This window comes from Rhamphochromis longiceps, linkage group LG13, assembly GCF_057381845.1.
Source record: "Rhamphochromis longiceps isolate RC_006_pf linkage group LG13, R_longiceps_female_GT1.1, whole genome shotgun sequence".
Lineage (NCBI taxonomy): Eukaryota > Metazoa > Chordata > Actinopteri > Cichliformes > Cichlidae > Rhamphochromis > Rhamphochromis longiceps.
In genome coordinates, this window is record NC_140569.1 from 18,904,589 (window position 1) to 19,018,038 (window position 113,450).

A 113,450-nucleotide genomic window follows, 5' to 3' on the forward strand; every position below is an offset into this window, starting at 1 on the left:
TTTGTAATGGTATGATCAGAATTTGGCGTTAAAAAGCTGAAAGCACGAGCTCATTCCTGCCTTGTATCAAAGATTCAGGCTCCTGGTGGTAATGGTGTGACGGGTGTTTTCTCTGCACACTTTGGGCCCCTTAGTACCAACTGAGCATCATTTAAACACCAGTCTGAGTATTGTTGCTGACCATGTCCATCCTTTTATGACCACAGTATGTCCATTTTTGATGTCTGCTTCCAACAGGATAACACTCAATGTCACAAAGCTCAAATCATCTCAAACTGGTATCTTGAACATGACACTGAGTTCACTGCACTTAAATGGCCTCCACAGTCACCAGATTTCAACAACAGAGCACCTCTGGGATGTGACGGAACATGAGATTCCCATCATGGATGTGCAGCAACTGTGTGGTGCTGTAATGTCAATATGGACAAAAGTCTCTGAGGAAGGTTTCCCCCTGGGTGAATCTATGTCACGAAGACAGCTCTGAAGGGACTAAGTTTAAGCAGATATTATTAGCATTAGCAGATAGTATTGTTCACCTGTAATATTCTATATTTCACTGTATTTTACATTAAGTTCAATAGTTTTTAAGTTTATTAGCCACCGCTGTGAATCAGCTCAGGTAAATGAGAAGTTCATCACGTGTTTTACTCAGGCAGCGGCAGCGCCTGATTTCTGTAAAAGGAGGCACGGGCGCGCACTGATGACGTATCAGGCACGCGTGTAGGCTGCGACGTGCTTGTTATTTATCGTGGAGAGCTCATTAGACAGGAAAGCGCCAGCAGAATACTTAACTTTTACCGCTTCTGCAAAATGTCTTTCCACGACGATGAATCCTCGGACGTCGGACCGAGCGGTCAATCCAGGCTGGAGAGCTTCCTGTTCAGTAAGGGCCTGTTAAACAGTCTGTCAGAGATGTTCTGTAGGCGCACACGTGGGTTTCTGCTGTGATGTTCCTACAGAAATTTCTTCCTCCTTGTTTTACTGGGGATTTTGTTTTGGGTTGTTTTGTTTTTTGTTTTTTTGTTTTTTGGGGGGGGGGGTTAATAAAATCCGTTGTCATTTAATTGCCGGTCTTACTGTTATTCCAGGTTGCGAGCTGTCCTCCAAAGTACCTTTCTACACTTTCCAAGGAGATGAGGAGGAGGACCTGGAGCACTTCCTTGAACTCAGAACAGTATGTACAGTTTTGTTACCATCATTGGGATTTACCAGCGGCACGAACACACCAGTCAGTCACACTTTAGTCTGTCCGCAACAGTGATGTTCGGTGTTGTGATTGCTGCAGGTTTGCTTGGGTAACGGTGCCAAGGAGGAGAGCAATGTGGTGGAGGTGACAGCCATGAACCACCAAGGAAAGACTATCTCGGTGCCCGTTGCCAACCTTCACATCAAGTGTCTCCCCATGGTGTGTAAACTGAGGCTGATGTGCCACACAGCTGAAGTTTGATCTGTCTTAACTTTGATGCTTTCTGTCACAGGTGAGTCTGGGAGAGTTTGAGCTGAAAGCCCCAGTCACCATCCGACTCAAGGCCGGCACAGGGCCAGTTTCTGTCAGTGGGCTACACCTTATTGGTAATACTCTACTTTCTTTGTGCTTTAACACTTTAACACTGCCAGTACTGACATTCTAAGAAGCTCACTGACAATATCTCATCTGTTTTCAGCCCCTTCATTGTATTTATATCAAAATGATAGTAATCAGTGAATAATAGGAACTGATCCAGTGCAGGTACTCTGCTTTTCAAACTGAGTTGGCTGACCCAAATAAACATGCAGCAGGAATTTTGTATTTTTATTTGTAGCTGATTATAAAAAAATTGCTCTGCTTGACATTTAAGGAAGTTAATTAGAGTAATGCTTGGCTGTAGTTGATTGGTTGACTTATTGGTCTATATTAGGGATGGGCAACAGTTTTTCGCAGTGTGACGTAATAAATAAAACAAAGAGCCAGACATTCAAACCTCTGAGTTCCAATATGTCACCCCTAACCCTGAATTACTCTAAACTGCATGAATTTTGGTAGGTATAACATGTAAGAATAATGTCCTTGTTTCAAAAATCAAGAGCTTTCTTCTAGAAAGTTTGGATAAAACAATCTGCTGAAATCCTGTGTCAGCTTTTAATTTTCTATATTTTAAGTGAAGGCGTTGTAATTAATAACTGGGGGGAAATGATTTGCACACAAGTGAAAGCAGTGCCGAACAACATCTATAAATATGGATCCTCATTCTTATTTATTTGCTGGGAGGCAGGGCTTGTTTAGTTTGCCTAAAACTCTTCCCCCCACGAAGATGTTTAACAATTCCTCCGTAACTTTAACAAAGAGTTTTGACCTCTCAGCATGTATCGCTATCGTCATTTGAAGACTGTAACAGTAGTTTCCCTTTTTTTTTTGTGTGTGTAGCTACATAATCAGAGACGACCCTCACTAACTTCTGATGCAAACCCATTCATTTTGTTTTATAAGCAGCTCCAGCTTATTCATCGTACTTTTAAAAGAACGTTTACTCAAATTAAGTCCCCCTACCCCGAGACGTTCCCCCTCTCATACAAGAGCCTTCTTCAGTTCTACAAGCTGATTGGGAATCCCAGGTATTTAACCTCCACTGGGGTTATCACCTTGGAGGCGGTCCTGACACTTCTACGTGAACCTGAAAATCAAGCTTAGTTGCCTTCGGCTTAAGTGCTTAACACCTATGATATTTTGAAAAAGATCTTTTGTACCTCACAGCCTTTGAAAAACGACAGTCTAAAGCGGCGGCTTTGGGATCCAAACGCATTTAATTTTCAATACAGATGAATGCTATGAACGTCCTGTATAGTGAAACACCTGGAGTAACCTTGGTGCTCCCTCACCCTGCTAGACAAAAGGTTAAATATGTCTCTGGGCAATAAAACTTTGTAAAAGAAATCTGCAACTTACACCTTACAATTTTATTTCTTCTGCTGTTTCAAGTTAGTGTGTGCGTGAGGGTCAACTGTGAGGGCACATTCAGTAAAGCGACCTTTCTGGCCCTTAAAGAGTTCACCATTTTCTATGTTTTTTTTATTTTTATTCTTTTGTTCTTTTAATATGAAACAAAATAACAGAACATTTAAGGGCCAAGTCTCGCACACGCAGTCGAGATGGTGGTACCAGGATTCGGTGTAACACGGTGAGCTGACATTTTCTCCTGATCTTCTCAGCCACACAGGTCGAAGACTCCGATTTGTCTGAGGAAGAAGAGGAGGAGGAGGAAGAAGAAGAGGAAGAGCTGCCTGCTATCAAACCAGCAAAGAAGAAGCAGAAGCAATAGGTGGAGGGTTCACCGATGGTTTTGTTTTGTTTTTCTGAAATGGCTCACTCTCTGATGCATTTTAAGAAATAACACTTTTTTTGTACCAGACGGACACATTTTACAAAGTTCCCACTTCTTCCACACCAGCCGCGAGAACGCTGTGTGTGGTGGCAGCTAATGGTGCAGTCGGAGGAATCACGACTGGCTCTGATGTTCTCGCCTCTCCTCTGTTTCTCACTGCGAGCATTGCAGCAGTGTAACTCGCTTGTAGAAGAACTGTTTTGTTTTGTTGTTTTTTTTGTTTTTTTTGCTACCCACAGTTTTATACTGTATATAATTCAGTCACCACTGAAGGTAGTGGAAGAGGTGTCTTTTTACCACCAGCGGATCCCGGTATTGTTTAAAAAGGCCGATCTGGTAAAAAAATAAATAAATAAAAACATTGTCGTCCACTTATCAGACGGGAAAGAAAATGCGTTCCAGCTGAAACCGAGTGGTGCAGACGGATGATGATGTGCGCACGTCTTGATTCGTAGGAGTGTCATCCTGCCAGTTGTAATATCAGAATACTGTTTTTCTACGTGATGTTTCAATCCTAAATGTGAAGATTTGTACTTAAAGTCAGAACAAGAAAGCAATTTTGTCCAAATAAATGAGAAATCCCAGCACAATAAATAAAATCCACAGTTTGTCTGTTTGTGGTTTGCTTTCTGTTAGCTCGCAAAATTTGTACAATTTAGGCCAGCGCTGCTTTTTTTTTTGTTGTTCTCCAAAAGTTGATTCTGTTCATCTGGACGTAGCGTTTTCAGTGGGAGAAACCGAAAAGAAGCAGTCGGCTGAGACTGAAGAAGTCACTTGGATGAGTGACAAAACATTTCTCCCACTGAAAACGCTACGTCCAGATTAACAGAATCAACTTTTGGAGCTTTACTTACCTGGATGATTGAGTATGCATCAAGATGTTTGTTTGTTTTTTCTCAAGTGTCTTTGTTAAAGCTCCTGAAACTACAGCCATCTGAAATATTCTTATTTAGCTCAGAGCTGAACCTCTGCTCAAAGTCTTGTCTAGCACATCCTAAAGATTCTCAGTGTGGTCAGCATCTGTGGTCCAGTCTGTGTCTCATGGTTACCGATCCTACTACTACTGCTGCCCGTCACCGCTGCCAAAGGTAGGTCTCCAGAGATTTCTGTCCTGGGCCATTCTTTCCAGCTGTAGCCCATCTTTTTTGCCGGCCCTCGAGGCCTGGAGTTCAACACCTGTGGCGTAAAGCATACCCTACCCAGCACCATCTTCTCTTCCTGATTTCCTACTGAGAGTTGACAGGTTCCTTTCCATAGTTTGGTGTTACTGATTGGGTCTGGCCAGTGAACGTGGAGAAACCTGAGACGGCTGTTGAGGAATGTCTGGATTTCTCTTTTTGAGGTTTTATTTGTCTTCCAGGTTTCAGCCCCGTAGAGCAGTACTGACTTTATAGCTGGAGTTGAACAGTTGGATCTTGGTAGTCAGGTTCAGCTCTCTCCAGGGGACTTCCACTAAGGATGATTGTGATGTAAAAGGCTGGATCAGCTTCCTGATCCAGCCTTTTACAATTTAAGCCTGATAAATCTCAACATTGTCATCTTGGAATATGCCCAATGCTGTCAGGAAAGAAAGAAAAAAGGTCAATCCCAAATATTCAGGCAGCGGAAGCTAGACCTCAAGTCTAATGGGAGGCTCTTATCTGCACTCTCCAGTAAAAAGAAACATGTTGGCATTTATTTTGCCGGACAGTGCATATTCAGTTCCAAAGTATATCTCTTTAACTGTAATAAAAGATTTTCAAAATGATCAGATCCAAAACTCAATTTGGCAGAAAGGAAGTAAAAGCAACAAACAAGCAGCAGAGAGATACAAAATAGAACCACAAGCAAAAAGACGGGTCCATAAAAATTCGTCCAACTGCAGTTAACTAGCCTGCGCAACAGTACTCGCCAGGTTGTCCATAAACCACCAACAATAGAGAGATCGGGGTGTTTGAAGGGTGAGAATGAAAATAGTGAGGACAGTAAAAGTTTTATGAAGGCAGATACAGTCAGCTTGCATCCTGAATTAGCTTCATATTATCTGCAAGAGTACTTTTGTGTAAAGGCACGATCTTTGCAGGGTAGCTGGAGCGAACTGTTGAACCTGCAGGTCAGAGCCACCTCACTCAACCTCACTGATGTCCATTGTGCTTAGAATGTATCTGAATATACAGCCTTTGAGAGCTTCCTCATCACACATAATGCACTTTTGAATGTGTTTCTTAAAATGCTTCACTGTATAAGAGTTTATCTGAATGATAACGGCCGTTTGCCAGTAAACCATTCAAAGTCCATTCAAAAGTTGTCAGTCAGCGTGCATAAAGATAAGACAAGAGGAAAAGGACATCATTGGTGAACCCGACTCAACTGTCAGCTGGACGTGCTTTGTTCACTTTATCAAGCCGAGCAGCACCTCTGAGGATGAAATATGAGTGCAAAAACCTGCACTCCCAATTTGGCCACTTGTATGTCTGTAGTTTTTTTTTTAATGTATTAAATACTCACAGACTTACTGGTTAAAATATCCAACTGAAACCACTTACAGCCTGGTATTTGCCACTGGATGTTACTTTGTTCCTATGATTTGTAATACCATGTGCCACATCATCAACACACCTATCTAGTTTTTCTAACTAGATGGGTGTGGTTCTTAAGAGCTTTAAACAGAAAAGGTACCTGGACTTAAGTATGTTTCACCTCTCATAAAAGAGGCGTCTTCAGTTCTAAGAACAAAAGGTGGAGAGTCCCAGGTAGCAGGTTTACCAGAGAAGCTCATGAGAATTTTCTCCAAGAATGACCCACCAATGCCCTTCAAATCCAGCCATATCTTTAGAAATAAACACTATATCCCGAGAAAAAAACTCCCAAATACAAGCTAAATAAGACTGTATGCTGTGCAGTGCAGTGAGGAGTACTTGGATTGCTACACAGGAGAGACCAGACAGCCACCCCACAAACACATGGCTCATCATAGAAGCTCAGCTGTACACCTGCACTTAAAGCATAAAGGTCATCCATGTCCTCCTTTACTGTGAACGACCATCATTGAACAGTGGTGGTGTTTCAAGACACCAACTGTCAGCCGCCTACAACGCAGTCTTTGAGAACCCTTCCCACGCACTTCAAACCCGATTCAGACTTAGCCTCAGGTGACCTCAAAGGTCACATTATATAGTAGGGCAAGGTTCACAGTGGTTTCACACTTAACCCCAGTGATGGTAATCACCAACGCCTTTTTCCACACCTTGATTCATGTGATGACACACATGATCAACAGCAGGTCAACAACCACCTCCAAAGGGGACAACCCCCACTAAGGGTTAAATACCTGAGACTCTCCACCTTTTGTTTTTAGAATTGAAGAAGCCTCTTGGATGAGAGGTGAAATGTCTTCACACACTTAAAGAAGTCCGTTTGCCTTCTTTTTTCAAGCCTTTAAGACTACCATGAACTGGAGAACCTACACAGCCATGCATACCGAGTGGTTACTTGCAAAATACATAAACTGCTGTCCAAAGTTTTGCCAACTTATTTTTTTTTATAGTGAGTTGGAAATTGTAAAATCCTTTTAAACACAGACATCTATACTGATCATCTCTTCACAGTGATGGGCAGCAGTCCCACAGAAGAAAAGCTGAGGGAGCGATTGCTTACAAGCAGCACTGCCAGATGTCCGAAAAAGCCTAACACCACCACAAGCTATGCTGCCACTACGGTGACTTGAGAAATGGGCACCTGACCCCTTGACGGCAGCTTTCTGCTACCTGCAGACCAGTAAAGCCATCTTTTTCTCTAGTCCGTGAGGGGAAAAAACAACACATGCACTAACCCCACATGACGTTACATTACCTGCTCTGGATTTTGGATGAGTGTATGTGTCACACCTTTTGGGAAGATTCACCAGATTCCACACCACTACAGTTTAAAAACCTCGGTGATGCGTCACACAGCAAATCAGCGTGTAACAGTCTTCCAACTAGTTAATGTCACCTTCACTCGGAGCAGGTGGTGCTGCTTCTTATTTTCTGACTCATAAACCACATCCAACTGGTCGGTGCTGAGTGGGAGTTTTGTGAACCTTTGCAGCACTTTTATTGCTTATCAGGGTTTTATGGTCCAGCATCTGCGTGGGGCATTAAACGCTCACTTTCAAGTAGAGGTTACAGCTGTGTCCAGAGCAGCGCTTGGGTCTGTGACAATATACTGACTAACACAGGGAGGCCAAATCTACTGCTGAAACCCTCCTTACCGTCACAGACATTTGAGGGACAGTGGAAGTATATCATCATTTTTTTTCACTGAAACACTTTCACAAGGGATCACCACACCCGTGTTGCCACACCAAGTAGCTCTGCATGTTTAGTTTGACAGATTTCTTTTTTATGCCAGATGCTCTTCCTGATGTAAATCCAGAGGATTTTCTGTCTCCTCCCAGGTAAATGTGTAAGCCACATGGTTGATTTGTGATTTTATTCATTGTTAGTCACCAGTGAGAGGAAAGTACCATGAAGTACAATGGAGAAAGCATCCAGCTTGATCTTTGCCAAAGCTTAGCTCACCATAGAAATGACTGATACTGAGTCACTAATTTCTTTCATTAGCTCATTGAAAGCTAACGAAACAGAAAGCTGCTGGTGGATGATGCTGGGCCTCACGGGTGGGGAAAAGAGGCACTGATACGTGTTGGGACTGAGCAGGTTAAATATGTAATTTGACTAAGTTTAATGAAAAGGATTTTTATAGGGCAAATTTAAAAAGAAAAAAGGACAAAAATGTTATTGTGATGACATTTACTTCGCTAAAATTTAACATTAATTCTTTTGGCATTATTAGCTTTTTTCTGCATATGAAGATGGGCATGCAAAACGCATCTGAGAACCAATGGCATATGAAGAGATCACACAACATAGCATCAGTCTTCACTGCCAGAACAGGACTCTTTAAAATATGACTATATCCTGCAAACGTGCAGTTTGGATCGTAGCTCTAGACCCTGCTGAACTTGGAGGTCCTGGACAAACCATGTCTGACATGCATCGACCGGCGAGGTCAAAGTTCAGCTGTGCTGGTAATGAAGGAAGTGTCATTTGTCAGCCCACAGCTGTTCACCATTTCTCTGACCCGATCCTGCATGAACTGGACGATTATTAACCCTACGAAGGCTCATTCATCTAGGATGATAACCCAGGCCAAATCTGAACCATATGCTATCAGAAAATGTTAATTATTTTTTGGGGTTGTGAATCAGGACACAAAGCAACAGGCCAAGGAGGGCTAAACAGTTTGGCTTGTTTTCCAAAACCACTGTAGTGAGAACTATGTAAACATGGCATTAATGACTAACATCTGTAGCCTAATCCTATCTAAAATATATTCTCCTGTAAAGCAAACACTAATAATGAATAAATATTTAAATCAGAAACTGTATCAAGTTCCTTATATTTATGAGTTTTCCTGTTTTTTCTGTATTATATATAATATATTTATCATATGTTGTGTTATATATGCATAGATCATAGCTTAAAACATAAAACATAGCTAAAGTATATTTCACTGTCAAATAAAAATGGATATATAGTAAGATTCTCTGGGGGGAAGTGCCTTGTTGATGTCAGAGGTGAGAGGAGAATGGCCAGACTGGTTTGAGTTGATAGGAAGGCAACTGTAATTCAAATAACCACTTGTTACAATCATGCTGTGCAGATGAACATCAGTGAAGCAGCAGCAGAAGACCACACTGGGTGCTTCTCCTGTTAGCCAGGAACAAGATTCAAGGTTTCAGCTGCAATATTCACAGGATAGGTTCAGAATCTGGTATAAACAACAGGAAAGCACAGATCCATCCTGCCTTCAGTGGTTAAGGCTCATGGTGTAATGGTGTGATGGATGTCTTCTGGGCACACAACTGAGCTTAATTTAAACACCACAGCCGACCTGAGCATTACTGCTGCCAGTGCATCCACCCTTTTATGACCACACTGTATCGATCTTCTGATGGCTGCTTCCAGTTAGGTAATACACCATGTGACAAAGCTTAAATCATCTCAAGTGGCTTCTTGAACATGACAGTGAGTTCACTAAAATTGCCTCCACTGTAACCAGATCTCCATCCAATAAGCACCTTTCATATGTGTTGTCTATTAAAAGGGGAGCAAGACGTCACTAGCGAGGTATAGCTAACGAAGTAGTAGGTAACTGCATGTCTTCCTGAGAAACCAGCATGTACGGTAAAGTGCAACTGATGCTTGTTTGGTAAATACTTGGCTGAAACTCAAATTGAAAGTGAAATCCACAAAGCTCACATTTAATGCTGCCATTTGCAACAATGATGTTCAAGTTTGACTTTAAAAAGGTTTTCATTCAAGTAAAATTTCAGTACAGTTCTTATTTTGATCATTTCCAAACCAACCTTTAACCCCCCCGCAATGGTTCACTCCAAGAGTACAAGAGTAAAGACACTTTAATAGTTTGCACCTCTGACACTTGAGTGTGTCACTAGTGTAGCACAAAGTTCCTATGGCAACGACTGACATCACTTTGTACTGTCTCTAATTAATCCAGCTTGTCTCCGTGAAAGATCTCTGACACGTTCAAAAGCACTGATCTCACATGTCTTCATATATACACAGCCAAAAACACAAATATACACACATATATGCACATCCACTGATTCTGCTTACCTGCATTTATACATCTTCCTTTGCTTATTTTCACTGCTTCACTCTAACATGCATTGCATGAATGTTGCCTGTTTCCCTGCAGCTCAAATTTGACAGAGGGCTGGTTTATGTTAGAATGATTTCCCCGAGCAAAAATAGACCTGCAGATCAATAAACATTGGCTACAGATTTTTGTCTTTGATGTTTGTGCACTTGTGTGTGTGTGTGTGTGTATGCACTGCTATCCTGGATTAGAGATTTCAAAGGTCTTATCAGATGAAGGTTAGAATTCTGCTTGGTTGATGAATGGCTGCTCCGTATGCATTCAGCTGGGCATGTTCATGTTCCTGTCAGTGTTAATGGAAGGACTGTTAAAGCTTTGTGTGACAAATGCATTTCTGCCATACTGTAAGTTAGTACATAATGCATCCATGTCAGCCACCTCTAATATCCACCGCTGAACTGGAACAGGCAGGGCGGTTACACAAGCTGGAAGCTGCGCAAATGCATTTCTGACTATGTCAATAATACTAATCAAAGGTCTGAGTAACAGAGGAAGTCAAACCGTACCCAGCTGAAAAAATTCACTAGATCTGTTCAGCTGTTGCACACTCCATTGTGTTCACTGTGAACATAACGTAAAATCATTTTAGAACATTTTCTCCTTTACGAACGTCATTGCACCCTTTGTGTGGGAATCCAAATTGTGGTCAGGTGCATCCTGTTTACTTTAACTGTCCTTGAGCTCTGCTGGAGTCCACCTGTGGCAAACTGGCAAACTGATTAGCCATAGTTTAGAAAGGCACACACCTGTGTATATAAAGCTTCTACAATTCACACTGCACAGCAAGACAATAGCAGCCATTATGACTGGAAACTGCATTGAGGTGCTGGTTCTAAATCCATTTATAAAGGTTTGAGTGGTTATTAGGAGAAACACCCAAGTAACGGAATGACCAGGGCTCTTCTTAGAGTCAGCCAGACTAAGTAGGATGTCTGAGTAAATATTTAATTGGTCTGGTATGTGACCAAGAATTCAGCATTTATTGCAAGAAGACTTCAGATGTTTTCTGTAGAGATCGGAGAACCTGCAGGAAGTTTGACCGCCACCAGACGCGAGCAGTTCTGAGTAAAAGACACATAACAGTCTGCTTCATGTGTTTCAAATCACATGTAAAGGATGTCTGAAAATAAAAACTCAGCAAACATGTAGAATCGTGTTTGTGGGACACAGGCACTGCTGTTGGATGGTCTTCTTTGCAGCTGGGGTCAGAAAGCCCGACAGGAAGGATGAGGAAAAGGATTCTGGCTAAATGCATGTAGGTCTTGCAAGATACCATCGCCAGAGTGCATCGGCTTTGGGAGAGTGGGAGTCGCCTTTCATGACAACAGTCACCCAGTGTTCAAAAGGTCATCCATCCCCCCATCTATTCTCTGTACTGCTCCCAATCGATGATGAGGAATAGCCCCAAACATATAATAAAATGCTGGGAATACAAGGAAGTCTTAAGCCAAGGGGAGGAAGGTCAGCCATTCTGGGGATGACTGAACTGCTGTGCTATTTCCTTTTCTCGGGACAGTTATACTGGTGTTTCTGGATTACAGTGGGAGTATCTGTGAAGCTCAGCAAAGACTCTCTCTGGTCCTGGGTGGGTCAGAAACCACACACACACACAAACACTAAGTTATGTATGCACATTCATGGAAGAGTACCTCCTTCTAATAAATGAATGATCAACAGATATATGTTTACTGACATGGATTTATTGTCATCACAATCCTCTTGCTCTTACCAGACAAACTGGGGAGGTTGTAGATTTCTTTGACTCGTCATCACAGAGGTCACTTCGGCATCCCTTAAGCTGACATCTGTATTACACCCAAAAGAAAAGTGGTTTCGAAACAAGTCTCAGACTGTAACTAGTGGAGCAGAATTAAACCGTTTAAAACATCTTTGGCAAGATCTGAACTTGTCAGTTTGTACACGTTTGTTATCCACTTTGACAGAGCTGTCACAGAGAATAAAATAAACTATCTTAAGCCAGGTGTGCAAAGATTGTAGCCTAGAAGCTCCAATTATTGCCAAAGGACAAGTAAAAAGTATAAAGAACTGAACACTACTTATATGAATGATTTTTAGTCAGTAATACATTCACTAACCACTCTGAAACGTGTGGTTTAGTGTGGCTTGACACAGAAAAGGGTGCCTGAATACTTTCCAAATCACTGTCTCACTTTCAGCTCGGGCTGTGATGCAAATATTGCAGTTATTACTGGCATTAGAGGTTGCAAACATTTGTCAGAGTATCAAGATCATATCATAGGTAAACAGACCCTGAAGATCAGAATTAGTAATAAATGTCAGGGGAGAAAAAGAGAGAAACAGTTCCTACCTTGACTCCAATATCTCTAGTCACTGGCAAAAGCATACAAACAACAGCTGCACAGTTTCCTGCACACTGAGCACACGTACTGCAGGCTCATGTCCTGCTGCAGGCACGGGCGTGTTGTTCTCATACATATACAGCCCCGACACACCTGCCACAACAGAGCACAGCTGTCAGCGCATCAGCCTTTACCCTATACGTGACCTCGCGGAGCTCTCACACAAGCCTAATTATGCACATATACGATGCAACGCACTAACCGCCTGATTGTGTGGCGACACCTGAGCACACATTCACTTATAAAACAGGATTCAACTCGTCTGCACAGAGCCCGCACACAAGGCAACGCAAACCAAGAACAAGCATACCATAGAGGCTTTTCGTCCAGCCCCGTGTTTGTGCCTGTAGTTAGGACAGGGCAACACAATGCACGAGAGAACGATTCAACAAAATTTCCAATTCTTTTATGAGACCTAACAAAAAAAGAAAAACAGCACATGCAAACCCCGCTCTATAGAATGGATCGTTGATTTAATAGGGCTCTATAAATAAAAATGATCATATGGATAAAATGCTCCTTTGGAACATCTGCTGTATGTTTTATTAATAACACACACACACACAGAGCGAGAAGGGACAGTGAACAAGGGGAATGCTAATTGGCTTACACACAAACACACACATACGCACATTGTCAGATTGCCACACTGTAACTAAACCTCAGCTCCTCTCACTCCTCTCCCTCGTGCATTTGCTGCTAAAGGGAGGCCGAGTTATCATGGAAGTGAAACAGATTTCAAAGAAGACAAAAAAACAACAACTAAAAAAACTAAAAGCAGACTGGACCATATAGGAGGGAGCAAGGTTTTATAACCTATAAATAAGTGATGTGCCTTACCATTGCTACTCCCCCCTCGACCCTGACTTTGCTGCCCCCACCATCCCAAGCTCGCTCCTGCTATCTCGCTAAATGGGGGAGGGGAACAATGAAAGGAGTATGAGTGACAGATAAGTAGATCCTCATTAAAACTCTGCGCTTATATCATCCTCCGCTCTAACCCTCCTCTCCTCCTCTGCATCGAGCTCTGGAAAATGATAGAGGAAGGGAGAGAGGAGAGGGAAGGTGCTGCTCATTGGTTATTCCTGTTCTCTGACCTAACTTGACAACCAGCTCCAATAACAAGACAAAGAGGGATGACACAGAGATTTTTGCCAGAGACCAGGATGCTGACAAGGAAGTGAACTGTCCTAAATTGGCAGATAATGGGCCTGCTGTGGGCCGCTCTGTAACCTCCTCCGCCTTTCAGTGTCTTTTTTTCCCTCTCTCTGTTTTACAAGCTTTGCTGGTCAGCAGCAGGGTCGGATGTACCACTGTAACACCTTCTCTTTATTTTTTGTTTTCATGTGTAACTCAGTGAGTCACCCTGGAAAAGCTCTTTACCCAAACAAATCGCACAATTTGCTTCTTAGGACAAATAGACCTCAAACTATAATCAGACACGGCGTTTAAAATAACCAGCGCGTCACCTGATTTAAAGTACACACTAGCATACCCAGCGGATTACTTTTGAAAACCAGTGCTCAAAATACAATGAAAGGTCATGTAATATGCTTTTTTATTTATTCAAAAGATTTTGGTTTATTCATAATCTTCTATAAAAAAAAAAACTAATGGAAAAACCTGAATCTGGAAAAAAACAAAACATTTGCAGTCCAGTGTTTTTTTTTTGTTGTTTTTTTCTAAAGCCACATGGACTTTGGAGTGCATGGAGAGGCTCCCTGCATGCTTTCAGCTGCAAACAGGAATTAATCAAGAGTTAGGAAATTGCAAGTACAATACAAGTGTGTTAACAGTCTCTTTAGGCACTGGAGTCTCTGGAGTCCCATGCCAGGACCCCTGAAGAATATGTCATTTCTTAAGTTTGAATGGATTTAAGACTACATTATTCACATTAGCACTTCCAGTCGAACTGAAACAGACAATAAATAATGCTTTCAAATTAGATCATTAGTACTGTCACTGTGATTCGGGGAGTAAACAGAGCTACACAAGTTAACAGGGCATGTTCTCCCCAAATGGTTTCAAATAAATGTCAAGAGTGATTGTCATAAAGGTGTGTGGAGATATAATCTGGGGTTGCGTCTCTGAATCAAAATGGAAAGGAGAAAAAAAAAAGCAAACATGGAACTTCTTGATGCCAAACGTGATCTAATAAAACAGAACGGATGCTGATTTGGGTTTATTATTTGGTCCCGTAATGCTTGGTTGAAGACTGGCCGTACAGCCCATAGAATTCAGCATGTCTGGCTGTCTGCGATGTTTCCATCAGTCCCCTCATGGGAAAATGCTGCAGTGGCTGACTTGCAGGTAGAGGGGCATGTGGGGCAAACTCCTGAGAGGTCACAGAGGGGAAGGTGTCCGACGCTGGGTACGGAGGCCGGGCGCAAGCAGCAGGGGCCCTGGAGCAGCAAGTACACATCAGTACTTTCCTCCCTTCGTACACGGCTTGTTGTGAGGCACCAACACTTGAGAAGTGGGAGGATGGGAATATGGTTCCTGAGTGGTGGCTAGAGCTGGACCCTAGACCCACCATGTGATGGGCTGAAGTATCTAGGAGCCGACTATGACCAGGGCCAGTGTGAGGATTCTGTGAGAGGACTTCAGAGGCATATACAGATGATGCCCGGTGACCTTGGTTGGCCAGGAAGGGTTTTTTGCTGCTGTAGAGCAAAGGTGGAGGATTCTGGGAGTTTTCTGGGTTAGCCTCCAGGAACGCCATGCTGTATTTCCTCTTCTGTATTCCTGAACTAGTCCCCAACTGGGAGCTAGCAGAGCTGCTGTGAGACTGCACAATCTCCAGAAGAGGCGACTCATTGAACGGTTCTGAGAATGACAAGTAGAGGTAGGACAGAGAGATGAGTGCTAATTCTAATGATAATACATCTCTGAAAAACTCATCTATAGTTATTTTTCTGTAATTTAATCCTACCCTCCAGCATTTTTCGCAAGTTCTTCTCTTTTGTTGACAGGTCGGACAGCAAATGATGAGAGTGGAGCTGGCCCACTCTGACTGGAGGGATAATGCTATTCAGATGTGAGTTTGACCTGTAAAAAGAAACACAACAGTAAAATCATTAGTATCGAATTGTTAGAGACACTCTGCACTTTGAGATTTAAAAAATATAAATATTCTTTTTTAAAGTTGGCTGTGATTAAATTTGGACAAGATGATAGTGCTGCGAAGTTATCAACACTACCTTAGCTAGCTTGGTTATTTCCATTGGTAGCTCACTGCATGATTAAATAGGATGCAAAGTTTGACTGTAATCATTGCACCAGTTTAATCATTATTAAAACTGATACAGCTACAAAATTGGCTAAACAGACAAACCTGTTTTTACAACAGACTGTAAAAGTTCTGGTGCCAAAGGTTGGGCATTTTAAAACCCAGTTTGAAGTGGCCATTGTAAGAACTTTTTGGAAATATCCCCTTGTTGAGTCTGAAAACCAGTGACTTTCAAGTCTAAATGCTCCATCAGTTCCCAAAAGCAAACAAGCACCGACTCACCCCTAACGATAACATGTTGAAATGCTTAAGTTAAAAATAGTCCAACTTCTTTCAACAATAAAATGACTAGTGTGACTTTTCTCCCAGTAATAAGGTCTAGCAGAGTTAGAAGCTAATCTGCCTCAACACAAGATTTGCGAATCGACATGTTGAGCACAGACCTTAGAAAGTTTGTCAACTTCACCTGACTAACCACTGGTGATGTGAAGTCAAGATAAAACAATTTTCTACTTTGAGGGGAGGTCACTACCAATTACTGCACAGAATGGTGGTTATTGACATGTGAGAGCTCAGTAAATACATCGGTCGGTTAGCTATGCAACCGGAACCTGGCATGTCTGCTAGCAATCAACCATCAGCTTTAAGTGCTAATCACTTCCTGTGTAGATGCAGCTTTAGATGTGAACTAGCTGACACCTACAAATGAGATAACATGTTTTTACTGAAGTACGAAAAAAAAAGTACAGCCATGCTATACCTCTTGACATAATACAAACTGCAAACTTAATAACGGATGTTTGAATGTTTAGTCGTAACCACTTGTAGCAGATGGCTGCCCCTCCCTTAGCCTGGTTCTGCCTAAAGTTTCTTCCTGTTAAAAGGAAGTTTTTCCTTCTTACTGTTGCAAAGTGCTTACTAATAGGGGGTTCCTTCATTGTTGAATACTTTCTTGAGACAACTGTTGTTGTGATTTACATAAATAAACCTATACATGAATAAACCATCAATTGACCTGCTACTAGGGTTGCCAACTCCCTGAAAAATAAATAAGGGACACCTCGTGGCCAGGGCCGGGCGACCCAGTTGTCTTCACCCTTCCCAGTGTGGTGAATTTTCTAGCTCTTTTTTTGTGTGTGAAATTATTTTTTTAACCATTTGACTTGAAGTTGATTTAAGTAGATGCATATTCTATTCTTTGTGATATGAACACATGTGAAACAAATGATCATTTAGCCATTTATTTTTAGCTCAAAATGACAACATTAACACGATAAAACAGGTCTCTTTCTTAAACAGAAGCCTGTCATGCTTAACTTTTGAGAATAAAAGTAAATCTTTCTTTAAAAGCACTCTGTCCTGCTTAACTTAAAATAATAGAAAACAATAGAAAGAAAAATATTCTTGTAACAGTGCACATTTAGTGCATTTAGTACAATTGGCTTCAGTTGAGGTATTATTTCAGCTTTTCTAATGCTAATCAGCTGCTCCTGTTTGTAAACCCGCTTGTTCCCATGATTACGCATCATAACTCATCATCATTATTCATCTATGTATTACTTTTATGTATTAGTCATCAATTTGTTGTAATCATCTATCCTTGCAGTTGTTTATTACACAAAATAAATTATATTATCACACTTCTGGCCACATAGCGCTGATATTCACTGCACATGCCCATATTAACGTTTTCCAGCCAGGTGTTTTCCTTTTCCCATTCTTCCCTTTCTCTGAGGGGAACAAACATTGCTGCTCTAATGCTGGGCTCACACTGTGCGATTTTTGGCCCATTTTGAGCCGATTTTTGAGTGATCGGACCGATTTTGGCCTTCATCGTGCGTCGTGTAGTATACGTGGGGTAACGAGAAGTGATTAACACCTCACGACCAGCTCCCGATCATCAATCGCTCGTGAGGTTCTCACCACAGCCGCTCACACTGCTCACGCGCAAACGTAAACGTTGGTGAAAAAGACGGCGCAGCACGGCTGTGCAGCGTGTGATCTGGACACAAGCGATGGAGGCACAACTTGTAGAACTTTGGAAAGCTCATCCGAGCCTTTTCGATGTGGCATCACAAAATTATCACAACCACAACAACCGTGAAAATAGTTGGATTTACACTGCTGCTCAATCACAGCTGCCTGATCAATGTTTTTCATTAGCAATTTAGCAAAGTTGATGGTGGTGGTGTGTCTGTGTGAGTGAAAGACAGAGAGAGCGAGCGACAGATTTTCTGTTATAACCTTCATTTTATGGAGGCACAGTGTGAGCACTCAGGTCGCATCAGAGCATCGGGCCGTATAGTGTGAGAGTACATCGTGACATACGAACTTCTAACCCCTGCGAGTCAATCGTGCAGTTTGAGCAGGAGCTGAATAACGTGACTGAAAAAAATCGCACAGTGTTTGCCCAGCTTTAGGTGTACTGTCATCCGAGACTTGCACCGCAGAGTCGGCGTTTGTTCCCCTGTTGGCCATGCTTCTTGTTGTGGTCATCTGTTGTCTTCCGGTATTTTCTCCGCAAGCGACCTTTCCTCGACCAATGAGATGAGCGGTAATCTGAATTGTCATACTCGAATTGTCATAAGTGTGCTGTCAGCTCATTGGTCACAAAGCAGGAGAGGGGCTGGGAATTATGTTTTCAAACAAAGTGTTAATTCCATAAACATTTATAGACTACTTTTGATTCTCACTGTATTACGGGACAAAGTGCGTCCCTTATTAGCTCAATACGGGACGTGTACTTTTGTTTCGAAATACGGGACGATTCCGTATTTTAAGGGACGGTTGGCAACCCTACCTGCTACCTGTAGCTAGCCATGAGGTAGCTAGCTACAGCGCTATGGTTAGGCTAATATTAGCATATTAGGAAGATGTAAGATGAGGCCTAAATTGTTGTGAATAAGACTATATACTGAAAGTCCCCGACAGCCAAAGATAAATGTCACCATATGGCAGAAAGAAGACTATCGGGAAAAACTTTGCAGCCAAGTGAACGTCTGAGGTGAACCCATCCACCTCAGACTGGACATCCACACCAAAATCATGCTGTCCAGGGGACTGTAGATCCATTGGCTGTAGTGTGCAGGGTCAAAGTTTAACTTGCTAAAAACACTATGCATAGTGCTAAAAAAAAGTTGTTGAGGCCAGGAGTGACAAATGAATAGTTAAAATCACTGCAGCATGTTAGAAAACTGTGAGGCTCACCCAGTCCCACCATTAAACAAGCAAATAACATGTGGCAAGGAGACAACCCCTCCTGCTTATGATCAGGTTTTTGAAATAATTCATCACAGAGTATTTTCCATTTATACATCATAGGGGAAACACATGGGTTTATCTGTTCTACTGCTGTTTTCTCTGACCTTTGCTTATATTTCGCTTGCTTGACCTCTGTTGGAGTTGTTGTTGTTTTTTGCCTGCTTTTATTACCAGTACACCCGCTAAAGCTACATTTAGCTAATTCCACTGAAAACAACGCAACAGTTGAATGTTGTACAAGGACATATTTGATAGTTTGGCTGTTTTTCTCACAATGAATAAAGATGATGATCAGTGCACTAAAAAGCTTGCATGAAAACATCACTGAGTTAGTCCAAAGAAATGAATATCTTAGAATAACTTCTTACCTGTCCATGAGGAGCTGATAAGGTTTTGTATTCTGAAATGAAAAAACAAAAGTTTCACGGGTCATTCCCACACACCTTCAAATGTCTCACTAACAGTTATTATAAGATGCATCAGGGTTTACTGCGCATGCTTTCATATCACAACATCATTTTATATCCCTCAAAAGTATCACTGTCTGATGCAGATGCAAGAACTGTGAAAAGGGGTCATAGAGATAAAGGTTCATGTTCGATAAATAGAAAAAACAATTTGCAGATTTGTTGTACCTTCATGAAATTCAAACTGCCTGCTTTTTGGAAGAATGTTTGCACTGAGCTCAGGAGTTTTTCTGCTTCGTGGCGCCTCTCGTTGAGCTGCAGCACCTGCTGGGAGTTCTTCCTCACGTACGAGTTGTAGGTGCTCTCCAGCATCTGCATGGTTTCAGCCTGGTTTGCTTCTAGCAGCGCATGCATCCGCTGATACTGGGCTCTTGCACGCTCTTTCAGTTCAGACACTGCATCCTGTGGTCACAGGATACACAAGTATGCACGTTTACACGCAGAAATGCATTTTTAAATGACTAAAAGTACTGATGTTAACAAACAGATACTACAATTTTTATTAACAGACACACAATTTTATGGAATCTATGCTGTTCTTGTTCAATATGAAAGTGGGAAAGTCGTTTGTTAAATCCATTTTCACTTTGCTGCACCTGCCAGTCATAGTTAAAGTTACATTTACCTTTGATTTCCCAAGAGTGAGAAACGGTAGAGTAATTTCATTACAGCAGACAAAATTATAGCACAAACCCCCATGCTGATAACATTCACATAACATTCGGAATTGAAAATGCACCTTCATCAGTGTCTTGTCTGACTCCAGCTTGTTGAGGTGCTCATCGATGTTCTGAACACGACCTTCCAGTCTGTCTTGCTGCCTCATTAGCATGGCCTGTGGAGGAATGACAGATAGGATGGATTAGATAGGCGAACCACAACAAGATGCCCTGAAAATTAAAAACAAAGATACCCATACATTTAGAAACTCTGAAAAACTTGGGCCTCGGCTGTGACCGCAGCATACCTAGCTGCTTTTCACGAGGCATCGAGACAACTTTCTCCACAGTCAGCTGCCAGCGACATGAACATGCATTTAGGCATTCGGAGAGCAAAGGCAAACATCATTCTCTGACTGCTCCAAAGTTTGACGCTGACCCTGCTGTGTCAAATGAGCTCCATTGTTGGGACAAGCTTACTTCCTCTGTGGGTACACAAGAGCCAAGAGCCAATTAAAAAAAATCCACTGAACATAATCCTTCCCCATTTACTGCAGAGGCTGGGAATCAATCTGCTGTCACAGACTGACAACTAACTAGAAACAGGGGAGGGCAGGTAGACTTTTTAATGAACTGTTTCTGCATTGGAAAGGCCGCGTACCCAAATAAGAGAAAACCTGCTGTCATGGCAACAAAGTCTTGTGTATGTAGTCATATGTGAAATCTCATGTGTATGTAGGGAGCGGGGGTGCCTCACTACCCCCCCCCCTGCACTTTCTCATTTTGCCACATGCATTGCTCCCATTGTTTGCATTGGCCTGTGTGTCAGTGACAGATTGTCATGTCTGTGTGCACAGCGCCGAGGTCTCCTCCCTCCCTCCCAATGAGCATGCACCCGAGAAAGGGGACGGGAGGAAAGGCGATGCTTGCACATGCCAAGAACGGATAGAAAGAGAGTGAGAAAGACATACAAAAAGAGAGCGAAACCAAAAGAAAAAGGAGAAAAAAAAGTTTCGCCCAAAAGAGAGAGAGATAGGGAGAATGAGGACATTCCTGTGGTCTCGAGTGAGTGAGTCTCAGGGTAGTCACATTGTGGTATCACAGCAACAGGCCTCTTCAGCTGCTTGCAACACTCACGTTGTGCTGTCTAATGGACATCCACAGGCTGGCCACTATAGTTTACCACAGTGAACACTTTCAACAGTGTATATAGTTTCAACAAAATAACAAAGAAAGACTCTAAATGGCATAAAATAGTAGCCAAATGTACCATAATAACTCACTTATGCTTGTTATCAGAACAGTTCTTTTGAGTGAAGAAGACTACTGATTTGTCCACCTAGGAAACAGTAGGAATACGTTTATCTCCCCTAACACTCAAAGGAAGCAGAGTGGATTATATGACATGTATTTTGGGCAGCTGAGAGTAAATGCACTGACATGGGAAAGACCCAAAAGTGGTATTTCTACTGCTTCAGCATATTTTAAGGCTGGCCACAAAAACTGACAAAATTTCTATCCAGGCACTCATTTTGGGACAGCGTAGTAGTCTGGTGGTTAGCACTATTGCCTCAAACCAAGAGGGTTCTGGATTTGAACCTGGGGCAGGGCCCTTGTGTGTGGAGTTTACATGCTCTTCCTGTGCTTGTGCAGCTTTTCTCTGGGAGCTTTAGCTCTGCACCCGAAGTTAACGCCGCCTATACTGGCCCAGGACACTCTTCCAAAACATGCTAACTCTCGAGACTTCATTCTTGGTTAAATAAAGGTTTAAAAATATTACTAGCCACCAATTTTGCTCTGTTTTTAGTGTACTCCAACCCCTATTTGTCTTCTAACTGCTTGTTACTGTTAGCTGGTCTCTACATTTGTAAACTTTAATGTGACTGAGATACTCTGCTATTTGATGCTGAGCAGGCAGTGGACAGCTGGTTTCTCAAAGCTGTCTACAGCTGTCTCCTACAGCTGGAAAAGTAGTGGATGGGAGTGACCCAAATAAGTAAAACCGGATCAATTAACTGAAAGATGCTCAAAAGCTCAGCTGAACTGAGGGAACTGCCACTGACACTTGAGCTTCGGAGTCATTTCTATCAGCGACATCTCTAACATTACACAGTTTCTGATCCACGGTAGCTATAAAACTATCGATGAGGGAAGCTTTAAGTGCTGAGAAGGAAAAACACTGCATTTCGTTCGTGAATTAACTGCTGCATCACCCTGCAGTGCTGACTATGTTTTTAAAAAATTGGTCCCACAAGTGAAATCAAGAATACATTTTTATGAGTACAGCTTAATGGGCTGTTATACTGACACCTATAGAGTGTGTGTGCAGAAATAAAGTGAACTGTTGAAGTAAGCCCTATATCATACAGCCATGCGGGTGAATGTAATTAACAGCTGCACTTGCAGAGGTTTTCATATCATTCATGGAAAGAACAACAATAAGTTCAGCAAGGGCTGCAGCAAGCCCTGTACCACACACCTCGAAGACTATTCTTCTTAATTCTCCCAATTAAAGTTGAGGCACATTTCTATTAAGGACTTTACAGTTTAAGCATTATTAATGCCTCGTGTTGGTTCATGTTCCAAATGACTTGTCAGAGTCGTTATCTAAAGCTTTTGGTGGTTTCACCATAACATATCAAGTTCTGCTTTGTGCACCAACAATGAGATCACATATAGAAACCACGAGCACACTGTGATGTGTTCAGTTAGTGGATTTTACATGTTCACTAATGAAATGTTGTTTTGAGTGTTTTTCTCAGATGCAGCTAGCACTGAGCGCGAACACTTCTCGTGTAATTGGCAGGGCTTTACGTTGAAAATCAGCAGCGTAGTCTTTAATCCTGTTTCGCACAGTTGTAACACATCCTACACCTGTACTCCATCTCAACACCACATCTTGCTTACACAAGAGGCAGTTTAGTTAAACACTCCTCTTCAAACAACCTGATAGTAACCGTAACAGCTGACACTACCCTGCAAACTGGTGGACTTGTGTCAGTTGGCTGCCTGTGTTTCTTCTTTCCTTCACTTTTTCATGTCCTGCCTCCTCAGTGCCTTTGAACTTAAGACGGTGCACTGGTATTATTCATCACTTTGGTAACACGGCGCACACGAGCTCAGTGTGAATGCTGCATTGACAAAACAGGAAAGAGCACTTTGTTGGGTTATTAGTATCGTAAATGGTGCGTGAGCTGCTTTATGTGAGCTGGCTTCACATTATAGCAGCAGCTTTTCTGTGTCTTGATGCTTCTGCTCAGCAACTCTGTCTTCCTCTTTTTGTCGTGTTTCCTCCAATTCCTTTTTTTTGTCTTGTGTGTTTGAAATAGCACAGAGGGGCTGGGGCAGTGTAGCAGCATGAAAGCCTACCTTTATCAAGCTTAAGCCCGCCAATGATCACTTTCCCCACTGTCCTATTTAGGCATCCAGACACCCACAGGTTGCCAGGAAGCTCATGTTTAAATGAGGAGCCTCAGGCTCAATGAACAGAGAGCCTCTTTCACAATCAACTGACAACTATTCCCTACTTCTGATGTCAGTGGCCTGCCCTCAGTATTCTGGGTATCTGACTCACTCCAGCCCAGATACACGAAGCTTCAAACAGCAGAGCTTCCATGAGCGACGGTTTCCTGCTGAGGTGCCTGAGAAAGCCAAGGTGAGGTTGTGTGGGAGGGCTCCTCCTCCGCTTGTCCCAGGGAGAACATTACTATTATATTACGCTTCTTTTCTCATCTCGAAATTACCAGCATGTCTGCAAAAGGTTAATGTAAAAGTCTCCTTTGAGAGCCAAAGATAACTAAAAGATACAAACATTGCTACGTCGGTTTTGTGTCTTTGTTTATCCCAAAAGCAACAAGAGTGCTGCCCGGGGAATTTAAGACCAAAATAGACCACAGCTCTGCGAAGGAGAACGACCTCTCAGCAAATAATGACGAGAAGACACTGTGGTCTCGTATTACTTTAACAAATGACCCAGCACACAAGGAGCACAACAGTTTTTGCTATTAACACTTTTTTTTCTCAATAAATCACTGTGTATTATATGCCTGAAGGTCCAGGGATGGACAGTGTGACTCCACAGTGCAATATGCTCTGTGAAAATACAGTTGTGAAAGAACAGAAAGATGGCTGGGTGTGTGCATATGAGTGTGCACAGAGAGCAGCTGTGGAAAGGGCTGAACAGACATCTTTTGTCCCAATAATAGCTCTGAACCAGGGTCAACTGATTTAGAACTTACCCTGGAAAGAAATATGTGTAACTTTCCCCAAGTGGAATAATGCCTTCACTAAATAGTATCAAAAAGATGACGAGAGGGCAAACTGTAAAACAAATCTGCTTCTGATTGCTTCCATAGATAGGGAGGAGAAGGGAAGGAATGTGTTTAAGGTGTGGGTGGCTGTTTTTACACCTTGCTACTTGCGTTAGTCTTGAGAAAAGCAAAGAAACAGAAATAAAGTGAGGAAAACCCCACATGGCGGTGGCAGCCATGGCATGCTGGCCCTCGTTTCTTTACGCATCCTGAGGTCAAGGCTGCCAAGACACGCTCATTATTTAATTGTTGCCAATTCGTAACCAGATTAGGATCTATTTTGCTCTTACTCTCAATTCATTTCCACCTCTTCCTCCCTGCTAAATGTCCCTAAAATAGCATTCCAACCCTGGAACCCTGAAACTGATCAGCTAACATAAACAAACTACACGCGTTTCCGCCCCTCACCGCACATAGGTCATCGTTTCCGGTGGATGCAGATTGCATCACAGCACTTATCCGAAGGGCACAGCGCTGCTAATGGGAAGGCGTGGCGGTAAAGAGTGGGTGGTATGATCAAGGTTAAAAGCAGCGTGTGTGTGTGTGTGTGAAGTATGCCTATATATGTGTGTTTGTGTGCTATCCATGTACCCAGAGGGGTGGCTTTCACCTGTCCAGTCCTTTTACATCAGATTAAAGAGGAGGGAAAGAGAGAAGGCCTTTATAGACTAGCGAACTGAAAGAATTACCCATGAATTGTGTGCACCAAATGAAATCTTTTCATTGCCCTGTAGGAGAGTGTGTGTGTATGTGTGTGTGTGTGCGCATTTGTACCTGCATTTGTATGCGTTGCGCATCAACATCGCAGACTGTGTGTCTTTGGTTAGTGCAGTGAGAGATGCAGCAGAACGGACACAGAGCCACCTGCTCTTCCTCACAGTGGAGCAGCCTGTACTCCTCGTGACTGGGACAGGTCCAAGCGCTCAGCTCCTCAGCATCGACTAACAGGTGTCCCGGCGCCGCACACGGCTGCTGTAGGTGCGTCTGGATATGAGTTTGGCAGCAGGGCTCCTTACAACGCAGACAGACTTTCCGCACGGGCAGCGGGGGCCCTCGTCTGCAGAGGACACAGTGCAGCACAGGGGGGGCTTTCTCAGTGTTCAAAGCATTGAAGCGCTTCACTATGTTGGCGAGCTTGAAGTTCTTCTCCAGTGTGGGCTTCTGGTCGTAGTCATGGTTGCACTCTGGACAGCGGACCGCGGCGGTGTCTTTGGCCCAAGCCTCAGAGATGCAACCCTTGCAGAAGTTGTGCTTGCACGGCAGCTGGATGGGCTCGTCGAAAACATTCAGGCAAATGGGACACAGAAGTTCCTCTTCGAAGCAGTTTTTCCAGCTTGCATCCATGACCTCGGCTGAATCCAAACTGATGAAAAACAAAACAAAACAAAGGAAAGGCTTAAGAACTGGTTTAAATGAACCACTGCTTTTTAAAAAAATGAGCCTATTACAGTTTAATTTTTACTGCACTTATATTCAACTAAAATGGCACAGATTGGAAACAGGCCAAACCAACACACAGGGCACTGAGTTACAGGCTTATTAGGAGTGCATTACAGTGGCACAGCAATTAACAAATGAAGCTTAAAGTAAGTAGTAACAACCTGCTTTTCAGAGCAAAAGAGTGCCATTACACTGAAACCCAACACCAAATATATATAAATATATATAAATTACATTTCTTCATATTTCAGCGTAATGTTTGGCTTCGCTGGGGAACAGGACGACACAAGCTGTGGCGTTTTGAGAGCGAGTGGGAACTTGACACTGAACAACAAATGTGACTCTTGTCAAATAAACTGTTACACTGACATTTTATTACGCGAAGGCACTCCTCGGCTTTTCTTACAGCAACCCACAGAAACATAACAGATGTATTCTTAAAAGAAAAGGCGTAACGTTACCAACTATTTCTCTTCCATGTCGTCGGCAGACTCCGGTGCACCTATAATACCGTGGAGCTTGTCATCCAGTCCGCGGTGAGATCCTCGCTCCTCTTGCTTCAGATTACAGCCTTCTGTCGGTCGCAGCGCTCAAAGCCGGGATTTTATAAGAGTCCCCCTCTGGTTTTCTCGTCTGGTTTCGCTTTCCCGTCAACTCTTCTGAGTAATATTTTATGGTAAGTACAGGCAGGATAGTCACTCGTCGGAAGAGAGTGCAGTGCTTCCACACCGACCGACTGCCGACCTCCAATAACGTGACCCGTCACGGAGTTGATACACAGGCGGGGAGGAGCCGGTAGGAGGAAGGCGAATGAACGGCCACAGCAAACTCTACCGGACAGACTGTAAAAGACCAGGAGGCGTTTGTGTGGCTCTTCATGCTTTGAAGCAGAAGAAGAGTCTCTGGCTGGGACAAAGCAGAGCCCGACACCCCCAGCCCCAGGGGCCCGTGACAGGGTTGGTGCATGTGGGGAGGAAAAGAGTGGAAAACATGGGAAGGTAATGTGGAGTAGATTTCAAATTAGTCACTCTTTTTAGGTAAAAAATAAATAAATAAATAAATTTTAGTCTTTTTTTTTTCTTACATAGCGTTGTGAAATGTACAGTGATGAGTGTTAAAACTATGCAGTGACGCAGACATCCTGTAAAAGTGTAATATGAAGTGAGCGTGGGGGCCAGAGGCAGCCCTAGGTTGACTAATAAGATTAGACTTCTTAAGAAGAGTTTGCACAAATATTAACAATCTATTTAAAAGTATATTTTAATAACATCAGACTGTAAAGCTTATTTGGAAGTAAGAATCCCAGCCCGACTATCCATCCATCCATCCATTCGCTTCCGCTTATCCTTTTCAGGGTCGCGGGGGGCGCTGGAGCCTATCCCAGCTGTCATAGGGCGAAAGGCGGGGTACACCCTGGACAGGTCGCCAGTCTGTCGCAGGGCTAACACACAGGGACAGACAATCATTCACACTCACATTCACTCGCACATTCACACCTAGTGGCAATTTGGATTATCCAATTAACCTATCCCCACAAGCTGCATGTCTTTGGACGGTGGGAGGAAGCCGGAGTACCCGGAGAGAACCCACGCAAACACGGGGAGAACATGCAAACTCCACACAGAAAGAATTGAACTCAGGGGCCAGATCAGAACTCCAAAGAGTCCAGTCTGTCCAATTAGGCAACAGTGCTAACCACCGTGCCACCAATCCACGTTTGACACACCTGAAGTAGACCACCAGAGCTTTTTACTCTTCTGGGAGTCTGAAAGTTTGAAAATCGAAACCTAGACATAGCCATAAATAATAAATTTACTTAATTACTTTCAGAAAAAGTGTAATACTGTTGTTTTGCACGTTACAGGAAATCACAATAAAATAGAAAAAAATTATAAATAAAAATTCAAAAATAATGTTCCACAGTACTTCTGAATTAGTGTTCCAGCTTTATTTGTGTAAATACATACATACATACACACTTTAATGCACTTGGGATTACAATCAGCCAGTTCAGTCAATAAGATAGTGCTTAAAAAATTCAGTACAAAAAAAAATCAAAATTTTATTTGTCATTCTGAATAAAAAAAGAAAACGGTAACATCATGTTTTATGAGTACATTTCTGTAGGAAAATGCTGTAGTAAAAGTAGTCTTCTTTTTTTGGCATGAATATGGAGTGAAATAACAGTATCAGAAAAAGGGAGTGAATGCAGCAGGCTCGATTCAAAATGATGTGTCCAAACAATCCAGGAGCTTCAGGCTGCATTGACAATCACGGAAAATATGTTGGGATTTTTTCCCCCCTTCGGCTGGAGGGAAAGGCACTGTGGAGGTTTACTCATTTTTAAACAGGTCCACTGATCCAAATCATATGTTACATATATGTAGGCACTGGAAACTGCACTTGAGGAGGCCATGATCACAGATTACAGTCTATTAACATCTACAACAGTGACACTACACATGGGTGTTGTGTGAGAAAACCTAACTCATTACTGGAGTTATAATCTTGGCACAGAGGAGCAATCGAGGTGGTTATACCTGCAGCATTTGCCAGGTACTTAAAAAGTGACAGTTAATAACAGGCTATGAGACAATGATTAACTGTCAGACTAGTGTTCCTGAAACATGAAACATTTGAGACAGAAATGGTTCAAACTTTGGCGTGACCACAAACATATCAGAGAAAAATGTCCAGCATTTGTAAATACTATACATATCAGCTCAGTTTAAAAACAACACTGATAAAAAATGTTTAAACTGGTTATTCTTCTTCCCTTTCGAAGGCCACTGGAATAAATAGAAGTGTTTTTGAGAACTGCTGCTCAGTTATTGCTTTAGACAGCATGTCAGGAGATCACAGGATGTATGCTCAACTACATTAGTGATGTATATTTTGAACTACCTGGAGGACTGACAGCATCCAGTTTGACCAACAGGATTGTTCTAACAAGCCAACCATCTGGACTGGCTGGTCTGATAGTCTCAAAAGCCTCATACAGATATTGTAAACAATGGTGCTAGTCTGAGAATGCGGTAACAGTCAGAAATGTTTAGTTCATCCCTCAGATTATCTTTTTGAGTGAAACAGTTGAGGCCAGCCACAGTGGGAACAACGTATCTATAAGCTCTGACAGCCTCTCAGAGTCCAGGGAGGTCTGCTGTTTCTGATGGTCCACTCTGGAAATGTTTACACGTCTTTTTCTTGGCATTTTCAAAAGAGCAAGTGTCTCTGTGTCAGTCTCACTGGAGTGGATTATCAAACACAGAGTCTGGTAGAACAGAGATTTTTAGCTTCTTTTCTGGCCAGCTGTACTCCTTTGGCAACTTTGTCTGCAGAAAGAGAAAACACATGCAAGGTATACCAGGCATGTAGTCACAGTGCCTAAAACTGAAAGTAAAAGGTAACCTGCAAGGGGTTTTTGCTTGCCTCATCACGAGTGTTGAGTTCCTGTAAATCCCCGAGCATCTGCTCCACAAACTCTTCAGTCAACAAAATCTATGAAAGGAGAACAGAATTTAGAAAATGAACTCATTAAACAGGAACGCAACAGCCAGAGGTCAGAGTTTCCGTGTGGGTACCTGAAGCCAGGGGCCATGGGCTGCATAGGGATGCTCTTCAGTAGCAAAAGCACCTTCAACTCCTGTAGACACAAAAGTGATGGCCGTGTCTCCGTTGATACTTTTATATGTGAAGTGTCTCCCGTGGAGCAACCGCCCCCTGTAAAAGATCAAACACAATCCATTATGAACTAACCACATGATTACACTCATAACTTGTGTTTGTTTTCATTTATGTTTGCCATAAAACAAGATTTCTTATGTCATAAAGAAATTGCTAGTAAGCGTTTAAAATTTATAAGCTTTAACCTTTTATCTTCTGAACAATTTTTTTGTGGTGACTGAGGAAAGGCAGTTTGCCATTTTGCATCAGAGGAAGCCTTAAAGAACTGACCTGTTGAAGATAATAAATCAAGGTCAAAATGCTTGAAATAACCACGAGAATTAAACTAAATCTGTTAGTCGATGCTGAGGAGTTGAGTGCTTTCTAATTCAGAGAAATAACCGTAAACATTTAAAGTCAGTTAATTATTTAAATGAATTTAAATTAAGAGAAACACTATGTTCTGCAGTTTTCAATGGGAGGAATAGAAAAAAGATCCAAAAGATTTGTTTCATTAATATCACAGAGGACAGTTTGTAGGAAATATGACATAATCGCCCTTCATTGCGGTATCATATAACTGGGACATAACACTGTGTTCTCAACACATTTCTCCTCCTTTTACACAGAGCTCTCTCTGTACAGTAACTCTAAGCTTGTTCTCTCCTAAAAATGAGTTTAAAAATAAAGCAGGTTGAAACTGGTGGGAAAGAGACTTCCTATTGGATAGTCCGCTCAGTTGGCATTTTGTTTGGTTACACACATTCCTATAAATGTCACCTATGCCCCCCTCCCACAAAAAAAAAAAAAAAATCCAGACGGATTGTAAATTCCACAAGTTACAGAGTATATCAGAAATCTTATTGTTTGCTATTGCAAGTTTGCCATTTGTCACTTCAGCATTAGAGGGAAATGGTACAAAGGAGACTTTCGACCGGATAGTCCGCTTAAATGGCATTTTCTTTGGTTATACACATTCCTATAAATGTCACCTACATCCCCAGTAAAAAGTAAACAAAATCCAGATATTACTGGACTGTGAATTCCAAAACTCACGTTAGAGGCAATAGCTGCATTCTTTTTGTCAATAACGGACTCCTTTCACCAAGTGCAGGCTCTCTTCTCTTTCTCATTTTAAGATTAACATTTTTTTTTCTCTTCAATGTAAGATGGCTGAAATGGTAAGGATTTATAGACCATGTGACTGTCATGAACATATGGAGGTAACTTTAACATTGAATTTATATCTGCTAATCTGTATTAATGTACTATCTTTGTCCTAAATCCTCTTCCTGCTGTTTGATACACTTCTTGCTGTGTAGGCGAGCAGGAAGGAGAGCCAGACATGCTCCACATGCTGTGTTGACAGCACTGATTCAGTTGCTCTGTCAATGTACACTAATAACCTTCGTTGACTTCTCTGTTTAAGAAAAGCTAGGAAATAGATGTAAAAACACCAAAACATGTTAGACAAATCTAGAGGATCAGAGTCTACGTCCAACAGTCCACTGTTAACAAATACTAAATTCCTGAATGTCACTTCTTTGATGTTACAGGTAACATTAATATCGACTTTAAGCCGTTTCACATTCTGCTCACTTATGATAACACTAGGCCCACTAAAAAGCAGCTAACTTGTTATTTTCTTCAGACTTTGAAGTGATATCAAAGTACATGTGGGAGGAAGTTCAACTGATATTTGAGGGTGCCTTTCAGAAAACCTCCTCATTCACCCCTGAGGAACTAGTGGTCCTACATGCCATTATATTCGGCCACACCTGTTCAAAATAAATATCTGGGGTATCCTTTCGGTCTCACATACATTCAGAAAGGGTTAATTTGCCCAGCGGTTGTAGGAGAAGAAGAATGGTGCTTTACCGCAAGCAGAGGGGCAACAGTGTGCCTGACTCTTGGTTGAATTTCAAATGGACACTCTCCAACTGCCGTGTTCGGACCAACTCATGAGGAACAATAGCTGCTGAGCTCTCACTCTCCAAACTGTCCTTTCGACTCCTGATAAACACAGAAAGAAGAAGAAAATAATCTCAGTGAGGAAGCAGAAAATGGTATGTTCACTGATGAGTCTGTTAGAAAACAACTAAGAAGGGAAAGGCAGCTTTTTGGCTCACGCACACACACACGTGCGCACGCACACACACACACGCACACACACACACACACGTGCGCATGCACACAAACAGATTTCGCAACTCCTTTCATGAAGCAGTTACCTGATACAGCAGAAGACCCAAACTTCCACAGAAAAGCAGCAACAGAATAGCAACACAGCAACATAATATGCTGGTAGCTAAGAAAGAACGATGATGATAGTTCAGATGTCACTGGGGATTTGAGTCACAGCACAAGAGGGAGGGAGTTATCCTGGCGCAACCCTTGTGCTGAGCTGAACCCATGTTAAGATTGTGAGTGCTGGAGTGTAGGAGGAACACTCACTGCGGTCTCTCGTGGCTCTGTTTCTGGCTGTTGATAGGTGGTAGGGCTGCTTTGCTGTTAAACTCCAGTCCTTTTCTCAGAGTCTCCCTGATCTGCTCTGTGTCTGTCAGCCCACAAACAAAGACAGAAACAAGTATTATTTCATTAGGTTAGGCATTTCTGCTCAGCTTGAGTATCTATCGTATGCGCTTCTTTGGAAGCTGGCATACCTTTGTCTGAGAGCCTGCGTGGCTGTGATCCAATGCAGATTGATCGACTGTCCTCCTCATCCTCTGGCGGCCGACTCAGATCGTCCCACACACACTTGGCGCTGACCCCACTCAGGTTCGAGCCTTCTGTCTCGATACCCTGGTCCACTCTCTCCTGCTTAGATAGGCAAGAAATATACACAAATTGTCAATACAAGCTCACATAAAACACAACGTCAACTTCTTCAGAAATGAAAACGATGCATAAATATCTACAGGCAAAAAAGAGGTGATAAAACTTGTGACAGCAAAACAAACCAAAAACAATAATATCAATGAAGAAAAGGTTCCCTTTAAAGTGCTTTGTAGAAGATTTCGCTTCCAATATCAACAAATCATTGACCAGGACCAATTAGCTCTTCAAATGGTTTCTTTTCAACCACTACTACTTCTTTTGGCTGCTCCCTTTAGGGGCCGCCACAACGACCATCTACCAACATCTCACCCTATCACTAGCATCTTCTTTTGTCACACCAACCCTCTGCATGTCCTCCTTCACTACATCCATTAACCTTCTCGGTGGTCTTCCCATTTTCCTACTGCCTGCCAGCTCTATATTTAAAATCCTTTGTCCAATACATCCACTATCCCGCCTCTGCACATGTCCAAACCATCTCGTTGCCTCACTAACTTTGTCTTGAAACTGCTCTTATATGCTCATTTCTAATCCAATGCTCATAGGATATGCTCATTTCTGGTCACGCTCAAAGAAAACCTTTGCATGTTCAGGTCTCCTACCTCCAGTTCAGCTCCTTGTCTTTTTGTTAGGGCCACTACCTCTCCACCAACAGAGTGGGTCTCTTGAACCCATCTATCACTCCTACTGCACACCTCACCCCTGTCTCATTGTCTTCATAAATGTCCTGCACTACCCTCAAATACTTCTCCTCTGCTGACAACCTGACACAGTACCACAGTTTCTCTGCTCACACCCTATTGTATGCTTTCTGTAGATAAGGCGTGCCAAACATAAGGCCTGGGGGGCCAGAGTCTACCCAACAGTGAGTTTGACATCCCTGCTCTAGAGCCACAGGACACAAGACAGTGCTACTTGTTCTAATCTTCTATAGCGTGGCAACAGGTTTCGTTTGAGTCACACTAAGCTTAACTCTTTACAGAAGAGTTAAAAGAAATATAAAACAGTAGATTTTGATCATGCTTAAGTTTCGATGACAAATGTTTCCAAAAACAGAACACAAAATAAATAAATCATTAAAGACCATAAAAATGCCTCTTTATGTCATACTGTATAAAAGCAACATGGTGCAGAATTGAGTAAAGCTTACTTGTAGCTGTGGATCAATTTCAAAAATGGTCTCTCCTCTCCTCATGTCAGTGATTAGCCAGGGGCCACCGGCTCTGTGCACAGGAAAAGCATCACCATTAGTTCAGGTCAGCATTAACTTCAAGTTAAACACACCAAGTTAATAAATTAACTAGTAACTATGCTCCTCACTTGCTGCTCACAATGTACTCAAACTGAGCACAAAGTGGCATTCACATAATGGTGTTTTCTATTCAACTCAGTTCCTACAAGTTGATTGACCATTTACAGGCAACTGTAAAAAAAAAGGAAAGACAGAAAAACAAGAGAAAAATACTGTGACTGAGCAGGTAAATCATTTCGATTTTATCCGCCAGATATGGAGTGCACTAAAAAGGGAAAAAATATGTGTGTAATGCTTAAGTCAAGTTATGCTTTCCACTTCAAATGATGACTTTCATGAGAGTTCTACACAAAAATGACACGCAGGTTTGACTAATCAACACCTACGTGTAAATCCAAGCTAAGCAACAGAATAAAAAGTAAAACTAGCTTTGACCAGATCACCTGCTACACAGTTCTACTCACACTCTGACTCCACGCATCAGCTCCAGGATACCCTGTCCATTCCACTGTTGGGCCGCCTGCAGCTCCTCTGTACATACTCCCACAATCTACGAGACACATATTTTATGGTTTTTACACCAACTGTTGTAAGACACCCCATACCTATTTTATTAATATTGGGTAACATTACATAATATTGAATAAATGCCAAAATATCATCTGACAATTCAAGATGGATTTTTGATACGGCGTTCCTCTCCTCATTTGCCTACAGTCAACTGTTGCAGCCGTTTACCGTCACAAGGGGGCAGTGTCGCAAACAACAGGTCTGCAAGCTACTCTTCGTTGTTGGTCCTTCAGCCATAAAACACAGTTATATCAGCTAAAAAAACAAAAGAATAAAAAGCATCCATTGTAGCCACCTGTCTGTGGCTTTTTTTTTAAATCTTTGATTTCTGCGCTTCTCCTGTTCAACCTGAACTCTGCTGCCACTTTTAAGCCAACAACTATGTGAGCCATGAACAGCATCATCGACATTAAGCTATGTAAAATGTAAATGGACTGGTTCTTATATAGCCCATTTCTACTCTGCCTGAGCACTCAAAGCCCTTTATACAACTTTCCTCATTCACCCATTCACACAAGCACATGGAAGTGCTTTCTAGCTAACATTCACAGACATTCATTTTCAATCCGATGCATCTGAGAGCAACTTGAGGTTAGCATCTTGCCCAAGGATATTTGGCATGCAGACTGGAAGAGCCAGTCGAACCACCAACCTTCTGATTAGTAAATGACCTGCTCTACCCCCTGAGCTACAGTCACCGCTATCCTCTGCTGTTGGACTTTTGAAGGACTTCACAACACAATTTTTACATAGGTTGCATAATCCAGCATAGGCAAAAACCTACTCAAAGAGACACAAACACAATACCTCAAATCTTACATTAATTAGCTCAACACAGAATCGTTTTGAGCCTACTGTCAAGTGGATTACACTAGTGACAAGTGACATTAAAAACTCACCTGGAGAAAACTCACTGTGCCAAATGGCGTCTGAACCGGTTGCATCTGTGGGTCTTCTGTAAGCAACATATGCTGGATACGCGATTCACTGTTGTCTAGTGGACTGTGCCACGATACATGGTCACCACTACAAAATGTGTTTTCTGCATGAGTGAAGAGAAAGAAAATACATTATTTTTTAAAATAAAAACAAATCATGGGATTATAATTTGTCTAGCAGACACCCTGTCATGGCTGCTCAAACAATCCTACATTTCATCATCTGACTGTACATAAACATTGACGGAATGGTCCAGCAACATGAGAAGAGGGGAGGCAGATCAGAAAAAGAGGTAGCATGAGTAAGAGGAAAAACAGTCAAAATGAGACCCAAATATGGAAAGAAAACCATAAAAACTACTTTTCCGCAGAAGCTAATCTGACTGTTTGCGAGGTAACACGCGCCCACGCCAGACTTGCTTCAGGAGAAACGAGAGGGGGGTAGATGGCCAGGAATCAGCATTCGTTTAGCTTAGGGGCCTAGCCCACCCACACACAAATTGACCCCAGCTGGAAAGCAGAGAAGGACTGAGTAGAGGTGAGTCTGGAGTAAAAAGTCTTCTCTTTCTGCATGCTCCCTTCTTGTCTATCGAATTACATTATTTACACAAATTTTGGATTCAAAGGAGCTTAGCAACAGTGTATACACCCATGCAGAGTACATATATTCACACTACCACAACTGTCTTGTTTGTAACTTGTGAAAACAATCCTACTAAAAACAGCAAAAGATAACAAAAGGGAAATTAGATGTCCTTTCAATACCCAGAGCTACAACACACATAAATGTGTGTTGTAGCTAGAGCAGACTCCTCTAGTTAAGCTTGTTTACATGCATCACTGGGATTTCAAGCTACCTTTACAAAGAACACATTCTTTGGCACACCACCATGTTTTTGCTTGGCCAATAGAGAGTTATCACATTAAAACTTTGCAGTTAAATCATTTGCTAGACCACAAACAACGTGTGACAAATAAGTACACTGTGTTACAAATTTTTAAGTGAATGACCAAGAATTTACAGATGGCTGCAAAATGGAAAAAAAACCAAAACAAAACAAAACAGCAAACTGTCAGATTTTGGGCCACCATGTGCCACCAACCAGTATCAGTGCACCATTGCGTAGATTCTTCAAATCTCTGGAACACTGCTAGAGGCATGATATGCATTTCTTTTAACAAGCTATCCCCTCTTTCGGGAATAACTTTACCTTTCTGTTTCAGTGGCTGTCTTGATACTGTTTATTCAGATCAGTAATGAGAGAACCATGATATCAGCCCCACAGTGCAGTGGCAAGTGAAAGGTTGGTGGTTCAGTTCCAGCCATCTTTGCTCTTTGTCCACTGTACAAGGCTCCAGCGGCTATTTCAAACTCTTGCACATTGATCTGACCAGAAATGTATCATCTAGATAGAATGTATTAACTGCAGCGACATGCACAGTCATAACCTTGTGCGTGTTAATGCAACTCACAATTTAGACTGTGTCATGTCCACAATACATAAACTTAACTTGATCTGCAGTAAGCCTGCAGTTTGAATCTTCATGGCGAACTGACCAGGGTGCACATTCATATATGAAGCCAACATGACGCTATCAGATTAATGGAAGGGTATGCATGTCTGAAAGAGGCGAAACACATCAGTCTAAAAATCTCCCACAGACGCTACACTGGTTTGAGATATGGTAATAGTGAAAGGAATAGTATAACAGTAACGTTATTCCCATTCTCTTTGAGTGACACCTGGTGCTCTATGAATGGAGAAGATATCCCAAAAGACAGCACCCACGTCAAAATAAAATTATGACATCACAGTACAACGATCTATTTATTTTTTTAACCACTTAACCAGTCTTTTGCTGAGTACTGAGTTATTTTCCATACAATGTTTAAATCAACAAAAATAAAACAAAATTTATTTATGAAAATAAATTTATTTTTAGTCTGAAAGGCATTCAATTTGATGAATTATCACAACTTAATATAGTTTGTTTCTGTTGTTTAAGATGGCAGCATGGCGGTGCCCTAAGCATGAATGTTAGCATGAAATGAATGGTTGTCTCTTGTATCAGCCCTTTGCTACTGCACTACTACAAATATTTTTGCTGCAAAACTACCCACAATAAAGTTTTTGACCTCTTCCAATTCTTTTGTTTGATTGTCTTTTAATATGACCTTTATCCATGCAAACATTTTTATAAATTGCAGAACTGCTTTGTGCCCTTACCTGACTGGAAGACATAGCGAGCCAAACCTTGCATTAGCTCAGCTGGCCATGTTGGAGGTGCGGTCTCCCCCACCTCTCTTTTGAGTCTAAAAGTGAGCTCAAAGCCAAACCCACTTGGTCCATCTGGCCCTGTAAATCTGACAAACAAACTTTATGAGAAAATGGACTGACAAAATGTCAGCACTTATACTTTTGTGTTATTTGTATATGCATGAGGGCTGTGAAAAGCCAAATACTTATTGAGATGAACGAACTATTCAGAGTTCACAGTTGGTCAGGAGGGGACATTTAGTAAAGGGGTGAAAACTAAAATATTGTATGGGTCAAAATGACTTCCCACATTCAATAAACGGTCACACAGAGGGGCGTTTAAAAACCAAGATTTGTGTTACTGACACAGTACTTACTCATGAACACGGTTATCCCCATACAGGTCACTGAGTCCAAAGCTCACATAGTGCCAATGCTCCTGGACGTCCTGAGCTGGACAGCCTACGTTTCTATACATACTGATGTAGTCTAGCGGATCTGGTCCACCGAGCCTATGAGAAGCAAAGAATGAGAACCATGTACAGTTTTGTTATTGTTGTGAGTAGACACCCCAATGTAAAGACATCTGGGTTACAATGGAAGTCATTTATACGTGTAAACGTGGTGAGAGACATTTCAAAAGCTGGATTTAAGCCAGTATGGCTTAGAAGAGACATTCTCAAACTTTCCGAATAACAGTAACTACAGTATGGCTTCTGGATGTTGGGTTAGCTACAATGTTAGCTTGGAAGCTAAACTAGTTCTGGGCTAATATTTAGCTATTTTTAGATTAAATATATTGTACAAATATAATGCCCGCACGCATGTCAGACGAGCAACAGCAACATGGGTTACTTACCAATATTTTACAATAGCTGTTACTTGAAGCGGGTTTGCCTGCTCGGGATAAAGTCGCCGACATTCCCCATAGATAGCCTGCAGCCCAGGAGGAAACAGCGGCACCAGCCCGTGGGCTTGTGCACCACTGGTAGGCCGTACCTCATCCATGCCACGACCTCGAATAAACCGGGTTACTCTATAGAAACAACGTATATACAGTTACCGTTGGCAACTACCACTTGTTCAAAATTAGGCTAAACTAAACCATAAAAGCTTCAGACAAGTACTGCTGTGTAATAACAAACGATAAACTCTTTTCTGTTGCCCCACTCGGTAGTCGCCTGTTGCTCATCCTTTACAAAGAAACTACCTTACCATTGGTTGGCGAAAGGCCATTGCGTCAGTGACTGGCAGCATATTGTAGCCAATGAAAATAAAGATAACGGTTGTGTGAATTTGTGGATAAATGTAATTGGCTGAAATGATGCTTATGAAATAGTTAAGGGGACAAGCACTTTCAGGGTTGGGGTATTAATGTTTTTAAGCAGGCAAATTATGGCTAGGTAGTTAAAAAGACAAAAAAACAAAAAACAGCCAACAAAAAAGTAGAAACTCTTTCAAATACATTGCTGAGAAAAAATCTTTTAACTCCCGTGTGACGTGTATGTACAGAATATAACCAGCAAAAAATCTTTCAAATAGAGTATGTAATGTCTGTTACTTGTATAAAGTCTTGCATTAAATTTTAGGATTTTTTCACTTGCCGTTAAATGTGTTAAATGGAAATAATTCAAACGTTTTGGGGGGGGGGGTTTGTTTGGTTTTTTTACTGTTTAATCTGTATGTCCTTTAAAATGATAGTCTCCAAAAGTAAATAGCTTTGTGTGAACTATAGTAAGGTAAAACACATCATATAATAGAAATACTGACATGCTATTAAAATCAACTTACTTGTTTAAAGTACTTACTCGCTTTACTCCCATGCAATAACCATCCACCCACTGTTTAGACTTTATTTATTTACTTTATCAGTTAGAGTCAGAGAGTTCAATCAAAACCAGCCTGAAACGTTATTCCTTTGAAAAGGTCAACAAGTCAAGATGTGACCATGACTGAGCAGTCACTAAGACACTACACTGTGTGTTCCATGTTTTGAATAAAAATGCAAACAGCGAATAGTAATTAAAGTTTATTCAAGATTTTTCTCATTGCAGAAGCTTTCCTGGATTCTAAATGAATGATAACAAGAAGGGAGGGAAGTATTATTTGTTTTAGAGAAAAGTATGAATCCAAAGAGCTATTACATTTCTAAAGAGACCCTAAGTTTACTACACAATCATTTCTTTCAATAGAGTGAATGCATGAATAACAAAACACAGTGTTACAGCATAGTAATGCTGTATATAAGATTCCTCATCACTAAGAGGTGGCAACCTTGTTTTGCACATATGTTCTTTGTGACTTATTACACACTTTAGTCTACACATGCAGTGGCACACTTGTAACTACTGCTATATATTATATAACAACCTAAAGAACTATATCCTGTGATGCTGTTTATCCAAGTGAAATTTGGTTCAAATGTAGTATAGTATGTTCTCTGTGATTTCAGTCCCACTCTAACCACTGTGGCACAAGTCCCAGAAAAGAGTATAGCCTGAAGGATCCCCCCCCCCCCCCCCCCCCCCCCCCCCCCCCCCCCCCCCCCCCCCACACACACACACACACCAAAATGGGAGATTTCTTAGTTGAGGTTGGAAATGATGTATTGTCCTGTCATGACGCTTCCAGACATTATCAAAGGACTTTGTGTACAGTGTATGGCTTTTTCCAGACTGACTTTCAGAGACACATCTAGGAGCTGTTTTGAGAGAACGCCTCCACTGCAAATGGCACAAATTAAAACTAAAAAGGACGGTGCATTAACAAAAGGGGACATGGTTTATGCGGGGCGTAGATAAGAAGAGGAAAAGATAGCTAATACACTTTCATTTTGAATGTAGCTTAGATGTAATGATGTGGCAGCCCTGTCAGCACTATGATTCACTTGATATTTACTGTTTCAGTGCTGGTTACAAAGACCCACATCATAATGTCATTTAGTGATAACAGTATTATAGAAATTGCATACGTCTTTCATTCCCACCAAGTGTAACACTACACTGCTTAATTTAACTTGAGTTGCCAACGCTGATACCAGAAATGAGTTGCTTTAAACCTGTTCTGGTGTGTCATAACTACATAACTACAATATATGTAGGTGAGCATTCCCGTCCTGAATGACTATACAAAAACGTGGTGTTTTGTAAGTTGTACGTCAGATTTTTGCACTGAAGGCAAAACTTACATTACCGATTAATTAAGTCAAAAAGAAAGCACGTATTTAATACTGACATACTTTTACCAGCTCTTGCAGCATTTTGGAATTATTAAGCTATAGCCATGTTGGAGTTAAAAATGTTAAAAAATAAAATAACATTTATGAGAGGCAACATACGCACACACACACACGCACACACACACACATATGTGTGTGTGGGTGTGTGTTTAACATTTTTAACTTTAGCATGGCTATAGCTTAATAATGCCGAAATGCTGCAAGAGCTGGTAAAATTATGTCAGCATTAAATACGTAGCAGAGCAGCTCTTGAACTTTCAGACGTACTTTTTACCATAATTTTTCCTTTTAAAAAATTGCTATTAATTAATTAAATCCCCACAAATACGGTTGACTTTTGATTGGGTTTATTAACAATACATAATGACACTTTATAATAATACTGAGAAACACATTAGTCATTTCAAAATGTATGCTTTATTCACAGCAATAATATGTGCAATTAAAAATTAACTCCTCATTCACAGGAATCTCCATACAAACTTAACACCAAGCATTATTTTATTGATTTCACACGGTGGTAACTTCGGCATTCTGGTGCTGCGCCGTACGGCTGACAAACTAGTACCATGCCAAAAGAACTGAGCCCATAGATGACACCTGAAGATGTCACCATCTATGGAATTCAGTTCTCATAGTAGAGCACACATTAAAATCTGTTCTTCGGGCACTTCTGGATCCTTGAATGGCTTTATCGATTTACACAGCTCATACTTCAATACTAACTCTTTTCACATCTCATTAAATCTCCCATTAAATAATGAAAAAAAAGCCAACTATAAGAATAATAAAATTAGTAAACTCTAAAAACTTCACAATAAATGTGGGCTGCAGTTAAGTGACACATGTTGAGAAGCATGTTGGGGTTAGGTTACCGATCCCAATTTCTGAAGAAAGGCTGGGTAATGATGAAATGATAACGTCAGCTGTACTTCTTCCAGAGTAAGATTGAGCAAGAGGTCATTACTGTGGCAACTGAAGGGATTAGTCACATTTAACATTTGCTTAACAAAGTGGTGTATGAAGTCGTTGAAAAAAAAAATGCTGTTAATTTGCAGGGGTTAAGAGGTGTTTTTTTATACGTTGAAAATGAAAGTAAAGTGGGAAACAAGCTCCCAAGAACGGAAACGATTCTGTGGTTAGAGAACATATGGAGAGTTTCAGGATCATTTGAGCAATCCAACTTTTTTTTTTTTTTTTCATCTGTGTTCCTGGAAATGCTTCAAAACTACTGAAATGCAAGTCTGTCCACTGGAAGCACTGAATCAGATCGTGGTGATAGTACTCTGGTCAAGGCATGAAATGACTCATCAGTTACAGCAGTACACTCCCAGTAAAAGCGCTTTAGGACTGTGTGATTAGTGACATACAGTTAGTCGACGTATCTTTGAACCCTGCAAAGTAAGTATGCTATTAACTGACTGTGATAGACTCGCCTCTTTTATTTAACAAGAGAAAAAGAAAGAAACCCCCCACCACCCCACACCTCATTCAAGGCCTGGAGTCAATGTTGACAGTGAAGATACAGTGAAGATAATTTGTCTGTGTTATCTCAATCCAAGTTTATCCATTATGATGGTGCATTCTTTTAAGGTACAGTACAGCACGATGAACTTTCGAGGGAAGGCCACACCTGAGTATGTTCAGGAAACTCATATCTTTCCGGCAGTTGGACTGGGAAACAACCGGTTCTACGGCCTATCACTAGACAAGGCCAATCCCCTATGAGATCATTAACTGTTTCTTCAAAGTCTACATCAAAAAAAATTCACAGTGTGGCAGGTTTAAAAGCCTTCATTTGCTTTTTGCTCAAAGAATGAAGAAGTTAGCATTTCTTTGACCTAATTAAAAAATGTTCAACCCCCCCCACACACCCAAAAAACACATGTCATTTTGTATAAGCTTTTTGAAAACCACACACTCGATTTGACCATACTGAGAGTTTTCTTTTAATATACTTACCTCGGTTTCATTGATTTCCTTTCCTGATCCTGGTTATGTCATAAACAAACCTCCTCATAAAGGCCTCCCAGGATTATTTCATAGTCAAGCTTTAAAAACAACACACTTTCGCAGTCCCATCTCACCAGAAAGAAAGCAGCAGGCTTCTTCAAACTCGGCAAATATACATTCCTCCTCAAATCACCTGCACATTCTGCTCGCTCCCCAATGTCCTCCAGGTCCCAGGGATGGATGCAGCACACTGTCTGACATTCACAGAAAGAAGCACTTAAATATCTTGCCACCTTTCACATCACCCATCAGCCTCCCTCCTCTCTGTTTTTCATACACTCCCTCTGTACGGTAAGCCCGACAGTCACTTCCCAGTAAGAAGGAAGCAGTGGGAGTGTAAAACACGCCCCCTCACAGTGAATCAACACATAATAGTTTCTGAGGAAAACCATCTGACTTGCCCTGCCCCCTTGTTCCCATAAAGTAAGCAGGGGAAAGGCTGTGTCTACTGGAGGGGCCAGGAATTCCCCCACAGGCCCTGAACAGCTGTCAAGATGAGAGACGATGACGAAGCGGACACAGTGGAAGTTTGCCGGCCAGGCATATGCAAACAGAAACCATGTTTGGTGTATTTTATGTTTCTCTGAGTGAAATAGCGTTTAACACTACAGTATATTTACATAATAAGCTGCTGGAAATTCTGTCCACACACTGTGGGTGTTGAAATGCACAGTCATGTTAGAGCTGGTGACATTATGTTTCCTAAAAGTTTTTCTTTTTTCTTAATCTTTGCTAAATATTATTTTATCAGTGGGTCTCTACAGTGCTGACGTCACGGGTATGTTTAGGATGAGATAGATTCTTGAGAATGTTTGTGTAGCTGGAGTCATCTATTCAGTTGGGGTCTGATAGGGCTGTATTGTAAAAGAACCTTTGTTTGCTTTCCGATCATAGTCAAACACGACACACGTACAGGTTGTATTTAGTCACACGGATGAGACCGGGTCGGCGGGCTAAAACGACAATTTCAGAACAACACATCAGGCAGTGTTATTCAGTTTCATTGCCGAGTGACCCTGTGAAAACCCTCTGACTTCCTCATCCTCTTATTTAGTCACCTCAAATGCGAGAAACTGGTCTGGACTTGAGGCATACTTCCCCAGAAAAAAAAGCCCTATTCGAAAAAAAGTAGACGGATTTCCTTGAGCTGGACAAAAAGGGGATTCCACATGGAGATGGAAAAATTACAGCAAAATTCCCTTTCTTGATTTTGGATGGATATTTGCCCATACTTCCTGCATAGGCATATGTGTAGACATTTTCAAAAATGTTTTTTTTTTTAAATTTTGCACTGTTGCCAGATTATGTGGTGAACTTCACTGAAAGGAAACCAGTAGAATAAGAGCTACAGAGACCCCACAGAGTCCCACCATTGATGTTCAGTGACTCCAGAATCCACTTTCAAACTACATCCTTGAGCTAGTGGGATAAGTTGCAATTGACATTTTGTGCTGGACTTCAGAAACAAGCCTGGCTTTCATGCTGGTGTTTGAACACTGGGGAAATCACTCGCAAAGGTCACTGAGCCCATTTCCTTTCTTTCCTCTCCATGCATCTAAAGACCTGTAACAGCCCCTTTCAACTGCACTTCAGTTACTGGCAGACATATTCAAATTTCGATATAGGAAGTGAAAGAAGGTGTAGGTAACAAAAGAGCAAATATGAGCCAATAGTGTGTTTTCATTGCAGCTTTTCCTTGTTTAACCACGGCAGTTTTAACATACCAAAATAAAGACAGGAGTCATAACGACACAGCTGGCTGATTCAGGACTGCACACAATAATCAAGCAATAGCCTTGCTCTATTTTTTATTTTCATTCAGTTTTTCATCAATAAATCAATTACAGATAAAACCGATGAGTTCCTGACATTCCTTACTCAAGCGTCCTTTGACTTTTTAAAACGCAGTACTACTACATGTCTCTGAAGTCCTTCTTCTCCATCCCACAGATGATCCACAGAGAAAACATCCCTCTGCTCCACAAATGTTTCAAAGAGATGTAGTCCACCACCTACACCAAAGTAGTGGGATTTGGTGGCGAGGTAGACCAGACCATCTGGTGCCAACAGTTTGCGCAGGGTCTCGTGTAGAGCAGGGTAGTACGCAGTGTTGTAGATAGTCTCTGATGTGAATATAAGATCATATTTGGGTGGTGGATCTGCCTTTAGAACCAAAGCGAGAAATGTGCTCCAGTCACCAGAGTAAAAATGACACCTGGTTAGTAATGGGTGCTGGGCTAAGTCTATGGCTTGCTTCTTAGGAGGTGGGCTGTTTTCTGTGATCTCCTTCTGCCCTTTCGCCTTCTTTTTAGAACCGTCTTCCTCCTTCATTTTTCCCTTACCACTCCCTTCTTTGTCATCTTCACTGTCTACTTCATCATCCTCTTGGCAGTTTAGCATTACATTTGGCACTGTGAGCTGTTCAATGACTGTACTGTTATAATCTTGGAAGTGGACCTGACTGGCTCCCCTCTTCAGAGCCAGTATTCCCAGCAGCCCTGCGCCACAGCCCAAATCCAAAACCGCCTTCCCCCCAAAGGTCTCTCCATCTTTCTCAATCAACTCCAGAAGATCATACGTGCACTCCCACACCTTCAGCCCTCCCTCGTACACACCAGAGATGAGGTCAGACTTCTGCTCCGCTGTGCGTGAAAGAATTTTTTCGCTGTCCTCTCTCTCTGACGCAGTCTTCTCAAAAACGGTCTCATTGAGGAAGTGCAGAGGAGGAAGAGTTCCAACTGTAACCGTTTCAAAGATGGCATCCATAAGGAGGAACTGTGGATCGGATGGCGGAAAGTGCTCGCTGGCCTCTTTTACTGGTTGTGCTGGTTTGGGGCCGTCCTCTACCTGCAAACAGAAAGCAGTATGCACAGTTGATAATAAAACCACACGCCTCAGCAATGTATGTGGGTGATGGTCACATGTTGTGACATGAGCAAGAGTTTTCCGTTTTACAATAACGCAGTTTTATTTATTAAAGTTAGTGTTAATGAGTAACAAATATTTTGGTATGTAGCGTTCTAACGTTTTTTCATTTTCTGAAGTGGAGCACAGGCGGCACAGTGGTGTGGTGGTTAACTGTCTTCCTGTTGTCGCACAGGAAGAAAGTCCTGGGTTTGAAACTCCACACACATGGCTTTGTGTGGAGTTTTATGTTAGGTTAATTGGCGATTATAAATTTTGCTGTAGGTGTAAAAACAAGCACGCGTGGTTATTTTTCTTTCTATGTTAGCCCTGTAAGAGAATGGTAGCCTCTCCACAACGCACCCTTCCTCCTGCCCTGTGAAAGCTGGGACAGGCTCCAGCTGCTCCACAACCCTGCTTCAAGCAAAATATGGATGGATGAAGTGGGGCATGCAGGAAAAAAGATGGAAAAATGTCATAACTAGTGGTGATGTTAAAACCGCTTTGACAGTTACACTGAAAATGGGGGGTGGCTTGATGTTACTGTAAGAATGGCTAACATCTGCACATAAATGTTGCGAAATCTTCTTTGGGACCTATAAAATGCAACAATGTCAGTTATTAAAACATAAAAGTCTGTTGTTTGGTTTAAAGTTAATTAGTCTATTCAAATGTTGTAACAAAGATTTACTCAATTCTGTGTGTACATACCAGGTATAGTATGCTTTTACCACTGTGATTTGTTTTCTTGTAATAATGATGTAAAAGGTCAGTTGACTGATAAATCACTCAAACATGAGAATGTTTATGCATCAGCCATGTGAGTCACCGTGACTGAAATGACGTTTGCTTCTCTGGACTGGTAGGTGTAAATGCTCATGTCGTCTAACTCAGTGGAGCCGAACAGTTTAGATTTAAATGCCAGTAAAGTCTGTTGCATACCTCAGAAGTTTTGTGTCATACATAACAATAACAAAGCACACAGTACTTTAACAATTTGGATTGTTTCCGCTTTAACATGCCTTATCCTGTAATGTTAACAAGCAGATGTTAACAGCCTACGCTCTCTAGTGGATGCACACAAAATTAAAGAATTTTTATTGCTTTTTTAAAGCTCATGCGGTCAGAATTTACAGCATTGTTTAATTGAACAGCTTGTGCTTTAGTGAGGATGGATTTTTACCTTTGTCCCCTTTAACATAAGACAGGTTTATCTTTACAAATTAAAGCTAACTTTGGCTGCTCCCTCGTCACAAGGGGTCGCCGCAGAGTTTAGGGCTGCATGTTTGATTTGGCTTCTTTTTCTGTGGGATGTTTTTACTTGTAACCCCAAAGAGGATTTGTGCATTTCGCTGGAATCAAACCACCAACCTTTGGTTTGTTAAGGGAATGCGCTAACCGTTACACCGACGCCCCTCTATACGTTTATCTTCACAATTGTTTTTGGACTATTCTACACTTTGATTTAATGTTAAGTCTTATCTAAATATAATTTTGACAGGGCTGCCATGCAGGCGAAAAAAAAAGCTTCTATTTGCTTGTCTTTAAAAAAAAATCTAAATTATTTATTCTACATTACAATTGGTAAATGTTACACAAATCTCTTCTCATTTTTCTACTTAAAGACTTTCGGAATTATTTATCATTTGTAGCAGTAAACTAGATGTATTTTTAATCAATATTTTTTCATATCAGCTTTTAAATATTTATTCACGTGTTTAGATGTAATCTATTCTAATGTACAGATCACAGAATATATTGAAATGTAGGCAAACCTAGGCAGATTTTGTCTGCTGTACTTGTAGTCAATTGCTTTATTACAGATGATTTTCCACAGTTAAAAAATAAACTATAATGTTCAAGAACCTTATTATTTTTGCTCTCTTTCGATGTTGCCCCGGGCTTATTTGTGATCCTTTGATAAAAATATCAAAGGATCACAAATAATGGGAAGTTATAGGAAAAGAATAGGAAAGCAGTGCTGTTGTTACTACTTACATAAAGGCATTTATGACAGACAGATACATTTCTGGGGCTTTGTAAGTTTTCTGCCTGCAGCCATAAATGTTCTTCCCACACTCTCGCAGAGGGTCCAAGTCTAAACTTGCTTTACAGCACCGCAATTGCTAGCTTGAACGTTACTTCTGCTATTACTAGTTACGCGGCGGTACTTAGAGCACTCTGAGTAACTTAAGCTATGGCACATCATAGGTAAGCTAATGTTACTCACAGATACGACAGCATGATCTTTATTTCCGTGCTGCAATTCATTTCCATCCACGTCTCCGGGGCCTGTTGTTTGTGCTGGAAGGTCGAAGTTAAAACAAAACGACATGCTGACTGACACCACCGTTCACTAAGTTTGAGGATAGAAGATTTGGATCACAGTTTCAAACAGGTTCTACCAAAGGCTGGCTCAACATGGCATGCGTAGCTAGCAAGGCTGCTATGGATAAAAAACTACATGTCCCAAAAGTCTGAGACCCCCCCCCCCCCCCAGTTATGCTATATGTTATATTTCAGTTATGCATGTAGCCGAATCGTTATACGTATGTGTACGTGTTATAACATAAAATACAGAAAATTCAGAAACATAAATGTCAAGTCCTGAAGTAAAAATAACTGTTGAAATCACTTCCTGACTCAGACTACCACGATGCCGTTCGGTGGTGTTCCAGCGCATGCGCATTAATTGGAGGATTCCGCTCTTAACTGTCACAGGTCCGTGATCCTGCTCCTCCTCGCTAATATGTGGCTATAATCCCGTTTTTTCTCTTCCTTTTGAAAATGTTGACGGGAGTGGTGGTCTCGGTGGGGGTCTCGTCTTCATAAAACAGTGAGTAAAAAAGAAATGTTGTAAAATATCAGTAAAATATGATGCACGGCGCGAGACGAATATTTGAAAAGGAGAGCAGTATGTGACATCCAAAAATAAGGGATTTGGGAGCGCTATGACTCACGGAGAGTATTCACAACAACATGTCTTATGGACACATTGAGTGTTACTTTATTCAGGGAGGTGACAGCTATGGCTGATCGCCATGCAGTGGTTTTTGGCTTGCTTGTCATTAACTGCAGGTGACCAGCCTACTCCACAACAAAAATCATTGTCCCCCTCACACCTTATCTAGCTGCCAAAAGCCTCCACCCAGACTCCACCCTGTCTGGAATGCAGCACAGCAAGACTGGTACATGTTGGAAACACATGTTCTTCTGGTTACCTGTGCATTTCTGTTGTATGTACCTGCAAATGCTCTGGCTCTTTCACTCACGCCTTTAGTCGTACCTAATGAAGTAGTTTAGGTGTCAGCTCTCTGAAACTGATATCACTAGCGGTCAAAACAAATTCACTGGGAAAAAGAAGTCCAAGTTGTCTGGCTCTGAAATTCACCTATTGGTAAGTCAGACATTGCTCAACCGAGCTGATTAGGGCAGACGTGTTCTCTCTTTTTCAGCTGCTGTTAACTATGTATTTATTTTTCTTATAGGTAAGAGTAAATGGAGTATCCTTGGGGCTTGGGTTGTTTGTTATCAACAAACTTATCATTTTCCTTTTGTGTTGCCAAATTGTGTTGAATTCCTTTTTTTATTATTCCTGTTGTACATATGAAATTTGTGTTAGACATAGCAGCATACACATTCCTCACATTTTTTTAAGTCTTGCACATCAGGTTGGGAGAGGTGTGGAAGTGAGAGTTTACGATTGACTTTCATTACGTAATCGTAATGTTTTCTTTCTTCCTGCAGGTGCTTGCATTTTACAAATGCAGAATGCGGTGGTGTTCGAGCTCTGCGTTTCACCTGCTGCGCTGTGTGCGGCTGCGGTTGTGTAGCAGGCGGGGACAGAACAGGCTTCCTTTGTGGATTAGGGAAATATGGGCTTATATGAGACTGCTGGCAAAATCACTCTACTTTAACTCGCTCACAGACTCAGATGTGGTTTTTGACTCAGTCTTTGAACCAGTTTTCCTGACTGTGGATTACGTCACCCGGTGGTTTGGTCTGGTGAGTGTGCTTTTAAATGGTTACGAGAAAGTTGTTGTTGTTGTTTTTTTGTTTATTTTCTGGAGACCACTGCAGTGATGGAAAATAAGGACATTAACCTTCTTGGAATTGGTCAAAATATGATCTTCCATACACAGGTCACAGTTGTTGTTTGTGGTATAATAACAACAAACAATGACATTTTTTTTTTGTGAACGTCTGATTTTGTTAACTACCAAAGCTCCTATGATCACAGTCCCCCTAACTTCAGATAATCATTATTGGTAGTGTCATATCAAGTCTGCACAACAAACATTTCGCGGGGGCAATTCTCTTTCTTATTGGATAGCAACAGATCCTCATTCATTAAAATGTTTCAGATCTGGGGTGTAGACACTCCTGACCTAAATACAAGAGGGGGTAGGCACATACAATCTCTTTGATAGTAGCCTGCACCAAGGGTTTTGACAGTAATGAAAAAAATGTGTGTTCTTGGATGTAGCTTTAAATGTAGATCTAATGTGATTTCCTGCATAACTGCTCACATTGTCTGATCATTCTTTTTTCTTTAAGGTGTTTGTTTACCTGGTGGTGATACTGACCAGCTCCATCGTGGGGATAGCCTATGTGGTCTTGCTGCCTCTGATCCTCAACACTTACTCTCCTCCGTGGATCGCTTGGCATGTTTGTTATGGACATTGGAACCTCATCATGATTGCTTTCCATTACTACAAAGCCGCCAACACCTCTCCTGGGTATCCCCCTACAGTAAGATATCAGCTACAGTTTTTTTTTTTTTTGTACTTTAAACTGGAAATTTTGTATTTAAAAAAACAAAACAAAACAAACTTTTATTTTGTCGTAGGAAAAACATGACGGTCCAGTTGTATCAGTCTGCAAAAAGTGCATTATTCCTAAACCAGCAAGAACACACCACTGTGGGATCTGTAACAGGTGAGTTTTTATCTGTTTTATTACATGTTAATAAGTATCAGGTGTTTGAATGTCAAAGCTAAAGTATGTTGGTGGTTGCAAGACCTTTAATGTGGCTACGTCAAATCGCAACATTCAAAATTAAGATGTTTTCATTGACAGTTGACTTCTTGTATCTCTAGGTTAGTTTTTCTAGTATTGCTATCTTCATTCCATAAAATCTTATCATGCTTTAAGTCTTCCCAGACTATTATTTTGCAGTTTGAGATATGATTAGAATACATTCCCTTAAAAAAAATCACACAACTAAAATACCAATTATCAAACTAATGTTTTTCTCTTGCTTTTGCAGATGCATTTTGAAAATGGACCATCATTGTCGTATCCTTTGTGCTGAATTTATTCCAGCTTATTATTTCAGAAGCACGTCAGAAAATGTATATGTTTATAGACAGAGATGGACATAATTTTCCTTAATGTCAGCACCTCAGCCTGGTTGAATAACTGTGTGGGCCATTTTAATCACCGTTACTTCTTCTCCTTCTGTCTCTTCATGACCTTGGGCTGTGTCTACTGTAGCATCAGTGGGAGAAACCTGTTCCTAGATGCATACAATGCACTCGAGGTGAGATAGTCGGGCTGTTGCTGCCTGTAGGTCTGCTGGTGCTTTGTTGTAGTTAGATTTGTTTTAAAGCCTCCATGTCTGGTGTCTTTCTCTTTGGGGCCTTAGCATTTCTTTATTGACTCTGCTTTTTTTCTGTCTTTAATGCTTGGGTTTGTGGGCTTTTCCATTAGCACTTCAAACATTTGGAATTGGAAAAGCCTGGAATACCGGTAACAGGGATGGGACTGCTTATAGGGCTTCTTCCGTCTGGCCAGGTAGCGCTTCAAAAGCCAACACACAGCATTATTGAGTTTATTTATTTTTATTTTTTTTCAGTTACTTATCTTTTTTTGTTTGTTTTTTGTTTTGGAAAGACCCACTATCAGACCCCTGCTCCTCCATACACATTTAAGGATAAGATGATTCATAAGAGCATCATCTACATGTGGGTCCTCACCAGGTAAAAAGTGCATTTTATGTTGCTTTTTCACACATACATGCAAGAAAAACTTTAATAACTGACTTACAAGGATTTCTGATTTCTCATTAAATGTAGTCATGTCGTGTTGTTCACAGTCAGGATTGGAACTTTCCAGTTCATTAGAAGTAAAATTTTAGTGGAGTAGAAAAAAAATCTAAATACTTGGGTATTCATCTATTCACAATAAGAAAGTGTGTACAAATAAATGGTAACAGCCAATCACCTGCAAAATTTGCAATTTTGCAATGCACTTGGATGTTCCACAACACGTCTAAGACACCGATCTGCATTTTATGGGTAGACAAAAAAGCACTAAGCATGGTGGAGCTAGCATCATGATTTGGAGCTGCTTTGTTAGGACCCAGACTGAGAATCCAAAACTGTGGCAAGAAACCTTTTCGGGAGAATGTCAGGACAGAAGCCTGACGCTTAGGAGAGGTTGGATAGTTACAACAAGCAAGTACACATGTAAATAAAAAAATAAACAACAGAACAGTTGAGGGGAAAAACCCCCCCAGAGTGACAGTTAAAGACCTTAACCAGTTGGGATGGTGGCCTGGCTGTCCAGTTAAGACATGCAGAAATATTTACTGGTCCAAAGTTTTTGCTAAAGTCTGATTGAACTGCTAACTTAAAAGGGTTATTCAGCCTGGACTATGGCTTCTTCCTCAACAAAGGAATTAAAATGAGAGTTTTTCAGTCAAGTAATAGATTATATTTGTAATTGTGACATATTTGAATACATAATTTTAATAATCCATTCAAAAATCCTGGTAATTTCAAGGGGGTCACAAACTTCATTTTGAGCATTGAGCTAATGGATATTATTTAAAGATAATTACAAAGAAATATAAAAAAAATCTAACCATTGCTTTAGGAAGATAGCAGGAGGAAAAAAAGAAAGTGTTATCGGTCGAAGGATTCTGGGTATGTAATCTCACACTCGTTTTGCTTCTTACTTCTTGTTCAAAGCAGTAGGGTATAAAGGTAGAGTTGAATCAGAGCAGGATTGTTGTCTTTGTCATCCATGCAGAGGATAAAGTGAATTGTGCTTTGTTGTAACAGCACAGTGGGAGTGGCACTGGGAGCTTTGACCTTCTGGCATGCAGTTCTCATCTCCAGAGGAGAGACGAGTATTGAAAGACATATCAACAGCAAAGAAACAAAGCGGATGGCCAAATGGGGAAAGGTAGCCATGAACATAAATAAAATGTGAAGGTTATGTTGTGATAAGACAAAGGAGACTTCAAATCCTCAAAATATATATATTTTCCTTTGGTTAAAGTGACGTTGGTCATTTGTAACATGTTCCTGTTCTTTTGTTTTTCTGTCAGGTTTACAGAAACCCCTTTAACTACAGCAGGTTGAATAACTGGAAAATCTTCTTAGGTGTGGAGAAGAGAAGGTTTGTCTCTCTCCCTCTCAGATTTCTGTTTTCTAAGAAACAGAAATCTGTTTTGTTTTCTGCACCTTATGTGACTAATGTTACCTTGTGCTTCTTGTAATTTCTGCTTTTGTTTTTGTCTTTTGGTTTTAGTCACTGGGTGACGCGTGTTCTCCTTCCCTCTGCTCACCCCCCACATGGTGATGGCTTGACGTGGGCTGTCTTCCCAGTTAAAAAGGATTTGATACCTGTATGACAGACTCTGCTAAGGCATCCATTCTTGTCTAATTTACCAGTCTTTTCTCTGTCAACCTACTTGATCGGGTTTGCTTAAAGGATTCCTGCTTGGTGGCTACACCTAAGTGAAAGGATTTACGTCAATCTCCGATACCTCAAAAAACTTGCTGTTGCATTGCTCTTGCTTCTGCAGTCTGTATTGCTCAACAAGGCAATGTGTCACAGTTTGTTCTGTACTGGGTTTTACTTAGTCTTACGAACTGGTTTTACTTGACTCTGAGCATGAATTCGATAGTTTTATAAGCCAAATATACTGACTGAACTGTTAAATAATTTTTTTTAAGCAAACCATCTCAGCTTCGACCTGAGCTGTTTTTTATTTAAAGGAAAAAAAGAAGAAGTAGCAGAAGAAAAACACTAAGGTCATGGACACATCGGGTTTATCTCGGCACCTCCGCCTGTCTTGTTTGCACACCCTAGTGTGATATTATCATTTGATTTGAACACTCACGGGGAATTGCAGTACCATTATGATGTTATTTATCGGAATTTTGTACGTATTAAGTTAATCTTTACAACATTAAATAAATTCTACATTGTTAATATTGTGTTTTTAAGGGGTACTGTCACTGTTTTATAACACTATACAGTAAATACTTAGCTGTGGATATATATCAACATACATGTCAGCAATATATTCAGAGGTTTTTTTGTGGGGTTTTTTTTTTTTTGCCTTTTGTATGTTTTGCTTTAGGGTCACTTCCTAACTGCAGCTCTGGGGTTATGTCACAGTGTTACGCAGAGGGATGCAGCGTGAAGGGGTGGATTATTTGGAAATGCTGGCCAGATTTGAGCTGCAGATTCATATGAAACCTATTACATCACAAATAAGCACACGCTGCAGTTAAGATCCGTCAAGATTTGAGCGAATTCAAAGGTCTAAATAAACAAGATAGTGATAATGAAACTGTTTATGGAAAACATTACAGTTAGAAATAAGTAAATATTAAACATTTTGTGATTCATGCATTTGCTTGGTAAAATGAAAACAGTGCTGGTGTTGTCAGTTATGGGGCGGGGGGGGGGGGGTGTAAAATAAAGGCTGGCAGATAAAGAGAGCAGAGATTAAGCAGATTTCATCCTGATTGTAACCCTCGTTCACCCTGCTACTGCAAATCACACCCGCCCACTCACTGAAACACACACAAACACACCTGTCAATACACAGTCTCCCAGCAGATGTCAGCGTTTAACACGTGAAATATGGGCTTTGGACTCTTCATTGTTTAAAAGATCTGAATAATTGATAGTAAAGAGAAAGAAAAATCTTTTTTTTAAATTATTATTATTTATTTATTTCTGTAACAAGTGATAATGTGAACTGCTGAGAGAAATTACTGAGCTAGATTTATGATGGCTGTGGGCCGAGCTTAGCATTGCATGTATGGTACAAATTAGTTGTGGGCAGTTTTGACAGCTGCATATGCAACCAAATGTGTTTTTGTGAAGGTCAAAACAAGGTGAGGGAGATCGCGAGATGAGTGGCTTACATAATCTTTTAGCCCTCAGAGAACTGGATGCTCAATTCTATGTACTCAGTATTCAGGAATTATATGTCATGCCACTGTGGGAGACTGAACCTTGTCCAAAACAAAACACTGATGCATCTCACCTCATCAGACACGTCAGGTTATTTATATTATGTGTTTCTTTTTTTACACTTTCTTGTGTACACTCTAAATGAACTAACGGATAAGCTGTGCTTTTTGTGCCAGGACTAAACTTGGCATGGATTACCATGTGCCTAGACAAGGATACAGCATAATCGTGACTTTTTGGGCATAGGAACACTAGACAGCCACCTATGGTGTCACCAGCTGGTGAGGTGCAAAAATGGAGTAAAAGCTATTTTTTCATTGCTCCTGATTAACTTTTAAAAGCTATAGCTTGTAAACACTGCTCATCATGAAATAAACCACTGATATAGACAGGAGACTACAAACTATAGGAAACTCTGGAGCAGGCTGACATTTTTAAAGCTTTTGTGACCTCTGTGATTCACTTGGGCGCACTGCTAAGAAAAACAGGTTGGGGATGTTGTCTGCAAATGTTAGCTCACAACACAATAACTTGTAACAGAGATGCCTTTATATTTGTGCAGGTGTGTCCTACAGGTGTGGGTTGATGGGAGTCAGTTGGTTGTAGAATGATGTTCACGCCCTGAAACTGTCACTGATGTCCTCGTATAGCAAATTTAGATATTTCAATGTGGACAGTCTGTGTGCTGTCACCTAAATATAGGAAAAAATAAAAAAAAATAAAATAAGATGCTTGCGAGAGGTCTACACACAACTGTCTGTGAGTGGTTCATTTTAAAATTCAATTCAATTTTATTTACACAGCGCCAAATCACAACAACAGTCCCCGATTATAAAAGTTAGAAAACGCAAGAATGTTACACACATTTACACATTTTATGCATTCATCCATAGTTATTCATAACTACTAATTACTCACAACACAAATACAGGATTAGTCAGGATTTAACATATTCACAGTTTGTGGACACCTTAGTCAGATGAGCTGTCCCACACTGATTTAGTGTTTCACACTTTGTTAGGCAACATGTTACTCAGATTCAGTGTTGTGGAGGGGAGCACCCACCCACCAAAATAGACCGAACAGGCTGTAAATTTCAGAAGCTTGATTAGTTTTTCTTCGGAAACTTTGTTGAAATAGCATATTTGTATGTGACAGATTGTGCACTTTCATGTAGTTGAAACTGTAGATAGATGAGTAACAGTTGTGCCGGTGGTGTTTTTCTTGAATTAACTAAAACTGCAGTTGTTTGTAGTAGAAATGTCACGTTTTATGGAGACCACAGTATAGCATCAATTAACCTAAGAATGATAAATAAAACTTCCGCCATTCATTTCAGAATAAAACCCCAGTTGAAAAATGTAACAATATATTGTGCAATAACCCAATAAATTCATTTTAAAGGTTTTGTCTTTGACAGGACTTATTTTAGAGACATTTTCCTGTCGTTTCAAACTCTAAATGGTGGTTAAAAGACGGCTAAATTATGTTTCAGCCATCCTATTATCCCGAAGGAGCGGTTTAGCAGTTTCCTGTCTTGTTCTGACGCGACCGCTCTAAGTTACGCATGCGTACAGACTGCAAGTCTTTAATTCTGGATCAGTGTGGACGGATTGTGTTGGTAGGCTGTGTACACTATGATTTGGAGGAAATGTGGATACTGATCGCATATTTTTGGAGAAACGGCTGAGATTTACTAAAGGCTCTGCAGAGGCCACCTGGACACATCGCCTCTGCACAGACACACTGGGTCTGTGCCTGTCCTCCTACTTGGCTGATTACCTCTTCTGCTAATCGTCGCGTGAGACTCTAACTTCACCTGAAGTTCGGATGTGGCAGGCAAACTGCAGACGAATGCATAATCTAGCAGACTGGATTTCCGGTATGTAAAATAAATATATGCATTGATTTGGATTCATTAAAAAAATGTAAGAGTGCAAAAACACAACTCTGGACGCGTGCGTGGGCAATAATCAGCTGGCATTAGCTTCAGGCGCGTGTCCCCGTCAGCTGGCGGTACACGTGACGTAAACACATCAGCTCGTCTGACCTCATAAGAACAAGGCGTGCTGAGCTGTCATTCCCTGATGGTGCTTTTCATATAAGGCACTTAATTTCACATCATTACCAACAGTTTATTTATGTGACATTATTGCACGTTCATTTCAAAGCGTTTATATTCGAAAATATGTAAAATATGACAGATTTCTCCTTGATCTGAAATGTAGGGACAGTGATGGGAGGCTGTGTGGGGAGGAGTAGGATGGATGGACAAGGGAGTGCCCGAAACTCGACAAGGAGCAAAAAACGCGGAGGTAAGAAGCTGGACATTGGCTTCGCAGATGTTGAAATAAGTGCAGCTTCATACTTAGGACATCATGTCCGCAAAGCACAAACCAGCAATGGCTTTCTCTACATCTTTGCTGACTTGCAGTTTGTGGTGATGTAACTCTTGAGCTTGAGTGACCCTTCTAATATTCCTCCTTGACCAGCACTTTTGTATTAAATTATTATTTTCCAATATTACCATCGCGGTAGGGAGATTACTGTATAGTGATGTATTTAAGCACATCAGTTAAACACTACATAATAATGGGACTTACTGTCATTGAATTCAACCAATACAACGAGACACTTTCTGCATTTTTATTTACACTACATATACATTCATGTAGCACCTGCCAGATGGGCTGTAAGATAAAGCCTCAGGGTTTCAGGTGTTGCATCCTAGCTACACCTTTGTTATTCTGAATACTTATAGTTTCAGGTGTTAAATGTGTCGTGGCTTAGTCATGTGTCTAATCTGGGTTTAAGGACCTGGCCTGATAGGACAGATTATATAAACACTGTTCAATCCATTCACAGAGCCTGTGTGCTGTGTGCTGCGCTAGACTGCCATTCATTATGCATTGAGCAGCAGCAGGAGCCTCAACAGAGATTTTTTCAATCAGAGATTGACCTACTTGGTACATGATGTGCTTTATGTGCAAAACACATTCATATGCAGAAGGAAATACATTACCTGCAAGACAGGCATGACCTCTTAGACATTTCGATCACCATCATAAGCTCAGACCTCACAGTTTGGTGAAATTCAATGAACTGCCTCATTGTCAGTTGTGAGAAAGTAGCATCGTATTTCTATAATTATCACAGCCTTAGAAAAGAAAAAGAATCGCCTGTTCAGGACATTTCCTCGAAGTAGACATTGGCTTTCCTTTGAATCAGACTGTAATTGTCTGACAACGGTTTATTGTGTGCTAATAGGTTTAGCACTTTGCCTCTGAGTATTTTTATCCCAGCTCTAAATAGAGCTGATAGGATTAGGGCTCTTGTGTAAAGACGCCACCTTCTGCCAAGGACACTCAACTTGCTCTCCTCCTATATTCTACCTGTTTCCATGAATTGATTCAAAGTTATTTTGGGGTTGTGGTGTGTTTGTTAGTAGAAGGGGATAAAAGTGGTGGGGGATCAGTCATTTTTCAGCAACTGGGGAAATGTAACAATGATTAGCAGAGCTGTGATTCTTAGTCTGCGCAGCTTGGTGAACTAGATCAGGCATTTGTTTCTTCAAGCTGGTCCGACCGAGCGGAGACTGTCCTCTTCCTCGGGATCGTTCACTGTAGCTCATCGTTAAGGATTTTTGATGTACAGCAGTTTGGCGCATATCAAACCTCAGCGACAGAAGAGCAATGGGAGTACCAAACTCAAGGGAATACAATTACTATCAGGTTCCAAATTCCCCTTTGAAGATTTTGCTTAAAAGTAAGTATAGATTTTTGTCAGGGGTGGAAAAAGTTACTCTGGGTGCAATAAAATGCCCCAGAGGGGTATGTGTTATAGTCTTTACTAATGTTTTTGCTGTTATAATCCCATTATGTAGTGGTAATTGGTAAATTAGCATTTGAAGCGCAGCTGAAAAACTGATTTACAATAACAAATGAAAATCAAATTGTATCTTCAGTGCTGCCTTTGACTTTAATACTTTCATGATGATCCATTAAAGCCTGCTTTAATGGATCATCATTTTATTAGTTAAAACATTTAAGGTGTAAAAGCTGCAAAGCTTTTGCACCTTAAATGTATCTTAAATGTATGAAGACTTTGTTGATCATTTTTTTACTTGCACAGATGTTGACATATCTGACTTTGTGTATTTTTCTATTATCTATTATACAGTTATTATGAACTTAGTATTACATGCACATTTTACAGTAGGTAGATACAACACTGCTCACAGATCCTGCTTATAGTGGTTGTTTAAAATGATATATAAAATCATACTGCATAAGCAGCAGGTCTACATTAGACCTTTTAATCTCATTCCTGTTATTGCAGAGATTTACTTGTACCATTCTTTTTTTCTTTTCTTTTTTTACTTCCACCTGCACATTTTAGCTCAGGAAAGTCAAACTTGCTCACTCGCTTCAGTTTAAAGTGCTAATCTTTCCAGGGAGCTAGTCTTACAGCTAAAGGACATGCTGTCAAATCTGATCTCCCTCTACGCAAACACTAACACTGACAAACTGAGTACAGCAGCGAGGTGGATGAAACATTTTTATATTTTGTAGGTCGTCATCACTAAGCACTGATTGCATCTGCTTCAATCTAGTAAACACAACCAAAGCAAAAATGCTTGTACATACTGTTATGTAACAAAATGTACAACCAGGAAATAAAATCTGGCATGTTTTGTTCTGCACTCTCATTCTGAAAGTCTTAGACTTGCACAATCCCAAAACTGTCACTGTGTATTTTCCCATGTCTACTGGCAGGGTCACTTGTTAGGATTCCAGACAAACAATCTAATTTGCATTTGTTTGGCTGGCATGTTAATTTAGTTTTGCATGTGTGCCTGGCTGCATAATCAACATTACACGGGCTAAAAATAAATGTTTTTGTAAGAGAAGTAAAAGCAAAGAATATAATAAAGCTGCAAACACTGGAACAGGGTGGCATCATTTTATATAGCTGTCTCTAGATTTTAGGGGTATTCTGCTCATGGGTTTAGAAGTGTGGGACAGTTCCAGTTTGCACGTCATTTTTAATGCATAAAGTGTAAATTATAAATAATATAAATGTCGTACTTCTGCGTGAAAGCTCAGGCTGAAAGTTTGATATAAATGAACTTGCAAAGCTTTAACATTCTGATGTGCTCAGGCTGGACATGTCTGTTTAATTCAATCCTAAGGGTAATGTGGGAGGAATATAAATCACATGAGACAGAATAAAGTAAACAACTTAAATGTAAAAAATTTTAATGAGTAAAAAACAGTAATAAATGGCAGAATAACTTAATAAGCAGTTCAAAAGAATACATTTAATATAACCATATGTGCTCATTTTGTTATCGGTCTTTAGGATTAAGGTGTCTATGTACAAATTTAATTCAACCAGACAAATTTTGGGGGAATTCACCAACTGAAATTAGCAAATTTGTCATATAACTCAAAACATAATTTTACATTGGAATTTAGTAACAATGTTTTGAGGCCTCTTGTACTGTGTGGTCAGTGTTATAATATTTCAGCTGGTTTCTAGATCAGTGCTACAGAAGATGTCTTTAATATCTATGTCTATTGGGATGTGTATCATTGCTAAATGTTATTTAAGATTTTATAAAGGCTTCCTTTGATCTTGTTGGAAAATCAGGTTTGAAAGGGACAAAACCACGCTTTGCAGCAGTTTGTAAACACTCCGTAATTCGATAAAGTGACAGTGTAATTGAGTTGTAGTGGCTTTGTGTTTGTATTTATGCGTGCGTGCAGTGGCAGATCTGTGTCTGTTGGCTGCCTTTCATTGGCTAAAGGGTTGTCATCTTTCTATCCAATGCCTTAAGGGATAGGCACAGATAAATCCTGTTATGTGGGACCTGCTTACTGCCTATAATCCACTGGTGTTTGCTTGTGAGTGAGCGCCTGTCCGTGCGCATGTGTGTATTACTGGCCACTGCAGTAATCCACAGCACTATAAATAATCACTTTGATTTTCCTCTCTCTGTGAAGCAAATTGACTTTTTGGTATACCAGTACTGCAGCTATACACCAATAGCTAGCAAAGAAACACCTGCAGTAGGTGTACAAAATACTGCTGCTGGAGCTCTGATTTAAAGAAAACGAAAGAACAAGACCAAAAAAAAGCGCATTTTGGTTACTGGCTATAGTCAGCCTATGCAGAAACTGCTAAATATCACAGATAGTGACTGTGGTGTGTGTGTGTGTACAAGGTATTAAGATGAGCTTTTTGTCCCTTTTTGTGTTTACATGACTCAAACCAAGAACATTTAATGCATTCAGTGCATTTATACCTACATTCTTTTAAGGACACTTCACATCAGAGTAAAACAAAAATATTTCCTGACCTTGGCTGTCTGATGTAATAGTACAGAGCTCAGGCGTTTTTTTTGGAGCAGTGATGTCCTTATCCACTTTAGTAGACATCGACGTAATAAGTAGTTTACTACCAGATACCTGGATTCGCACCATGTAATCTCTTTATTATGTAATTAGAATAAATTAGCAACAAAGTTTTTTTCTTTGTTTGTTTGTTGTTTTACTTTTTATAAACTAGAAGTTGTTTTCAAAAGCGTAGCCCGGATTATTTCTGGGTCACAGTCTCTTGGTCATTTCTTAGAGCAGTCTGTAAAATTAGATTAAACACCTCTCTTTTTTTTTTTTTTTTTTTTTTTTACCCCTCCCTCTCTTTTTGTTAAGGACGCAATGAGCCTCTAAAGAAAGAGCGTCCAAAATGGAAGAGTGAGTACCCGATGACTGAGGGCCAGCTCAGGAGCAAGAGGGATGAATTTTGGGATACAGCGCCGGCCTTTGATGGACGCAAGGAAATCTGGGACGCACTCAGAGCAGCAGCCCTGGCTGCAGAGTGCAATGACCTGGAGCTAGCGCAGGCTATCGTGGATGGTGCCTGCATTACATTACCACATGGTATGCAAACACACATACACAAAATCCCCTTTGAGATATGAAAGCATAATTTGGCTATAAATTATACGCTGTAAGTGGACTAGACCTCCCATTGTAAATGCAGAGCTCACTGTAATCATTTGTAAAAGTCAAAGAACAGTTTGCTGAATCCCATCAACTGTGCAGAGATTACTGTTGTAGTAGTTACATAATAGTCGCAGTACTGCATGACCACTGTGAGTGGTCTGATGCACTGAAAGCCCTGGTGGTGTTAGCTGGAAAAAAAAAGCAGTCCTCACATAGTCTTCTCACATGCTCATCTGCTTTTAACTGCTACTAATGGAAGAAAAGTGATGCTCAGACAGGATTTCTTAACAGTTGAAATGAGGGGACATGTGTAGCTCAAGGTTAAAGTTGTGTATGTTGTGGAGAGGGATAAGGGTTTTTTTTTTTTTTTTGGTTTTTTTAACTGGTTGTTTATCTGGGTTATTTCTCTTCTGCAGGCTCTCTCACAGAGTGTTACGATGAGCTGGGCAACCGCTATCAGCTCCCAGCGTACACTTTAGCCCCGCCTGTCAACCTCATCACTGAAACATCCAGCGACAGCAAGGTTTCCGAATCGACGCAAAAACAATCTCAGCCCTCTCCGAGCAGAGAAGAGTTCCAGCTACGGGTGCGATTATCAACTGGTAAGACTTGGAATTATGCATCTGTATATCTCTAAAAATCACGTTATGCATGGATTGTTGGAAATGAGATTTTTTTACCTGGATAAAAAGATCTGTGTCAACTCTACTTCTCCCTTAGGAAAGGATGTGCGTCTCACAGCCAGCATGGCAGACACCATCGCTGAGCTAAAGAAGTTACTAGAAGAACAGGAAGAAATTGATGTGTCCCGCCAGAGGTGGTTCTTTTCTGGGAAGCTTCTGACCGACAAGACTCGCCTGCAAGATACTAAAATCCAAAAGGAATTTGTCGTCCAAGTGATTGTCAATATAAATCCCTCAGTCATAACTAACTGAGGCAAATAAAGCAAGGTGAAGAAAAGATCATGAATGTGACAGAGGTGGGCTGCTGGAACAGGAGTTGGTGACATTACTGTCCAGTTAATTCTGCGGTGGAATTTTGTGTACATTTTTATATAAAAATATATTGCTTTTTGTATTGCTCCTTTTTCTATTTTTCCTTTTTCCAAATGGGGAAAAAAGCACTGAAACACTTTAGGTGAAAAGTAGAGCCCTAAGATGCACATCCCAGTGTCCGTCTATTTGTGAAGCCATGAACTCACAGCTTTGTTGTTTACATGGGTTTCCCTTCTTGTCATGTTTGTTTGTTCTGGTGCTTATGAATAAATTAAATATGGTTCACCTCAGAATCTAGACAAAAATCTTTCTTTCTAACTCTTTTACTTTCATCTGTTTAGGTAGTAGAAACGTTCACTGTATGTTGTTTGCTCGTGTGCACACTGTTTTCATTTCACTACTGTACATTCATGGTAAAGACAGGGAATGTAATGAAGGCACCTTTTTTAAAGGGAATAAGAGATGACCAGACTTGCTTTTTTAATTTTATCACTATGAACAAGAAGGTGTAGTTTGATGTACAAATATGATGCTCACTGTACTTGAATAACTTAATAAATATTATAAATTTAAAGTTGTTCTTTTTATTTATTTATTGGCACCAAGATCTGCAATTGGAACTGGATGTTCCCAATAAGGGTTGGACCCCCTTTAGTTGATGAAAATCTCTCAGTTAACTCACTGTCACTGTGGTCATAATATGGTTAACAATACTGAGGTAGGCGCTGACATTTAAATGATGCTCAGTTGGTGCTAAGGGGCCCAAAGTGTGCCAAGAAAATAACCCCCACATCATTACACGACCAGCAGCAGCCTGAATCATTGATACAAGGCAGGATGGATCCATGCTTTTGTGTTGTTTACGCTAAATTCTGGCCCTACCACTTGAATAACACAGTAGCAACCGAGACTCATCAAACCATGCAGCATTTCTATAATCTTTGATCGTGCAACTTTGGTAAGCCCGTGTGACTGTTCTTGCATCGCAGGATTGTCACCAGCTGGTCTTCTGCTGTTGTAGCCCATCTCTATGTTGTGCCTTCAGAGATGCTCTTCTGCATACATTATCTGAGTTATGTTACCTTCATGTCCTCCATTCTCCCTTGATCTCTGGCATCAACAAGACATTTTTGCTCACTAGATTTTCTTTTTTTCAGGCCATCATCTGTAAGAGAGATGTTTGTGTGAGGAAAATCCCAGCAGATCAGCAGTTTCTGAAATACTCATTCCAGCCTATCTGACACCAAGAACCACACCACCTTCAAAGTCAATTAAATCTCCTTTCATCCCCTTTCTGATGCTTGGTTTAAACTTCAGCAGGTCATCATGACCATGTCTACATGCCTAAATACACTGAGTTGCTGCCATGTGATTGGCTGATAAGATGTTTGTGATAAAGCAGTTGAAAATGTGTACCTAAAATGGCAGACGGGTGTAATGACTGGCTGTATTTTTGTATCATCGTTCTTTTTATATGGTTTTATATGCCACACCTGACAAAGCTATACTTAAATTAAGGTCACGGGTTTCCTTTATCTGCAGAAGAGGTCATATCTCTCTTTAGACGATGGCAGTCAGGGTAGTTGCAGTCATGGACCGTAGGCTCGTGTTATTCACGCTGTCTGTGGTGGACAGCGCCATCTTCAGGAAACATAACTTGTGACACGTGAGCAAAGCTGTGACGTAGTTTGGTAGGCGACAGAATCGGGCACAGTTGGTGTAACGTGATTATTTTCAGTCCCGAAAATGGTGAAATCGGGGAAACTTCGCTCTGGGACGGCGTCGAAGCTCAAACGGTGGAAAAAAGGACACAGCAGCGACTCTAACCCGCAGACGAGTCGCTTCCGTCAGGCTGCTAAAAGCCGCTTCTTCAGCCGACCCACCGGTAAGCGTTCCCTCTACACGTGGGTCTCCGGCTAGCGTTAGCCATTTAATCTTTCTAGGTTTTGACACAATCAGCAGCCACATTCAAGCTGCTGGCAGAAACTTTAACGTCATATCGCCACATCTATATCTTTTTGTCAGGTTAAATAACTTGTATGTCAGTTTAGTTTTAGAGCAACAGCTACTTGTGTGTTTGGAGCTCAAAGACCAAGCTATCATCTTTAGTTGTGTAAAAGTATCTGCCCTGCACCTATTAAGCCTAGAAAAGATGTGCTTTACAATAAATGTGCAAAGTTTGTCAGTTATTAGACGCAAATGTGGTTGTTTTGGCTCTGTAGCCAGCTGATTGTATGAGCAACAGCATGTTTAGGTTTGAACATCCAGCTGTGATTTGAGTATTTACATCAGCACACTGGGTGAAGCGTCCCCTTTACTTATCTGGTCTGCTTAATTATGAGAGTCCAAAGTAACTAAAGAATAGTGTAGCAATAGTTAGGATGGTTATTGGTAAGATATTGTTGTCGTCAGTGGTGATCTAAGTTCAGACTGTCAATTCACTTTATTGATTCCTGCTCAGTTTTTTTCCTAAGACTAAAAGGTTGGCCTGTACATATTTTCAGCATCAGCTGTTTTATTATTGAGTCTGAACATATTGTAGAAACAAAATAGGAAAACTGGTTGCATCGGACTAAGGTGTGCAAAGGCTCCAATACTTTGGGATTGTCTTTACTGTTTTGGAAATGTCTGAAAAAGCATGCATGCATGGAAAATTAGATGATAGGTTTGGTGGCATGCAACTATGATTGACTGGTTGATTTGGTAGTGGTTCACAGTTAGCATGCCTAAATAAAAAGCAGCTTGGTCTCCTCCTCTTTGGGAAGGTTAATTGATTTTTTTGTTTTTTTTTCCCAAGTCAACCACATGCTTGTGCAGGTGAGGTTAGGTAATCCGTCAGTCAAAGGGAAAAACTAAAGGTCGCGCTTTCTTGCACATCTGTCTCCATGTCTAATTTGGGGTCAGAATTTGGTGTAATAAGGTTTTAAAATTCAGTTTTTGTTTTTTGTTTTAACCCCACAGGAAAGAGTGATCTCACAATCGATGCTCTCAAGCTTCACAATGAGCTGCAGGCCGGTCCGCTGGAGATCGGCACTCGTAAAGATGCCGCCATGGAAGAAGAGCCAGAAGAGGCTGTATCACAAAGAAGTTCGGGTACCTTCCTCAGTGGCCTATCAGACTGCTCCAACCTTACCTTTAGAAAGGTGCAGCGCTTCTGGGAGTCTAATTCAGCTGCACACAAAGAGGTGGGCATCACTTTTATGATGGGCCATTTATTGATAACATTTTAGTTTGTGTGCTGTTTATATTGTGAGCAAAGCTGGACAGTGAGCTTCCCTGCAGCTCTAACGTTGTCTTCTACAGATCTGTGCCGTGTTGGCAGCCGTTACTGAAGTGATCCGCAGTCAAGGTGGGAAGGAGACTGAAACAGAGTACTTTGCTGCTTTGGTGAGTGCTTTTTTTAAAAAGATTCTTTTAGATTTTATGGTGTGGTTTGCTCGAAAGGCAACGTAAATCAAGGTTTTGTTTTTCAAAATCCACTAAATCTTATTTTCCCCTAAGATGACCACCCTGGAGGTTGTGGATACAGCAGAATCCCAGGCTGCAGTGGCATACCTCCTCAACCTTGTCATGAAACGGTAGGACCCAAATACTTAAATGTTACTCCACTAAGCAGCACTGTTTCCTCACAATAAGAAGTTTCCTGGTTTGAACCCTGGCTTGGGACTTTTTTTTTCTCTCTCTCTTGAGTTTGCACGGTCTCTCAACCGTGGGTTTACTTAGGCTTCTTCTCACAGTTCAGAGACATGCGTGTTAGGTTAACTGATGATATTCTCCACCCGCCATCGACAGAAAGTAGAGAAAGTCCTTAAAGTGTTAAGATATATAAGCGTGGCTTATAATGTCCACAATAAATTCAACTGGTGTGTTGCATTTTTCCATCTGCTTGACGTGTTGCATTCCTTAGTGTTCCTGCTCCGGTCCTCAAGTCGAAGTTTTCCGACACCACCAAGGCTCTGATGGATGTCATGTCCAAACAGGCCACATCTGACACTACCTCGGCACTCAGATGGGTAAGTGGGCTTGTTTCTGTGTCTGTTTGGCTCTTCTTTTGACAACTGCAGCAATTCTTAGCTTTGTTATTTTTCTCCTCTGCAGATACTGTCATGTCTGGCCACTCTATTGAGGAAGCAGGACGCATCTGTGTGGACTTACCCATCTACTCTCCAGGCTTACCATGGCCTTCTCAGCTTCACAGTGCACAACAAGCCTAAGGCGAGTCCCACCAACCTGCTCGTAACTGCTCAGCCACACTAAACAGATGCGTTCAGTCTGTCTTGGATTTACTGCTCATCAGCTGTATTAAACATTCAGTGAAATACTAAAAGTGAGGACATTTGTGCCATTGAATTTTTTTCCTTTCAGGTCCGTAAAGCAGCACAGCAAGGTGTTTGCTCCATTCTTAGAGGCAGTGACTTCCTGTTTACAGAAAATGCTCCAGCCCATCATCCTGCTGCAGTTACCACAGCCAAATTCTGCACAAAAGAAATGGAGCAAGCAGGAGGTGAGACAACAGGTTTATTAGGACCGCGGGTTGTTCTCTATATGATGAAGATTTGTGCGACTCTATGGCTGTCCAGCAGGTTGTGGGTAATGTTTGTGTTTTTCCCCATAGGCAGTAAAGAGGACACAACCGCACTCCATGTGCTTGGCCTTTTGAAGGAGCTGATGGGGACGTTTCCTCTGGGAGCTGTCAAGTCCTGTTGTGAGACTCTGCTGCGAGTGATGACACTCAGTCATGTGGTGAGAACACAAAAATATTCATAGGTGCTGCCAAATCCCCCTTGTTCATCATCGTGGATACTCAAATATAGTTGTCGATGTCTCTGACTGTAGTTGGTGACCGCTAGTGCCATGCAGGCCTTTCATCAGCTGTTCAGCGGGAAGCCCAATGCTTCGACGCTCTCACCAGAACTCAACGCACAGATCATCACTGTGAGTGAACATAAACCAAACAAGATTTTTAAAGTTCAATTTTTAGTTATAATACAAAGCTTGGTGTGAAAACTCAATTGTCATCTCTTATCTCCAGGCTCTGTACGATTACCTGCCCAGTGAGAATGATTTACAGCCGCTGCTCGCTTGGCTTGCTGTCATGGAGAAAGCGCACATTCACCTGGCGAGGTAATAAATGAAAACAGTACAACAGATTCCCATAACTGTGCATTTTCCAGTCCGACTGTTGGTCCACAACATCCTTGTCGTCTAGTTTGCAGAGTTCTCTGAGTTTGGGTCATCTCCCTCGCCTCTTTTCTGCTGCGATGTCCTGCTTGTTGTCACCTCACACTCAGGTGGTTTCTGCAGCCACCAACACATTAAAGGTAAGGGACAATGAAGATGGGTATCTTTAGCAGATGATGATGTAAATGCTTGTGTGCACGCTCCCAGATGAAGATTTATTCCTGGTTATCTCTTCCAGACGTTGTTGACTGAATGTGTTGCCTCTCCTATGGATGAAATGGGCACCGTCACTGGCACAGCATCTTCAGGGAACTCCTCCTATGTCTGCAAAATGTTTCGGTATGTTTCCTAGTGTTAAGCATGCTAGTCTGTCTTTTTTCCTTTTTGTTCTTAGGAACTACGTATAAATGTTCATCATTACGATTGTGGCTGTGCATGTGTGTTTCAGTATTGTAGAAGAAGGATTGTCCTATCGCTTCCATGCCTCTTGGCCGTTTGTGCTGCAGATTCTGGGTTGCTTCTATCGAGTTGCAGGGAAACAAGCTCATCCCATCATGACTAAGGTATTGCCACAAAATTTTGCTGATCACTAGGCTGTCAAAGTAAGATAAGTTTGCTTAACTCAATGCTTTTTTGTCCTGGACAGTCTCTGCAATCTCTGGCAGACCTGCGCTCCACTCCTCATTTTGCCTTCAGTGGAGAGTTGGACCTGGCTGTAGGAGGAGCTGTGGAGAGCATGGGGCCCGAAGTGGTGCTAGGTGCCGTGCCTCTCAACATCACTGGCTATGAGTAAGGACACAAACATAGTAGTATTCTTGATGTTTTTATTGCTTAACAAATTAACAAACTTTTTTTTCTTTCTTCAGCGATGACTTGGAGTTCCCACGCAGCTGGCTGGTCCCAGTCATAAGAGATCATGTGAAGAACACTCATCTTAGTTTCTTCACTTCCTATTTCCTCCCTCTGGCTTCTACACTTAAACAGAGAGGTAAACAAAAAGGGGTATGGTCCTTTGGAGGGTTAGGTAGAACAAAGGTGCATTTTCTGGCTTGTGTGTACTGATAGATTGCTCTGTGATTGTGTTGTAGCTGTAGAGTTGGAGCAAACAGGGCAAAAACTGGAGGCCAAAGTCTATGACACCTTACAGCTTCAGGTACTTTTACAAACTTCATGTAAATAAGTAAACAGAACCACTTGATGAATTATTACAATTTTTTAGCGCGTGTTGCTTTCTTCTTTTTCTTTCTTTAGATTTGGACCATGCTTCCTGGCTTCTGTACGTGCCCTGTGGACGTGCTGACAGCTTTTAAAGGCATTGCCCGCACTCTTGGTATGGCTGTCAATGAACGGCCAGACCTGAGGCTCACAGTATGTCAGGCCCTACGCACCATTATCAACAAAAGCTGCTCAACAGGTAGGAAAACACATGGTCGAACAGTAAGAGAACAATATAATCCTATGTCTACTCAATTATGGAAACATTCATAACCCTGAGTATTTTGGTCAATATTAACATCGTGTTTATCCAACATGATTATTCATTAACTTTAGAAGCAACATCCACTTATTGAACTTAAATGTCTCAACAGTGGATCACCTTAAACTTTGAATATAAGTCGATTACAACAAAAATGAAATTGAAGTGAGATGCAGAGTCATAGAGGTAAGATTCAGAAAAAGACCATGAAGCCTGTCACAAAGAGCACATTTGGAGGCCAGTGCCACAGCGCTGGTGGTCAGAGCTTTCAAAATGGGAGGCCTGGAGGTTCACATGAAAAGAAAAGACAGAAGTTGATTTGTATAATTGGAAGAGAAACAGTCCCTTAATACAAGATCATCATTTCTTTATGCCCTTTATCTTGTTGTAATAATTGAAAGATAAAAAGGTATCTGGGGGTTAAATCAAGTCACCCAACACTTGAATCTTCTAAATTTGTTCATTTACAGTGTTTTGTGTCCTTTTTTTTCCACTGCAGAAGAAGAAAAGGCCGAAGTGGGCCGCTTCTCTAAGAATTTCCTGCCCATCCTTTTCAATGTGTACAGCCAGCAGCCCGCTAATGGAGAGTCTGGAACCTACAGGATGGCTGTGCTGGACACCATCAAAGTGTATTTGGGTATCACTGAAATGCCGGTTAGTACGGCTTATTTTTCTTGCATTCTTTCGCACTAAATTGCATGCAGTTACTGCCATATTGAACACTTTTTGAAGTGCTCCAGTCATTGAGAGCTGATCATGCACTATATGGTCAGAAGTACTGGGCCACCTACACTTTGCCATGAAGCTCCTGGCACACAGTTTTTGTGCTGATGTTAATGGCAGAGGTGGTTTGGATTCTTTTACAGACTATGAGCCTCAGCACTCAGTGTGCCTGCTCTGTAACCTAAATGTTTCCATTTCCAACAATGCCACTTGTAGACATGTAATAACCTGACTTGTTGCAATGAGCTCTTTAATATGATGTGTGGCCCAGTACTTTTCATACGACATATTTCAGCATATCTAATCTGAATTTGTACAGAAATGAATATATTTATAGGCAATCAAGGCCATCATAGGCCATATTTCTTATGCTGGTTTATCACTAATGATAATAATAAAAAAAAAATATCAACCCTCAGATGATCTGCACATTCCTGCAAAAAGCCACAGAGAGGTTGACCAGCGCAGAATCAAATGAGTTCATACGGTAAGTCATAAATGAGAATCTCTTGCCATCACCTTCTCTCCTTCTGAATCGGTGATTTATATACACTGAGCTACATGAGCCAGAGGATTAAGAAGTGAGTGACATTGGTCATCTTTTTAAAATGTAATAGTCTGCTCAGGGAACCTTGGGTCTTGTCATTCATTTGGATATTATGCAATATCCACTTAGGTATGGGTGGAAAAAACCCCAGTGCACCTCTGATTTCACTCTCTGATGCCAGCAGTCTCCTTCAGCAGAAAATTACACAAAACCTGATCAGGAACAGCTTGAGGAACGAAGCCTCTAAACATCCTCCATTGTCTAATTGATTCTTTTTGTTTTGGCTTTATTTGCATTTTAGGCTGTCAGTGATGGATCTTGTCGTTGCTATGGCTCCCTGTGTTGATGAAGTCACCATGACTAAAACCTTTGAGCTGATAAGGCCATATCTGGAGGTAAGAGCACTTGTAGTTTCTGATTTAAACCCATCAAACTTGAGTAGTATTCTTGTTAACTGTGTCTCTGTTGGTGCATTTTTTTTAAAAATTGATTTATTTCTTTTTCAGACAAAAGAGCCAAGCATGCAGAAGAAGGCGTACCGTGTGCTAGAGGAGATGTGTGGAGGAGAGAGAGATGCATGTAGATTGTTTGTCATGTCCAATCTGGAAACACTCAAAGTCGTGCTGCTTGAGACTCTGAAAAACGCCTCTTCACCTGCAAAAAGGGTGAGTGTGCTGTTTGAAAGAGAAGTAAAATAAACGAGACACTCAAAGGGACTTTATATTTTGGTTTATACTGCTGTCTGATTTTTATCTTCCTGTTTGTATTGCTTTTCCACAGCCGAGACTTAAGTGTCTGAGCCACATCGTAAGAAGGTTAAATGAAGATCACAAAGACTTTATCACCACGCTGCTGCCAGAGGTATTGTCACAAACAAGTGCTGGCAAACACAGAGAGATGGACTACTGGTTTTTGTCAGTTTTTATAAGGATGTTGTGTCTTTCAGGTGATCATATGTACGAAGGAGGTGTCTGTTGGTGCTCGTAAGAGTGCCTATAATCTGCTGGTGGAAATAGGAAATGCTTTTGTCCGCTTCTGTGGAAATACTAAAGGTAACATACATACATATTGTTTCTGCTAAATTTGCACGGACCCAAATCTTTCCACAAAAAAACTTGATTGTAAAGGTTTGTAATTAGTTGCGCTTCCATCTCTGATCCAGATGCCATGGAGCAGTATTTAGTGATGGTGTATGCAGGACTCACGGGCTCCGTCACCATGATCACTTGCGCAGTGCTGGCTCTCACACGCCTTGTGTTTGAGTACAAAGGTAGGCCTGCTGACTTTCAGCAATTCAGTGGTGTTGATTTCAAGGTTTAGAGTCTCGGACTGGATTCAGTGTGCTTCCTTTTCTTTCTCAGACTCCATAGAGCTGACCACCATGGAGCAGCTGCTGCAAAACATTTGTCTGCTGCTGTCGTCTCATACCAGAGAGGTAGTGAAGGCTGCCTTAGGCTTCATCAAGGTCATCCTCTTCATCATGGACCCCAAGACCCTGGCCTCGCATGTCACTGTCATGGTATGTACTGTACATTGTAGTTAATGGAGTTGCATTATTTTATTTTATTAAATATTTTGTTGTTTTTGTTCAGATGGAAGGCATTGGAAACATTAGGGATGATATGAGAAGGCACTTCAGAACAAAGCTGAAGAACATCTTCACTAAATTCATCAGAAAATTTGGGTAAAGGCACCACATTCTTATAGATGCCATCAGGGCTCTGTCAGCTAGCTCGTGGCTCTAATTGTGTGTTTTGTTTTTGTTTTTTTTTCCTTGCTGTGTGCTCAGTTTTGAGCTGGTGAAGAGTATGCTCCCTGCAGAGCACCACAAGGTGCTAGCAAACATCCGCAAGGCTGAGGCTCGGAACAAGAGGCGGAAACAGGCCACAGAGGAGCAGGACGACTCTGAAAGCGAGCAGGAAGCACCTAAAGCAAAGGGTGAAAGGTAGGCCGCTGTTCCCAACATAAAACCCTGCCTTTCATCATGCATTTGCCCATCTCCTTCCTTTAAAAAACCAAAAACTTTCTGCCCTTAAGTATCGAGGAGATTCTCGCTGAGTCGGACAGTGATTTGTCAGAGGATGAAGGAAAGACTCGCGGTGCTCAGAAGAAAGCAGGCAAACAGCAGAAAGGACGGGCTTGGCTCAAAGAGGGAGAGGAAGATGACCCACTTAACTTCCTTGATCCTAAGGTTTCGCAGAGAGTGTTAGGTAAGACCATCTGTTTTGTTTTCAATGGGTGCTTTTTGCCTGCAGTTTAATTTCTGAACAAAAGTATACTCAGTTTTGTTGTCGTTTCATAGCCACAAACCCAGAGCTGAAGAAGAGTGCCAAGGCTGACCACGGCTTTAAAGTGACCTCAGATGGACGGTTGATCATTAAAGAAGATGAAGATGAGGATGTAAAGGACAAAGGTAAGTGAGATCCAGTGCTGATCCGTACATTGCTTAATGTGTGATCAGACAGTGATAACAATTTAAAAAAACCTCACAGATGGAGGTGAGATGGAGGACATCCTGGAAGAGGCTGGAGTCAAAAGTGTGAGTATTTAACCTTCAACCTACAGAGTTTGTCTTCTCTGGGACATTTCAGCACAATTTTATTTACTCTGTCCTTTCAAAATACCCTCAGAAAAAGTCACAGAAGAGGAAGTTTAATGATGACAACTTTGATGATGAAATGGACATCGAACCCCAGTTGAAATATAAAGGTAACTTAAATTGAATTAACTTTTTTTAGCAACTTAAACAAGTTGCTAAAAAAAAGTTTAAGCAATTTAAAACACGTCATACTAATTATACGTCTTCTTTTTTACGCAGCTGGAGGTTCAGGTATCCACAGACCCCTCGGACATGGCCAGGAATTTGGAGCCGATTACAAATCAAAGGTGAGTCTGAGAGCAGTAACTGGACTGTGATGTGGTCCTAGTTGTGAGCTGTAGTTCTGAATGGTTATTCTTTGGTCTTGCATTCCTCAGAAAGGAAAAGGAGATGTAAAGAAAAAAGGGAAGCTTGATCCTTACGCTTACATCCCTCTGAAGAAGGCCCAGCTCAATCGCAGGTATGAGCAGCTGCTGTTACTGTGTAGATCTGTAAAACTCTGAAAGCTCTGGAGTTTAAAAATTTGGTTGGTAACATATTTTTATTTATTCTCTCAAAGGAAACGTGCCAAACTGCAGGGCCAGTTCAAGGGCATGGTGAGAGGAGCCCAGAAGGGGGCGCTGTCTGGAAAGAAAATGCAGAAGAAAAAGAGGAAAGCCTGAAAACAGAGTATTTTCCTCACTGCACTCTAAATGCACTGTGTGCAATGGCATGTTCATGTATATGCCAAACGTTTGACTTACACACACAGGATTTGTGTGTGTGTGTGTGTGTGTGTGTGTGTGTGTGTGTGTGTGTGTGTGTGTGTGTGTGTGTGTGTGTGTGTGTGTCTACAAAGGTGAAAGCAGTGTGTTATTAGACTTTGACATCTTTAAATGGTCCCTGACAGCTTTCACAGCAGCAGATGTTTTACAGGCTTCCCCTGCCTTAATGGTTTTTGTTATCCTTTGGCTGTACATCAGAGAAATGTTTCTGCTATGATGAACACGAGTATATTTATGTGCTGAAATATACAAACAATATTGGAAGTGTGATGCGTGTCCTGTTATGTGTTCTTTGGTCCCTTGAGGGTGCTGTAGGCTTCTGAATAGTCGAAAAGCTGCATTCCCGGAGCTTTTACAGCTCAATCTAAATGCACCATTAACTTTGTGGAATATTTGAACCTGTTATTGCTACTTAAGAGACTGAATCAAACAATGTAGGTTGCTTGTGCTATGGGGGTTAACATAAATTACTGTTATGTGATTCATTTTCCTTGGGTTGCTGTGAAATAAGTCATGTCAGCTACTTAAGACACATAAGAAATTTATGCCAATTAATTGTATTTTAACTTTTTCTTTTACAATAACCCCTAATTCCCAGTGAAACGTGGTTTTACATGTTTTCTAGCAGCATTTATGTGTAAATATATGACAAATGTATCACCTATTTTTAGAATTGTGAATTTGAATAGCACGTAAAGCAGTTGTCAGAATTTAGGAGTTATTTTGCAGATAGCTACACCTGATCAAATATGCCAATTGCATGGCAGTAAATCAGTACACTTAGTTATGTAGACTTAGTCAAGATGACCTGCTGAAGTTCAAACCAAACATCAGGATGAGGAAGAAAATGGTTTTAAGTGACTCAGACTGTGTTGTGGTTGGTGGTGCCAGATGGGCTGGTCTGAGTATTTCAGAAACTGCTGATCAGCTGGGATTTTCCAGCACAACCCTCTCTAAGTGAAAATACTTTCAGAGCTGTTATCTGCTTCAAGCTCATAGGTAGGGAACAGTAACTCAAATAGCCACTTGTTACAGTCGAAGTTGCATCATGTTGCCTTGAAACAGATGGGTAATAACAGCAGAAGACCAAAACAGGTACCACTTATTTCAGCTAAGAATATAATTTGCACAGGCACACCAAAATTGAAAAATGATGAGTTTCGATTTCTGCTGTAATATTTGGATGGTAGGGTGAGAATATGGTTTAACTAACATGAAAGCATGGATCCCATTCTGCCTCTTTCAAATTCAGGCTGGTGGTGCAATGGTGTTAGGAGTTTTTTCTTAGCACACTTTAGGCCCCTCAGTACCAACAGAGCATGGTTTAATGTCACTGTGTACCTGAGTATGGTTGCTAACTATGTTCATTCCTTTGACCACACTGCTTTCAGTAGCATAAACAATTATGTCACAAAGACCAAATGATCTCAAACTGGTTTATTAAGCATGGCAGTGAGTTCACTGTACCTGAATGGCCTAGATCTAAATCTAATTGGTCACCTTTGGGGTGCGGTGGATCAGGTGTGCAGCTGACAAATCAAATCTGCAGCTTCTGTGTGATGTCATCATGTCAATATGTGTCAAAATCTCAGGATTGTTTCCAGCACCTTGTTGAATAAATGTCAAGAAGAATTAAGGCAGTTCAGAAGGCAAAATGGGATCCAAACCAGTACTAGTAAAGCATATCTAAAAAAAAAAAGAAGAGGCCAGTGGGTGTATGTCACAGACAGCTTATTAATGTCTGGAGAGCAGCACAAGTGCAATTAGTTTAAGAGCTGCTTAAAGAGAAATGCATTACATCACCAAATGTTGCACCGGGCAATAGCCAATTAACTAATAAGTGTGTCATAAGGTCCGTGTTGCACTGATCCCGGCGAGGCTAGAAGCTGATTTACAATACGAGTGCAGAAACATTCTTCAAATATAACATGCTTTTAATTACTATGAAAGAATTGTCTGGCAGGAAGGAGATTTAAAAAAAACATTTTTATTAAAGACAGACATTCAAAGTTGTTAATAATGAAATAATGCAAATGATATACAAGAGAACCCTGAAGATACAATTGTTCAGTGGTGTTGATAAGAAGACAAATACATCAGATGCCATGCCACAGTACTTCCTAAAAGCCACCCAGATGCCCCTTGCCCTTTAAAGAAAAAACCCAGGAAAGTATCTGATACTAAAGAGAGCATATGCAGACAGGGCCTGTATTCTAATAAATAAAATGCGGTGTAACTGCCCTGCAGTTTCAATAGGATCACTGAACGTTTAAACTTTAAGAAAGAGCTTTTGTTTGAAAAGTTAAACGATGAATCGGGGTGATTTTTGTAGACACCCAGAAAATAAAAAATGCTAAATTTCAGACCACTCCCTCGCTCAGCATTCTTTCCCTTTGTATTTACCAGCACAAACTGTCATGAGCCAACTTTCAGCCACACACAAGAAACCCCTTTTTTTTACTGGATTGCACTTACTCTAAACCATTTAGTTCACCATTGCATCTAAGACTGGACATACAGACTTAATCTTTAACTACATGCTTGTTTTGTTTTTTGGTTTTTTTTTTCTAAAATGTTTACCCCATTTTTTGTATAAAAAAAAAAAAGAAACTTGAAAGTCAGTAGCTGATTTTAAAATCAGATAAATACATTTTGCTGTCCAGCAACAAAGCACAGAGCTTCAAGTTTGAGCTCCTGGCTTGTAAGATTTGAAGCCTTTCTGCTGCCTATGAGTCATCAGAGTGAAGAGAGGACATGTTTTTTTTTTTTTTTTTTTTTTTTAATGGAATCGGCTGACCTATCAGCTCTTTATCGTGGGCTCTCTATTTATCATTAGAGCCTGGGTGGGGGTCGAGAAGGCGGGGGTCCTGGTGGACCCGGGGGTGTGCGAGTTGGGGGTGGACACGGAGGTGGTCGTACCATGGATGGGGGTGCCCTTGCAGGTGGTGTGGTGCATGAGGGTGGTGTGGTACGGGGCCCCCTTGACGGAGGCTTCGTGCGGGGAACGGAGTAAGACACCAGAGGTTGCTGTTCAACAACCGGAGGAGCGGGCGGAGCCGAGGGAGAGCAATGTGCACGAGGAGGGGCCCGGTTGTTTGGGGTGGACTCTCCATCTTTGACGCGCTGAAAGCGAATACAGCGGCCCTGCATGACAAACGGAGAGAGATGGTGGTTTAAAAAAAACAACAACAACTGCTACACATTATCATTTAAAAGCAGAATGCAGATTAAAATACAGTGCATCTCTGTGCACTGGCACTAAGTTTTTAAGAGCCACCAGCCAAGATGGGTTGCGTGAGACTTCTCCCAGCTTTACTAACACAAGGATGTGTGTTTTAGGGCCTGGAGGGCACACAAAGCTGCTTCTGTCTGCTGTCCACACCTGCACTACAATAGCTGTGATTTTAGCAAAGACGCCGAGTTATCGCACAGGCAAGTACACACATACATACACAGAGGGCAGCTTTTTCTGTTTCCCCTCCTCTTCTCTTGCAACCTCAGCAGTGACTAGTCCTTTCTTGGCGTAGAACAGAAAGTGGTTTATGTCTCTTATGTGCTTGACTTGAAGGAATGTAAAGGAGGGATTTCAATATCACCACAATAGTTAACAGAAGCCATTTAGCATTTTAACATAATTTACAAGTCAGGGAGAATGGAACGCTTCTCTTATTGTCCTCTCTGTTCCCCTGCATAGCATCCCTCTGCAGACACACACATGCATGCTCACTTGTCCTGCTCAGTCAGTGTGTGAAGGATGGAGAGTAGGTCTCTGTGTCACAGACCCTTGGTGGTCTGATTATAACACCTTATTAAACAGAGAGGCCCTAAAGTCACACAGGGGCCATTAAGAGGGCCTCAGCAGCAGTAGCTTTGTAACTGCAGGGTCATTGTGTTGTATGTGTGTGTGTATGAAGGGTATGTAATTGATTGGGGGCGGGCCAGGTGGGAGGGGGCTGCTGACTGCTTTGGTGTTGTTGCCGGGCTGCTGTGAAAAGGCCAGTTTGTGAGCAGCAGAGCAGCAGCAAAACACCAGAGAGAGCATATGGACACAATGAGAGCACAAGCTCATGAATATGAGTATGTTTATGTGTGTGTCTGTGTGCGAGAGAGAGAGAGAGACTGTAAACATGCATCCACCAGAACATATGGCCTCAAATGAAACCTCTGGCTCATGAATAACAGAAAGAGAGGTGGAGAAACCTTAATTAAGGTGATATGGACACATAAGAGCTATGTGAGAGGTCAAGAATGAGTCACTTGTGATGGTCACTCTCCCCGTTTGCCCCTGTGACTGTGTAATATCTGTCCCTACTTTATCACCCCTCTTGGCATTTGTTTACTTCTGAGCCTCAACTCCTTTTCAGGAGAAAAACAAAGCCCTGAAACACCTCCAGCATCCCTGCTTGCACCACTCTTCTGACAGACACACACACAAAGCAGATTGTTTTGTACGCTCAAGGGGAACTCTCTTTCTCTTACACATGCACGCACGCACACACCGCCATTATAGTAAAGCAAACAGGAAAAAGAAGAGCGGAGGCACATCTGACCTGACAGCTCTGCCTGTCACCTCGCATGACATTACAGCAATTCACTCACATAAGGAAAATGCTGTGTGCGAACTCACGAGAGTTAACACACTTCATCGGCAGTTTAGGGTCGATACAGAGCAGATCTGTAATGTCACATTTTGAGATCCCTCCCCCACATAAATGAACATAAAAGGGCGATAAGCAGTGCATTTAAATGATACCTACCTAACATTTTTGGTTACTGTGGATCAGTGTTTCCCGACAGCCCTATCATTTAATCTCAACTACCCTTCCCAGAAACAACTTAAACTGGGACTAAGAAGTAGTTCCCATGAAAACAGCTGACAACCTTTTCTGTTGATTATTCATAATACCACTGAAATAGATGCTGCTGATAAAAAACTGTTTATTTGCATTTAGACTTCCAGTGAGCAAATGAACTCTGTGATACTGAAACACTGTTGTGGACATACACAGATGTGTGAGAAATTATTGAAGAACTCCAAACCCTAGAATTGACACTGAGGAGTTTGAGGAGCCCTATTATGATTTGAGAAGGATTTTTGCTGAGATTGCTTCTGTGCACTTTCCCTTTAGAGGAAAGAGTGACTGTAAAGTGTATCCTGAGTGGGAATGATCTCCTACTGGATTGTTTGATTTGGATGAAAATGATGCGACCCATGCATCAGCCTAGTAGCCTGTGGGAGATTTGCTGTGATGTGAAGAGACTTTATATTGATTTTTCATGTAACATTTATAAATTTGTGTAAACTAATACTTTCTATAAAGTGGTGAGAAGAAAAAAAGAAAGGGGAGGGGGTTAGAAGAGGAAGTGCTCATTTGTGCAGTCTGTTCATGAGAACAGAGAGTTGGTGACCGCCCTCTGGTCTGGCCTGTACTGTGTGACAAGAGCCATCAGCGCCATCAGCTCCGGGGACAAAAGAAGGGAATCTCATCTGTCACAATATGGCTCGTGGCCTTTCAACTGCCCATCTGTTTGCGTGATGCTTGCTTAGGAGAAGTGACATGCACATTACAGTAGCGCGCACACACACACACACACAAATACACGGAAATGCACGCACACATGGCAGAAAAAGAGATAAAATGCAAACTTGGAGCGTGGCAGAAACTGGCAGGCCGCTGATGGCTGTTTGCAGAGGCAGTGAAGTAGGAGTAATGTGGGGAGAAAGCAGGACAAGCACCTCCTGAGCTGCTGGTTAACAAGCTGGACTGAGAGGTGTGATAGTTAATGCTATCTACTGCTGTACTTTTTGCCACCACACTGGGGCTTCTTAATAACCAGCTGTGCTGAGGTTTCTGGGTTTTGAAGAGATGCTTGTTGTTTTTCCTGTGTGGAATATCCAAGCCTGGCTTTATCAGCGATGAGCAATCACTGTCGTCTTTCATGTCTGATATGGCTATCAGCACCTATTCTAAACATTCTCTCCTCCTCTGCAGCAAAAGTGAATCCCCTCGTTTTTTTCCATGTGAGAAGTAGCGTTTTTTTATTTTTCTCAGTTAATGGCGCGTGAAAGGAGGTGGGTGGGGGTTATTGTTGAGTGTCTGTGAACCGCAGCCCCACAGAAAGTGTCTAACAAAGACTCGAGAAACTTCTGCCATGACAGAGATGAACTGTTCTGCGCAGTGAAAAAAAAAGATGTGTAGGATGGAAAGAAAAGATAAAACCAGCGGTGGCGACCACTTTTACAGACGCGAGCAGACACACACTCGCACTGTTGCACAGTAAAGATGAATCATGTCATTGAAGAGCACAAATCGATAAATTTTACAGTGATGAGACCACAGCTATGAGAAGCGACAATGACACCATTTACAACGGAGCAGATGTTTCACCATGACAACCAGTGTGATGAGGAAAACATGTCTTTGGGGGTTACGAGATGCCAGACGCGGGGGTCAAGGTTAGATAAGAGGGACCGCTCTGCTCTCTGTCTCGATCTGTCACACTCAGTTGCAGGAAACGTAGTGATGTCATGATTCAGGACTTTTCAGCAGTGGCAGTAATGTCCAGTAATAGCACATTCAATTATTTTTTTTTGGTTTTTCTCATAAAACATAGCACTTAAAACAAAGAATGACACAATTTGTATATATTTGTTTACTATAATCATGACTTAACAGTAAACAGTGATGGTGAAACATGCTATTTGAAACCTCAACAGAAACCATGTCATTTTCTGGGAGTCAGAGGGAAAAGTACATAATAGCACAGTACGCCTTGTGTGTGAACAATTGCAGCTTTGACAAAGAGAGTCCTGTCTGTACCTCACTATTTCCCCTGTGAATGTTTTTCCACATGTGTTTGTGTGGGTGTGCGTGCTGAGAACTGGGGTGCTGCGTTAAAGATTTTCCTATGTCTTTATGGTGTCGTTATGCAGCGTGGCAGACAAAAGAAGGATGCAGATGCTCTACGGAAAGACAGAAAAACCGCTGTTTAGAAGGCAAGCCCCCTAAATTACTCGTAATCAGCAAATTATAGTTTGTGTCAGCCGTTGTGCATCTTTGTGGTTTCTTAAATTGCAGAAACGGATGAAAATGTAACTTGACTGTAGGTAGAAGCAGGCTCACCTCGTCTCCAGGCTGCGGTCTCATCAGAGATACCTGGTCATAGCCTCTCCTGAACAGAGCCCAGATAGCGTCTAGTTTCCCCTGGGGAGTCAGGAAAGTGAATTAAAAATGGAGGATTTATAATGAAACAAATGTCATATATAAATGAGAGTGATTTAAAACAAAAAAGTTAATCTAAATAAATTTTTTTTAGTGTGTTCTGCCAAGGTCCACAGACAGAGAATGAGACTGATTATAATGCCAAATAATATATGATTTTTTGAAAAGGACCATAATACCTTAATGTCTCGTGTGCCATATTTAATATATGAGTTTTTGAGAACATCATCAGTGTGATTTTTTTTCCTCCTGAAAACTTACATAAATTGCAATAAATTGCAAAAGAAATAGATAATGTAGTAAATGTGATAAATAAATTAAAACTGCAAATTAATATTTAATTAAGCTTTAAAATGTGTCAGATGGTTCAATAAATGCTCTATTTAAAAAAAAACAATTTTAATTTTCTGGCAATTATTTGCTTGTCCAGCTCTTGAAAGGGTTAATGTACCTGTTTATCTGTATATCATTTGCTTTACTAGATCCTGAAATATATGATCAATTATTATTATTATTATGTTTTGATTGTTTGTCATATGATTTTTATTTAGGTTAGGTGCTGTAAATTTTGCAGCTTTATATAAAGATAAATATAGCTGACTTCCTCTCCTGCGGTTGGATAAAGTAAGCTACAAACATAAACGGAACATTTAAAGAGCATTCATATGATAAACTTACCTGAATGGGGGTGTACCACCTCCTCTGTTGTGGGGGTCGACGGGGAGGCTTTCGGGGCTTGGGCTCATAGGGTTCAAATTCCTGCTCCGGCATCTTCACAACAGCATTTTTAGGTTTGTCCAGCTTCGCACCTTCCTCTGTGGATCCTTTCTCCCCCCATCGCACCTTAAGTAAGTAAGAAATTTTTAAAAAAAAAAATTCGTCCGTTTGCCTTTTGCAAATTCTGAAAGTTGAGAGTGAGTGAGTGTACCTCCATGCGCTTGATGCCACCTACTCCTCTTCCTCCATAATATGAAGCATCCACTGTGGGCCACTTTTTCTTGGGTAAACCATCATCATCATCTGACTCCTGTTAGCGAAGCCTCAATGAGGATACAGCTCATATGCTTAAACACTGTTATTACTATTACTTTACTATATTAACTGCAAAAATAAGAAACATTGCAGTAGTCCTGAATTCTTATGCAAATCTTTGAATAGAATGAAAGAAAGGGGAAAGATTGCGACAGGTTCATGTGACAGGTGACTTACAGGCTCTGGAGGAGGAGGTGGTGGAGGCTCTTTGATCACCTGAAGCAGAGAAAAATAAATTAATAATATAGTGTAAACAAAAAAACAGTGTAGTTGTTTTCCTGAAAAACGAGGTCATTTGGTCTGTCAAACTTACCACAGTGCAGCAGAGAGGCCAGAACCACCACATCAGCAGCAGAGCCAACAGCAGGAATACCACGAGCAAGGATATCAACACGATGGTGCCGTCAAACTGCGCAAATGCAGATGGACGGGATAACGGTTAAACAGGAATAAAACACAAGTGAAGTGAAAACAAAGGGAAAGTGAAAAGCAAAAGTACTCACAGCCTCCTCTGATGACAGACTCAACAGAGGAGAATTCAGAGGGAAAGGAGAGATGAAGATAAAAGAGCCAAAAGAGAAATAAGACAGATGAAAGAAAGTTTTTTCAAAAGAAAAAAAAGGCAGCATGCCAGAGAGAAATATTACCATCTAATGTTGTGAAGCTGTAGTGTAAGCTACACTGGATCTACTTACACATTCAGTAGTAGTGATGTGAACAGAGCTGGTGATATAGGAGAGGCCTTCGTTCATGCTCACCTGCAGGTAGATCACTCTAAAGAAATACAAAAAACAACACAAGCCGGCTGCTGGTCATCTAACACAGAAGTGCTGACATATCACATCTGCTTGTATGAACACATTCACAGCGTAGCTTCAAGCTACTGTAAAAGTTTAACCAGGTGCCAAATACTTTCTTGCTTTGTCCATACTTGCTCCATTATAAGCACACGAAAATATGCTGACAAAAACGCAGAGCTAAAAGCGTTCGAAGAGGTCAGCGAGGTCTCCACCCACGGGAGGAATCTCTTCTGCTTGGACTGGACGCAGACCTCTGATGTGGAAACCACAGACAGCTAAAATGACTTCTAATTGTACAGCATTCAGCACCGATATGCGTAGCTGTAACTACTCAAGTACAGGAAGGGTGGGAAAAAGCAAATCATTTTAGATGGGAAGATAACAGGATAGAATGGATGGAAATGAAACTGTAAATAAAATAAAACAAAGGCCAAGACATTTGAGCCACATACGCTGGCAGGGGGTTAAAGAGCAGACTGCTGGAGTGTAGAAGAAGAATGGAGAAAGACTTCTTGTGCTTGGTCTAATGGTTTAGGGCGACACAGACAAGGGGGGTATTGAGCTTTGGGTTAAGTTTGAGGAGGGGGCGGGAAGGCGGAGGTCATTGCAGGGTGGTGGGATGGCTGGGAAGATGAAACAGAGGCGGGGGATGGGAGAAGGAAAGCCTTTCCTCATCCACATCCCCTCAGCGCTCCACGCCACTGTAGCTCGTCTCATAACTCATGCTGACACTGACTTGGGAATAGAAAATTGGCAGTGCAGGTGCCACTAATCTTTTCTTCTGCGTCTTCTCTCCTTTTTCTGTCTTTCCTTCCCCATCCTGTGGTCAGCCCTCCTTTCAGGCAAGGGACAGGGTGCTATCAGCTCCACGCTGACAGAGAGATCTCAGCCCCTATCAATCATCAATCTGCCCACTATATATGTCTTTGCCCCACATATGTGTGTGTCTTTGTGTGTGCGCTCAGGAGGGGGAGCTGCATCCGGAAGGTTCCCAGTCAACACAGATTTGTGTGACAGGACCGCCAGTGCCTTCATTCTAACCGACAGTGCGACTTGGGTGAGACAGGAGGAGAGTGAGGGGCTTTTGGTGGAGACCCTCGCTGATGCTGGAAGCCGGAGTCCCTAAGATCTCAAGTAAAGCTGAAGACCTAAAAATTCCTCAACAGGAAGCAGTTCACATATCTAAAGTGTAATAACTTTAGATATGTGAACGAAAAATTTATTTCATCACTGGTTTATAAAATTGCATAAAATGTTTTTTTTTATAGTTTTAGTATAATCCATTAATCTTTTTTTAAGCTTGTGGTGTGTTATTATTTGATAATAACATGCATATAACATAATAATCACATATATCTACTGATGTTTAAGAAGCTGAATTTTTTTTCCTTAATAAGTGATTTAAAAGAAATCCATCTATTCCCTTCCATTTATCCTGATCAGGGTTGTGGGATAGCCTGGATGATAGCCTGGATGGTAGCCTATCCCAGCTACCATAGGGCAAGAGGCAGAGTACACCCTGGACAGGTTGCCAATCTGACACAGGGCTAACACAGAGAGACAGACAGCCAGTCACACTCATTCACACCTATGGGCCATTTAGAATTACCCATTAACCTAACGTAACCTTTGGACGGTGGGAGGAAGCTGGAGTACCCGGAGAGAACTCGGGGAGAACATGCAAACTCCTCACAGAAAGGCCCCGCCCAGGACTCTCAACTCAGGACCTTCTTGCTGAGGCAAAAGTGTCTACAGTGCATCACCATGCTGCCTGATTTCAGTTCAATGTTTTTTTCCCTTTTACTTTTTTTTTAATGAGATGTTTGAAAAAATGTTCTGTGAAACTGAAAACCTTTGTGATAAGCATTATGATCATGTTAAGAATGCTAAAACAGTCCAATAGGAGAGAAGAAAAAAGTATATAAAAGTGTATAACACCTGTCCAACCTGAACAGTGTCACGCTCGCCTCACTCTACATTTCCACTTCTGTTGCAATGAACTCATCAGCCAGCTGTTGGCCTTCTCTCTGGACCCTTCAGCCACCACAGCTGACTTGCTCTTTAGTAGCACTCAGGGTTTTAGGCAGTATCGACTCTTCTCTCCTCTGTTACATGGAAGGACGCCTCCTTCAGGCATCACTGCAGAGTGTAATGATGCTGCCTGTTTCGATCTGCTCTCAGGAGGAGTAGCTCCACCTGCTACAACAGCACACCAGCAACAAAGATCAGACACTAAAGCAGAGACACGTACAGGGTGTTTGCTGGACTTTACAGTTTGCTCCATATGTCTTTTACATTCTGTCATTATGTCAAACCCTAAACAGTTATATGCCAGTAATATACTACTTTTAATGTTCAGTATTAAAAAAATAGTTTGGTCTGTCAGTTTCGTGAGTTCTTTGGAGAAAAAATATTTCCTCCTTATCTCTGAGCAGTGGTTCCCCATCAAAGCAGTACTTTTCACTGGCGGATAAGAAAAGCTCAAATCATGCTAAAAATCTGAGTGACAGAAACAAGACAGATGATGACTGGGAGGTGTCTGAGGCCACAGGCCTGAGTGTATAATTATGCACAAGACTGCAGGCAGAGAGGATGGAAGGGCTGCTGGGCCTTTATCCTCTCCAAACTCAACCCACAGTATCTCTCTGTCTGCCCCGCAAGGAAATTGTGCTCTGAATTACCAAGGGCAAAGCTGGAATCCCTCAGAGGAAACTTTACACTGCCCCGCTGACTCCACTCACACTTTGTCTCTGCCAAAGTGCCAGACAGAGATTAGGAGCATCACACACAAACACACCGGAGTTGTGAGGTTCTCTCGAGCAGGCTCTCATTAAGTCATGTTCCTGGGCTCTACTCCTGTTGTCCCCTTGTGATTGGTGTCTGGCTTCGTTAGCTGTGACAAACATTGATTGATCACAGACACACAATGACTTTGGCCCTAATTTGTTCAAGGACAGCAGTCTTCTGTGTCCACAACAAACTTGAGAGCAGCTGGCAAATGTCCGCATTACAGCTGTACGGGGATAGTTCAGAGACTGGAGCCACAGCTGAGAAACAATCTGAGGTAAATAAGGGTGGAAAAACAAGATCTGAGATGTGCTACTTACTTCCCCACTTCCTTTACCACAGGAGCAGGGCACAGCAGAAAGGTGTCCTCTATTCCAGCTGGTCTCTCATCTACATGGGGAAAAGCAAAAATCACACTTCTTAAAAACAATTTTTTTTTTTTTTGCTTCTGATACTTATAAGTTTTTCTTTCAATCATGCCAAAAATCATGCCCAATACACAATACTTGGCATTTAAGCATGTTTTGGCCCATCCTTAAAATAGAACCACAAGAATGTTATAAAATGGCAATTTCAGAGCTCACTGGATGGGTTACAGCTGAAACTATTAGGGTGGAAAATTAGTTCTCAGTAGAACTTGAATTTTATCTTAGAAAATGAAAAGCATCTGGCATTAATCCTCAGAGAGGATTCTGGGTGGAACCATTATATTATGGATGGGTTCATCCTACTGCAGGGGTTCATGCCCTTTGTGTTTGGTTTGAGATAAAGTCCTCTTAAAGGGTTTCTGGTTATCAGATAATTATCTGCCATGTAAAAAATTTAAATAAATAAGCAAATAAACCACACCATATTTACCATAAATCAGATTTTTTTTCTTGCTTCAGTGTTGTTTCCTTGTGTAATTATTGAGTGTTTCTAGTGAAATTGCTATTAGTTTTAATCTTTTAACTTTATGCATCAAGCAGAAGTTAAATTATATGCAACATTCTTTGACTGGAAGAAATTTGTTTAACATTTAAACCTATTTTCTGCACATTCCAGCACATAAAATAAAATATTTTTTGTGTTTACACTCACTCTTTCAAATAGATGCAAGTGAAACACAGCAGAAAATAAATTAAATCAAAGACCCAGCGGTCCTGTTGCTCTATTTTCACCTGTAAAGCAGGAGTAGGGTAGGCGGAGGTTTGCCCTGGTGCAGGTGTGCCGCAGCGGTCAGTTGAAGAATCCGCGAGTTTCTGTGAATTTCCCATTACGTCGTTGCGCACTTTTTTTTTTGCTGTAAAAAGAAGTTTTCTTCCCACGCACAACGAACACTAATGTTTTTGTCACTTTTTATGGAATCAAACTCAAAGTAAGGTCAGTACTTCCACGCTTTAAACGCTGCACGCTCATACTCTCCTGCACTCGATATATTATCCATTGTTGATCTGCACACAGCTGTTGCCACGAACGTCGCACTCGCTTACGTCATTGTCATGAGACACTTTCGCAAGAAAATCACGGTTTTAGTAACGCAGCGTGCTTACGGGAAAGTAACAGTAATCTAATTACCGTTTTTGCAATAGTAATCCCTTACTTTACTCGTTACTTGAAAAAAGTAATCGGATTACAGTAACTGCCCATCTCTGGTTATGACCCTCATTTTCAGTGGAAAAAGCCCAAATGGGGCGCACCAGGTTAGTGTACTCATGCAACATCTATAGGGTTTTGAATTTAACCCCACAGAGTCCAACTTTCTGTTACAATGTCCCGAGGACTCTAAGGGAGAACATTCAGTGGAAACAAACCTGACCTGCCATTGTGTGGCAGTGTGTGACAAACTGAAAATGCAGGAATTTTTTGACAAGTGCAACCTTGAAATGCAAAATACCTACCCTTCTTTCCAGATATGTCTTCTTATGACTTTTCCCCAGAAATAAAATTATGAAGAAATAACCATTGTGCAAGCATCACCAGTGCACAATTGCAAGAGATGTAAATAGGGTTTTTTAGTGATAAAAAATAGCAACAGCACTGGGAGCAGCTCAGAGTGATCCAAGAAGGAAGACAGAAGATGGGACATCTGCCACATCTGAACTATTCTAATAAAAGATTCAATCTGGGAACAGGGTCCTGCTTAATGGCAAGCAGGAGAAAAGGATGCATACTATTTATTATAGTGTTCTTGTGTACACCTGCAGAACTTACCCACAGTATGTGTGTCATTTAATTTGAAGCTGCAGAGGACCTGGTTGATGTTTCTTGCATGGAGAAAGCCATTACCTCTCACAACCACCTGGAAACTCTCTGAGAGAAAAAATGGGTCCAGACATCAGGAATGATTAGTTATACAACCACTTATGAGAAACAATGGTAATGCATATATTTTTTTTAGCTGCACAAGAGTTGCAAAAGATCAAATTACTGCAGAAAAAGTATGCAGTCATTGTGGGCCAGACAGCCAGTCCCTTGCTCTGTCGGGCTCAACTTGAGCAGTGAGAACTTGTGCATGCCTCATTACTGCTTGTTTATATCTGTGTGCTTGTGCGTGTATGTGTGGAAAGGCCATAATATGCTCCAGTGGTGCTAATGCTAAAAGTGTTGCTATTCAGAAATATCTCAGACTGTGCAATAGCCAGGAGGTGTGTGCGAATGTGTGTGTGTGTCTTTTGACCTTTAATTTCCCCTAGGCACTGTTAAAGTGCACTGACAGAGGCTTGCCAGCATATGCTGGAGTGTCTATGTGGCTGCTTCCCAGCATATGTTAAAGAGCGGGGAAAAAAAACACTTGCTTAAAAACATGCCTGCTGGGCTGACAACAGCACAGTACTGTCAAAGTAGGTCTGACCTTACCTATGGCACTACCACACGGCGTTAGCTCTTGTGTGTGCCTGTGTGCAGATCTGTGCGTGTGCTGTAATTCTGCTTCTCCGTGGAATGTGCAGGCATTGGCATGTGTTCAGTGTATGCATGAATGAAAGTGTGCACACAAGTGAACTGAGGTTTCCCCTAGCAGTATCCTGGCTAATCGAAGGGAACATTTGCCAGCCACATCTTTAACATTTAAAGCACCAGCGTGAAGATCACTGGATAAAAACATCACAGGTTGCGGGGTGTATATGTGACAGTATTTCTTTAAAGGTCAGACAAGCTGCCATGAAATCCATGAATACAGATACAAAGAAAGAGAAAGAGCTGAGAAGACAATTGAAAAGCAAAGAAACACCAGATGTTTATGTGTTTACAGATTCTGCAAAAATGCTGAGTGCAGATTGAAGTCTGCAGACAATCCACGATTTACATCAACAATGGAAATTAGAATTATACTCGCACAAGCATATTATAATGCATTTGTTTAAAGACACTACAAAAACTGCACCAAACTCCTTGCTGACCTCATACAGCTGTGTATGTGCTTATTGACAGATTCAGTTTATCTTCACTTTGGTTTTATTTAAGAAACTTTATACAGTAAATCAAAGACCCTGTGACATTACAGTAGGCAAAACCCAGTTCACTGACCAAAACCTGAACCAATCACCTCATATATAAGAAAGTAGTGGTGACATAATATAATATAATATAATATAATATAATATAATATAATATAATATAATATAATATAATATAATATAATATAATATAAGTTGTGGTCTATGTGGTTTGCAGTCAGACCAAGCAAGCTACACCATGGCATAGCTCACACACAAAAACCCACAATCTGATGCTAAATATACTCCAATGAAAGGGATAGATTTTGCTTTGTTCATGGGCATGTAGAAGTATAGAAAAGTAAAGAAAACCCCCCCCCCCAAAACAACATAGGAACAAATCAGGACCTCATTTATCCAAAAAATGTGAGAAGTCTATAATATTTCCTAACCTTATTTAAAAATAGATATTTTCAATTGTCATTATCTGACTGATTGAAAACAGCAGTGTTTTCTTAGCTAGAAATGTCTCAGTCACAAAATCTATTATACACACACACCAGGCTTGATGTGTTAAAAGGTCACTCCTGTCAGACACATGGTGGATGAGGACTGGTGGTGCCCCACCACCATGTCCGACACATATGCTGCTGCCCTCTCCTGTCTGCTCTCTGCTTTTCCTGCATGGCAACGTGTCCATTTACATCCACACCTGAATGGCTGGCAGGGATTTTGTTTTGTACGAATATGTGATTATACATACGAATACGCATGGGCACTGAGTGTGCGGAGAAAAGGGGGTACAGCTTGTCCCAACAGTGCCTCTTCAATCACGTTAGTGCAAAAGGACAGTGAAGGACAGGGAGGGGCAAAGGAGGAAGGCACGGCGGGTAGAAAAGGGTCAGACGTTAATGAAAGCAGCTATCTCTCCTGTCATGTTAGATCGAAGGCCGTACTCTCACTGTCCTCAACGTGTGCTTGTGTGTGCGCGCTGGGAATCAGTGCTGTCATGTCTTATAGTGTGGCCCAACGTTCACTGTCTGGTCTGATGGCCTGTTTGCAGGCAGCTCGATCTGGTCACTTCACATCAATGTGAGGGACGTGTTTACACACGTGCCGGGAGATGCGTGTGCGCTAGCAGACTAAAGACCATTTAAATGTGTGTGTTGGGGTAAAGCGTGTACGATATGCTATGTGACTACACGCGGGCCAAGAAAAATAACAGTGAAAGAGACTGTCACAATATAAATGTGGGGTGTCAGTATGTATTCACGCTTCAATGCATGGCCTTGCTGTTCAAATTAAATCACATAGCTAAATGATAAAAACTGCTTTACTTTATAAGAGTTTGGGGCAGGAGGGCTGGTGATTTCTCCACAATCTAAAGCCTTTTCTGGTATAATGTGAAAGCACCGGATGTCTGATTTCCATTGTATATGTGCACAAATCACAACAAAGGCAGACAAAGCGCACTATAAGCATTTGAGCATATTACAATTTAATTAATTAGGCCAGAGTAAGGCCTTGGTTAAAGCGGGTCCCTGCTTTCTTAGTTCACTGACCATTAGGCTGCTCATCAATCGAATAATAAATGAGGCTGCTGAAGGATATTTGGGCACACGTCGAGTGACACAAAGTCTCTTGCGCACTAACAGAAACTGTAATTATCATGTGAGAACAGCTTCTCCTTTTGTCCTTTTACGGCAACATGAATCTTCTCTCATCTCCTCTCTCCACATCCTCTCCCGTCCTTCATATCTCATAATGGATGTTAATCTCCATTGGTTGTCCTGGTAGCAGGGCTGCAAATGCACTCCCTTAAGTGAGTCCTAATAAGGTCATGTCAAAGCTCATCCATCCTGCTGGCTACCCATAAAGGCTCTCTCTTAATGCTTCATCTCTTGCCTCCTACTTCCTTAAACTGCTGTCTAGGAGCAGAAGTGCTGGGCAGAGGAAGTGAGGGAGAGGACAGGGTTTAAACCAACCCAAATGGCTATTTAGCATATACGATGTGGCAAACTAGGCCAGAGATGCAGCCATGCTTGAAGATTCATGGCTAATTCCTCTGACCAACACCCGCAGACCCCTCCTCCTCTTTTTTTTTTTTTTGCACCCATGCTGTGCTGAAGCGGCCATGCTAATTTCCCCCGGCCGTGAATGACAATACGCTCTCTGTCACTCTGCGGTCATAAGCATCCATGCGATTACTCAACCTCATGTTTCACTCCAGAGGCTTTGGATGACTGTCATCTGAAACAATCGCACACCGTGACTGCCCACTCTGTGAACTAGAAAGGGAAAACCCCCGCTCCTCACACCTCTTACCTCCTGCACACACACTGGACGGCTCTGCTGCCAGAATCTCAATGCAGGACTTCTTAATGATCTGAGAGAGAGGGGATGGAAACAAAAAAAAAATAGTTATGTGATACCTCAGTAATTTAATATGATGTAATATGATTTTTATGGCTCTCTTTTGTATGTGTGTGAGTGTTTATATGGTATACATGTGGTATGTGTGTGCCATACTGAGTCAATGATTCCCCTGAGGGCTTGGAAGCCTCCCCATACAGGAAACACATGTTCCACTGTGTCTGCAATAGTTGCAAGCTAGAAAAGCATACAGACACACAGACAAAATAAGATATTTGGATTTTTATGTATTTGGAATATTTCTGATATCTGTCAGTAGATCGTACCTGGGTCTGGTTGAATTCTTTGACTCCTACACAATAAACAATAGCTCCCATAGATCTGGCCCTCTGTGCCTGCAAACAAAAAGAAAGAACAATTGCAAAGAGATTCTTGTGGTCTCGTGGAGCCACTAAAATCTCCCCAAAACCACCATTTTCTCAGTTCACACAGCAAAAATGAAAAAACTGGTGTTTCACAACATGATGCATTCTCCAAAAAAGGGGCATTAACTTTTACGCATCCTGATTATTAATCATTTCTAAATAACTTTAGCAGTATTTATCATCTGTATTTGTAATAAAAGTAAAAATGACCATGGCGCAGCCAAGAGGGCAGGTCTTTTGCATCCAAATGGCAGATGCACCAATCAAAGCTGGCAAAATATTAAAGTGGTTTAAAATATGAAAACCATAATAAGGGCCACCAAAGAAGAACAGCACTAATAACATAAAGTTAACAAACAGCTAACAGGCACGCAGCCTACAGTAACGGTCCTCAGCCCGGCCGCAATATTTTCTCGACTGGCTCCAAAACGTTTCTACTTTACAGCACGTCTCACCTCTCTCTGTGCTGTGTCAAACTGCCACTCATTCAGCTCTCCGTCAGTTAAGGCGATGATGACGCTGGCAGTCCCTGCAGAACGCACAACTTTCACGTTCTCTGAAACTTTGCACTGCAATGTATGAAGCTTTTGGGTTGAAGCTTACCTTGTTTCTCTTTATAGATCTGTGCATTAGCCTACATTTAAAAAGAAAGGAATTCAACCGTAAGTTCAACAACAACCGAAACTCTCAGTTACAGATCATAGAAGAGTTACAGCCGGTGATCATACAGTCTAACACCTTGATACTGAGGTAGAGTCAAGCCACAGATCGCACTTTGCACACTGTGCTCTGGCAAAGATGGGTGAATGTCTTTAAATGTTTTGCTTAAAAAAAACCCACATTCCTGTTTTCACAAAAGAAAAAAAATTAATAAAAGAGTAATTTCTTTAAGAATGCCTCTCTTAAATACTTAGCTCGGCACTTTCAGGAAGGAGCAAGTAATTCATGGTTTGAGACACACCTCATACTTATCTAATTGCTCTTGGTTCCAGCTGCCAGGCACAATTAATGCTCAGTGGGTATTTTCTGGAAGGTTTATGAAGACTCAGATAGTGTGATTTAAACCCAGCCTTACCATCTCCAGGCCTAAGTTCATATACGTGTCTCCACCAGGGATAACCTTCCTCAGAGCCATTAAGCCTCCAGTGATGTCCTCCCTGAAGAATAAACAAACAGCCTTATAAAACATCCTGAAAGGATGTCGCTTTTAAGAAAAGACATGGAGTAAACGGAATAGGAAAGATTCAACTGAGTTGGAAAGTAACGTTTTAGCTTAAGTTTTAACCAAAGATAGTCTCACTTTTTGTATTCGTAAGGTTGCATGAAGCTGCATAAAATCTGTTAGCAATTATGCAATATCTGTTCTGTTGATCTTGAAGGGTCACAAGACCAGTTTAACAGACAAAGATGAGTAAAGATAGCATTTTTGTACAGTACTTGTACGCAGATACAGACATAACATAAGGGATTAGTCAGTTACTGATGTGTAGAGTTTACCTGTTCTCGGTCAGTTTCATGATGATTTTTCCTTGTGTTGAGAAGACTATGAAGGACATTCTCAACATAGGGCTGGGAACACAAAGTGCTTTTGCGTTAACATGGACGAAAGGAGAAAACAAAATACTAAAAACACATCAGTGACTAAATCCTGCTGGTACCTAATAAACTTTTCTGCCAGCTGCTCCACAAAGGAGTAGATCTCTATCCAATGATGCTTTACGCTCCCAGACCTGAAAAATACCACAAACACGGACTTGTGTGATGTGATGCTGTAGCATATTATTCCACCTAGATCAAAAAGAAGGAAAAGAGAAAAGCTGAATTTGAGGTTAATAAACTGAGGTTTATTTTCATGCAGTGATTTAGAGGTAGTGTGCCTACAAATACTAAGGGTTTAATGATTTTTTAAGGAACAGCAGTTTATTTCTTACACAGAGAAGACCGTCTTCTGGTCACTTAATCACATTCCCTTGCTTTGGACTGTAACCTGTCGGCTGTGTGCTGCTGATTAGCCCGCTACATGCTGCTACGTACATGACAGTGTCCTTAATGAAATCGAGTCCCATGGGGCTGCTAATGGGGGCTAATTGCTGCTGGGCCAGAGGGTTGAGGTTAGACAGGGACAGATGTAGCAGTCTGCCTCTAGCAGGGACCACGAAGCAGGCAGCTGGCCTGTGTGTGTATAGTGGACATGCATGTGTATGTGGAAGAGTGCAAGTGTGTGTGTTTGACTGTGAGGGGGAACAGATGGTCCCACTGAGTGCAGCCAGCCAAACAACAGGTTGGGGATGCACGGAGTAAAAAGGCTGCGACATGAACAACAGAGGGACCCAGAAGTGACACTCAGCAGGGGGTAAAAGTGTGAGTGTGTGTGTGTGAAGGATGCAACATCAAACAGCTTGTAAACCAAAACTCTGCAAAGGTCAGGCATCCGTGTGTACACATAACAGGGTCATGAGCAAAGTGAAAGTCTGAGCTGGTCAAATTTACGACAGCTCTTTTGAATCTTTTATTTTCCCCAGAACTGCCTCCTCCACTTTTCCCTTTCCCAAGAAGTAAAGGCATAAAAAAGTCCCTGATACAAAAGTTTACTAGTAAAAAAACCCCCATCTTAATCCTTTCTTGGTGCAGAGCTCCTATTTGGGAGCTGTCTGGGTTTACTTGACCTTACCTGATTAAGTATGAAACCTAAACTTAATCTTTGAACAGGAAGTCATTATTTCATTATATTAAGAAAAAGTGTGTCCTCATATGGGGCCAGTGGGTTTATTTTACAGGCTAAAGATATGAAGATATGCTTCATGAGGAAGCAGGGTGCTCTTTGTTACAAATACACAAAAGAGGTTTTAGTCCAGTGCGCAGGATAGGAAGTTATGTGACACACTGCCAAAAGTAAAAACTGTGTTTCATGTACTGCTCATTAAACTGAGACTAAATCAAAGGGTTCTCTTGTTAGGTAACATTAACATTGCAAACTACAACCAATGAGAGGATGATTGGGCCTCATTTTTGTTACCAGTCCTTTTCCATATACAGAACTTCTGGTTTGTCAGTTGTCATTTTTTCTTCGTGATAATGAAAATATCTGCCAGGTTTCCCCAAATCCTTTTAGGACATTTATATATAGTAGATTTTTTAAAAAGCAGTTTCTGACATTTTGTTTGAAAACATATTGTTGAGACAGACAATTCTCCATCCACAGAAAAAGCACAACGCATTCAAAGTCGTCTCCTCTGCTGAAAATTAAAGCAATCTTTCTACAATTTTAGTAATTACCCTTGAGTCTTCTACCTGCATTCCTAAACTGTGAGATGCACAGTCCCCTTTTCCAAAACCAATCCAAAGCACTTGGATCAGCACAAAACTCTGTTCAGAGCCCAGCCATAAAACACAACACCTATTATTCCATTTGTGGGCAACCAGATAGTCCGAAAAAAATGCAGCATGGTATTCGGTGCGGCTCAGACACGGAGAGCAGGAATGTAGGAAGCTGATGGTCGTTTTTCTAATGTTTATTCTGTGTATACTGAGATGCTACAGTGGAGCGTGCACACAGTCTCCCCTTAGCATGTCTCATAACCTACTGGAGAGTGTAGCAAAAGCAAAACCTGCAAACAAGATGAGTATTGATAAGGTGAAGTCCAATTTAGAGATGATTTTGCCCTATTCTTTCTTAAATATTAGTCATTGTGTCGCATTTGATATCAGCCAAGAAATCAGTGCTATCTCAGGAGAAAGATCAACAGCTTCCTGAAGGCCTGCTGGAGCTTGCTAGACAGTCAAAAAAAGAAAAGGGGCGTATCAGAGGTTTAGCCATGCGTGACATGCCGTGCTCCCCAGGCTCCTCCTAAACTTTTTGAAGCAAAGGGTAAAGAGAGAAGAGAGGGGCTGACAGATGTTGCCGTGAACATTAAAAAGATCATCAAATATGTCGAGACCAAAGTAAAATGTCACTCAGCTCGTCCACCTCGCAGCTCATAGGTGGCGGTGGTGCACACGGGTCAGCCGAGGACATAAAGAATTTTTTTTTTTAACCATTACCTCAGCATATTTTCAAATGTTATATACCACATTGTTTAGCTGCTTCACCGCAAAATCACATCACTCCGTCTGTCGAGAACATAATTATTCCACTGAAATTCTAACCTGCTATTCTTTTACACAGGGAGGTCACAAATCCAACCATACCTTATGGCTTTGTTGTCATTCTCTCTCCTTGTATCCGTCTACGTTGCATGTTTAGACTTGCTTGTCTGTGACCATGTGCATAAATCTCACCTTGCCGCTCATGCCAAAATAACAGAAACATGCCAATTACAATGTCTGAAACGACATGAGCTGGAGCGCAGGGTAAAATCATCAGGCTTACACATGCCAGAACAGTGGCAGAAGCATCCACAGTGACCATGCGGCCTGAAAAAATGCTTTGAGTCACTAAGAGTCTGTAGAATTTCATAATGATAAAGATATTTAAAGAGCGTCCTGGTGTTATTCTAACAGTACTGATGTCAGTAATAGGGTAATGGATTAAATTCAGACTGGGGACCTTTGTTTGACATTCCCACTGTCTCAAACTTCATTTCCTGTCCACCCACCAGACAACTATGAGTTGAAAAAAGAAGGAGGAGGAAATACTTGGAAAGAGAAACAGGGACATTTTAGGATTTCTCTAAGACCTCTCTAAAGATGCAGGAGTACCACTTTACTTTAAACAGCAAAGTTTTTGCAGCAAACGTTCAAAGTGGAATTCTAACAAAACAGAGAAAAAAATGACTGAATGATCATCCTGGTGGATGATAAGAGCCAGGCAATGACAAAGAAGATCAGCTGGAGGATGCGCCTTATGCAAGATGTTTCATAACTTACACCAAAGCTGTGCATTTAACTAAAATGCATTAAGAAACCGTTTATCAAGCAGTAATATAACGATCAGCTGAGCCAACATCCAGTGTAAAAGGTGTATTAGAAACAATGTTTTTGTTGTGTTTGCTTTCAGTGCAAAACCCCACTCTAGTCGTGACAGGAAGCCATTAGTTGATGCTTCTTCTCTTTATTTTGATGGAGCCGATGCTTAAAGTGATAACCGGCCCATATAGCACCGCTATGGGGCAGCTGCAGCAGCTGTGTCCGCAGGCGTCATCAGCCTGAAACTCTATCCATCCTGCTCGCCCTGCCCACATCCCCTCGGTAAAGCTTGGTCTTTTTGTCTCACCACTTTAAACCGAACTAAAAAGAAAAGCATGCCCCGATGTCAAGAATATACTTCCAACTTAAATTTCAATCTGATTACTTGCATGTCCCGAAGACACAAAACAGCAAGTTAAAATGATTTTAGGTATGTTTCTTTAAGTGAAGTCATTGCGTTGCACAGATTTAAGATTCAATCTTGTGATTTGGTGCAAAAGCCAGTTTGATTAAAATGAAGACTCTGGGTATTTTTTCGACTTTACACGCTCACTCGCTTTTCTCAGACTCCGTTACATCAGGAGGTCCGACTGACGCGCTCCGCGTTTCCAAACAACTACACGGTTGCATGGCAATGCGCAGCGACCAGAAATTAACAAAGCAATAAATAATATCCGAGACTCACTTGTCCAGAACAAAATAGAGGTCGAAGGCGCCCTGGCAGGACCTCTCCTCCTCCTCCTGTTGCTCTCCCTGCAGCTCTCCTCTGACCGAGACATCGAGACAGAAAATTCCAACTACAGCCAAGACGAGGAACATGCGAGCCCGTGTCCTCGCCATCTTTCCCGGTTACTGTTGACTACTCCGGCACTGCAACAACTAAAGAGCTTCACATCTCCCTATCGTCCGTTTCCAGATGGACTCTGTGCACACACACAGCCCCGTTTCCTGGTTACGTTTTCTTTCACGTTATTTTGAGTGCATTCAGTCTGGAAGAATCTTGTTAAGACCGAGCCGGCCTCTCCAAGTCTTCTCCTTCGATTGAGAGAGGAAGGGGAAAAAAAGAGAAGCACTAAAGCTGGGCAGGATGAAGGAGAGGAGCGACACCCGAGGAGACACACAAAACTCCACTTTATTTTCCTCAAAAACTGTTACGGGGGGAGAGTGGCTGTGTACATCCTCGTTTTTGGGATGTTCTCTTTGGCCTTATCAGTTTGTCAAAAATAAAGATTCTGGGATGGGGAAAAAGTGTCATGTCCTACTAGTGTGGTTTGATTTTTTGTTTTTCATAGTTGGAAACATCAGACGACCACAAATCAGATGTATTATACATAAATAATTAAATTTATGTCCATGTCTTTTCTAATATACCAGTTACCAAAGGCCTAAAGTCGAATATGGTCTCCTATTCGTCAGTGCAGTCAGTGAATTGTATAGTGTTAATCAAAGAGTTCATAGCTTGTTTTAATTTGTGCATGAAAGAAAACGAATCCAAAGAGCTGCTCAATACCGTCATATCCACAGGACATGGTGCTGCTGAAAGGATGTCCAAGTGTTCCTGTGATTGTGATACGTTGCCACAAACGGAAGAAATTTGAATTCTAATCCAAAGTAAAACACTATTTTTAGTCTATAGTGTAAAAGTGCTTTAACCAGACAGTTGGAGCGCGACCAAAGAGTCCCCCCTTCGAGGCTTCTGCGTCCCCACTTTCTCGTTACACAAAGTTGGCTCACGAACTACCAGGACATTTACTCAAAAACCAAAGCTTTGATGCAGAATAATCATTAAATGCTCATTAGACAGAAACATTTAGTTTATGAATAATGTATTTGCCTGGTGGCAAACCCAGACCACCCTGCATCATGTCATGTAACAGCGGCCAATTTTACAATTTCCCACTGCCCACATTAGACAGTTTCCACTAGTTTCTCGTAGCTAGACACAATGTCTCCAGAAACGTGACCAAGACCTCTCCGCTCAATCCCACATAGCGTGCATGTGCTGAAGTGCAGTCTCGAAGTATTACTCGCGTCTTTCGTTTAAAACCATGACATGACAGATTACCACAACATTATGATTTATATATGATTAATTGCATGCTGGCAAAAGAGCGGGCTGTTCCAGCGTGCTGCTTCGCCCAGTTTGTGGTTTTAGTAACACTATAAAATTAACAAATAATCTGTTGAGACCTGATATGAAACATAAGAAAATATGACTTTTGTCCATCAGCGGTGTTCAGGTCAGCTGTACAAGGCATAAATGTGCGTTATTAACCAGCAATCACTGTTCTGTCCAAACAAACACCCACGTCTTCCCTTTTCCACGGAAGGGAACTGTAAACCAGACAAAGGAAAAATTACTAATAAAATACTAATTTGAAGGCGCGTGAGTGAGCGTGTGCGCGAGCGCGCACGCGTTTGCATCAATGCGCCACGCTTCAGTGCGCTCTCTGAAGGGGATAAGTGGGAATGGGAGAGGGGAGAGACGACAGTGCGGAGGAAGATTCAGCCGGATAAGTAACTCGTCAGCAAGAAAAGGGAAGGCTTCGTCACCGAGGTCCGCTGCACCTGCTGCAACTTCCTTGGCTCCCAAACGGCTTAAACATCCTCTTCCATGTCCGGCGGGTGAGTTCGCATGGCAACACAGGCATGTGCGTTTTTACTCTTAAATGTCAACATTAAAGAAGAAGAAGAAGAAAAAAACCAAAAAAACAAATCGGGGATTTTTAGATCGGTACCACATTCTGTCATGATGCTGTGCGGTTCAGCTGTCAATATTTTAAACCATAGCCTACAAACCTAAAAGATTGCATACTTTTAATTGATCGGAGAGAGGGAAAACATTAGTCACGCAATCTAAGAGCGTTTATGCTGTTTATACATTATGGAAAACATACTGAACTTATCCTGCGCGTTGAGCAGGCAGCTGGACTCCACGGCAGATGTGGAGACAAAAGGACTAACCGAGTGAAAAACTGAGACAAAGGACGTTGGTAATCATTTTGCCTCGACACCGGCTGCTCTCACTACGCAGTGGTACCCTCGGTTTTACTAGCAAATGAAAAATAAAATACACTTGGGCAAATTTATTTTCATTACGATTTTGGAATTCTGTGTGTGCTTGGATCAGATCCAAACCGGCTAACTGCACATCGCACAAATCCAACCTTTTTTGAGTTTCATATAAAACACTTGCACTTTTTTGAGACAAGATATAAATTATAATTACTATTCCAGGCTGATTTTAACAGGAAATATAATGAGATTGCTCTACTCCCCAGGTTATCTTGCCATTCTGTTAAACAACATGAATTTTAAAACTATTTTGGAGTAATTCTTCACCTTTACTAACAATAACTATTCCATTACAGTTTAACGATGGATCATACTTTCCTGCCTCGGTCCATCTGGACCGGCGACAGTAAATTCCTCCAGCATTCTTCAGATCTCTACACCAGTGTGGTAGTTGCGCGCAGCATCCCTGCAGGCACATGCTTCGGTCCGTGCGTGCTCCAGAACACTTTCTACGACTCTATCGCTTTCATAGCGCAGAAATCCTGTGACAAGAGAGCGAAATCCTGTGTGTTCAGGGTGCGTATGACAAATTTGTGATAAACTGTCTTGCAGATATACTTTGTAACATCTTTACTGAGTTACTATATAACTCAACGGTGACATGATTCCAAAAGTAAAGGGTTTTTCAGATGTATATAGTTTTAATTGTCATACGTTACATCCAGGTTTTTGTGTTATTATGGGATTGTTTTTGACCAGCTGTATTTTGAGTGTTATTGTACTGACCAGTAAAAGTGTATAAAATCACCTCAGCATTAAAAGATGCAATCTGCCACCAATTAACTATTTAAATTATTTACAAGCAGGCTCTTAGAAAGACAGAATAAAAATCCTCTAAGTCGGGACACTGTGTAAAACATCAGGGGTTGCTATCAACAGGTCGATCCTGAGGCCATGCGTAATTCTGCCCTGATGCTGTCTTGGTTGCGGCTCGTGCAAGCTGCGCGCAACGGCGAGGAGCAGAACACAGAGGCCTTTTTGAAAGGGGGTCAGCTGTACGTGCGGACTACCCGGGACATCCGGCAGGAAGAAGAGCTGCTGATCTGGTACGACCACGAGCTGTCTCATCTGCTGGGCTTCACCGAAATAGCAAAAGAGTCAAACGAAGGTGAGACTGCCCTTTAATGCATGTGCACGATTAAATCAAATTTTATGTCACTCCAAAATCATTGAAATTATTAAAAACAGTCACGTCATATTGTCTTTCGTTTTTCTTTCAGAATTAAAATGTGGGCGATGTAACCAGGTCTTCAAAAACGAGCATCCCTTCCTGGCTCACTGCAGATTCTTTTGTGCTCACGTAAAGACTGACACCTGGAGCCGCGAGCTTTATGAGCACAAGCACGTGGAAATTAAGAGGCAACGCCGAGTGACAGATTTCCACAACATTGCCAGAGATTTGGAACACAAAAGAACTGGAAACAACGACGACGCGGAGACTTCCCCAAAGAAGAGAAAGTATGAGGAAACTCTTTATCCAAAATGGAGAAAAACGGTTCTATTAGAGAAGACTAATATTTCAAATGATGATAATATTACACCACCGACTAAGAGTTACGACCAGCCAGCAGGAGACAGCCCTTCAGGTGAGGGGAAACGGAAAGCTGAGACGTTGAAACTGGATCTTTTGGAACGTAAAAGTGAGGAGCTTGTTCAAGGTGATGAATCCAAGTGGACTTTTACGCACGACAGAGATCTGGACGCGCGGATGGAGACAGGAGGGGAGGGCTCTAGCATGCATTTAAGCAGCAACAGTGCATTTTCTCTGGTGATATCGAACAGCCAGGGCGAACAGAAAAGCGCATTTTGTAAACCGAGTAAAAGAAGTTCTCCTGTTGACCCCCAGGCTCACCCCAGCAGAGGTTCAACAGCCCCCTCTAGCCGCCTGGAGGAGATGACGAATGCATTTACCTCTAGGACGTCTGTGGGATACAATAATCTGATACCATCCAACATCCTGAGCAGTGACTTACAGACTGTACCCTCCCCGGTAGCATTAAACACTGCTTTCCATTACGCGCCGGAGCACTGGTCTAGAAACATAGGCGCTCAGCTGCAAACCACATCGGCCCTCACGATCCTTCCTCCGACTTTTACCACATTCGGCGTGTCGGTGCAGAACTGGTGCGCCAAGTGCAACCTGTCCTTCCGCATGACCTCTGACCTCGTTTTTCACATGCGCTCTCACCACAAAAAGGAGTTCGCCGCAGAGTCTCAGGTGAGGAGAAGAAGGGAGGAGAAACTTACCTGTCCAATCTGCCACGAATACTTCCGAGAGCGGCACCACCTGTCAAGACACATGACATCCCATAACTGAGACAAGAGAAGGGAAAGAAACTCTTTATTTATTACCTAAATGCTTCTCATATTTAACAAGCTTCGACTGCAACCCAAGGCAAGACTTTAGTGTATATCTTTGAATGTAGGTAGCTGTATAATAACAAAACGGATACACATGCCCATCACAGCTTGTCCACTAGATGACGATAGAGGTGCGTGTAAACTGATCTCAGTGCAGTTTGTCCACTAGTTCAGTATGTTAAGTTATTTTGTGCCTTATGGAACTCAGGAGGGACAGAGAGGTTTCAAGGACAGCTCATGATTGTCACAAATATCTCAAAGCAATCCTCTTTAGACCATTTGCTTTTTCCTCGATCTAAATTGTACAGGAGGTATGGGTTGAGTGTGTATGCACATTAGTTTTAAAATCTAAAATTATATAAAGTGGAAATAAAAGCTTGTGGTGTATTTTGTTCCATCATCATATGGGTTAAAATCAGAGGGTCAGTTTTTCCAGTTCCAACAGGAGGTGACTGAGACCACCATTTGCCCTGTATTGATCATTCAGTGTGTTTAAATATATATTAGACACGTTTATTGTTTAGTGTATGCACCCGTATAACATTCCTGTGGCATTTGAGATCTGTATCCAGCATTTTAGTCTGCTATTTGAACAAATGAGCTGAAAAATACCATATTAAGCAGCTCATTTAAATAGGATGCCTGCTCCAAAAAAAAAAAAAAAAAAAAAATCAATTATTAGTTTTATAAACTTCTGAGTTATCATTCATCTGCAGACTTGGATGTAATCCAGGTAGACTGCACCACTTTGAACTTGTGATTTTATGTTTATCCACCAATCCTGTGCCGCTTACTTTCCACTAGGGACAGGCTGTGGACAGATGGACATAAATAGTTCTCTGTTGCAGGTAAATGAGCCAAGAAGAAGGCATGAAGTTCATGGAAAAGTCAAGTGTAGACCTTGTCCTGTCAGTCTATAACAAAAGCAGGGATGTAGTTCCCCATACATTGTTTTCTGTCTTATTTGATTAAGTCAGTTTAACTTCCCGGGAAAAAGATTTCCTTCATTTTTTTTTTTTTACAATCAGAAGAACATCATCCACCTTTTATAACAGAGACTTAAACATGTAGATGACATGAAAACTGCTCAATATCCTCTGACAATTTTATTCCTTTGAATATGTATTGAGTTTTAAACCAGCACTTACATTTAAGGAGCCCAAATACTTGTTTCCCTACTAAAATAATGCTTGATAAAAGGTCCCAAAACGTATTTCAATCTGGTAAAAAATGGAGGTTTTAGAGTTTCTAAAGGAAAATAAGATTTCACAATAAAAAGAAACTTAGTCTATATGATTAAATGGGCAATTAAGAGTCACTCTATTGAAGCCATGTTCTAATAAACAGCACTATTGCTTCTCTGAACTCAGTAACCACGTGAGGAAAGAGCTATTTCAGCCCAGACACAGAAAATCCTCTGTTGTCTAATAATGGCTGTATTGGTCTCCTTTAATTGAACAGTCATCATATGGAAAAACAAATATTGTTCTTGGTCCCCTGCTCGCCTCGTTTCATTTAGGCTTTTAGGCATTTTGCGCTCTGAACGTGAGCCTAGACTACTGTGGTTTTCTTGGTTGGAATTGACCATTGTAAGTACTCTCCTGTGACCATGATTGCGGTTGACATGGGGTTCACTTTCTAATAGCAGACTGTAGGTCCAGACTGTAAATGGGATCAGTTAAGAAATTTGGTGGGGAGGAACAAAAAAAAAAAAAATTGAATTTGTTCATTACATTAAAGCCAGCCTATTTTAAAGCTACAACTTCTATTAATGTAAGCATGATTTATATAAGCCCTAATTACAGTCATCATCCTAATTTAAAAGGTGGTTAGGCGCTGTAAATCGTAACATGGTTTTGCAGTTACTGAACATTTCCACTTGTGTGGAGAAAACTGAATCACGCTTTTGTACGTCAGGCATCTCTCCCTCCCCTCCTGTGTCACACGCCGACGTCTTCAAACGTGGATTTAAAGATCATCTTTTTGTGTTTCTTGTCATCTCGTCTTTTCAAATTTCAGTAAAACAGAGCTACACTTTGTATTTTCAAGTTTCATCGTACCACAGACCTCCACCTTTTTTACTGGCTAAAAGGAAATGTTCAGCTGCTTCTACAGGGTGCTCTAAAAAGAGCAGACACAAACATAAAATGCATGTGAGTAAAAATATTCACAATCTTTTATAAAAGACGCATCGCTGTCTATTGTATCTGTTGGTACAGATTTTAATGAGCCTGTCTTATTTGGGAATATCTTGTTTTACTTTAACATTAAAGGATCTTCTCCTGCTGATCACTGTCAAAAAAGCCACATGAACTTGTTCTGATTCATTGCTTTAAGACAATAGAACCTTCCCAAAATGGGTGAATACTCTTGGATGGAAAAGGGAAAAGCTTACAATGGAAAAAGCCATGCTGGAAGGAGGGATGGCACACTTATTATAGCTCCAGTTACATGCAGCACAAGGGTTCGGACTCGCGTCCCCTTTCCCCAAAATTTCTCTGCCTCTGAGACAAAATTGCTGTCCAGTCGCAGAAAACTTCAAAGCCACTTGTGGTTGAGAGCAGATGTGGAAACTGCCAACTTTTGAGACTCAAGGCAATGTAGCCACAGAGTAATGAGTTAATAATTAAATGGTTCCCTCTGTCATTTCAGTGTCAGTTTGACACACTGTTTTGGCACCACATGGGTCAGCTTCCTCCTCCGGCGAATAAAAGCGACAAGCAGTTGAACTGAAGTGGTTGAGATCATCTATCTGTGGCCATCTGTTTAAAAAGAACAAAAATAAATCTGAAGAAAAGAAAACCATTTACTTGGAAGCACTCTGCTTCTGAACATGGATAGAAGAGAGGAAGTGCAGCGGGTTTTGAATTTCAAGTGTCTGACGTCCTAATATGCGCTTGCCTGCTTCCTCCATCAACCATTAACCCGCGGCGGCGGCGGCATCAGTCACATTATTTGAAGAACAACAGACGCATGAGCCTTTGGTGAGGTGTAATAATGGGTTCAAGGGGGCTCTCGGGGAATGTCGGCTATCTTTGAGTGGAACCTTCCTGCTTTTGTGCTCGGCTATTTTGAAACAGCGGTGCCCTTTTAGGATTGTTTTGACAGAAAAGTTCACCCTGACGAATCAAGCATTACGCACGATAATGTCCAAGAATAACAAACTGTGTGAAACAATAATGTTCCAGCAAGAGCATTTGGATTAAATTATGTCTTTATTCTAACTTATAGAATGCTACCTTTTCATAATTTAAACAATACACATGTACAATCTCATCTAATCATACATATAATCTAACCATGAGAAATTATCTTTTTTTTTAAACCAAGTTTCACATTTAAAATAGAAAAATATTTCTGGTTTCATTATAACATTCTTGAAGTGTTATGAGGGGGCGGGTGGGTGCAAATGAATTCCAGATGCTCTCCACAGTTCATTGGATACTTCCTTTTTAAGATATAAAGAGCAATAAAGTACAATATCTTGCAACGTCACATATATGTACAATGTGGCGTGATTAGTTTAAAAGTAGGAACAGCTATACAGAGTATGTAAAAATGCATACATTTTTCATCATCTCCACTGTTTGTATGTTTTCGCATAAGCTGCCTGATGACACAGTAACAGTCTCTTACTTAAAGTCTTTGCATCCAAAGAAAACGTGAACACAAACTCACTGTGAGCTGTTTGAAAAATAAGTACATTCTGCCATTAAAAACAACAAAAAAAATCCCTTAAATATTTCTGTCCATGAAACATCAATATTATTTCAAACAGAATGAAAACTACTGGGCTTTTTATGTATTTCTTTTCTGTTACACATGTGGAGCATCAACTTTACATGTGTGACTCTGTTCCTCTTGCGAGCGCAGATGCCAGACAATGTGTCTCTTCAACTCTGCTGCCCCGGGACAGAAGAGATGGAAGTAATTTCACTATAGCCTATGTTCCTCTAGGAATAATGACAGCCAAAGTGACTCTGTTTTTCAATATCAGGAAACCGCTTAACAGAGGTACAGTGGGGCAAAAAAGTATTTAGTCAGCCACCGATTGTGCAAGTTCCCCCACCTAAAATGATGACAGAGGTCAGTAATTTGCACCAGAGGTACACTTCAACTGTGAGAGACAGAATGTGAAAAAAAAATCCATGAATCCACATGGTAGGATTTGTAAAGAATTTATTCGTAAATCAGGGTGGAAAATAAGTATTTGGTCAATAACAAAAATACAACTCAATACTTTGTAACATAACCTTTGTTGGCAATAACAGAGGTCAAACGTTTACTATAGGTCTTTACCAGGTTTGCACACACAGTAGCTGGTATTTTGGCCCATTCCTCCATGCAGATCTTCTGGAGAGCAGTCATGTTTTGGGGCTGTCGCCGAGCAACACGGACTTTCAACTCCCGCCACAGATTTTCTATGGGGTTGAGGTCTGGAGACTGGCTAGGCCACTCCAGGACTTTCAAATGCTTCTTACGGAGCCACTCCTTTGTTGCCCGGGCGGTGTGTTTTGGATCATTGTCATGTTGGAAGACCCAGCCTCGTTTCATTTTCAAAGTTCTCACTGATGGAAGGAGGTTTTGGCTCAAAATCTCACGATACATGGCCCCATTCATTCTGTCCTTAACACGGATCAGTCGTCCTGTCCCCTTGGCAGAAAAACAGCCCCATAGCATGATGTTTCCACCCCCATGCTTCACAGTAGGTATGGTGTTCTTGGGATGCAACTCAGTATTCTTCGTCCTCCAAACACGACGAGTTGAGTTTATACCAAAAAGTTCTACTTTGGTTTCATCTGACCACATGACATTCTCCCAATCCTCTGCTGTATCATCCATGTGCTCTCTGGCAAACTTCAGACGGGCCTGGACATGCACTGGCTTCAGCAGCGGAACACGTCTGGCACTGCGGGATTTGATTCCCTGCCGTTGTAGTGTGTTACTGATGGTGACCTTTGTTACTTTGGTCCCAGCTCTCTGCAGGTCATTCACCAGGTCCCCCCGTGTGGTTCTGGGATCTTTGCTCACCGTTCTCATGATCATTTTGACCCCACGGGATGAGATCTTGCGTGGAGCCCCAGATCGTGGGAGATTATCAGTGGTCTTGTATGTCTTCCATTTTCTGATGATTGCTCCCACAGTTGATTTTTTCACACCAAGCTGCTTGCCTATTGTAGATTCACTCTTCCCAGTCTGGTGCAGGTCTACAATACTTTTCCTGGTGTCCTTCGAAAGCTCTTTGGTCTTGGCCATGGCGGAGTTTGGAGTCTGACTGTTTGAGGCTGTGGACAGGTGTCTTTTATACAGATGATGAGCTCAAACAGGTGCCATTCATACAGGTAACGAGTGGGGGACACAAAAGCTTCTTACAGAAGACGTTACAGGTCTGTGAGAGCCAGAGATTTTCCATGTTTGAGGTGACCAAATACTTATTTTCCACCCTGATTTACGAATAAATTCTTTACAAATCCTACCATGTGAATTCATGGATTTTCTTTTCACATTCTGTCTCTCACAGTTGAAGTGTACCTCTGGTGCAAATTACTGACCTCTGTCATCATTTTAGGTGGGGGAACTTGCACAATTGGTGGCTGACTAAATACTTTTTTGCCCCACTGTATGGTTGTGTCCATGTTAGTCCAGTTTTTCTGTTTCTCTTCAATCTGTTTCCAGCTCTTTTTTATCTGCAGGAGCAGGACTGGACAGTCATGTTAGGATAAACCTTGAGCACTGGGTTTCTGGATTCATCCTGGTAGAGCACAGCCAGGGGACTCATATTTTCTGGTACGCAGCAGGGCTCAGGAATCCCAGGGATAATTCCAACTGCCCGGACTATGCTCTGAATGGTGGCATGGTTAGTTGGCTTCACCACCTGGAAAAGTTTGAGTGAAGGAGAAACATGCAAATGAGAAAATAAATACGAGAGATTAGAAAGTGCACATTAAGGTTATCAGTGTAGCTCACGTGAACCAAAAGAACCTACATAACACGGCTTGGATGATTGTGCTCCTACCTTGGGCATGGGAAAGCCACATGTGCCAGCACAATAGTAAGCATCAAAGGCTTTGGGTGCTATGACCCACTCATTCCAGCCAATATCTGTGAAATCCACTCTGAGGTTCCTCCTCGAACAGCCTTTGTGCTGGGTGTTACTCCACTGCCGCCTCCTGGCTTTGCGCATTGTTTGTTCATCAAACCTCAGAACAGGTGACAGTGTATTTGTGCTTCCCTTGTGCTTCTTTCCATCTTTTCCCTCATTTCTCCTCTCATGCATTTGCCCATCACTGACAGTCAGTTTGTGGCTATCTTTGAGATTTTCCACAGTTGAATCATTGGTTTTGATGCCCTGTGATGTTCTTTCTCCATCTTTCAAAACCTGAGATTCATGCGCTTTTCTAACTTGCTCCACATCTTTTTCCTCCTCGCTCTTCCTCTTCTTTTCCTTCCTTCCTGGTTTAGTCTTGTGTTTGAGTGTCAGGTACCATGTGCTCTTCCAAAGGTCATCTTTCCTGTATGAATCAGGTCTGTAGTCAACCTCGGGCAGCTCATTGTTCTGGATGGGGTCAGAGAGCAGATTTGCTTCCCTTCTCACGCGTCCTTTCACCTCTGGTGAGGAGTTAGGTCTGTGCAGGAGCTGAGAGGAATATGAGGGCTCTCCTCCCTCGTTAAACGGGTCATATCTCTGTAGGCTTGCAGCCACACTATTGGGCTCGTCTAAGGCTTGGTCATTTGCATACAGTAACAGGTAGGGCATACTGCCAGCAGAGAGGATCTCCTCTGGTTTCGTCCTGAACTGTTGCCTTAACTCCAGTTCAATTGACACCAACAGATGACCCCTGTCCCGCGCCTCCTTAATGACCTGGGTCACATCTTTCATCTGCCACACCCCTCTCCTGTGGGGGTGGAAGGTTACATTGCCTAGAAATGACCCCATTGACCCAGATCTGACCTCTGACCCAGAGGAGAAGGAATAAAGGAGCAAGCTGATAGACAGAGAAGGGTGCACGGCTGAGGAGCGGCAGGTTGAGCTCTTGAAGCGTTTACAGAACCAGGGTTTTTGATACGAGTGTCTGTTCAGCAGGAAGTGGAATGTGGCAGAGAGGATGACCTCTGAGTCCTGGAGGGTTGTAAGGTTTAGTCGGTACATCATCCTGTGGTCAGCAGAACCTGCAAAAATAATCAATCAGCCAGTCAGTGTGAGGCAGGCAGGTGAAAAGCACTCTGCAAACTTTTGTTTTATTCCATTTCACCGTCTTAAAATCCAGAAATGCTTTTTGCAGATTTACTCAGAAACAGTTTTGCAGTTTTTTTTTTTTTAAATCACTCTTAAGCTTTTGAGTGCTGTTTTTTGGAGTGGATAATTTAGCCTAAATTAGTCTGACTTTCTGGATGTTTGACTTTTGGGACAGTACATATACTGTGATTAGAAAATAGAAACATCTGCCAGCACAGGCAATGGCAACAGGAACTGAACCTTATTTGAACTCAGGCATTTGAGCTTTAAGTGATAATCTAGATAAAGTTTGATTGACTCCGATGGAAACGAACATTAATGAATTCCCACATGAAAAGGAAAGGCATTTGGAAAATGGTTAACATATTACAGCGAAAGCCCGTATCTGTGGTAAAATCTAAAAGAAATGTGGGACAATTAAACACCTCTCTTTAAACTGTTGTGTTACATGACTGAGCTCAGTGTCTGGTGCACAACTTCATTGCTTGGTAGGATTTCAGAAGGTGCCCTTAAGAGGAACCAGACTCCGCGGATCTGGCTGGCAGAGGTGGAGGGGTGGAGGGGGTGGCGGGGAACAGAGAGCTACATATTCATGATGAACATTTACTTCAACAGCAGAGTTATTGTTCATTGTGTAAGAGTTCAGCGGAAGTATAGACTGACTCAAAAGATATACATTACCCTGGAATCGCCTGCATATGGAAATGCTTACCTCAGTTTCTCTTAAAGCTTCCCCTTAAGTTTAATACAGCCTGCAGTGTCTACCCAGACACCAAGACATAATCAACTGTTTTAACAGATATTACATTGTTGCAAAAAAAAAAAAAAAACAACCTCCTACATCTCTGCTTGGGTTACACCAAGCTTTTGCAGTAAAAATACACTAGTGTTATGATATGTTATCTGAGAGCTATGTAGGATGTACGTGCCTGTGAATTGTGTTTATAAAAACAGCAGACAGAGAGGGACGACTGTGCTTTAATTCTCTCGACTCCAGGACGTTACTCTTGTCCTGTATTAACCGCAGAGGCCGACTGTCCCTTAGGTTTCACTGTGATATATTTTACCGGACACTGCACGCAGGGAATCACGTGCATTCTTGCGCGTCTGTCTGGGGTAATTGATCAGACTGTGCGCACAAGGGGCACAGCTGCTACCACAAACACAGCGTGCCCGCAGTGTCCCAAATCATTTAAATACATTCTCAGACTGTTCCAAAACAATCGCACCTATTTAAAGCATCTGGACGAGACACGCAACCCCAGAGTGTTTGCACTTCTAATGGTGAGGATCAGACACTTCTCCCAACACATTTATATGTTTGTGTTGGATTAGAGTTCCAAGAATAACCCACACCTTTATTTTATTTTTTTAAATTTTTGATTCCATTATTAAATATAAATGAAAGCTTTTGGAGCTCTTCTGATTAAGGCTATAGATTGAACGCTGTTATTTTCACACACCTTGGCTAGCTCTGAAACTCCTAACGGTGTTTCCCTCTTTCAGGCGGTTTTCCTTGTTGTATTTCTCGTACAACCTGTACATGTGCTGAGAGACCACTTCCTCCCCCAGGTCATCCGAGAACTGATTCGACGAGGGCTGGAGGAAATTGCCATCTTCGGTTACTGTCCTAAACGATGCTGCGCCCAGGAAACAGTTAAACATCACCAGGAACAGGTGCGAGGAACTCGTGCCGAGAGCTGCCATTTCAGTGTTGAAATGAAGGCAAAATTAAAAAAAAAAAACCCCAAAAAGTCCAAGAGGCAAACGGCGCAGTCCAAAACTATCCAAAGTCGCGCCAAAGCAATCCAGACTAGAAAAGCAGTGCGCAAATGCTGCACCTCTCCTCTCACTTTCACCAGCGCGTCTCTCTCTTCTCTGTCAGCTGTGCAGGACCTGGATGCTGAATGTTTTAGTCCGTGGCAACAGTTAGAGCTGCTACTTTTACACTTGAGTCTCTGTGAGCGCCAGAGGCTTGAGGGGGTTATACCGGAGCGGTGAGAGGCGCTGACGTATACTCATGTGAGCCAACGAGTACTCGGCAGAGCGCGGAGCCAGAAGTGGAGGTCATGATGTTCACCCCCCCCCCCCTCCTCCTCCCCCACACGCGCGCACGCACACACAGACTCTGATGGTGTTGTTGTTGATGATGTCCTTATGCTCTTTTGCATTAGTGAAACACAAACACAGATCAAGTTTCAGGAGTAAACTTGAACTCAGTTGTTTAGCAAACTCAACAAACTGTGTTTTTTCTATTTGTGGGCAAAGTAATTCCACCTCACAATTTCCAGCTCACCACATTATTTCCAGTAACTGCTTTTGACACGCTCTCAGTCACACATAATTAGCATAGAAATACCTACAATAATAGTCTGACCAACCACCCAAGGGCTATTGTTAGGACAGTGATCCACATTTTATGCTGTGTGCTGTTTTTCTCCGTGTGCGAGAGAGAGAGAGAGAGAGAGTTGGTAGTGAAAGACTGTGAGATGAAACTCTTTTGAAGGACTTACTGTGATTTTATTCATGGCAAACAGAACATGGCCTCTGCTGGGGTTGGTGGATCTAAACTCAGCAAAGTCCTCTCTCTGCTGTGTATGTATTTTTTTTATTTTGTGTGTGTGCATGTGTGCATACAAGCTATTTCCAGTGTGTGTCTCCACTGTCTGGAGTTCTGTACCAACAATGCTTGTTTTGTGGAAGTGGTGGTCTCCAGCAGAGAGGCTGTAACTAGCTGGGCCTCTCGGGTTATTCTCCACACACACAAAAACACACACAAACACACACACACACAAAAGCGTGCACGATAACACGTAGAGAGAGCTACTTAGTACCTTTCTGGCCCCCAAGGGCCCCACAGGATACTCTTTTTCAATATGTTACATAGAAGCAATAGGTCCTAAAGTTGGACCCTTCTCATGATTTTCTTGAAATGTGTGTGTGTGTGTTCATACATATTAGTGTGATAGCAGAGGAGCATTCTGTTGGATGTGGCGTGCTTTAGACTTTTGTCATAGCACACAGATACATGAATGCTTTGTCTCTCTTCATACCATGTTGAGTTAAAAAACAAAACATGATAAATGGCTGTGGTCATTTATCTGATTGCAAGAAAACTCATTTTAAAATGTCATCTTTAAAAAATAAGAACTGTGAGAAATCCAGTGAGGATTTAAAAGAGACGTTTTATGAATGACCACTCTATAAATCAAAACTCATGGCTACGCAAACAAACTGAACAATATGCTATTGCTTCTTTGGAAGTTATATCATTAGAAAAAAGTTGCCTAACTGCAAACTGTCTTTCCCTGTTATTAACAAGCCATTAAACACTTCTTTCATTATGACAAAATGGGAGTGTCTTGTTGCTATAATTTAAACCACCACATGGTTATAAACAAAGAGATCTTTTGCATTTAAGACAAAATGAGTGGCTTGAGACAAAATACAGTTATTCCTACTGAAACACGTTAACATCTTGAAAATAACACAGAGAGAGACGGAAAGTGATATGTGGAAAAAGGGCGTTAGGTTCAAAATAAATGATCCCGTGGAGAAAAAAAACCCAGCCCAATCTAAGTTTACGTGTGAGGAAGACAACATGAAATGGCTGTGAACTCTAACGCTGAATATGTAGGGCAGTGTGAGATTAATGTTGGGCATTACATTAATGCTGCTCTCTCCATCATGACTATGAGGACAACAGCCTTGCTATGTGAGAAAACCCCCACAGAGAAACCGCCATAATCTAAAACTAACTGTTCAACCCCACATATGCGAGTAGTCAGACTCACATTGAGATCAGAATTCACA

General features: G+C 41.5%; 10 protein-coding genes across 16 annotated transcripts; 5 read left to right on the forward strand and 5 right to left on the reverse strand.

The window, feature by feature from the left end:
* Positions 1-703: 703 nt before the first annotated feature.
* npm3 (nucleophosmin/nucleoplasmin, 3) lies at positions 704-3,970 on the forward strand. Its single transcript, XM_085428435.1, has 5 exons — positions 704-886; positions 1,092-1,177; positions 1,289-1,408; positions 1,482-1,575; positions 3,190-3,970. Exons 1-5 carry the CDS (start codon positions 814-816, stop codon positions 3,297-3,299), a joined length of 483 nt encoding a protein of 160 aa, XP_085284561.1. The 5' UTR covers positions 704-813; the 3' UTR covers positions 3,300-3,970.
* A 10,528-nt stretch (positions 3,971-14,498) lies between these two features.
* On the reverse strand, positions 14,499-26,662 carry LOC146655679 (E3 ubiquitin-protein ligase TRIM8-like). The gene is made up of 7 exons (XM_085428197.1): positions 26,276-26,662; positions 25,149-25,737; positions 20,145-20,240; positions 19,574-19,807; positions 19,307-19,338; positions 15,381-15,496; positions 14,499-15,274 (listed from the first exon to the last, which is right to left on the reverse strand). Exons 2-7 carry the CDS (start codon positions 25,716-25,718, stop codon positions 14,634-14,636), a joined length of 1,689 nt encoding a protein of 562 aa, XP_085284323.1. The 5' UTR covers positions 25,719-25,737; positions 26,276-26,662; the 3' UTR covers positions 14,499-14,633.
* A 1,085-nt stretch (positions 26,663-27,747) lies between these two features.
* sufu (suppressor of fused homolog (Drosophila)) lies at positions 27,748-38,548 on the reverse strand. 2 transcript variants are annotated; one of them, XM_085428200.1, is made up of 12 exons: positions 38,193-38,548; positions 37,711-37,845; positions 37,304-37,440; positions 35,037-35,179; positions 34,032-34,117; positions 33,466-33,538; positions 32,141-32,294; positions 31,932-32,034; positions 31,356-31,490; positions 29,396-29,534; positions 29,244-29,312; positions 27,748-29,146 (listed from the first exon to the last, which is right to left on the reverse strand). In XM_085428200.1, exons 1-12 carry the CDS (start codon positions 38,339-38,341, stop codon positions 29,057-29,059), a joined length of 1,413 nt encoding a protein of 470 aa, XP_085284326.1. In that variant the 5' UTR covers positions 38,342-38,548; the 3' UTR covers positions 27,748-29,056. The 2 variants fall into 2 exon arrangements, with proteins under 2 accessions (XP_085284326.1, XP_085284324.1); XM_085428198.1 differs by having other exon boundaries at positions 32,141-32,297; positions 38,193-38,547.
* Positions 38,549-44,367: 5,819 nt separating this feature from the next.
* Positions 44,368-47,958, reverse strand: mettl18 (methyltransferase 18, RPL3 N3-histidine). Its single transcript, XM_085428204.1, has 2 exons — positions 47,719-47,958; positions 44,368-45,431 (listed from the first exon to the last, which is right to left on the reverse strand). The coding sequence occupies exons 1-2, from the start codon at positions 47,821-47,823 to the stop codon at positions 44,463-44,465; spliced, it is 1,074 nt and encodes a 357-aa protein (XP_085284330.1). The 5' UTR covers positions 47,824-47,958; the 3' UTR covers positions 44,368-44,462.
* A 216-nt stretch (positions 47,959-48,174) lies between these two features.
* Positions 48,175-53,719, forward strand: zdhhc16a (zDHHC palmitoyltransferase 16a). Of its 3 annotated transcripts, none has more exons than XM_085428201.1 (11): positions 48,175-48,324; positions 49,236-49,493; positions 50,046-50,240; positions 50,338-50,426; positions 50,758-50,786; positions 50,897-51,030; positions 51,201-51,284; positions 51,384-51,469; positions 52,556-52,679; positions 52,825-52,895; positions 53,028-53,719. In XM_085428201.1, the coding sequence occupies exons 2-11, from the start codon at positions 49,260-49,262 to the stop codon at positions 53,128-53,130; spliced, it is 1,149 nt and encodes a 382-aa protein (XP_085284327.1). In that variant the 5' UTR covers positions 48,175-48,324; positions 49,236-49,259; the 3' UTR covers positions 53,131-53,719. The 3 variants fall into 3 exon arrangements, with proteins under 3 accessions (XP_085284327.1, XP_085284329.1, XP_085284328.1); XM_085428202.1 differs by lacking the exon at positions 48,175-48,324 and adding an exon at positions 48,683-48,885; XM_085428203.1 differs by lacking the exon at positions 51,201-51,284.
* Positions 53,720-56,295: 2,576 nt separating this feature from the next.
* ubtd1a (ubiquitin domain containing 1a) lies at positions 56,296-63,258 on the forward strand. 3 transcript variants are annotated; one of them, XM_085427566.1, is made up of 5 exons: positions 56,296-56,592; positions 56,939-57,025; positions 61,424-61,651; positions 62,134-62,319; positions 62,438-63,258. In XM_085427566.1, the coding sequence occupies exons 1-5, from the start codon at positions 56,541-56,543 to the stop codon at positions 62,650-62,652; spliced, it is 768 nt and encodes a 255-aa protein (XP_085283692.1). In that variant the 5' UTR covers positions 56,296-56,540; the 3' UTR covers positions 62,653-63,258. The 3 variants fall into 3 exon arrangements, with proteins under 3 accessions (XP_085283692.1, XP_085283694.1, XP_085283693.1); XM_085427568.1 differs by lacking the exon at positions 56,939-57,025; XM_085427567.1 differs by lacking the exons at positions 56,296-56,592; positions 56,939-57,025 and adding an exon at positions 58,074-58,475.
* A 1,125-nt stretch (positions 63,259-64,383) lies between these two features.
* Positions 64,384-74,273, forward strand: rrp12 (ribosomal RNA processing 12 homolog). Its single transcript, XM_085428205.1, has 34 exons — positions 64,384-64,597; positions 65,674-65,897; positions 66,016-66,099; positions 66,214-66,290; positions 66,620-66,725; positions 66,811-66,927; positions 67,078-67,216; positions 67,328-67,455; positions 67,549-67,647; positions 67,745-67,836; positions 67,922-68,033; positions 68,132-68,232; positions 68,342-68,456; positions 68,540-68,682; positions 68,760-68,881; positions 68,982-69,046; positions 69,145-69,307; positions 69,870-70,024; positions 70,513-70,580; positions 70,942-71,035; positions 71,147-71,305; positions 71,421-71,501; positions 71,587-71,692; positions 71,803-71,910; positions 72,002-72,159; positions 72,233-72,324; positions 72,430-72,585; positions 72,678-72,850; positions 72,943-73,053; positions 73,133-73,179; positions 73,271-73,349; positions 73,459-73,526; positions 73,617-73,699; positions 73,799-74,273. The coding sequence occupies exons 1-34, from the start codon at positions 64,459-64,461 to the stop codon at positions 73,899-73,901; spliced, it is 3,867 nt and encodes a 1,288-aa protein (XP_085284331.1). The 5' UTR covers positions 64,384-64,458; the 3' UTR covers positions 73,902-74,273.
* Positions 74,274-76,760: 2,487 nt separating this feature from the next.
* On the reverse strand, positions 76,761-98,042 carry antxr1d (ANTXR cell adhesion molecule 1d). The gene is made up of 18 exons (XM_085428206.1): positions 97,650-98,042; positions 93,718-93,789; positions 93,557-93,628; positions 93,135-93,216; positions 92,663-92,693; positions 92,515-92,588; positions 91,961-92,029; positions 91,791-91,871; positions 91,587-91,647; positions 88,039-88,137; positions 86,166-86,235; positions 82,954-83,032; positions 82,572-82,667; positions 82,436-82,474; positions 82,155-82,253; positions 81,905-82,069; positions 81,128-81,208; positions 76,761-77,147 (listed from the first exon to the last, which is right to left on the reverse strand). Exons 1-18 carry the CDS (start codon positions 97,802-97,804, stop codon positions 76,836-76,838), a joined length of 1,737 nt encoding a protein of 578 aa, XP_085284332.1. The 5' UTR covers positions 97,805-98,042; the 3' UTR covers positions 76,761-76,835.
* A 596-nt stretch (positions 98,043-98,638) lies between these two features.
* znf488 (zinc finger protein 488) lies at positions 98,639-102,848 on the forward strand. Of its 2 annotated transcripts, none has more exons than XM_085428209.1 (4): positions 98,639-99,589; positions 100,336-100,555; positions 100,919-101,147; positions 101,260-102,848. In XM_085428209.1, the coding sequence occupies exons 1-4, from the start codon at positions 99,579-99,581 to the stop codon at positions 102,354-102,356; spliced, it is 1,557 nt and encodes a 518-aa protein (XP_085284335.1). In that variant the 5' UTR covers positions 98,639-99,578; the 3' UTR covers positions 102,357-102,848. The 2 variants fall into 2 exon arrangements, with proteins under 2 accessions (XP_085284335.1, XP_085284336.1); XM_085428210.1 differs by lacking the exon at positions 98,639-99,589 and adding an exon at positions 99,637-100,245.
* A 137-nt stretch (positions 102,849-102,985) lies between these two features.
* gdf10a (growth differentiation factor 10a) lies at positions 102,986-111,666 on the reverse strand. The gene is made up of 3 exons (XM_085428207.1): positions 111,101-111,666; positions 108,417-109,570; positions 102,986-108,275 (listed from the first exon to the last, which is right to left on the reverse strand). The coding sequence occupies exons 1-3, from the start codon at positions 111,342-111,344 to the stop codon at positions 108,084-108,086; spliced, it is 1,590 nt and encodes a 529-aa protein (XP_085284333.1). The 5' UTR covers positions 111,345-111,666; the 3' UTR covers positions 102,986-108,083.
* Positions 111,667-113,450: the final 1,784 nt, after the last annotated feature.

Bases quoted from the DNA above. Each gene is read 5' to 3' on its own strand.
- npm3 (XM_085428435.1), top strand. From the start codon at position 814: ATGTCTTTCCACGACGATGAATCCTCGGACGTCGGACCGAGCGGTCAA. The intron at 887-1,091 runs GTAAGGGCCTGT...CTGTTATTCCAG, and splicing joins GCTGGAGAGCTTCCTGTTCA to GTTGCGAGCTGTCCTCCAAA. The intron at 1,178-1,288 runs GTATGTACAGTT...TGATTGCTGCAG, and splicing joins ACTTCCTTGAACTCAGAACA to GTTTGCTTGGGTAACGGTGC.
- LOC146655679 (XM_085428197.1), bottom strand. From the start codon at position 25,718: ATGGATGCAAGCTGGAAAAACTGCTTCGAAGAGGAACTTCTGTGTCCC. The intron at 20,241-25,148 runs GTACAAATGCGC...ATTCCTCCACAG, and splicing joins CGCAACGCATACAAATGCAG to GCCATGCTAATGAGGCAGCA. The intron at 19,808-20,144 runs GTGCATTTTCAA...CTGTGACCACAG, and splicing joins CAGACAAGACACTGATGAAG to GATGCAGTGTCTGAACTGAA.
- sufu (XM_085428198.1), bottom strand. From the start codon at position 38,341: ATGGATGAGGTACGGCCTACCAGTGGTGCACAAGCCCACGGGCTGGTG. The intron at 37,441-37,710 runs GTAAGTACTGTG...TTTGTTTGTCAG, and splicing joins GGGGATAACCGTGTTCATGA to ATTTACAGGGCCAGATGGAC. The intron at 31,491-31,931 runs GTGAGTGTTCCT...TGTGTTTATCAG, and splicing joins CAGAGCCACGAGAGACCGCA to GAGTCGAAAGGACAGTTTGG.
- mettl18 (XM_085428204.1), bottom strand. From the start codon at position 47,823: ATGTCGTTTTGTTTTAACTTCGACCTTCCAGCACAAACAACAGGCCCC. The intron at 45,432-47,718 runs GTGAGTAACATT...TTCTGTTTGCAG, and splicing joins AAGATCATGCTGTCGTATCT to GTAGAGGACGGCCCCAAACC.
- zdhhc16a (XM_085428201.1), top strand. From the start codon at position 49,260: ATGCGGTGGTGTTCGAGCTCTGCGTTTCACCTGCTGCGCTGTGTGCGG. The intron at 50,241-50,337 runs GTAAGATATCAG...ATTTTGTCGTAG, and splicing joins CTCCTGGGTATCCCCCTACA to GAAAAACATGACGGTCCAGT. The intron at 52,896-53,027 runs GTTTGTCTCTCT...TTTTGGTTTTAG, and splicing joins TTAGGTGTGGAGAAGAGAAG to TCACTGGGTGACGCGTGTTC.
- ubtd1a (XM_085427566.1), top strand. From the start codon at position 56,541: ATGTGGCAGGCAAACTGCAGACGAATGCATAATCTAGCAGACTGGATT. The intron at 57,026-61,423 runs GTAAGAAGCTGG...CTTTTTGTTAAG, and splicing joins AAGGAGCAAAAAACGCGGAG to GACGCAATGAGCCTCTAAAG. The intron at 62,320-62,437 runs GTAAGACTTGGA...CTTCTCCCTTAG, and splicing joins ACGGGTGCGATTATCAACTG to GAAAGGATGTGCGTCTCACA.
- rrp12 (XM_085428205.1), top strand. From the start codon at position 64,459: ATGGTGAAATCGGGGAAACTTCGCTCTGGGACGGCGTCGAAGCTCAAA. The intron at 67,648-67,744 runs GTGAGTGAACAT...TCTTATCTCCAG, and splicing joins TCAACGCACAGATCATCACT to GCTCTGTACGATTACCTGCC. The intron at 68,683-68,759 runs GTAAGGACACAA...TTCTTTCTTCAG, and splicing joins CTCAACATCACTGGCTATGA to CGATGACTTGGAGTTCCCAC.
- antxr1d (XM_085428206.1), bottom strand. From the start codon at position 97,804: ATGGCGAGGACACGGGCTCGCATGTTCCTCGTCTTGGCTGTAGTTGGA. The intron at 92,589-92,662 runs GTAAGCTTCAAC...TGCGTTCTGCAG, and splicing joins GATCTATAAAGAGAAACAAG to GGACTGCCAGCGTCATCATC. The intron at 91,872-91,960 runs GTACGATCTACT...ATGCTTTTCTAG, and splicing joins AAGAATTCAACCAGACCCAG to CTTGCAACTATTGCAGACAC.
- znf488 (XM_085428209.1), top strand. The intron at 100,556-100,918 runs GTGCGTATGACA...TGCTATCAACAG, and splicing joins CGAAATCCTGTGTGTTCAGG to GTCGATCCTGAGGCCATGCG. The intron at 101,148-101,259 runs GTGAGACTGCCC...TTTTTCTTTCAG, and splicing joins AGCAAAAGAGTCAAACGAAG to AATTAAAATGTGGGCGATGT.
- gdf10a (XM_085428207.1), bottom strand. From the start codon at position 111,344: ATGGCAGCTCTCGGCACGAGTTCCTCGCACCTGTTCCTGGTGATGTTT. The intron at 109,571-111,100 runs GTGTGTGAAAAT...TTATTTTTGCAG, and splicing joins GAGTTTCAGAGCTAGCCAAG to GTTCTGCTGACCACAGGATG. The intron at 108,276-108,416 runs GTAGGAGCACAA...AAACTTTTCCAG, and splicing joins GTGGCTTTCCCATGCCCAAG to GTGGTGAAGCCAACTAACCA.